This window comes from Scyliorhinus canicula, chromosome 15, assembly GCF_902713615.1.
Source record: "Scyliorhinus canicula chromosome 15, sScyCan1.1, whole genome shotgun sequence".
Lineage (NCBI taxonomy): Eukaryota > Metazoa > Chordata > Chondrichthyes > Carcharhiniformes > Scyliorhinidae > Scyliorhinus > Scyliorhinus canicula.
The window spans coordinates 86,533,646-86,677,824 of NC_052160.1; the positions used below are offsets into that span (position 1 = coordinate 86,533,646).

Consider the following 144,179-nt stretch of genomic DNA (forward strand, 5'->3'; position numbering starts at 1 on the left):
ATCTACTCGACCGGACGTCCACTCGGAAGACTACGACTTCCGCGGGCACCAATCACGAGGCCCGCAACTCAACGTGGTCACCCTAGATCAATCCCGCCCCAAGCACCTACGAAGTTCGATGGCGGAGGTCCAGATCAACGGGTACAGCACGCCATGCCTCTTTGACTCCGGGAGCACCGAGAGCTTCATACACCCAGAGCTGGTAAGACGCTGTTCGCTTCCTATTTTTCCTGTGAGCCAAACTATCGCCCTCGCTTCGGGCTCCCACTCAGTCCAAATCCAAGGACGCACCGTCGCTAAGCTCACAATTCGAGGCGCTAGTTATTCAAAATTTTAACTTTATGTCCTGCCTGACCTCTGCGCGCCACTCTTATTAGGCCTGGATTTCCAGTGCAACGTCAAGAGCCTCACCCTCAGCTTCGGCGGGCCCCTGCCCCCACTCATTATCTGCAGCCTAGCCACGCTGCGCATCTCCCCCCTCCTCTCTTCGCCAATCTCACTCCAGATTGCAAACCAGTAGCTACTCGCAGCAGGCGATACAGCCTACAAGATAGGGTCTTTATCCGATCGGAGGTCCGACGGCTGCTCAGTGAGGTGATCATGGAGGCCAGTAATAGTCCCTGGAGAGCTCAGGTGGTTGTCGTCAAGACCGGGGAAAGATTTTGCATGGTCGTCGACTATAGTCAGACCATAAATCGCTTTCGCTCCTAGACGCGTATCCCCTCCCCAGAATTGCAGACATGGTTAACCAGATCGCCCAATATCGGCTATTTTCCACGGTGGATCTGAAGTCTGCATACCACCAGCTCCCAATCCGCCCGGAGGACCGCCACTACACGGCGTTCGAGGCCGATGGCCGCCTCTTCCATTTCTTCCGGGTTCCCTTCGGCGTCACTAACGGGGTTTCGGTGTTCCAACGAGCAATGGACCGAATGGTGGACCAGTACGGGCTGCGGGCCACGTTTCCGTACTTGGACAATGTCACCATCTGCGGCTATGACCAGCAGGACCACGACGCCAACCTCCACCGTTTTCTCCAAACGGCACAGAAATTAAACCTCACTTATAACAAGGAGAAATGCGTTTTCCGCACAAACAGACTGGCCATCCTTGGCTACGTCATGGAGAACGGAGTCCTGGGCCCAGACCCGGACCGTATGCGCCCCCTCTTAGAACTACCCCTCCCTCATTGCCCCAAGGCCCTCAAACGGTGCTTGGGGTTCTTTTCATACTACGCCCAGTGGGTCCCTCAATATGCGGACAAAGCCCGCCCATTCTTTAAAGCCACACGATTTCCCCTATCAGCTGAGGCGCGGCAGGCCTTCAGCTGCATCAAGGAGGACATCGCCAAAGCAGCCATGCGGGCGGTGGATGAATCCACTCCCTTTCAGGTTGAGAGCGACGCCTCAGAGGTAGCTCTAGCAGCCACTTTAAATCAGGCAGGGAGGCCCGTTGCATTTTTCACCCGTACCCTATCCGCTTCAGAACTCCAACACTCCTCAGTCGAGAAGGAAGCACAAGCCATCGTGGAGGCTGTTCGTCACTGGAGGCACTACCTCGCAGGTAGGAGGTTCACCCTCATCACCGACCAACGATCGGTTGCCTTTATGTTTGACAACTTGCAAAGGGGCAAAATAAAAAACGATAAAATCCTTCGGTGGAGGATCGAACTCTTCACCTGTAGTTACGATATTAAATATCGACCGGGGAAGCTCAACAAGCCCTCGGATGCCCTATCCCACGGGACATGCACCAGCGCGCAGATCAGCTATCTGAAAGCTATCCACGATGACCTCTGCCATCCAGGGGTCACCCGGCTCGCCCACTACTTCAGAGCCCCAAACCTGCCTTTCTCAACGAGGTGGTTAAAGTGGTCACCAGGGACTGCCCGATCTGTGCAGAGTGCAAACCGCACTTCTATAGACCAGACAGGGCCCACCTGGTCAAGGCTTCTAGGCCCTTTGAACGCCTTGCGATCGATTTCAAAGGGCCACTCACCTCGACTAACAGGAACATTTATTTTCTCAACATCATAAACAAGTTCTCCCGATTCCCCTTCGCCATCCCATGCCCCGATATGACCTCCCACACAGTCATTATGGCCCGGCATAGTGTCTTCACCCTGTTTGGTTTCCCCAGCTACGTGCACAGCGACCGGGGTTTGTCCTTATGAGCGACGAGGGCTGCGTCAGTATCTGCTTGAGAAGGGCATCGCCTCGAGCAGGGACTACCAGCTACAACCCCAGGGGGAACGGGCAGGTGGAGAGGGAGAATGCGACGGTCTGGAAGACCGTCCTACTGACCCTTCGTTCTAGAAAACTCCAAGTCTCGCCCAATGGCAAGAAGTCCTCCCTAGGCGCGCTCCATTCAATTAGATCACTCCTCTGTACAGCGACAAATCAAACCCCTCACGAATGGCTCTTCATTTTTCTATGGGCACTACCACAGGGGGTCTCACTTCCGGCGTGGCTGAGGACACCAGCGCCCGGTTCTCCTGAGGAAGCACGTCAAGGCACACAAAACTGACCCCTTGTTGAAAAGGTGCGCCTCCTCCATTCCAACCCCCAGTACGCATTCATGGAGTTCCCGGCACGGTCCGCCATGACACAGTATCCTTCGGGACCTGGCACCCGCTGGACCCAACCACCCCCCTACCCCCACTGAGGAACCCCTTACCCCGTTCCCTATGCTGCGCCGCCCCCTCGCGCCCCCCGATCCCGCAAGCTCGCCCCACCTGTTCCACGCGCCAGCACCAGCCCGCCCCCAGCGCCCCCAGTCTCCCGGTTGAGCCAGAGTGTGATGATGTTTGGACGAGACCCCGCCCGGAGTCTGCCATCGTACCCAGCTCTCAACACCCACCCAGCCACAAGAGGCTGCAACCCGGTGCTCCGCAGATCGGAACGAACAATTCGTCCACCCGGACAGACTAACTCTGTGAGCCACCACCCCCCGCCGGACTTGATTTTTTCACAGGGGGTGAATTGTGGTGAATGAGATTCACACGGTATTATAAGTTACCAATGTCACTCTGTTCCCATTGCATATATGTACCGATATTGTAAGTGCAGTTGCACTACCTGACCACCAGGGGGAGTAAGCTCTGGGAGTACTCGAGGAGTTTGTGCTGGGGCTCCACCCTTGGCTCCGCCCACAACTCCTCCCCCTGGAGCTGCTGTATAAAGATCCGTGCCACAGAGTCAGCCAGCCAGTTCACCAAAAGTTCAACGGCTAACAGGCTGGCTCTGTTGTAAGTATATTAAAACCGCTATTCTAATCCTACAAGCACGTGTCCGTAGAATTGATGGTTCCATCACTACACACGGACAGTGACCCAGAGCTGGGATCAAACCTGGGACCATCGGCACCATGAGGCAGCAATGCTAACCACTTGCGCCACCATACTGCCCTGTTCCCCACATTTCTAGTACCATAATTTGTGTCCTCCGTTCTGAAGTCAGAACCAACGTATGTATTTTGTTTTTCAGCCATTCTTGTTCTCTTTGTACTTTTGTCTTCATCAATCTTTCGCTGCTTCACATACCTATAAAGCTTTGCAGTCAGTTTTTTATGTTCCCCAAAGCTTACCTCCTTCAGGACTCCATTTTCCCCTTCTACTGTAAGACCATAAGGGACATAGGAGCATAATTAGGCCACTCAGCCCATCGAGTCTGCTCCGCCATTCAATCGTGGCTGATATTTTTCTCATCCCCATCTCCTGCCTTCTCTCCCCAGAACCTCTGATCCCCTTATTGATCAAGAACCTTCTATCTCTGTTTAAAGAAACGCAGTGAATTGGGCCTCCACAGTCTTTTGCGACAAAGAGACCCACAGATTCACACCCACTGGCTTGAAGAAATTCCTCCTCGTCTCTGTTTTAAAGGATAGTTTCTTTAGTCTGAGATTGTGTCCTCTGCTTCCAGTTTTTCCCTACAAATGATACAGTTGTCTCTACGTCCACTCTATCCAGGCCACACAGTATCCAGTAAGTTTCAATCAGTCTTCTCCCCTCATCCTTCTCAACTCCAACGAGTACAGACTCAGAGTCCTCATCCGTTCCTCATATGACAAGCTCTTCATTCCAGGGATCATTCTTGTGAACCTCCTCTGGACCCTTTCCATGGCCAGCTCATCCTTCCTTAGATACGGGCCCAGAACTGCTCACATACTCCAAAATGGGGTCTGACCAAAGCCTTATAGGCCTCAGAAGTATATCCCTGGTCTCGTATTCTAGCCCTCTCGACATGAATGCTAACATTGCATTTGCCTTCATAACTGCCGACTGAACATGCACGTTAACCTTAAGAGAATCATGAACAAGGACTCCAAAGTCCCTTTATGCTTCTGATTCCTAATCATCTTCCCATTTAGAAAATAGCTATGCTCCATTTCTCCTTTCAAAGTGCATAACCTCACACTTGTTCCACATTGTCTTTCCATCTGCCACTTCTTTGCCCACTCTCCTAGCCTGTCCAAGTGCTTTTGAAGCCTGCCTGCTTCCTCAATACTACCTGCCCCTCGACACATCTTTGTATCATCTGCATAACTTAGCAACCGCGCCTTCAGTTCCTTCCTCCAGATCATTAATGTGTATCGTGAAAGGTTGTGGTCCATCACTGACCCCTGGAGTACCCACTAGTGTACACTGAGGCTGCCATCCTACAAAAGATCCCTTTATCCCCAGTCAGTCTGCTCTGCCAGTCAGCCAATTGTTATCCATGCCAGATCCTGACCCTTAACACCTTGGGCTCTTAACTTATTAACAGTCTCCTATGTGGCCACCTTATCATAAGCCTTCTGGAAATCTAAATAAATCAACATCCAACGGTTCTCGCCTTGTCTAACTTCCTTGTTACTTCCTCAAAGAACCTAACAGAATTTTCAGACATGACCTCCCCTTGCCGAAGCCGTGCTTGACTCAGTCCGTATTTGATCATCCACTTCCAAGTACTTCCGCGACCTCATCTTTAATACAGACTCTAAATCTTACCAATGACCAAAGTCAGGCTAACCGGCTCTATTTAATCGTTCCCTAAAATTTGACACATAATCCAATAATGTAATTTCCGATTTCTCACTCACCAATTTTTCCTTAACCAATTTAAGTGGTCCTCTTACCTCATGACCAAAAAATAGTTCAAAAGGACTGAATTTGGTTGACTCATTAGGTGCATCCCTAATTGCAAACAGTATGATATGGAATTCCTTTATGCCAATCCTCTGTATTTTCTTGACAATAAGCCCTCAACATTGTCTTTAATGTCTGATGCCACCTTTCTAATGCTCCCTGCAATTCTGGATGGTACGCTGTTGATGTAAATTGTTTTATTCCTAAACTAACCGTAACTTCTTTGAATAATCTCGAGGTAAAATTTGATCATTGATCCGATTGTATTTCTGTGGGTAGTCCATATCTAGTAAAGAATTTAAGTAACTCCTCCACAATCTTTTTAGCTGTGATATTACATATTGGAATGCCCTCTGGAAATCTGGTAGACACATCTATTATAGGCAAAAGATATTGATTCCCAGTTTTTGTTTTAGGAAGTGGTCCTACGCAATCAATTAGGAGCCTTGTAAAAGGTTCCTCAAATGCTGGAATGGGTATTGTAGCCACTGTAGCCACCTAAAATGGACGCTGAGCTGCAAAGTAAGCCAAGCGCTAAGACTGCAGGGAAAAAGGCAGTTTAGCCAAAACAGCAGTCTGCAAAGAGAGCATTTTGCATTCTGCAAGTAGCAGAAACCAGTTTGGGCTCAGGTGAGAAGACCTTAGTTAGGTGCAAATGCAAAACGCTTTGCATACTAATGAGGCATCAGACCTGAACACCCACACAATAGAAACATTTGACTCTGAATGGACACATTTGAACCAAGGCCCAGACATCGAGGCACCAGAAACCTCCAAACAAAAGGGCATAAGAAACGCCCCCCCCATCACGGAGACCCCCTCGCATTGGGGAATTCAAACAATATCGATGAGGAATTGACCCAATAGATAACCAAAGGTAAAGCCCGCCCAAGAAGAGGGAAGGACATTGGGGACCCCTATAAATATAGACCCCCACATGGTCCTGTCTGTTGTTTCGTGCTCCGGCCCTGACCAAGAACTTGAAGCTGTATCCTGACTCCAGCCGTTGAGCACCAGCCGCCGAACCGTAAGTGCCAGTACGACGCTCGCTACGCGAACTAAGCCCGCTAGACCCCCCAGTGACCAGCACGCTTTCTGAAGGTTGCAGCCCAAGACCGGACGAAGGCCTCGCTCCCTGACCTTGCCTGTTCCTGTGTAGTTAAGTATTCTGTTTGCTTAGTCTAGTCATAGCTTAGGTCCCTTAGTGTGTGCATGCGTATTTATTATAATTGTATAATAAATATTGATCGTTTGGAACTTACTAATCGGTGTATCGTTTATTACTTTGAACTTGACCTTGAGATATATGTGAGTTGTCTATATGGCAACTGGCGACTCCTGAGCTGAAAATACATAAGACAGAGCCTAGTGGTGTTAAGCACACGGCCTTTAACACAGGCAAGTTAATACACCCCAATAAACGCGTTTTACACTCATAGCAAAACGTGCAACATTTAGTGGCGACTTCCTGACGGGACACGGTTACAAGTGGTACGCCCACTCCGTCGAGGACCCTGAAATTTGAATTGGAAATCTGGTAAAGAAAACGGAAAGAAATCACAAATATTCAAGGTGTTCAAAGCAATAAGCGTAATTCGGAAGTGTGTTTAGTGCATGCGTACTAACAGGGTTGTAAGGAAAACCTGAAAGCATTTTTGTTGCGACAAACTTTCGGTAGTTTTGTGAACGGAACATAGCGTAAGCCTTACCCGTTTCGTGAGACATAACCTCAACACCCCCCTGTTCCTAAATTTAAAAGTGAGTCAGAGAAAATGGCCATGCAGGCAATGGAACGCCTCATGAACCCAGAACGGTTTGTGGTCGCAGCGACCAGCAGCAGTAGCAGGGTAGGTCAGTGTCCCATGTGGGAGCTGGAACTCCGCAAATATCTGCAAGGAAAGGGATGGCCCCTTTGGAAAGAGTTTTGTTTGAATGAGGAGACAGGTCCCGGAAGTATAGGACATACTTGGTGGAAGAACCTCTCTCAAATTCACAAAAAGAACATGAGTAAAGCACGTAAGCCGATGGCGATTGTGTCCTGTTTGGCACAATTGCGAGGCACAGAGGAGGTCGTTCAGACGCTCCGGGCAGAATTAGAAGAAAGAAATAGAATGAGTAAAGTGGATGTCAGGGACATCGAGAAGGAAAACATGGATCTAAGAGGGAAGTTGGCAGAGAAAGGTAGAGAGGTGGATGATGCCAAGAAGGCACATCAGTCTTGTCTAGCCCATCTCAGCAGTTCCCAGACCCAGTACGAAAAGGCCTATCAGGACGTGCAACGTGCCGTCCTGATAAGGGAAGAATCAGAGAAGCAGGTAGAGGCTTTGCAGAGGCAATGCTCTGACCTTAAAGCAGCTTTGAGAGCACTCCATGCTGCAACCACAGAACAAAGGCAAAGTACAGTAGATCACGCGAAATGCAGGAAACAGATTGCAGAGCTGCAATCGCTGCTTTCGGTGCAAAATGGGTTTCAAAGCACCTTTGGAACCCAGTTAGATGAGGAGAATGCCCCAGACTGGAAAGAGTTAAGTGAGACAGCGCAGCGTTATGTTCAGGGAACATGTGCGCCAGCAGCGCAGCAGAAGAGGCAAGCACCCCAACCCCCTACAGATCAGCTCCTTACCATTCCAATGAACCCAGTCACCACCCAGAGAAAAGCGACCACAGACGGCGCACCCGATATAACTTACACCACCCCCTTAACTGTAACCCAACTAAGGGATGCGTGTGAGAAGATCACTCCGTTTCTCCCCACCGCAGACCCCCACCAGTTTTTCGCAAAGGTAAAACAGCAGGCTACCATGTACGGCCTGGACGAGAGAGAGCAGGTCAAACTCACAGTTCTGAGTTTGGACCAATCGGTTGTAGCAGCCCTCCCCGACCCACAGAACGTTGGCGGAGGCACACTAGAGGAAATGCACACCTCCATTTTAGATGCCATAGGGTATAATCGAGGTGACCCCGTAGAAGGACTTAATAAGTGCCGGCAGAAGAAATCCGAGCACCCCACAGCATTCGCCGGAAGGCTGTGGATCCATTTTAATGCAGTATTTGGCGATTTAAATAGAGCCCATTTGAACCGTGAAAACATGGTTAAATGGACGCGCACCATAATTTCACATGCAACAGAAGCAGGACAGAGCGCTTGCAACAGCTATGACCCCTCAGAGGAAGCCCATAATGAGAAGTGGGTCCTGAAAAGATTGTCCCGCGCTTGGGAGCAATCAGTTCAGGGCAAGAGTAGAGTTCAATCCCAGAAGAAGCTCAGGCTGCAGCAGACATACAGGCAGTGAGAGAGCACCAAAAACCCGCATGGGTGAATGAGGGAAAGAGCAGCCCTCCACAGAAGTCGCAGGAATGCTACAACTGTGGACAGTTAGGGCATTGGGCAAAAGAATGTAATGGACCCCAGAGATCACAGAGAGGCCAGCAGACAGGCACTCTGAATCGGAATAAAACAAAACCGATCCATAGTATAGGGATACAGTCAGGACAGACCGATATGGAAGGAACGGACTGACGGTGTTCGGGCTCCCCCACTTGGGTCTGTGACACACTATGGGATCCATCAGGAAGACCGGTAGTCACGGCAAAGTTAAGAGGGAAGCCCATAGAGTTACTTTGGGACACAGGAGGCTCCCGCACCACAATTAACTCCACCACCACGGCACACACAGACACGTGGCCGACCACCTCCACCATCACACTTAGCGGGTTCACCGGACACTCGCAGCAGGGACACATTACAGCACCCGTAGCAATCCAGCTAGGGAACATTTCCACCAAACACCCCGTTGTTTTAGTAAATCTTCCCCGGACAGCAGAACACATCCTAGGGATAGACTTTATGAATGCCCATAGCCTGTCGTTCGACCCAGTGAACCAATGTGTTTTGGCGAATGGCAAGATCGGACAGAGCACCCGCTACTCTCACAGTAGGAGAGTACGCTAACAGGATTAGTGCAGTAGGAGAATACTCATTTGACCCGACTACACTAAACACGGACAGACAAGTTAAGGCAGTACTGAATAAACACAGGGCAGCATTTGCCAGTCACCGGCATGACTGTGGCAGAATGGCTGGACAAATTCACGTTACCGGACCTGACCCCAGACCACAAAAACAATATAGATTTCCCCTAGAAGCAGAGGTAGAAATAGAAAAGGTGATAGGTAGCTTATTGGAGCAAGGTGTGCTTAGAACAGTAGCCTCGACCAATAATGCTCCTATTTGGCCAGTGAGAAAGCCCGACGGATCATGGCGTCTGACCATTGATTATCGGGAACTCAATAAAGTAACCCCAGCAGTAGCCCCCACGGTAGCAACAAGTCCCGAGACCATGCTCAAGCAGGGACTCAACTCAAAATATTTCACGGTTTTGGACATTAGCAATGGCTTCTGGTCAATCCCATTGGCAAAGGCGTGCCAGTACAAATTTGCCTTCACTTTTAAAACACGACAGTATACGTGGACATGCCTTCCACAAGGATTCCACAATTCCCCCTCCATTTTCCACCGACAGTTGGCGAATGGCTTAGAAAAATTTTCCCGCCCCGAATGTCTGGTACAGTATGTAGACGACCTACTACTGCAGACAGACACAAAGGCAGAGCACATTACGCTTCTGGCCGAACTCCTGGAACTTTTAACCGAGATTGGATGTAAAGTTAACCCAAGAAAGGCCCAGATTTTGGAAAGTAAAGTGATGTATTTGGGAACAGTCATCACACACGGCAAACGCGAGATCGAATTCAAAAGAATTGATTCGATTGTCAAATTGCCCCTTCCCCAGAATGTTTCAGCCCTCCGGTCGTTTTTAGGACTGGTTGGTTATTGTCGGAACCACATCGACGGATTCGCGACAAAAGCCGCCCCACTCTCAGACCTCCTTAAGAAAGGAGCCCCCTGGGAATGGCTTCCGCAGCATACAGAGGCTGTGGAAGAGTTAAAGAAAGCCCTTAGCGCAGCACCCGCGCTACAAGTCCCAGACCAACTTTCCCCCTATGCAATAGAGGTAGCGAGCACAGATCTGACCCTCTCGGCCGTGTTACTTCAGGAACGGCACGAGCAGCTAAGACCAGTGGCTTATGCCTCCCGACTGTTAGACCCAGTTGAACAAGGATTTTCAGCCTGCGAGAGGCACCTCCTTGCTGTCTTCTGGGCAGTGCAATATTTTCGTACATTACCGGACTCAACCCCACCACCATTTTGACCGAGCACACTCCCACACAGTTACTCCTAGACGGTCGACTGAAGGACGGTTCAGTTAGCCAGATTAGGGCAGCTAGGTGGACACTACTTTTACAAGGACGGGACATTACAGTAAAACGGACCCGCACACACACATTTTAGGCCGACAACCTCCAATACCCAGGACAGCCCCATGAATGTGAAATTGTAGCCCCCTTACATAACACAGGACCCTTTATAGCAAAGACACCCCCCAGGAAGATAGGGAACCCGAAACAAAGCCCCCAACCCACAGACACGTGTGGACCACTGAGGATTTACGTAGACGGTTCATCCACAGTTTTAGAAGGTGAGCGTATCACAGGATGCGGCATCTATGTAGAGGACGCGCAGGGGCGCGCTCTCGAAGAGATAGCTTTAAAATTACCGGGACACTTAGGCGCGCAGGCAGCAGAGCTCACGGCCATAGCATATATAGTGGACCACCCCGATTCTTTCCCCAGCCCAGCGGACATATATTCGGACAGTTTATATGTCTGCAATAGTTTAACCGATTTTCTGCCCCTGTGGAGGACACGAGGTTTTGTCTTCGCAGATGGGAAACCCCTTCCATCAGCCCCTTTACTCAAGCACATTTTAGAGAAAGCGAAGGACAGGACCTTCGGCATCATAAAAGTAAGAAGCCACCATAGTTCATCCCCCCCTGGGAATGTAAAAGCCGATGCACTGGCTAAGGCAGGTTCCAGGCGAGGACACTTATGGACACCCCCAGCTAGCGCACCAGCTAGCGCCCCTGTGAGCGCAGTCCAAGTCTCACAGACCAGTATTAAAGATTTAGTAGACGCACAAAAGCAGGATGAGGATCTCAGGGAGATTTTCAAAGGCAACTTTGTGCCACAGTATGATAAATTCAGACACGCACTGACCACACATGAGGGTGTGATCATAAAGGATCAGCTTTATGTGGTCCCGCAGCAGGACAGGAATGAAATGATTGCTTTGTTCCATGATGGACACGGTCACCAAGGGACCGACGCAACCACGAGGCACCTCAGGCAGCTCTGTTGGTGGCCTAACCTAAGGACAGATGTAGGTCACTACATCGAGAATTGCCTTATTTGCGCCCAGAATAACCCGGAGAGGTATTCTAAAAAGGCACAACTTCGGCATACTCGACCAGTTAATGGCCCCTGGACAAACCTCCAGATCGACTTTATAGGACCATTGCCCCCTTGTAGGAATGGCTATAAATACGTTCTGGTGGTCATCGATACCTTTACCAAATGGGTAGAGGCATTCCCCTCTAGAACAAATACAGCTAAGACAGCTGCAAAGATCCTGACCCACCACATCTTCACGAGATGGGGTTTACCCCGTAGCATTGATTCGGACCAGGGATCTCACTTTACAGGACGGGTCATGAAGAACGTCCTGACAATATTTGGCATAAAACAAAATTTTCATATTGCGTATCACCCACAGTCCAGCGGGATTGTAGAGCGCATGAATCGGACCCTAAAATCTACGCTTCGCAAAATGGTTCAAGAGAACAACTCCACATGGGATTCAGTGCTCCCATTTGCATTAATGTTCATCAGAAATACCGTTTCCACTTCCACAGGATACACACCACACACACTCATGACCGGATGCCCTATGAAAGGTACAGAATTCCTTTTAGGACTGGACATGACTAGCCCCGAGGTGACGGCCCTCACACACAAAAAGACGGTTAAAGACTTGGTTGAGACTGTGAGGTCTGCACAGATTGCAGCCGCAGTTCAGCTAGGGAAACGCCGTAAACAACGCACAGCATTCTTTAATAAGACCGTACACCCCACAGAATTCCAGGTTGGGCAACAGGTAATGTTATCTGTTTACAACCCCAGCAGTTTTTTGGCACCAAAATATTCCGGACCATACTCAATTTCGGATAAAATTAGCCCCTCAGTGTATAGGATAAAATATCCTAATGGTAAGACCGCGTGGTTCCATATCAACCAGTTAAAGGCATATGGAACACAGGCCAACCATGCACACCATGTCCTGCTAGATGCAGCAGAACACCTCACCCCACCCACTAGAGACACGTTTCCACCATCCCCCTCACAGACCAGTTCTTCATCGGACTCGCCCACGACTCCGCCCACAGACCACGACAGACCACGCCCCGAAACGCCCACAAGCTGCCGCGGCAGAGACAGCGATACAGACACTGACTCTGAGGACAGCCACAGCACACCACACTACAGCCCACATAGCAGCGACTATGACCCCGACTACAGTGACCCAATGGAAGTCACTTACATTAAAAACCCAGACCCACCACCCGACCCCGACGACCCCGACAATACCCATTCACTTTTGGACCCAACACTCTGGCACAGGGACAATTCGTACCGACTTGTCCGCAACGATGAAAGTGACCCCCGGTCACACAATTCAAAAATATCATGCCTGATCCACACAAGGGTGTGGGATCCGGGAGAGCAGGACGACACGGTGTCTGAATCCCGACATGGCAACCCCTTTGTGACCCTGTTCACAGAGACAGAGGAAAAGTGAGGTGTCCAGATGATGTAAAATAGGAATCGTTTGAGGGAAGCGATGTCCTTTCTAATGGAACCTGCACGCATGTTTGTTTGTCAGTTTATGTTTGTTTGTTAATATGTTAAGAGTTTGGAGGCTGGACACCTTCTTTTCAGCTGAAAAGATTGTGACCACCTCACACACACGTTAGCTTGTCCGCCGATACCTTTGAGAACTTCAGTTCCCAAACCCGTTTGATTGGAGATCTTTTCAAGTTGTAAGGCTTGTGACCGCCTTACACACACAATAGTTTATCTGCAGATACCTGTGAGAACTTCAGGTTCCGTCCTCAGTTGGAGCATCTTGGCTCCCTTGTTTTTTAGGTGCCCCTCTATTCGGCGAATAGAGGCTGCAAATCCATGATAAACACATTCTTACCCGTTTACTCCAGGTTACTCAGGCAGTGGACAAACGGCACTGAGGACCCGCCCTGTCTGAGAACCCACTTTGGTCAGCCAAGCTCGGGTATGGCACAGCACGCCCTACCCGGGGATCCCATTCAAATCGTACCCGTAGCGGCCCATACGCAACCCATTCGACCTTTCATTTCCAATTTGTTTTCATTTTAGTTAGGTAGCCCTTCGGCCGCCATCCCACATGCTATTTACATCCAGGAACATTCGGATGGTAAATGAGCAAAGCCTGCGAGACGGCTCGCAGGAGGAGAGTTGTTAGGTGTATTGTGTTCATTAAATTCGCTTTTGAAAAAAAAAAAATGAGGGGAGTCACAGGGTGTGACTTGGCCAGTCATTTTAATGGGTCAATTGGAATTGAAAGACAGATACACTAACAAGTACGGATATTAAGCTGTATTGACAGATACTGTGCTTGATCCCATAGCTTTCGAAGGACGAAACAGGGACCACAGCAAGGATTGTCCATACAGGAGGAAGAAAGAAGGAAGAACAAGTTGAAGATGATGGAAGCTCACCTATTGCTTTTAAATGTTATATTTGTTTGTGTGGAAGCAAGACACGTTTCCCCCACAACCCCCACCGTAAATGTTTCACTTACAGCAACTCCCCCGTGCTCAGCTCTGATCAGTGAGGTTCAGACCTGGTGCACAAAATTTATGACATGGTACTCCATGTCATACGTGATTGAATCACTGCTAGTGATTGCGATCCTCGCCATACTCGTACAGACCCTCAGGTTGAGGAAGTGGAAGAGGAGAGCCTTCCGTTCCTGCCCCTCCGTCTATGGAGTTCGATCTCCTATTTTTCGATTTCATCAATCCCCTTTGCCCCATGATGAATAAAGCACTGTGTAATGAATAAAAAAATGTACCCATGTATTATATTGTCCTGAACTCGACTGCCGAGTCAGGAAATGTTATGTGATGTGGTATGAATGGATGAGGTTTAGTCTGTAAGGAAATGTTTAAGTTAAGTTAAGGATAATTGTGATAGGTAGAGGTTCCCGTTTGTGGTAATGCATGTCCCCTTTGACATAGCGCCAAGTAGAGATGTAAGGTAAAAAAATTTTCTTCCCATAATTAAGGACAGAGTAGACGCTCAGGAGCTTGCCGAGGTCAGGGAACACAAAGAAGGCAACCCAGATGCACTCAAGGCAACGTACATAGGTGATCCTTCACAATATTTTGATTGTGAGGATCACAAGGAGGGAATGTAGCCACTGTAGCCACCTAAAATGGACGCTGAGCTGCAAAGTAAGCCAAGCGCTAAGACTGCAGGGAAAAAGGCAGTTTAGCCAAAACAGCAGTCTGCAAAGAGAGCATTTTGCATTCTGCAAGTAGCAGAAACCAGTTTGGGCTCAGGTGAGAAGACCTTAGTTAGGTGCAAATGGCAAAACGCTTTGCATACTAATGAGGCAATCAGACCTGAACACCCACACAATAGAAACATTTGACTCTGAATGGACACATTTGAACCAAGGCCCAGACATCGAGGCACCAGAAACCTCCAAACAAAAGGGCATAAGAAACGCCCCCCCCATCACGGAGACCCCCTCGCATTGGGGAATTCAAACAGTATCGATGAGGAATTGACCCAATAGATAACCAAAGGTAAAGCCCGCCCAAGAAGAGGGAAGGACATTGGGGACCCCTATAAATATAGACCCCCACACATGGTCCTGTCTGTTGTTTCGTGCTCCGGCCCTGACCAAGAACTTGAAGCTGTATCCTGACTCCAGCCGTTGAGCACCAGCCGCCGAACCGTAAGTGCCAGTACGACGCTCGCTACGCGAACTAAGCCCGCTAGACCCCCAGTGACCAGCACGCTTTCTGAAGGTTGCAGCCCAAGACCGGGACGAAGGCCTCGCTCCCTGACCTTGCCTGTTCCTGTGTAGTTAAGTATTCTGTTTGCTTAGTCTAGTCATAGCTTAGTCCCTTAGTGTGTGCATGCGTATTTATTATAATTGTATAATAAATATTGATCGTTTGGAACTTACTAATCGGTGTATCGTTTTATTACTTTGAACTTGACCTTGAGATATATGTGAGTTGTCTATATGGCAACTGGTGACTCCTGAGCTGAAAATACATAAGACAGAGCCTAGTGGTGTTAAGCACACGGCCTTTAACACAGGCAAGTTAATACACCCCAATAAACGCGTTTTACACTCATAGCAAAACGTGCAACAGTATTAAGGTTGCTGATTTTATCACTGCTTGAGGTTTCCCTATCACTTGACATGTGTGACATGATTGACAAAATTTAACAACATCTTGATGTAGTTCAGGCCAATAAAAATGTTTCTGGATTTTAGCTTGAGTTTGCCTTATTCCCAAATTACTTCCCACTAGTACCTCATGTGCAACTCACAACACCTCCTTTCTATACCTTGCTGGCAATAGTACTTGATGAGCGTCTGCCCACTTTTCATCTGCCTGCATATGCAATGGTCTCCATTTTCTCATCATGACATCATTTTTATGGTAATAACACTCTGGCATACACTCAGATTCCTCTTCCCTATATGCTTTCTGATACATCCATTTTATTTCTACATCTTTCCGTTGTAACTCCGCCAATTTTCCTGTACGAAAAATATCCGCCTCTTCCTCCACCTGTTCTTTTTCTTTTTCAACTATGTGATCAAAAAACTTTTCTGATAATTGCCCTTCATCTTCACTCTTTGATTTCTCCTCTTGTTTTAACATGTGACTTTGCGACCTTGTTACTACACAATCCGGAAAAATCCCAGGATATTCATCCTTCAACACTTCTGTTGCCTGATTTTCTACTGGCTTATCAACCACAGTAGGCATCACTCCCATCTGTGATCCAGATATATCATTACCCAAGATGAACTGTATTCCTGGACAAGATAGTTTCTCTATTACTCCTACTACCACTTCACCACTCTTCACTGGACTTTCTAACCTTACCTTATATAATGGAACACTACTCCTCTCACCCTGAACTCCACATATTACTACCTTTTCTGGCAATATTCTTCCCAAACTACATAACTCCTCATTTCTTACCATCAAAGATTGACCAGCTCCCGTATCTCTTAAAATTGTGACTTCTTTACCTACTCCTCCTGATACACATGAGTAACCTTTACCCACATAAGTAAATTCTTTAAAGACATCTGGCACCTTCTGATCAATCACCTCTTGATCAGGCTGCACAATCTTTTGCATCTCCTTCGCTTCCCTTGGGCTTTCCTTTAGCACTTCAACAAACCCCACTGTCTTATCCTTTTTAGCACATCAGCCTTCTCAGTACTTTTATTCAACCACCAACACTGTGACTTTACATGGCCTAGTTTATGAGTGAAAACATTTGAAACTTTTCACGTCTCTTCCACCCTCCTGGATTTGTTTTTTAGTCTGAGATACACTCTCCTTATTATCTCCCACCAGAACACCTTTACCTTTACCACTTGAGTATTTTTCATGTCCCCAGTTTCTATCCCTCACAGGCTGAAACTGGTGTCGGAAACAAAGCTTTGATTTATGAACTAATTCATAATTATCTGCCATTTCTGATGCTAATTTCGCAGTTTTAACCCTCTGTTCTTCCACATAAGTTCTTACTATATCAGGAATTGAATTTTAAAACTTCTCCAAAAGTATAATTTCTCTGAGAGCTTCATACGTTTGGTCTATTTTCAAAGCCCTTATCCAGCTGTCAAAATTACTCTGTTTAAGCCTTTCAAACTCCATGTATGTTTGACCAAATTATTTCCTTAAATTTCTAAACCTTTGCCTGTCGGCTTCAGGCACTTTGAAAGCAGACCAAGGCAGGCCAGCAGCACAGTTCAATTCCCGTAACAGCCTCCCCGAACAGGTGCCGGAATGTGGCGACTAGGGGCTTTTCACAGTAACTTCATTGAAGCCTACTCGTGACAATGAGCGATTTTCATTTCATTTCATTCATTTCATATGCACCTAAAATGGATTTTTTCACCTCCTCATACGTCTCAGATACCTCCTCCGGTAGTGATGCAAACACTTCACTAGCCCTACCTACCAGCTTTGTTTGAATCAGTAATACCCACATGTCCTGTGGCCATTTTATTTTTTTAGCTACCTTCTCAAATGAACATAGAACATACAGTGCAGAAGGAGGCCACTCGGCCCATCGAGTCTGCACCGACCCACTTAAGCTCTCACTTCCACCCTATCCCCGTAACCCAATTACCCCTCCTACCCCTCCTAACATTTTGCACACTAAGGGAAATTTAGCATGGCCAATCCACCTAACCTGCACGTCTTTGGACTGTGGGAGGAAGCCGGAGCACCCGGAGGAAACCTATACAGACACGGGGAGAATGTGCAGACTCCGCACAGACAGTGACCCAGCGGGGAATTGAACCTGGGACCCTGCCGTTGTGAAGCCACAGTGCTATCCACTTTTGCTACCATGCTGAAATGAAAAAGCCTTCCACTTCCTTCTCGTCAAACCTTGGCAATGCTTGGACATATTTAAATAGATCCCTACCAAGCATTCGACTATGACGCTCTTTCTCACTATCCTCATCACTATCATCCAACTGTACGATTCCCTTTACGCCTGCCAATTTTAACTGACTGTAATGTTTCATGGCCATTTTCTGAAATTCAAACTCTCTCTCTTTATCTTTTTTCATGATCTGTATCACCCTTTCTCTTTCTTTTTCCTCTCTATCTCTTTCGTATTCAAGCTGCTTTAATTCTTTCTCACGTTCCATTTGTTTAAGTTGTAACTGAATTTTTGCCATTTCCAATTAGTCAAACGGTATCTCGGGCGACTTTAAATGCTTAGCCACCGCCATAATTATCTCAGCTTTTCACATTTTGTCAGGTAATGTTAACTGCAATTTTTTTGCCAAAACTAACAGTCTGCTTTTCATCTCTGTCCATAAGGTACTGCGCGTGACCGTCTCCACCCCAAAAGACGTCAGAGCCTCTGAAAGAGCCATTGTCCACAACATGCTCCCTACTTAAACTGAAATACAGCACCTGAAAAGCAACCACAATATGCTCACCCTTCACTGTCTTTAAGTTCACTAAGCCAATCCAATAGACTTTTATCCCCCTTGAGCCCCCAATTGTAATGAGCCAGGGTTTAGAGAGCCTCCAAGTGTATCATGGAGTTCACCTGACCCACAGCTTTTAATAGATTGTGGTATGGGGAGCACACAGCCCACTCTACAGGTGTGGTACAGCAGAAATGGAAAAGTAATTTTTTAAAGCAAAACAATGTTTATTCTATGAACTCAAGTTAACCTTTTTGAAACATACAGTGAACATCTTAGCAACCATGAAGTCAAATACAACCCCCAAAGAATACAACACTAAGTAATCCGTAAACTGTCCTTTTAACATCCAGAAGACACATTAGGTTTACATTCACTGCAGAGAACATTTATAGAACATAGAACATAGAACAGTACAGCACAGAACAGGCCCTTCAGCCCTCAATGTTGTGCCGAGCAATGATCACCCTACTCAAACTCATGTATCCACCCTATACCCGTAACCCAACAACTCCCCCCCTTAACCTTACTATTAGGACACTACGGGCAATTTAGCATGGCCAATCCACCTAACCCGCACATCTTTGGACTGTGGGAGGAAACCGGAGCACCCGGAGGAAACCCACGCACACACGGGGAGGACGTGCAGACTCCACACAGACAGTGACCCAGCCGGGAATCGAACCTGGGACCCTGGAGCTGTGAAGCATTTATGCTAACCACCATACTACCGTGCTGCCCCAAATTTATAATTCTGAATTCACCAAATGGTCAAGAGATAGTCTTTTGATGGCAGAGAGAACAGCAGTACACCTGCTTGGTCTGACTTCAGCTCCAACACTGAAAACAAAACTAAAACACACCCTGCAGCAAACAGCCTAAAACAAAAGTAAAAAGCTGACAGACAGCCCAGCTCCACCCACACTCTGATATAACTGCAGCAATAAACACCCATTTCCTAAAGGTACTCTCACTACAGATATTTATATACACGCCCATTTATAAACACCCATTTCTTCAAGGTACTCTCACATGACACTTACTATGGGGTCCCCTATAACTATCGCTCTCCTGCACTTTGCCCTTCCCTGCTGAACAACAGAGCCACTTGCGGTGCCACTGTTCTTTTTTTTTTAATTTTGAGTACCCAATTATTTTTTCCAATTAATGGGCAATTTAGCATGGCTAATCCACCTATCCTGCACATCTTTTGGGTTGTGGGGGTGAAACCCATGCAAACATGGGGAGAATGTGCAAACTCCACACAGACAGTGACCCAGGGCTGGGATTCTAACCCGGGTCCTCAGCACCGTAGGTAGCAATGCTAACCACTGTGCCACCGTGCTGCCCTGTGGTGCCACTGTTCTGGCTGCTGTTTACTTCCTAACCCCTTACATTCTACATTTTAGGACCTCAAAAATTTTTTAACCTGCGTTGTTTGTACCAATGTGTACCACAACCACTGGAGTCTTGTTTACAGCCACAAAACTACCTGTCTATTCCCCTGACAATTGAATCCCCTATAACTAATGCATTCCACACTTTTTACTCCTCTCCCATGCAGCAGGACCAGACACAATGCAACAAATTTGGCTATTGCTACTTTATTTTGGGAGCCCATTCCCCCCCCACAACAGTATTCAAAGCGGTATTTCTGTTTTTGAGGGGAATGGCCATGGGATATTCCTGCACTGGCTGTGCTCTTGCCCTGCCAGATGGTCACCCATTCTCTTCCTGCCTGTGCAGTCTTCGCCTGTGGTGTGACCACCTCTCTATACATACGATCAATGATACTCTCCACCTTGTACATGCTCTACAGTGCCCCCAGCTCCTAAACACTGGCTTCCAGGAGCTGAAGATGGAGTCACCTGGCTGCAGGGTGAGCAGCGATGGGAACTGAACATCCAGGGGTATGCAGGAAGGACAGACAAAAAGGAAAAGGTGGGGGAGTTGCATTGCTGGTTAAAGAGGAAATTAATGCAATAGTGAGGGATGATATTCGCTCCAATGATGTGGACTCTGTATGGCAAGTGGCGTAAGCAGCAAGAGATAACAAAACATTAATGGGGGTTGGCATATGGATCCCCAGACTGTAGCTGATTCAAAACAAACATCAACACATTTTCTCTCCACAAATGCTGCTAGACCTGCTGCATTTCCACATGCTGGCTCCGTACACTGGAAATGTTACCAGCTTCCCACATAGAGCAGGAGGAGTGCTCCACGGCTTTGAGCTCTCCTGCCATGACTTGCCCCTTTAAATCAAATTAAATCCTTTGGAAGATACTTTAAATCAAATAATATCAATTTCTAAGGCCTTTCTCCCTGGACCTATAGGATATAGGTTACTATAGAATATAGCCCTTACACACTATAAACCACAAAATAAAGATCTCACAAACTATAAGTGATGAAAGTAGTAAATACACACTGACCGTACTCACCCAATCAACTGCTTCCACTTATGCCACTTCACTTCTGAATCCCGTCGTCATGTCAGGAGCTCTAACCTCCAAGCTAGCACACTGCTCTCAGCCTCATTATTTCCCGGGCTCTTTTATCCACCTGGCTCCACTCCCAGTCTCGCTCTTTCTCGCACTTTTTTTTCCCCCGGCTCCACTCTCTATCTTTACCTTACTTTGTTTACTTTATTACCTTATTTCACTATGATTTGATTTAACTTTTAGATCCCTATTTCTGGAGTTCATACTAAAATTCAAGGAACTACTTCTCTATAAATTATACATTTTTTTAGTTTGAGCTATTTAAACACAATTCCTAGCAGCAGCTTCTCGCCAACCAATTAACTTCCCGTTTTCCTGCAATATGCTGTTCCTGGATTGTTTTTTCAAACTCAGCCCACTGCAGCAGTGTATGTGTCCCTCACAGTTACAGCTCTCTCTGTTCCCAGAAAGTGAGCTGGATGATCAGCCAGAATCTAGTTGAATGACAGACAGACTCAAAGGGCCAAATGGTTTACTCCTGTTCCTCTGCTCCTAAAACAAAACAACGTCAACACTTTTTCTCTCCACAAATGCTGCCAGACCTGCTGCATTTCCAGAATTTTCTGTTTTTATTACAGGGTGCAAGATGCAGACTTCAAGACTAAGGACACAGAGAGTAGGGAATACACAAGGTTGAGGGTATAGGGTACAGGAAGCTGCATGAAGGATACAAAAATACGGGATGCAGAACAGAGGTCAACGGTTACATGTTGTGTGGTACAGGGCACAAGATGCAGGGTGAGCAACACAGAAATCAGGGCACTGGACATGGGGTGGAGGATACAGTACATAGAGCACAAAATGCAAAGTGAAGACGCAAGGTGCAGAATGCAAGATGCGAGGAAAAGGGCACAAAGCGCACGACAGAGGGTACAACATGCTAGGTGCAGGATGTAGGGTGCACAGGGTTAAAGGCACACAATTCAGCATTCTGAGTGCAGACAGGGTTTTGTTCAGTTGAGTAGCCTCATTGTAGAATGGCATTGCAAACTTTTTGGAACTGGGAACTGGTCACAGTCAGGTATATTACAATTCCAGGAGAACTTTTCCCACTTGGATGAGGCACATTGTTGTACAAGTCAGATCAAGGATACAAAGGGCCTCATCACTCACTGTCTAATTATATACACTATGTTCGATCATTAAAATATAATTAGGAACATCTGGGGGGAGGATGCTGCTCCACTTCTTTCAGTGGGTGGGAACGGTGGTGGGGGCGGAGAATCGAGAGGGAGTCCCAGAACAGGCTACACACGGAATTTTCCCACTTGCGATTGTCCGCACCCTCACTAATGACATAATGGGGTTCCCACCATGAAAGGTTGCAAACTCCATGAGCATACATTAACATACATGTCACAGCGGCGGGATTTTGTAAAATGGTAACCTGGCGAACTCACCAGAGATGCACAGGTATGTACAGTCCCCATGAGGGAGAGAGTCATGCCCAGGCAGTATGCTGGCAGTGCCTAGCCCAGGCACCTCCCGCTAGCACTGCCGGGAGGCACTGGGGAAAGTGTGGGAGGGGGGAATGGGGACTTCCTTTGGGGAAGTTCGTTGTGGGGTTGGAGGATTACATAGAATTACATAGAATTTACAGTGCAGAAGGAGGCCATTCGGCCCATCGAGTCTGCACCGGCTCCTGGAAAGAGCACCCCACCCAAGGTTAACACCTCCACCCTATCCCCATAACCCAGTAACCCCACCCAACACTAAGGGCAATTTTGGACACTAAGGGCAATTTATTATGGCCAATCCACCTAACCTGCACATCTTTGGACTGTGGGAGGAAACCGGAGCACCCGGAGGAAACCCACGCAGACATGGGGAGGATGTGCAGACTCCGCACAGACAGTGACCCAAGCCGGAATCGAACCTGGGACCCTGGAGCTGTGAAACGATTGTGCTAACCACCATGCTACCGTGCTGCCCCAGGATAGGGGAAAGGGATCCCATGTCCATGAGGGGGAAGTGTTCACTGGGGGTGGGGGGGGGTTGGGGTGCGACTGTAGGGAGGGATCTATTTATATTTATTTGATGGACGCCCCAATCTTTCGAGAGCCGCAGTTGCTGACAGGGCTCAACCACTAGCGTGATGTCATGGGACCTGCCTCCTGGGTTCCTCTCGGAAAGTGTTTGAAAAGATGGTCAGAAAAGCTGGCAATACAGTTGCTGGGCTACATCCTGCTTTACCCGCCCAAATTCACACTTTGCCAAAAAAAACAGAGACTGGTAACAAGGTGGTAATTCCTGCATCTTCACCGTTTTCAATCTGACCTTGCGGCTATCTTCCTTTCTATCTATCTTGAATTATTTTAATGGGGAAGCCACACACAGAATTCCATCACAAACCTTTCTGAAAAAAGCTTGCCGGGCCTGATGCCAGTCTCACATCACAGCCACGGTTGCCATTGGTGAGGGTGAAGTGTTGATCTATGGCAGGACTAGTTGCCAGGCAGCCACTGTGAATAGTTACCTGCAGTAATGCATGGTGAATAATTGATGGTGGGGTATGGGGGGAGGAGGTGACGTTGGTGGGGGGTGGGGGGAGGTGAAGGCAGCAGGATGAGGACCTCATTCTGAACAGATTAAACTTTAAAACCCTGACTACTGAACATTCAAAACAAAGAATAGAATCTCAAACAGGAACACAAGTTGGGTCACAGCCTTTGTCAAGAAGCATTATCGGTATGGAACTGACAGAGTGGAAATGTTCCATTGAAAGTATTCCACAAACCAACAGCAACCCAGCTCGCTGTGAGTTTACTGACACTGGGGCCTGGTATTTACTGCCTTCAGTACAATGACAATTTGTAATGCGTTACCGTAGCTCCCAGAATTCTGCCAGAGTTAACCCACCAGAGTTAACCCAATAATGGCAGGAATTCATTGCATGTGAAGACTACGTCACTGACAGCTGCACTCCCAGGACTTGCTTCTCAGGCATTCACTCCAATTGGTATCAAAAAAGTAAAGGTTTGTTTACAAATTCTGAACAATCAAATTTTACCAGATACAATTACCTTGTTTATTAACAGATTTATGTTTATGCTCATACCAATCCGGAGATGAACAGATTTACAGCTGCGAAGGTCAGGAGCGCACACTCAAGGCCGGGGGGGGGAGACATTTTCTGCTGAAGGCTGAGACAGGGGAGGTAAGTTGAACAAGGCAGAAAAGACAGTCTGAGTCTGGAATTGAGCCTCGGGATTTTTATCTTGGAGGTGGGAATCAGGAGTCGGAGTTGATGAACAGTCATCTTCACCTCAAAGGATGAGCAAGAAAAAATACAACTTATGACATAGCATTTCATTATGATTTGATTTAGATTCATCATGTGTACAGAGGTACAGTAAAAAGTATTATTTTGGGTCCAGTCCAGACAGATCATTCCATACATGAAAAACATAAGAAATACGATAAATACACAATGTAAATACATAGACATAGACATTGTGTGAAGCATATGGAGTGCTACTCAGTAGAGAAGATGCATAGAGTGATCAGTTCAGTACATAAGGGACGTCAGGTGGCAACCATGGAGTGAGTGGTCGCATAGGTGGTAGCTCCCGCTTGTGGCGGTCTTTTCGTGACCTTTGCCCCAGTTTGAAGTTTGCAAAGGTGTAGAAGTGTGAGCAGAAGAGAACGACCCCCTAGTTTATGGAGCGGCTGACCAGAAGTGCCTGAAAAAGAGCAAATGAGTTGCTTGAAGCAGGTGTGGTGCTGGCAACGCATGTGGAGATGGCGGAGGGCGGGGCCGGCACTGCCGGCTCAGTGGTTGACGGATCAGCTGGTGAGCTTCTTGAACGAGAAGTTCACTCAACAATGGAAGGAAAGTCTGGAGAACCTGGCCCGGGTGGTTAACTCGAGCAAGGCGGTGGTTGACCGCGTGGGGACGAGACTGGCAGCCCAGGGACAGGCGATCCAGAGGTTGAAGGAGCTGGCGGGGGAGCATGAAGAACAGTCTACCTTGCTGGCAGCGGAGATGGGACTGATGTGAAACCAGAAGGTGGAGGATCTGGTGAACCGGTCTCACAGACAGAACATTCGGATCGTGGGTTTTCAGAAGGGAAGTAAAGGAACAGATGCTCATGCATACGTGGAGAAGATGCTTGAGAAGCTACTTGGGGAAGGTGCATTTGACCGGCTGTTCGAAGTGGATCGAGCACATAGGGCTCTGATAGGCAAGCCCCAGGGGGGAAAGCCGCCACGGGTGATGGTGGTGCGATTGCGTCGGTTCCTTGATGAGGGGCGTATCATGAGATAGGCCCGGCAGATGAGGCATTGTGCCTGGGAAGGTGGCGAGATCCTTGTGCACCAAGACCTGGGTGCAGAGTTGGCTCAGAGGAGGGCGAGTTTCAACGAGGTTAAGATGGCGCCGGGAGTGTGTGAACCACTCCGGAATCCTCCGCACCTTCAGGGGCTAAGCTGGCGCTGGTGGGGTTGGCGCCGAAGGGCCTCTGCCGGCTGGCGCAAGTTGGCGCATGTGTGGGAGTGCCAGCGTGTGCTGGCGTAATCCCAGCGCATGCGCATGGGGGGGTACCTTTTCCGCGCTGTCTAGGGCCAGGGCGGACCGTTACACCGACCGGCACAGAGGGTAAGAGTGCCCCCATGGCACAGGCCCGCCGGCGGATCGGTGGGCTCCGATCGTGGACCAGGCCACCCCGGAGCCAGATCCCCGTGCGCCCCCAGGGACTCCGCAGGCAGCCCGCAGAGCCAGGTCCGCCGGTACGGACCTGGTGTATTTAATGCCGGCGGTACCCGCCAGAAACGGACGGCCACTCGGCCCATCGCAGGCCGGGGAATCGTCGGGGGGGAAGGGGGGGGCGCTGCTAACGGCCCCCAACCAGCGCGGTGCGATTCTCACCCCCACCGGAAAATCCAGCAGCCAGTGTCCCCGGCGGCGGGGCGGGATTCACGCTGCCCCCGGCGATTCTCCGGCCCAGCGGGGAGTCGGAAAATCCTGCCCGAGGTGTTGGGCGTCTTGGAAAATATTAAGGTGGATAAGTCCCCAGGGCTTGATGGGATTTACTCCAGAATACTGAAGGAGACAAGAGTGGAAATTGCTGAGGCCTTGACAGAAATCTTTGGATTCTCACTGTCTTCAAGTGATGTCCTGGAGGACTGGAGAATAGCCAATGCTGTTCCTTTGGTTCAGAAGGGTAGCAAGGATAATCCAGGGAATTACAGACCCGTGAGCCTTACGTCAGTGGTAGGGAAATTACTGGAGAGAATTCTTCGAGACAGGATTTATTCCCATTTGGAAGCAAGTGAGGCAGCATGGTTTTGTGAAGGGGTGGTTGTGTCTCACAAACTTGGACCAGAGTTTTTTGAGGAGGTCACAAAGATGATTGATGCAGGTAGGACAGTGGATGTTGTCTATATGGACTTCAGTAAGGCCTTTGACAAGGTCCCTCATGGTAGACTGGTACAAAAGGTGAAGTCACACGGGATCAGAGGTGAGCTGGCAAGATGGATACAGAACTGGCTAGGTCATAGAAGGCAGAGAGTAGCAATGGAAGGGTGCTTTTCTGTTTGGAGGGCTGTGACTAGTGGTGTTCCGCAGGGATCAGTGCTGGAACCTTTGCTGTTCATAGTATATGTAAATGATTCGGAGGAAAATGTAACTGGTCTGATTAGTAAGTTTGCAGACGACACAAAGGTTAGTGGAATTGTGGATAGCGATGAGGACTGTCTATGCAGCAGGATTTAGATCGTTTGGAGACTTGGGCGGCGAGATGCCAGATGGAGTTTAATCTGGACAAATGTGAGGTAATGCATTTTGGAAGGTCTAATGCAGGTAGGGAATATACAGTGAATGGTAGAACCCTCAAGAGCATTTACAGTCAGAGTGATCTTGGAGTACAGGTCCACAGGTCACTGAAAGGGGCAACACAGGTGGAGAAGGTAATCAAGAAGGCATACGGTATGCTTGCCTTCGTTGGCTGGGGCATTGAGTATAAAAATTGGCAAGTCATGTTGTAGCTGCATAGAACCTTAGTTCTGCCACACTTGGAGTATAGTGTTCAATTCTGGTTGCCACACTACCAGAAGGATGTGAAGGTTTTTGAGAGGGTTCAGAAGACATTTACCTGGTATGGAGGACATTAGCTATGAGGAGAGGTTGAATAAACTTGGTTTGCTCTCACTGGAACGAAGGAGGTTGAGGGGCGACCTGATGGAGGTCTACAAAATTATGAGAGGCATAGACAGAGTGGATAGTCAGAGACTTTTTTCCAGGGTAGAGGGGTCAATTACTAGGGGGTGTAGAATTAAGGTGCGAGGGGCAAGAGATGTACGAGGTAAGATTTTTACACAGAGGGTGGTGGGTGCCTGGAACTCGCTGCCAGAGGAGGTGGTGGAAACAGGGACGATAGTGACGTTTTAAGGGGCATCTTGACAAATACATGAATAGGATGGGAATAGGGGGATACCGACCCCGGAAGTGTAGAAGATTTTAGTTTAGAGTCTAAACTAAATGTCTAAACCACTGATGTTCAGCTCACCCCCCACTGCGCTTCTGTGAACTAGCCCATCAAGCTAGCCTGGCAGCTCCTGCTCCTGGCGCCTAGCATCAAAGAACAAAGAAAAGTACAGCATAGGAACAGGCACTTCGGCCCCCCAAGCCTGTGCCAACCATGCTTTCGTCTAAACTTTAGACTTTTGACCCACTATGGTCGGGTCATCAGCAAACGTGTAGATGGAGTGGAGCCAAATTTTGCCACACAATTGTGTGTATACACGGAGCATAGTGGGGGCTTAGTACGCAGCCTTGCGAGGCCCGGATATTGAGGCCCAGCGTGGAAGAGGTGTTATTTATCCTCACTGATTGTGGTCTATGGGTCAGGAAATCAAGGATCCAGTTGCAGAGGTAAGAGCCAAATCCTAGGTTTTGGAGTTTGGGATATGAACTTGGGTGGGATTATGGTGCTAAAGGCAGAGCAGTAGTCAATGAATAGGAGTCTGATGTAGGCGTCCTTGTTGTCAAGGTGCCCCAGGGAAGAGTATAGGGCCAGGGTGATGATGACTGCTGTGGACCAATTGTGGCGGTATGCGAATTGCTGGGTGCGAGGATGGAGGCATTCTAATTTGGAGTTGATGAGTCTCATGACCAACCTATGAAGCACTTCATAATGATAGATGTCAAGGCCACCTGATGGTACCTGATGGTATTCGTTGAGGCAGCTTGCCTGGTTCATCTTTGGCACTGGTATGATGGTGGTCTTCTTGAAGCAGGTGGGAACCTCGGAATGGATTGGGGAGAAGTTTAAGATGTCCGCGAAACACCCGCCAGTTAGTCTGCGCAGGATCTGAGCGCACAACCAGTGACTCTGTCAAGCAAGACCCGCTGTTATCGAGGTTGCGCTTTCAAGTAGGCCAATTTGACGGTCGGTATGTCTGAGGCTGTTGGGGCAGTTGACAACGGTTTGTTGGTTTCGTACTCAAAACGAGCAGAGAATGCATTGAGTTCATCGGGGAGGGGTGCGCTATTGCCGTAGATTCTACTCGGTTCTGTTTTGTAGCCCGTTATGTTGTTTAAACGTTGCACAACCAACGAGAGTCTGTGACGTTAGTATGTGACTCTAGCTTAGTCTGGTATTGTCTCTTAGCGTCCCTGATGGCTTTGCAGAGCCATATGACACGTGAAACTGATATCACCTTTTGAACTTACTTGCCATATAGTTATGGTTCCTGATATGATTAATAACCACAAACTATGGTTCACTCGTAGTTCTCGGCACCTCTGAGCTGGTGCTGCCTTCTAAAACTAGGCTATTCATTGAAAGTTCCACTATGAAGCCTACAAGGTTGGGAGAGGTGGGTGTGGGCTTCTGATGAAAATTGTTACCATCAGGTACGGGGGTGAGAATCCCGGAATCAGATCCCACCTGCCATTTATAAAGCCCCACTTGACCGTACATTGGGTTGGGAAAACCTGGCCCTCGGTTCGCCAGAAACGCTCATGAATGGCGGCCAATAGAACATAGAACATTACAGCACAGTACAGGCCCTTCGGCCCTTGATGTTGCGCCGACCTGTGAAACCACTCGAAAGCCCATCGACACTATTCCCTTATCATCCATATATTTATCCAATGACCATTTAAATGCCCTTAATGTTGGCGAGTCCACTACTGTTGCAGGCAGGGCATTCCACGCTCTTACTACTCTCTGAGTAAAGAACCTACCTCTGACATCTGTCCTATATCTATCTCCCCTCAATTTAAAGCTATGTCCCCTCGTGCTAGCCATCACCATCCGAGGAAAAAGGCTCTCACTGTCCACCCTATTTAATCCTCTGATCATCTTGTATGCCTCTATTAAGTCACCTCTTAACCTTCTTCTCTCTAACAAAAACAGCCTTAAGTCCCTCAGCCTTTCCTCATAAGATCTTCCCTTCATACCAGGCAACATCCTGGTAAATCTCCTCTGCACCCTTTCCAATGCTTCCACATCCTTCCTATAATGCGGCGACCAGAACTGCACACAATACTCCAAATGCGGCCGCACCAGAGTTTTGTACAGCTGCAACATGACCTCATGGCTCCGAAACTCAATCCCTCTACCAATAAAAGCTAACACATCGTACGCCTTCTTTACAACCCTATCAATCTGGGTGGCAACTTTCAGGGATCTATGTACATGGACACCGAGATCTCTCTGTTCCTCCACACTACCAAGAATCTTACCATTAGCCCAGTGCTCTGTCTTCCTGTTATTCCTTCCAAAATGAATCACCTCACATTTTTCTGCATTAAACTCCATTTGCCACCTGTCAGCCCAACACTGCAGCGTATCTATGTCCCTCTGTAACCTGCAACATCCTTCCGCACTGTCCACAACTCCACCGACTTTAGTGTCATCTGCAAATTTACTCACCCATCCTTCTACGCCTTCCTCCAGGTCATTTATAAAAATGACAAACAGCAGTGGCCTCAAAACAGATCCTTGTGGTACACCACTAGTAACTGAACTCCAGGCTGAACATTTCCCATCAAACACCATCCTCTGTCTTCTTACAGATAGCCAATTTCTGATCCAAACTGCTAAATCACCCTGAATCCCATGCCTCCGTATTTTCTGCAATAGCCTGCCATGGGGAACCTTATTAAACGCTTTACTGAAATCCATATACACATCAACTGCTTTACCCTCCTCCATCTGTTTGGTCACCTTCTCAAAGAACTCAATAAGGTTTGTGAGGCATGACCTACCCTTCACAAAATCGTGTTGACTATCCCTAATCAAATTATTCCTTTCTAGATGATTATAAATCCTATCTCTTATAAACCTTTCCAAGACTTTGCCCACAACAGAAGTAAGGCTCACTGGTCTAGAGTTACCGGGGTTGTCTCTACTCCCCTTCTTGAACAAGGGGACAACATTTGCGATCCTCCAGTCTTCTTGCACTATTCCTGTAGACAATGACAACATAAAGATCAAAGCCAAAGGCTCAGCAATCTCCTCCCTAGCTTCCCAGAGGATCCTAGGATAAATCCCATCCGGCCCAGGGGACTTATCTATTTTCACACTTTCTAATTGCTAACACCTCCACCTTATGAACCTCAAGCCCTTCTAGTCTCATAGCCTGTATCTCAGTATTCTCCTCGACAACATTATCTTTTTCCTGCGTGAATACTGATGAAAAATATTCATTTAGCACCTCTCCTATCTCCTCGGACTCCACGCACAACTTCCCACTACTGTCCTTGACTGGCCCTACTCTGACTCTAGTCATTCTTTTATTCCTGACATACCTATAGATTATCATAGAATTTACAGTGCAGAAGGATGCCATTCGGCCCATCAAGTCTGCACCGGCTCTTGGAAAGAGCACCCTCCCCAAGGTCAACACCTCCACCCTATCCCCATAACCCAGTAACCCCACCCAACATTAAGGGCAATTTTGGACACTAAGGGCAATTTATCATGGCCAATCCACCTAACCTGCACATCTTTGGACTGTGGGAGGAAACCGGAGCACCTGGAGGAAACCCACGCACACACAGGAAGGATGTGCAGACTCCGCACAGATAGTGACCCAAGCCGGAATCGAACCTGGGACCCTGGAGCTGTGAAGCGATTGTGCTATCCACAATGCTACCGTGCTGCCCTTCCACAATGTTACCGTGCTGCCCTATAGAAAGCTTTAGGGTTATCGTTGATCCTACCTGCCAAAGACTTCTCATGTCCCCTCCTAGCTCTTCTTAGCTCTCTCTTTATGTCCTTCCTAGCTAACTTGTAACTCTCGAGCGACCTAACTGAACCTTCACGTCTCATCTTTACATAAGCCTCCTTCTTCCTCTTGATAAGTGATTCAACTACTTTAGTAAAGCACGGTTCCCTCGCTCGACCACTTCCTCCCTGCCTGACAGGTACATACTTATCAAGGACACGCAGTAGCTGTTCCTTGAACAAGCTCCGCATTTCCATTGTGCTCATCCCCTGCATTTTCCTCCCCATCCTATGCACCCTAAGTCTTGCCTCATCGCATCATAATTGCCTTTCCCCCAGCTATAACTCTTCCCCTGCAGTATATACTTATCCCTTTCCATTGCTAAAGTAAACGTAACTGAATTGTGGTCACCATCACCAAAGTGCTCACCTACCTCCAAATCTGATACCTGTCCTGGTTCATTACCCAGTACCAAATCCAATGTGGCCGTGCCTCTCGTTGGCCTATCTACATACTGTGTCAGGAAACCCTCCTGCACACATTGGACAAAAACTGACCCATCTAAAGTACTCGATCTATAGTGTTTCCAGTCAATATTTGGAAAGTTAAAGTCCCCCATAACAACTACCCTGTTACTTTCGCTCCTATCCAGATAGGATATAACTTATATACAGGTCCGACACACCTTATATATAACTTATATACAGGTCCGACACACCTTTCGCTCCTATCCTATCTTTGCAATCCTTTCCTCTACATCTCTGGAACTTTTTGGAGGCCTATAGAAAACTCCCAACAGGGTGTCCTCTCCTCTCCTGTTTCTAACCTCAGCCCATACTACGTCAGTAGACGAGTCCTCATCAAACGTCCTTTCTGCCACCGTAATACTGTCCTTGACTAACAATGCCACCCTTCCCCCTCCTTTACCACCTTCCCTGAGCTTCCTGAAATATCTAAACCCGGAACCTGCAACAACCATTCCTGCCCCTGCTCTAGCCATGTCTCCGAAATAGCCACAACATTGAAGTCCCAGGTACTAACCCATGCTGCAAGTTCACCCACCTTATTCCGGATGCTCCTGGCATTGAAGTAGACACACTTTAAACCACCTTCCTGCCTGCCAGTACACTCCTGCAACCTTGAAACCTTACGCATGACCTCACTACTTTCAACCTCCTGTATATTGGAGCTACAATTCAGGTTCCCAACCCCCTGCTGAATTAGTATAAACCCTCCCGAAGAGCATGAGCAAATTTCCCCCCCAGGATATTGGTACCCATCTGGTCCAGGTGTAGACCATCCCATTTGTAGAGGTCCCACCTACCCCAGAATGAGCCCCAATTATCCAAGTATCTGAAACCCTCCCCCCTCCACCATCCCTGTAGCCACGTGTTCAACTGCTCTCTCTCCCTATTCCTCGTCTCGCTAGCACGTGGCATGGGTAACAACCCAGAGATAATAACTCTGTTCTAGCTCCAAGTTTTCACCCTAGCTCCCTGAATTCTTGCCTTACATCCCTATCCCTTTTCCTACCTATGTCGTTGGTGCCTATGTGGACCATGACTTGGGGCTGCTCCCCCTCCCCCTTAAGGATCCCGAAAACACGATCCGAGACATCACGGACCCTGGCACCTGGGAGGCAACACACCAACAGTGAGTCTCTCTCGTTCCCACAGAATCTCCTATCTATCCCCCTAACTGTGGAGTCTTCAATGACTAATGCTCTATTCCTCTCCCCCTTCCCTCTGAGCAACAGGGACAGACTCTGTGCCAGAGACCTGTATCCGATGGCTAACCCCTGGTAAGTCACTCCCCACCAGTATCCAAAGCAGTATACTTGTTACTAAGGGGAACGACCACAGGGGATTCCTGTACTGACTGCCCGTAGTGTCCTAAAAAGTAAAGGTTGGTTGGGGGGGGGGGGGTTGTTGGGTTACGGGTATAGGGTGGATACGTGGGTTTGAGTAGGGTGATCATTGTTCGGCGCAACATTGAGGGCCGAAGGGCCTGTTCTGTGCTGTACTGTTCTATTCTATCTATCCCAGCCCCTCTCACTGTCACCCATCTAACTTCATTCTTCGGAGTAACTACATCCCTGAAGTTTCTATCTATGACCACCCCAGCCTCCTGAATGATCCGAAGTTCATCCAACACCAGCTCCAGTTCCTTAACGTGTTTTCTTAGGAGCTGGAGATGGGTGCACTTCCCACAGGTGAAATCAGCAGGGACACTGACGGCGTCCCTCAGCTCAAACATTCTGCAGGAGGAACATTGCACTGCCTTCCCTGCCATCCCCTCTAGATAAAATAAGGAAAAGAAAGGAAGAGCTTACCTGATATTCACTCAACCCCTTAGGTTAGAGGAGGTGGAAGGATGGGGGACACTACAAGTGTAGTGTCTCAGGTTAAGCAACCGCCCAACTTATATACAGGTCCGACACACCTTCCCAGAAATCCCCACGGCTGACTTCCGGTTTCCTGCTGCTCTGAAACAACAAAAAAAACAACTCCAAAAAAAAAATTTAGTTAAAAAACAAAGGCCGCTTCTCCTGAAAGGTAAGTTTTTAAAGCGGGAAACTTACCTTCCCGACATACCCCTGGTACTGCTCTCGCTTCTACCGCTGAAAAACTGAAGGACGCTTCTCCTGAATGTCAGAACAAGGAACTGGTTAAAACCAGGCATCTGAGTGGCCCATTGTACTTCGGATGGATCAATCAGATCAAATGTCTTGGGCTTTGATGGGATCCCCCGTTTTGGCAGCAGAGCCCTCACGCCCACGGATTTTCCCAAAGATGTGAGGTACCTGTAGTGATCTGTACATCTGTACACACATCTGCACATACACCAGGGATTGCAGCACAGATGTAACAGCCACAGCACCACTAGAAGGCAGCATCAGAGACGGGTATAAAGGGTCGAGGCCAAGGCAGAATCCGCCTCTTTGAGAAGCACAGAGCTAGGGAGCAGCAGCAGACAGAGACAGCTCAGCAGAGGCAGCTTACCTTAGCTTCACTGGTCATACCTCTTGACTGTTTTACATCTAGTTGAGCTCTGGAAGCAGAACGAACCCTTTGAATAAAATGTTTGTGTTATCTGTAAGTCTACAGTCTTTATTCAGACTTAGAGAATAACATATAGTGCCAGGAGGGATTTCTGCAAGCTAGCTAGACACCAGCAAGAGAAGAGGACTTAAACCAGACGTTTGACCAAGGAAGGCCTCGCAGCATTCGGACCCTTCAGATACCAATCGGCACGATGGACCCAATTCAACCTTCACGCCTGCTCAACACCACTGGTAATATGCATTCCAATTGGAAACTTATATCTCGAAGCTAAGGATCTAAGCTCAGCGTCTGATGCCAGGAAGATAGCCTTGCTCTTATCCCTGGCTGGGCCTCAGGCATTAGAAATATATAATTCCTTTACCTACCTGGGAAGGGAGGACAAGGGCAAGCTGGAAATAATCATCAAAAAATTTGAAACCCAACCCAGCTCACTGGGCTAAATCGCCGTCTTTTAAAGCAGACCAAGCAGGCCAGCAACATAGTTCGATTCCTGTACCAGCCTCCCCGGACAGGCACCGGAATGTGGCAACTAGGGGCTTTTCACAGTAAATTCATTGAAGCCTACTCGTGACAATAAGTGATTTTCATTTTCATGTCAATGAGATATTTGAAAGATTAAAGTTCACCAGGCGCTTGCAAAAACTGGCAGAATATGGTGAAGGAAAGATGCAAACACATGCCTTATATAATAATGTGTTCAAGTATAACAGTGTCTGCAAGGCCAGCAAGGACAACAAACCGTTGTCAACTGCCCAGCAGCCTCGGACACACCCATACCTACTGTCACAGCATCAGAAGTCAGATCGGCTTTCTTGAAAGTTAATCCATGGAAAACAACCGGTCCTAAAGGAGCCCTTGGTCATTCACTCAGATCCTGCATGGACCAACTGGCGGGTGTGTTCGTGGACAACTTCAACCTCCCCCTACTCCGTTCCAAGGTTCCCATCTGCTTCAAGAAGATCACCATCATGCTGGTGCCAAAGAACCAGGCAACGTGCCTCAACGACTACCGTCCTGTGGCCTTGACATCGATCATTATGAAATGCTTCGAGAGGTTGGTCATGAGACACATCAACTCCCGGAATGTCAAGATCCACTGCTATTCACATACTGCCACAACCGGTCCACAGCAGACACTATCTCTCTGGCCCTACACTCATCCCTGGAGCATCTTGACAACAAGGACTCCTACGTCAGACCTCTATTCATTGACTTCAGCTCCGCCTTCAACACCATAATCCTAGCCAAGCTCATATCAAATCTCAGAAACCTGGGACTTGGGTCCTCACTCTGCAATTGGATCCTCGACTTCCTGACCCATAGACCACAATCAGTAAGGATAAACAACATCTCCTCCATGATAGTCCTCAATACCAGGGCACTACAAAGCTGCATACATAGCCCTCTACTACACTCCCTATACACACACAACTGTGCAGCAAAATACAGTTCCAACTCCATCTGCAAGTTTGATGACACGACCGTAATGGATTAGATCTTGAACAACGATGAGTCAGAGTACAGGAGGGAGATAGAGAACCGAGTGGAGTGGTGTAATGGGGCTGGTTTAGCTCACTGGGCTAAATCGCTGGCTTTTAAAGCAGACCAAGCAGGCCAGCAGCACGGTTCGATTCCCGTACCAGCCTCCCTGGACAGGCGCCGGAATGTGGCGACTAGGGGCTTTTCACAGTAACTTCATTGAAGCCTACTTGTGACAATAAGGGATTTTCATTTCATTTCATTAATGACAACAATCTCTCCCTCAATGTCAGAAAAACTAAGGAGCTGCTCCTTGATTTCAGAAAGCAAAGTATCGTACTCACCCCTGTCGGCGTCAACGGTGCTGAGGTGGAGATGGTTGACAGCTTCAAATTCCTAGGTGTACACATCACCAACAATCTGGCCTGGTCAACCCATGTTGCGCTATAACCAAGAAAGCACAACAACGGCAATACTTTCTCAGGAAACTAAGGAAATTTGGCATGTCCACGTTGACTCTTACCAACTTTTACAGATGCACCATAGAACGCATCCTATCTGGCTGCATCACAGCCTGGTATGGCAACTGCTCACCCAGGGCTGCAAGAGGTCAGAGAGTCGTGAACACAACCTAGTTCATCACACAAACCCACCTCCCATCCATTGACTCTGATTTCACCTCCCGTTGCCTCGGGAAATCAGGTAGCATAATCAAAGACCCCTCCCATCCAGGGTATTCTCTTTTCCAACCTCTTCCATCAGGCAGAATATACAAAAGTCTGCGACCAGGCACTAACAGATTCACAAAGAGCTTCTTCCTCACTGCTGCCAGACTCCTGAATGGTCCATTTATGGACTGAATTGATCTCTCCACACGTCTTCTCTTCTGTGTGGCACTACACTCCGTATGCTTCACCTTATGTCTATGTATTTACATTATGTATCTATCGCATGCCCTATGTTTTTCATGTATGGAACGATCTGACTGGACAGTACGCAGAACAATACTTTTCACTGTACCTTGGTACACATGACAATGAATCTAAATCTAAAATCTACATCTATGATTTGCTCAAGCATTACTTATAGGTCATCGCTCAACTTGGAAGGTTAGTTGCAATTGTGGGCTAACGTGAGGAATTCAGCCTCTGAAAAATTACAGCTGGTCCATAAATCCAAACAGCTCATAATTGAAATTAGGATGTTCACCAAGTGACAGTGAGAGAAAACAGGATTCACATTCTGGGATTGAGAATATCCCATATCCAAGGACTGGGCTACACTACTCACTTGGTTAATTAGAACCAACCAGTTTGCCGTTGTGAGGCTGGCCACAGAATCATTGGAATTAACAATTCAGTCCTTTTTAGGGAAAAGAAGTTTATGTGATATAGAGTGCGTGGATCTTAGGTCTCGTTGCGCTCTCGCTCTCGCGGCAGAGGCTAAAAACAAGAACCATGCCAATTGCCAAACAGATTGCGATGCAACCAGTCTGCTCCCGTAGGCGAAACCGGGATCCCGCTGTAGCATGGCGAGAAACTAATTATCACCACTTAAGCCCCATTTCTATACAATTAACGGGAGCGACCTTCTGCAGGGGTGACCCGTCATGGGAGGATGAGAGGTGCTTTGGGGCAACCACGCACAGCACAACAATGCCAATCCCTGGATCATGTGTACCCATTCCAGGGGCAAGCCTTGTCCCTTCCCGTCTGTCATCTGACCATCGATAACCCCCATCGACTGCTGAAGCCTCTGACTGTGTGGCTGAAGGCTATTGCTAATATGGACTTGGCTATCATGGTTAAGTGACCACTTCACACAACCCAGGTGGATTTCCGTAGGTGGGCGGGCCATGTGGCATGTGGGAATCATTGCCTTTGCATCCCAATCAGTCTGTGATGCCTGGACAGTGTGCCTGAACATGCAGGGGGCAACACCGCATACGCAACAGCCAACAGCCGACCACCCAGGGGATGGGACACAGCTCTGGGGACATGTCCATGGCCGGAAGGTGGGTCAGTGCCATGGAGAGGGGGCCAGTACAAGGCCCAGGTGACATTCTAAGTGGCTGTCCAAGGTATAGGATGTGGGGTCCGATGAGAGGGGCCCACTGCAGCCGGGAGTGCATGGGCAGGGTGTTCGAGGTGAAAGGGAGTGGGGGGATTAATGGGGGAATGTAGGGCCCCTGGGTGGGAGCTACTGCTATTTGTCAGTGTAACACCCTCTCCCAATGCCTTATAGATATTGAATGGTTTGGATGGTATTTGGGACTCCGCTGAACTTGCCCTAGTGGTGTTGCTGCTAGGACAGGTGGCCAGACGGCGGAGTCGGCGGCAACAGTAGTGCCTGAAGATGCTCAAAACGGCGGCCTATGTGCCGGACCCCGCCCCACACCCTGAGGACCAAGCCGCCTATCAGGCCAGGGAGAGACCCAGAGGAGAAGACCCCTGACTGCCCATTGTGTACAGGCATCGCTAATCGTTTGAACAAATGATGGACAGCGCATGTCGCAGGTGGCTCCGCCTCAACAAAGTGATGGTGCGGCACCTGTTCCATGTCCTCATGGACCGAGCAGAACATGGAGGAGGACACCCGCTCCTGGTGGCCACCAAGGTCACTGCAGTCCTGAACCTTTATGCCACGGGATCATTCCAGGGCTCAAGCAGGGACCTGTGTCGCATTCCTCAAGCCACAGCCCACAGGTACATCCGGCAGGTCACAGATGCCCTGTTTCCCTGGGCTAAAACTATATAAGCTTTGACATGGACCAAGCCCAAGTAGATGCCCAGTCAGCAGGATTCTATACCATCGCCGGGATGCCCCAGGTCCAGGGGCTGATAGACTGCACGCATGTCGCCTTGTGCTCACCGGGCCATCATGTGCCCTACATGAACAGGAAGGGGTTCTACTCCCCAAATACGTTTGGCACCACATGTAGGTCACGCACATGTGTGCACGTTTCCCAGTGAGTGTTCTTGACAGCTACATCCTGGGGCGATTAGTCATCCCTCGCCTCTTTGAGGACCACCCCAGGATGGGTGGCTGGCTCTTGGGGATAAGTGGTAGCCGCTGAGGGCCGAGCTAATGACGCCTGTACAGAGGCCGGAGACCAATGCGAAGATCCGATACAATGAGGCCCAAGTGACCACCGGTCTGTCATTGAGCGGTGCATCGGTCTGCTCAAAATGCAGTTTCAATGCCTCAACCGCTCCGGTGGTACCCTGCAGTACACCCCCGGAGGGTCCCCCGCTTTGTGGTGGTCTGCTGTGTCCTCCACAACCTGGCACAGCAGCGGGTTAACAGCTGGAGGTTGAGGATGAGGAACATGTGGCCACCGAGGAGGAGGAGGACGAGGATGATAAGGTGTGCAGGACCAGCAGGGGCTGGAGGACCATCTCCGGAGGAACCGGAGGACCAGATGGAGGTTGCAGGACAGACGGCAGGGCAAGGAATGGGCAAGCTCAGAGGGCCAGGGAGGCCCTCATACTCGTCCACTTCACTTAGGATGTAGTCATTAATATCTTACCCAACCCCACACCCATATTCCGCCCTCCCAGGATATGTGTCACATCACTCCAGGTTGCTGGGACCGTGTCGGTACCATCAGCGGGTCATTGTCGAGAGCAGGGGGGTTGATGATAACCCGCAGAGAACTGAGTGCCAGTGCTCCACAATCTATGTCATAGCCTGACCCCTGCCTGTCTCCTGAGTGCTCGCGCACACCCATCACCTGCACACAGTGTGCCTGGGGATGGGGAGATTCATGGAGCGATCGGCCCTCATTGCAGAAGAAAATGACAGAGGTGTCATACTGGTTATGCTCAAGGGTTTTTAATGTGTCACAGGTGTCCCAGTTGTCTGATTATTTTCTGTTAAAATGTCAAGAACAGAAAAAAAAATTTGCTTTTGCTTTGGATCTCTGCACTGTTATACCTCAGGTAGCATTCATTGAGAAACTATGAAATTTCTCTCAGTCATCCACTCTGTCGCTCTTGTTCGTTGTCCTCTAGACAGGAGGAGAGAAAAAACAGAGACAAATTAAAACAGCCGAGACTAATAAACCGTGAACTGGTTTGTAACAACAAACCAGTTATTACAATGTATTGAAGGATTGGTTTGTTTTGAAAGCTTATTTGTATGAAGGATAGTTACTATAATTTCATACAGTTCTTTATATCATCTTTTTGACTCATTAGATTTCACTGCCCCCAAAAACTATGGGAGAACTAATGTCAATATACCTACACTGTTCCTCACTGTCGAGGAAAATATTTGCTTTTGCTGCTATTTTCTTCCCACCGAGCAATCTTTTTCCCAGTAAGTCAAGCAAACCGAAACCTGGCGGCTCGATTGTTAAAATTACTGAACCAATAGTATAAAATTTCAACTCAGGTGTATCGTTCTCGGCGGTTGTCATGGTGAAACACATCCAATTCCATGGCACTCCCTTCTGGTTACGTAGAACCAGTTCTCATTTGCTCTCCTCCCTCCCTCCCTTCCTCTCTCTCTCTCTCTCTCATGCAACCTCTGGGGAGTGAGAACAATGAAATGCCCCGGAAATGACAGCAAGGCAGAACTTGTTAGTACTCTCGTAGTGAGGCCAGGTAATGTGGTTTACAGTCGAGTCATAGGTTCACCTTTCTTCAGCAACTTTAACACTTCATAAAACCAACTAAATCCGGCAGCAGAGGATTGCATGCAACTCTACCAGCTTAGCAATTGAGGTGAGTTTGCTGTGGAACTTATTTTAACTTTTAAATCAACGGGAAATTATAGGTAATCTATAACTGCCTATCTATCTTTTATGGGTGTGACCATAAACAACAAGTAGACTGTTTAATAACTAGTGAGAGTTATATCAGAATAAAGGCTTTCAAATTAAAATTTCAGTGGCTTAAATAGTCCACAATGAAGTGTTCCCATTTTTTTGGCCTGTTCGATAGTGTTTGTAGATCTGGTAAAGATTGGGGGAGGGAAGTTCGAAATATTTATAAATAACATGTTAATCAGTCTTGTTAAAAGCTTCGAAGGTCAGTTTGTTCAGTGATTTTGCTGATAGTGTTTCCCTTGGACACAAATGGAATATTATCCGGCCTCTCACTCTCATTCTGAACTGTGTGTTGCACTGTTCTGTTCAATACAGACATATCATTACTGTAGAAATCAGTTAATAATTAACAAGAAAAATCATGAACACAGGTCTTTGAATTTAGTTGCAAATAAAAACTATTATTAACTCCCCGTGTCTGCGTCGGTCTCACCCCCACAACACAAAAGATGTTCAGGGTGGGTGGATTGGCCACGCTAAATTATCCCTTTATTGGAAAAAAAATAATTGAGTACTCTAAATTTATAAAACAAACTATTATTAAATGGAAGGCCAAAACATTGTGAGAAATTATTGTGAGTGTCCAATTTTAGACCAGGTTAGAAATACGGAAGTGCAACTTGTCTTTTACAATTTTAAGTGATTTTATTCTATTGGAACGGAGGCAGTATATTTGGTTGAGAAACATTATTTTAAACATTGAACTACAGATCAATATATTATTGCACCATCTGTACTTTGGTGTAGTTGTGTTTAGTTATTGAAATAAATTTTGTAGGAGAATTAAAGCTCAATACCGACAATCTTAATGACAAATTATTTCAAGTGTTCTCAGACATAAGGGCTGAGATTCTCCCTTACCCGGCGAGGTGGGGGGTCCTGGCGTGATAGAGTGACATGAACCACTCCAGCGTCGGGCCGCCCCAAAGGTGCAGAAGTCTCCGCACCTTTAGGGGCCAAGCCCGAACATTCAGGGGCTAGGCCCGCGCCGGAGTGGTTGGCGCTCCGCCGGCTGGTGTGGAAGGCCTCTAGTGCCACGCCAGCCGGGGCCGAAGGGACTTTGCCGGCCGGCGGAAGTCCGCGCATGCGCCGGAGCGTCAGCGGCTGCTGACGTCATCCCCGTGCATGCGCAGGGGAGGGGGTCACTTCTGCCTCCGCCATGGTGAAGACTATGGCGAAGGCGGAAGGAAAAGAGTGCCCCCACGGCACAGGCCCGCCCGCCGATCGGTGGGCCCCGATTGCGGGTCAGGCCACCGTGGGGGCACTCCCCGGGGCCAGATCGCCCCGTGCCCCCCCCCCCTAGGACCCCGGAGCCCGCCCGCGCCACCTGCTCCCGTCGGTAAGGTAGGTGATTTGATCCACACCAGCGGGAGAGGCTTGACAGCGGCGGGACTTTGGCCCATCGCGGGCCAGAGAATCGCTGGGGGGGGTGGGGGGGGGGGGGGGGGTGGCCTGCCGACCGGCGCGGCGCGATTCCCGCCCCCGCCGAATCTCTGGTGGCGGAGACTTCAGGATACGGCGGGGGTGGGATTGGCGCCGGCCCCCGGCGAATCTCCGACCCAGCGGGGGGGTCGGAGAATTCCGCCCCAGGAAACAAATAATGGACATGCAGGAGCCTTTGTGCTGAGTATCAGTGGAGGCATTTTGGTTTCTTGTACTTGTAATGCGTACGGTGTTATTGGGGAGAAAAAAATGGGGCTTGTCCTCAAACCACTCACACCCAGAACAAGTCATCGCATGACACAAGGCAGAAAATTGTGAGTTGCCACAGCTTGTGTACTGTGTGCAGTTCTGGAATGCACATTATAGAAAGGAAAGGGTGCAGAGGAGACTTACCAGGATGTTGCCTGGGCTGGAGAGTTTTAGCTTTGAAGAGAGATTGGATAGACTGGGGTTGTCTTCCTTGGAGCAGAGGAGACTGAGGGGGACATGATTGAAATGTATAAAATTATGAGGGGCATAGATAGAGTAGACAGGAAGAAACCTTTCCCCTTGGTGGAGGGGCCAATGGGAATATACATAAATTCAATGTAAGGGGCAGGAGGTTTGGAGGGGATGTGATGAAAAATCTTTTCACCCAGAGGGTGCTGGGAGTCTGGAACTTACTGCTAGGAAGGGTGGTGGAGACAGAGACCCTCATAACATTTAAGAAGTATTTAGATGTGGACTTGTGATTCCAAAGCATACAAGGCAATGGGCCAAATGCTGGAAAATTGAATTAGAATAGTTAGGTGGCTTTTTTTGACCGGCGCAGATGTGATGGGCCGAAGGGCCTTTTCTGTGCTGTAGACCTCTATGACTACTACAAACTGGGGCATTAGCAGTCACAAATCATTTTGCCAATTGATCTTACATTCAATATAAACAACACAGTGAACTATCCTTACACATTGGAGAAAAATCATTGTGTTTTTGCTGGAAGTTATATTTCAGAACTCTGCACAACAAAGATTAATTATTAGTTTTAGTTGAATACTGATTGTGACCTCTGACTTTCCTATTTCTTTCCAAACCAATTGTTACTCGCTATTCATGGGATGCTTGCAGTTGTAAAACTAAATTCTGGTCAGGGTTGCTACTTTACCCAAGAGAGTTCTAAATAGGCAGGTGGCTCCAGTACATTTTATTTAAAAGCCGAACAATAACAACAACTTGCATTTATATAACCTCTGAGAAAAATGACCCAAGAAACTTCACAGGTGCACTATCAGACAAACATCCTCACTAAGACAAAGAAAGAGATATGAGGACAGGTGATCAAAAGCTTGGTGAAAGATATAGGTTTTAAGGAGAATATTAAAGGAGAGGTTAGATGTAGATCGCAGCCCATCCAGGATTGGATGTTTGACAGGCAAAGTATTGCAGAGGCAGTGGAGGGGTTGGGAGTGGTGGCAGTGAGGTTGAACTGGATATTGCAAATATACATGTAGAACCTAATGCTGTGTTTTGGATGATGTCATCCATGAATGGCATTTTGTTTTACTTGTTCATACAGATGAGAATGAGGAGGGGCCAAAGATAAATACTTGTCGGGTCTCCAGTAATAACTCCAGTGCAAGTGTGTGAAGAGAAGCTATTGTAAATCCTCTAGGTCTGGCTATGGTAAGATAGATGAGAATGGAACCAGGCAAAGATGGTGCCACCACAGTTAGACAGTGTAGGAGAGGCATTGGAGAAGATTGATTTGGTCAACTGTGTCAAAGACTGCAGATACGTGAAGAAGGACAAGGAGGGATAGCGCACCACAGTCACCCGACTAATAAGATGCCATTTGTAATATTAATTCGGATCATTTCAGTGACGTGGCAGGGTTAGGACTACATAGGAATTAGGGCAATGGAGCAGGAGTTGGCCATTTGACCCTTCGAGCCTGCTCCATCAATCAATAAGATCATGGTTTCCTGCTTGCTCCCCATAACCCTTAACTACCTTGTGCATCAAAAATCTTGGGCACAATTCAATGGCCTCTCTCACGTCCAATTTTGGGATGTGGCAAGGCTATTTAATTTCTCGTGAGATTCACAATGCTCATCCTTTTCGTGAGACATCGTGATCTGGCCCTCACCGGGCGTAATCCAGATTAACATATATAAATAAGCCATTAGGCTGGTCCATTCGAATATGGACCAGATGTAACAGCACCTACGGGGTTTCCCAGGCCAATGGAGGCCCAGGGTTGTGGGGTCCTGGGCAGGGTGATACTCTGGCACTCCCAATGGCACCCAGGAACCTTGACACTGCCAGCCTGGCACCTTGGCACTGCCACCCTGGCACTTTAGGGTGCCCGGCACTGCAAGGTTACCTGTGCCAGGGATCTGGCCCAGAGGTAGGATGGGGGGGGGAGGCTGCGGTGCGGGGAGGAGAGGGAAGTCAATAGATCGGAGTGGCATTTAAAAATGGCGCTATGATCCATGAATGGTCCAGGTGAGGAAGTGAGGTACGTGTGGTGTCGAGGCCAAACGAAATGACAGAGTCCCCCTTGGGTACGGGGTCGTTCTCGGCGCCAAAACGGGATTCTTCTTTTCACATTAAATCCCACCCCTTATCTAACATAGCCTCCACTGCTCTTTGGAGAATAGGCCAATAACCCTCGGAGAAAAAAACATTCTCCTAATTTCCATCTTAAAATCCCACTTTACACTGAAACTCTGACCCCTGGTTTTAGTCTCCCCTTCAGGAGGAGACGTCCTTTTGGTCATCATCTTCTCAAGTCCATTCAGCATCTTACATTTTTCAATAAGATCACCTCTCACTCTTCTAAACTATAGGCCCAAACTATTCAACCTTTCTTCTTAAGATAAGCCATTCATCCCAGGAATGAATTAAACCTTCTCTGAACTGCTTCTAATGCAGTTATATATTTGTTCAAATAAACACAGTACTCTAGATAAAAGCAAATTACTGCAGATGCTGGAATCTGAAACAAAAACAGAAAATACTGGATAATCTCAGCAGGTCAGACAGCATCTGCGGAGTGAGCAGGGAGCTAAAGTTTAGAATCTGGATGATTCCTTGTGGCCTCAACTTCATATTCCACCTCCCCGAATCCTTAATTAGTCAAGCATTTACCTCCTTCTACCTATGATGTGGAGATGCAGCATTGGACTGGGGTGGGCACAGTAAGAAGTCTCACAACACCAGGTTAAAGTTCAACAGGTTTGTTTGAAATCACAAGATTTCGGAGCGCTGCTCCTTCATCAGGTGAAGTCCCTCTACCTAGTCCTAGACATTGGGGTGGTCAAGAAACACTCAAGGCAGGTGGTGCAAGATCTGCTTACCACACTGGCCCTGTTACTGAACCGAAGGTTTAATGCTTACCGATTTGAACAGCAAAAAAGAAAATTGCTGTGGAATTTTTCTCTGGTTCTCTGAGAAGTGTCCAGAGAGAGAACAGGAGATTCATTTGCAAGTTATTTTCAGGCATTTGTATAATATTTGTCTTTGCTGCAGAACAATGTAAATTCATACCTGTGGCACAAGGCAAAGGAGATGGGAAGGAGACAAAGGAACAAAAGATGGATTTCAGGGAGGTGAAATAGGTAAAGCAGAATCTGCTTCCTGTTTTCATTTCAGTGGGAGACAATAACTAACTGCAAACCATTCACCTGCACTAACAAATGCTGGCAATAATTACATCATTTGCATTTTACCAAAAGAACTTTCACATATATTATACTCGGAAATTGAGGTCAGACACACCTAACACTGGCTCATCGGATGGTCAGTTGCCTGGAAACAGCTGTTGCAGGCTGAGCTGGACGATACTTGCCACAGGCAAAACAAACCTGAAGTTAAACCAGCTCTTTCATTCTCAACCAGGATTTGGAGCTAATTATTACACAAACTAAGTAAGGCAATTTCCTCTGTAGAAAATACACAGCATGCTCATTACACCTTCTATCACACTGAAAGGTATAGCATAAACCTTTGTACTTTAATTATCTATTTTTAAAGCCAAGGATCATGTACACCTGCCACCTTCAAAGATTTGTGTTCACATGCCTCAGTGTTCCTGCACCCACTTTAAAATGCTATCATTTAGTTATATTTCTTCTCCCTATTCTTCCAACTAAACTGTATCACGTCACACTTCTCCACATTAACTTTAATCTATGTGTCTGCTATTTCACCAGTTGAAACCCTCTGAAAATCTGGAAAATTTGAAATTATTGCCTGCATAATAGATAATAAATAAACTATTAATAAATATCAAAAGAAACAGTGTATTTAAAACTGACTCAAGGGTGGAATTTAATGGAAAAATTTCCAAGTTTATTAGTGGCGGGTTTTTCAGGGAATTTTCTGCTGGCTCTGCCGGCGAGTTCCCCACCGCTATCAAACGACACTTCACTTTTTTGGCAGTGGGGGGATTCTCACCGGTTTAGCCCACAATTAGGGCGTGATTTTCCAGCCTTGTTGCACTCTCGCTCAAGCGAAATGAGGCCAGTGAACAGCGGTAGACCCAAAAACGAGAACCGCGCCAGGCACCAAACAGTTTGCGATGCATAGGGCCCGCTCCCAGAGGCAAAATCAGTACCTCGCTGTAGCATGGCGGGAAACCAAGTATCACCACTTACAACCTTATTTCCATACAATTGATGAGAGCCATCCCTTATCCAACAGCCTCCTGTGATTCAGCGGCCTACCCAGCAAGTGGCCACGCAGGCGCCGATTAGTACTCCTTTTAAAAAATGTGAACCTGGTAGAAGGGCTTCGGTGAGGAGCCGAGGAATTGAGTAGCTATCTCTGGTCACAGGCAAAGAGCCCGGGGCGCTATGCTTGCTGCCCCTGTGCTCAGCGGGCGGTGGGGGACCCTCGGCTGGGGGCAGGGGACCCTCTGCAGGGTGGGTCATCATGGGAGGATGGGAGAGGGAAGGCACTGGGGGTCTGTGCAACCACCCACGGCACCACCATGCCAATCCCTGGATCATGTGTACCCATTCTGGAGGCAACCCTTGTCCCTACCACCTGTCCCAATGACCACCCACAACCCGCACCAACTGCTTAGGCCTCTGGCCGTGCGGCTGAAGGCTACTACGTGGTCAAGTGAGTACTTCACGCAACCCAAGTGAGTTCCCATGAGTGGGAGCCCGGGTCAATGACAGTCCGGGTGGCCGCTGGGCCTCGTTGCACCGGGTCTCTGCTTCGATCTCTGGCCCCCGTGCTGGCATTATTAGCCAGGTCCTCAGAAGATATCCCTTATCCCCCTAGAGCCAGCCGCACACCCTGGGGTGGTCCCCGAAGAGGCCATGGACGATTGGCTGCCCCAGGATACAGCTTTCGTGCTTACACCCTGGGAAGCTTGCACGCACGTGCATGATCTTCATGGCAAGGGCAGCATGGTAGCACAGTGGTTAGCAGAGTTGCTTCACAGCTCCAGGGTCTCAGGATCGATTCCCGGCTTGGATCACTGTTTGTGTAGAGTCTGCACGTTTTCCCCGTATCTGCGCGGGTTTCCTGCAGGTGCTCCGGTTTCCTCCCACAGTCCAAAGCTGTGCAGGTTAGGTGGATAGGCCATGATAAATTGTCCTTAGTGTCCAGGTTAGGCGGGGTTACTGGGATGGGGTGGAGGCATCGGCATAAGTAGAGTGCTCTTTCCAAGCGCTGGTGCAGACCCGATGGGCCAAATGGCCTCCTTCTGCACGGTAAATTCTATGATTGGAGGGCCATGTAGAATGTGAGTTAGTACCTTGCATCCCAATCAGATAGTGATGTCTGGACACTGTGGGAGGCAACACCGGACCCTTGCCCCTACAGACTGTTCTGCAGCCTCTGGCTGGTCCTCCGCTTTCTCCCTGGGATCGTCCTCCATCCAACGCCTACTGGTCTGGCGCTGCCTCATCAACCTCGGCCTTCCCCCTCCTCCTCCTCCTCGGAGTTGGCCGCATGTCCCTCATCACCAACCTCCAGCTCGTTGCCCCGCTGCTGTGCAAGGTTGTGGAGGACACTGCAGACCACAATAAAGTGGGCGACCCTCCGGTGGGTACACTGGAGTGTACCACCGGAGTGGTTGACACAGTGAAACCGCATCTTGAGAAGTCCTCAGCAGCGGTCACTGACAACCCGGGTGGCCACTGGGCCTTGTTGCACCGGGTCTCTGCTTCGATCTCTGGCCCCCGTGCTGGCATCATTAGCCTGGTCCTCAGCAGATATCCCTTATCCCCCTAGAGCCAGCCGCCCATCCTGGGGTGGTCCTCGAAGAGGCTGGGGAAGATTGGCTGTCCCAGGATACACCTATCATGCTTACTCCCTGGGAAGCTTGCACCCATCAGGCCTGATCTTAGAACATAGAACATAGAACAGTACAGCACAGAACAGGCCCTTCGGCCCGCGATGTTGTGCCGAGCAATGATCACCCCACTTAAACCCACATACCCCTAACCCAACAATCCCCCCATTAACCTTTACACTATGGGCAATTTAGCATGGCCAATCCACCTAACCCGCACATCTTTGGACTGTGGGAGGAAACCGGAGCACCCGGAGGAAACCCACGCACACACGGGGAGGACGTGCAGACTCCACACAGACAGTGACCCAGCCGGGAATCGAACCTGGGACCCTGGAGCTGTGAAGCATTGATGCTAACCACCATGCTACCGTGAGGCCCATTGCTACCGTGAGGCCCATGGAGGTCGCACACGAGCTGTGTGATCAGGGAGAGAAATCCCATTTTGTTAACACAGGGCACTCTCAGATGGCCCAGTGAGTGCAGGGCAACATGTGTGGCATCCACTATCCACCTGACTTATGGCATCCCATCGATGGTGGAGAAACCGGCTGCCCAGGCAAACTATTGGGCTTGGTTCATGTCAAAGTTGATATAGTTTAATGCCCAGGCAAACAGGGCTTCAGTGACCTGTCGGATGTACCTGTGGGCTGTGGCCTGCAAAATGCCACCTAGGTCCCCGCTCGAGCCCTGGAAGGATTCCAAGGAGTAAAGTTCAGGGCTGCAGTGACCTTGGCAATCACCAGGAGTGGGTGTCCTCCTCCTCCGTGTGGCGCCAAGCCCGCGAGGTCATGGCACAGGTGCCGCACCGTCTCCTTGTTGAAGTGGAGCCTCCTGCTGTCTGTCATCTGTTTGAATAACCAGCAATGCCTGTACACCCTGGAGACTCCCCCACAGGACTCCACCTCTGGGTCCCCCCCTGGCTGATGGGCGGCTGGGTCCTCAGGGTGTGGGGTGGGGTCCGGTACATGAGCCTCCGCCTCGAGCATCTGAACAGGGATTCAGTGGTCATTTTGCGCCAGGTTTCCTGGTGTAAAACACCACCATTTTCACGCTGGCGTCGGGACTTAGTATCCCAAACGGAGAATCCAGCCCGAGAGGTGGGTGCCATGGAGCGCACCTGAAAGTGGCACAAAAATCTTATCGAAACTCTTCTTCTGGTGGCCCATACAATTGATGTGGCTAATTTTGAATTTTGCTCGTGGAATCTAAGGAGAATTCATCAACCTATCAAAAGGTACAAGATCCTCTGTTTTCTTAAGAAGGAAAAAGTGGACAAAGCCCTGTTACATGAGACTTATTTGGATGACGGGGAGAGTTTCAAGTTGAGGGGTGTGGGTTTGGGCAGCGCGTTTCTGCCTCTTTTTCAATGAGTAGTAGGGATCAACAAGAATGTCCCGTTGAAGGTATGGAACTGTGATAAGGCTAAGGATGGTAGTTACGGGGCTGGTAGACTGGAAAGCTGTCTCAATAACGAATTGTATGGCCCTCTGAATTACTCTTCAGAGGTTATCACAAAGGCTTTTCTGGATTTTGCAGAATTGGCTTCGGCCAATTCGTTTGTGGGTGGCGACTTCAATTGCCATCTGAACCCCTTGATTGACAAGCCGCTAGTCACTAGTAAACCCCCCCACCCTACAGACTACAGCTCTACTATTGGAGTGTGAAGAGGTGTGATACTTGGATGTGTGGAGCACTTTACATCCTAGGGATAGAGATTTTACTTTATTCTCAGCTCTCACCCCCCCCCCCCAATCAGTGTCACACGAGAATCAATGTATTTTTTGTGCCGAGCAGGATCTTACATTTGGTTTCCTCTTGCTCTGTAGGCAGTATTGTAATTTCTGACCAAGCTCCGTCTTCTGGAATTTCTGCTTGAGGACCTCCTATTTCTGAACTACTCTTCCATTGAACCTCTCAGCCACCTTGTATTTTCTCACTAATGTTTCAACCTGATGTTCTAATGCTGCTGAATTAATTTAACAGCCATCCCCACCCCCGCCCCCACAGCATTGGCTAACCTAACCGTGAAAACATTGGCCCCAGCTATGTGGAAGAGCAACCATCCATCATGTTATAGCTCTTTCCTGCCCCAGAAGTGGTTCCAAATCCCCAGGAATCTGAAGCTCTCCCTCCAGTACCATTTCTCCAGATGCACATTAACTTGTTTTCTAGAATTTGCAGTGCAGAAGGAGGCCATTCAGCCCATGGAGTCTGCACTGGCCCTTGGAAAGAGCACCAAACCCAACCCAACGCCTCCACCCCATCCCCACACCTCCACCATATCCCCGTAACCCCACCTAACCTTTTTTGGACACTAAGGGCAATTTAGCATAGCCAATCCATCTAACCTGCACATCTTTGGACTGTGGGAGGAAACCGGAGCACCCGGAGAAAACTCCACACAAACATGGGGAGAACGTGCAGACTCCGCACAGACAGTGACCCAAGCCGGGAATCGAACCTGCGACCTTGGAACTGTGAAGCAATTGTGCTAACCACTGTGCTACCATGCTGCCCATCTTTATCTTCCCTTTATTTTTCTGTCTTGCTCCTGAAACTTTATCGGATATTTTCTATCTATCTCACTCTTCCCAATGTTAAGCAGGAATTTTGGTGCATTGCTTTTGCCCACAAAATGTTCTGCATTCATTCAGTGACTTCCTTTGCCGATCAACAGGGGGGCAACATATCCTGCATGACTCATGTCTGGTGTTGCAGAATTATCCATCAATCCCTGATGAACAAATTCACTATGAGTCCTAACTTTCTACACCTTGCTTTGTCTCTCGAGACAGTCATTTCCTCCAAGGTGCCATGAACACACGCTCAACTTAATTGCCCTGAAGCTGACTCCCTTAGTTTGAGAATGGCACATTCCGAGAAGATTCCTACGCTACCTCTTCCGATATTACTGGCTGCCTACCCATTTACTGTCACTGTTGTTTCACAGCGTCAAGGTTCGGGGTTCGATTCCCGCTTGGGTTACAGTCTGTTCAGAGTTTGCACGTTCTCTCTGTGTCTGCGTGGGTTTCCTGCGGGCACTCCAGTATTCTCCCACAAGTCCCGGAAGACGTGCTGTTGGGTGAATTGGACATTCTGAATTCTTCCTCAGTGTACCCGAACAGGCGCTGGAATGTGGCGATTAGGGGCTTTTCACAGTAACTTCATTGCAGTGTTCATGTAAGCCTGCTTGTGACAATAAAGACTATTATTATTGTCCTGAACTCTTTGTACCTTCAGGATTACCATCTCAGAAGCCTTGAGCTACTGTTCAAGACATAAGAAATAATTTTTCTGCACGTGGGATCCTGAGTAGAGAACCTTGGAGTTCTCATGATAGGAATTGTAAGCAATGGGTACCAGGGGCAAAATTCTCCGACCCCCCCGCAGGGTCGGAGAATGCCCGGTGCCGGCGTAAATCCCGCCCCCGCCGTGGCCGGAATTCTCCGTCACCCGGGAATTGGCAGGGGCGGGAATCACGCCGCGCCGATCAGCGGCCCCCCCCTGTTGGGGTTGTGGATTTCTGTTGGAGTGGTATCTGTTGGAGGGTCTTGGTTGGGGGGACACTATTTGGGGGGAGTCTCTGTTTGGGGGGTCTCTGTTGGGGGGGAGTCTGTGTTGGGGGGTCTCTGTTAGGGGGTCTCTGTTAGAGAAGTCTCTGTTGGGGAGGTCTCTGTTAGGGGAGTCTCTGTTGGGGGGAAGATCTGTTGGAGGAGTCTCTTTTGAGGTGCAGCATTTGCATTGTAGGGGGAGCATGGTCCTTCGATGGACTTTTTGGGGTACTTACGTTACACAGTTACCCCCTTGACCCACTGCAGAAGGTCCATTGCACCAAGGACTCGTTTAGAAATACCTGCACCAATCTACACCCACCCGACTCTCGGCTGAGGGGACTGGAACATCATTGGGGCAGGGAAAATCAGGCTTCCAGCCCGTTAATTGGATGAAAATGGCCCATTTGCATCCTCCCGCCGGCATGGGTTCCGAAGCTAGTTGTCACCACCGGCCGAGTCCCGGAGAAATAAAACGGGATCGGTCTTTTCAGCCCAAAACCTGATTCTCCTTTGGAGTGGTGTGCGGCAGTGAACCCATCCCACCATGTCCAAAATTAGAAGAAGAGCAGGACACTTCTCCTAAATATCCTAAACCTACATCACAACATCTAATATCTGAACATTTATATAAGTGTGTGTGGGATCTTGTTGCGCATATATTGGTCGCCGCCCATTATAATGACGATATTTCATAAAATATTCCATTGGTTGTAAAACTATTTTGAAAGTCCTGTGCTCAAGTTATATAAGTGCAGGTTTCTTCTTTCAAAAAACCCACATCGGGCAATATTCTCCATTGGCTGACGCCGAAATCATGAAACGCGATTGGGTGGAGAATAGGTTCCGATGCTGATTTGACGGCAAATTGCAATTCTCCGTCACCTCGACAGCGGCGTCAATGTGTTCCGGAACACATCGTTTGCATATCATTAGCGGGCCCGAACCGGTATTTTCCAGGGCATGTGCGATTCTCTGCCTCCAATGGGCCAAGTTACTCACAGCGCGGTTCACTTGTGCTTTTAATAATGGTGAAACCAGCATTGTGGCTGATGAGGGAGAGAGAGAGAGGAGGTAGGACACAGAGAGGTATGACTGTGGGATGGCAGGCTGGACACTGGTCAAGCTGGCAAGGGTCGGGGTGGCCTGCTCAGGCCAGGGGAGAAGGGGTGATGGGGAGGAAGAGCCGTGTGGCCCGGGTGCCGGACCGGGCATGCCGTCGAAGACTCCGGCTGAGCAGGGAGACAGTGCACCATATCTGCCAGATCATGGTGCACCTCGCACCGCGGGGTTATGGGAGCGGACACCTGTTCCTGGTGGCTGTCAAGCCATGGCACCGAGTGGGAACCTGTCCGGGATCTCACAAGCCTGAGTGCATAGGTGCATCCGTGCCGTTTCAGAGGCCCTATGTGCCCAGGCGGCATATCCCCAGAGGCAGCACAATAACACTGTGGTTAGCACAGTTGCTTCATAGCTCCAGGGTCCCATGTTCGATTCCTGGTTTGGGTCACTGTCTGTGCAGAGTCTGCACGTTCTCCCTGTGTCTGCGTGGGTTTCCTGCAGGTGCTCCGGTTTCCTCCCACAGTCCAAAGATGTGCAGGTTAGGTGGATTGGCCGTGATAAATTGCCCTTAGTGTCCAAAATGGTTGGCTGGGGTTACTGGGTAACAGGGATAGGTTGGAATGTGGGCTTAAGTGGGGTTCTCTTTCCAATGGCCGGTGCAGACTCGATGGGTCGAATATCCTCCTTCTGCACTGTAAATTCTGTGACACCCATTTCAATGTGGACTGAATCCACCAGGATGTTCGAGCAGTGGGGTTCGCTGCAATCGGCGACATGCCCTGGGTCCAGGGAGTGATCGATGGGATGTACTTACGAGCACCTGCAGATGTCAGTCTGCCACTCTACATAAACCGAAAAAGGTTCCAGTCGATGAACGTGCAGCTGATGTGTGACCACCAGCTGCACATCATGCACATCTGTGCCTAATACGCGGGCAGTGTGCATGATGCCTTAATCTGGCACATCTGATGATTCCTGACATACTCGAGATGCCCCCTCACCCTCCTCTCCACCCCCCCCCCCCCCCCCCCCCCCCCCCCCGCCCCGGCTTGTGGGCCTGCCCCTGGGTGACAGGGGTTATCCACTGTGGTCCGGACAATGGATTGCAATGGGTTGGATATCGGGGTTATCCACTGTGGTCCGGACAATGGATTGCAATGGGTTGGATTGGATTTGTTTATTGTCACGTGTACCGAGGTACAGTGAAAAGTATTTTTCTGTGAGCAGCTCAACAGATCATTAAGTACATGAAAAGAAAAGGATTTCCTTAATTTCTTGAGAAAGTATAGGCGCTGTTGTGCTTTCTTGGTGGTCGCGTCGACGTGAGCGGACCAGGACAGATTTTTGGTGATGTGTACCCCAGGGAATTTGAAACTAACCATCTCCACCACAGCCCCGTTGATGCTGACAGGGATGTGTACAGTACTTTTCTTCCTGAAGTCAATGACCAGCTCTTTAGTTTTGCTGGCATTGAGGGAGAGATTGTTGTCGTTACATCACTCCACTAGGTTCTCTATCTCCCTCCTGTATTCTGACTCGTCATTTTTCGAGATCCGGCTCAACATAGTCGTATCGTCAGCAAACTTGTAGATGGAGTTGGAACCAAATTTTGCCACGCACTCATGTGTGTACAGGGAGTAGAGTCGGGGGCTAAGTACGCAGGCTTGCGGGGCCCCGGTATTGAGGACTATTGTGGAGGAGATGCCGTTGTTTATTCTTACTGATTGTGGTCTGTGGGTCAGAAAGTCAGGGATCCAGTTGTAGAGTGAGGAGCCAGGTCCTAGGTTTTGGAGCTTTGATATGAGCTTGGCTGGGATTATGGCGTTGCAGGTGGAGCTGTAGTCAATAAATAGGTGTCCTTGTCGTCGAGATGCTCTAGGGATGAGGGTAGGGCCGAGGAAATGGCATCTGCTCTGGACCGGTTGCTGCGGTATGCGAATTGCAGTGAATCATGGCGTTCAGCGAGTATGGAGGTGATGCGCTTCATGGCCAACCTCTCAATGTTGCCCACGATGCTGACAGCCTCTGCCACCTGCGCCCAGGCATGATGAATGGTGGTGGCTGGCCGCCTCTTTCCCAGGCTGGGGTACAGGGTCATCCACCTCTTCTCCACCACATCCAGGAGGATTTTCACAGAGAGGGTCTCCGTGAAGTGTCGAGCTGTTCTACTTGCTTCCCCCTTGTTGGTTGGGATGGTGTGTGTGGGGAGTGCAGTGTGTATATGCGGCTGTAGCTCGTCAGCCGCCTGAGTGTCAATCGCAAAACTGGTGAATCCAGCACCGTTTCTCATTGGAATCGTTTGTGTTCCACATGGCGCTGTTGCCAGCCGCTTAACAGTAGCACAATCAATCCAGGTGCATCGCTGGTTTTGCTGTTGTGGAACTCCACGAGTCCTGCACTGGCATCAACACTTAGAGTGGGTTTCTACTCTTTGCAATGTCAAAATTGTATTCGGCAATCGGGCAGGGATTTCCTTTTGACTCCAAAATCGGGCGACACCTGTTTTCAGATGCTCCGCCCCCTCCAAAATTGCATCATCGGTAAGTAAGCCGCACGCTGTAGGGACGGCCTCAGAACGTCACCTGAAGTCCCTCCCCCAATGCTCCGCCCTTGATGGGCTGACTTCCTGACAGCGTGGAACTCCATTGACTCCATATACAGCGTGTGCTCTGAATTCTGATCAATCACGCGTGGCGGCTGTGGGATGTGGAGGTTACAGGGGGGCACTATCTGACAGGCTGGGTCCGCGCGCTGCTGGCGCCATGTTGTACGGCGCGACCACGGCAGGTCGTTGGCTTGCGCATGCGCGGCCACAGACCCGGCAATTCTCTGGCCCTTTCTGTCGGCAACGGCAGAGGTTTTACGTGGCGCGGCTGCAAGCCCGCCTCCGGGCGGAGCATCGGTGTGGGGGCGGCGCTGACATTTCCATCGTAAAACTAGACACTTCATCTGGACATAGCCTCAAAATTGGAGAATCCAGCCCACAGTCTCAGAAGTGGAGAAACCAACCCATTATTTTTCTCACCTCTCTAAGAAAGATCCATTCAAAAAATCTACACATTGGCCGGATTATCCAATTCTGGGGGTATGTCCCCACGCCGGCGTGGGAACGGTGGCGTTTTGCGCCAGAAAAAATGGCGAGAAATGGTCACGGATTCCCTGTTTTGCTGGAGGCCAGCAGGACAACAGCATAGTGCACCTGGATCTAGTGCCGATATGTGCTGGAGAATTGCCGAATATGTGGCCGTGCACGCGCACGGCAGCGGCCTGCAGTGGACCGCTGTGCTCCATCGCAGAGGCAGCCTGCAGACCCGGCCCCCGATATAGTGCCCCCCCTTTGGCCAGCTGGCGCGCCCTGGACCACCCCCCCACAGTGCCTCCAGCCCCGAATAATGTCCCCCCCCCTGCCAGTGGGTCGGCCCTCCTCCAACTGTGGTGGCTCTGGACTGAGTCCACAGCTCCCACACTGAGTTCCCGACGGATGAGATCATGAGAGACCCACGCAGTCGGGAACTCGGCCGGTCAGGGGCGGAGCATCAAGGGGCGGGCCTCAGGCAAAGTCTTGAGGCCGTCGATATGTGGTGTGCCGCTTTAGAGGGGGCGGAGCATCGCAAAAGCTCCACCGCCCCCAATTTGGTCGGGAACTTTGATTCTCCGGCCAATCGCAGAACGCGATTTCGGTGTCGGCGACCAGAGAATCAGGCCCAGAATTCTCCTCATTGGATAACATCACCTCACAGAAACCTATATAAATGGGTTTCTGCTAATTCTCTGCCAATTGGAGGACTTCTCAAAGAGACACTCAGTGACATAAAATCTTGGATGATGCATAATCACTTTCTTTTTCATCATAAATCGCTAACTACCATCAATCATTTATCTAAGCACAGCGATGGCAATATTGATTGATGGATATTTGGTCTAATATTTATACATTGGATCCCTTTCCTTTGACCTGCAGACAAACACAAGCTGAATTTAGGAGTTAACAGGGAGAGTTATTATCCTTTCAATGGTGTTCACACTTTTTACAACCAGCCTGTATTTTTATGGCAGCCTTCAGTCTCGTAAGGTCATGTTTGTGCCGCGGTGGTCAACTCTGTGTTAAACATTGCCAGGTGTGGCTCAGGGGCCTCACTTGGACTGCCTTTGCTTCAGAGGAAGATAGTGAGCTGGGAAGTGCACAATTTGCTGGCCTCTCTTTTCTATGGGTTCTTCTTGTTCAGCTGAACTTTTTGTTTCTGCTCACCTACACCATACAGAATCAATGGGGGTGGCAAGCTGGTGTGATGCATTGGGTTAAATTCACCACACTCTGCAGTTTCTTGTGATCTTGGACCGAGCAGTTGCCAGACCAGGCTGTGATGCAGCCGGATAGGATGAGCTCTAAAGCACATCTGTAGATGTTTGTGAGAGTCGATGCAGACAAACCAAATATCTTCAGCTTCCTTTGGAAGTAGAGACATTGTTGGCTTTCTTGACTGTTGCATCAACGTGAATGGACCAGGCCAGACTGTTGGTGATGGTGTCCCCCCAGGAACATAAAGCTATCGACCATCTCCACTTCAGAGCCATTGATGCAGACGGGAGTGTGTGTCGTGCTACGCTTCCTGACATTGATGGTCAGTTCCTTGGTTTCCAACATTTGGAGAGAGGTTGTTTTGGGTACATCATGCAACCAAGTGATTTAGCTTCCTCCTGCAGTCTGATTTGTCATTATTTGAGATACGGCACACCACAGTCGTATCATCCACAAACTTATAGATTGAGTTGGATTTAAATCCTGCTGCACAGTCATATGTGTAAAGGGAGTGCAGTAGAAGACTGAGCGCACATCCTTGAGGGGCTCCGGTGTTGAGGACTATTGTGGAGGAGGTGCTGTTGCCTATCCTGACAGATTGCGGTCTGTGGACTGGTTGCAGTGATTGGCAAACTGCAGTGGATCGAGACCGTTGAGGTGGCTGGCAGTGGTCCGTTTCATGAATAGCCGCTCAAAGCATTTCATGATAACAGACGTCAGGGCCACCAGTTGGTAGTCATTGAAGCAGGCTTCCTTGTTCTTCTTTGATACTGGCATTATGGTGGTCTTATTGAAGGAGGTGGGGACCTCAGAGCGGAGGAGTGAGGTGGTGAAGATACCTACGAATACACTCGGCAGCTGGTCTGCGCAGGCCCTGAATGCTCGCCGAGAGACTCCGTCGGGGTCCGTCGCTTTCTGTGGATTCACTTTTGTCATGTGAGAGTACCTTTAAGAAAAAGGTGTTCATAAATGGGTGTGTATATAAGTATCTGAAGTGAGAGTATCTTTAAGAAATGGGTGTTTATTACTGCAGTGATGTCAGAGAGTGGGTGGAGCTGGGCTGTCTGCCGGTTTTTTACTTTCGTTTTAGGCTGTTTGCAGCAGGGTGTGTTTTAGTTTCATTTTCAGAGCTGGATAGCTGCAGTCACAGCCTGAAGGTGTATTAGAGTCTCTGTAATCTAAAGACTGTAAATCAATCCTGGTGATTTAAAACTAATAACAGAAGTGACTTTAACCTGATGTGCTTCTGGTAAAAGGTGGTTTAAGTCTTATGGATGTTAAAAGGAAAGCTTAAAGGATTACTTTGTGTTGTATTCATTGGGGGTTGTATTTGACTTGATGGTTGCTAAGATGTTCACTGTATGTTTTAAAAAGGCTAACTTGAGTTCATAGAATAAACATTGTTTTGCTTTAAAAAATACTTTTCCATTTTTGCTCTACCACACCTGTAGAGTGGGCCGTGTGCTCCCCATACCACAATCTAGTAAAGGTTGTGGGTCAGGTGAACTCCATGATGCACTTTGGGGTTCTCTAAACCATGGCCCGTAACAAATTGGGTGCTCGTCCGGGATAAAAGTCTATCTATTGGATTGGCTTAGTAAACTTAAAGACACTGAGGGGTGAGCATATTATGGTTGCTTTTCAGGTGTTGTATTTCAGTTTAAGGAGGGAATGTGTTGTGGACAATGGCTCTTTCAGATGCTCTGAAGTTTTTAGGGGTGGAGACGGTCACACGCAGTACCATACGGACAGAGACTAAAAGCAGACAGTTAGATTTGGCAAAAACATTGCAGTTAACATTAACTGACAAAATGCAAAAAGATTAGGTAATTATGGAGGTGGCTAAGCATTTAAAGTTGCCTGAGACAAAGTTTGACTCATTGGAAATAGCAAAAATTCAGTTGCAAATTAAACAAATAGAACATGAGAAAGAAATAAAACAGTTTGAATATGAAAGAGAGGGAGAGGAAAAAGAAAGAGAGAGAAAGAGAGAGAGAGGAAAAAGAGAGAGAAGAAAGGAAAACAGAAAGAATAGCCCTAGCAGAACAAAAAGAAAGAGAAAGGGAGATACAGATCAGGGAAAAAGATAAAGAGAGAGAGTTTGAACGTCAGAAAATGGCCATGAAACATGACAGTCAGTTAAAATTGGCAGAAGTAAAGGGAAACGTACAGTTGATGAGGATAGTGAGAAAGAGCATCAAAATCGAAGGCTTGGTGAGGATTTATTTAAATATGTCCAAGCATTGCCAAGATTTGATGAAAAGGAGGTAGAAGCCTTTTTCATTTCATTTGAGAAGGTGGCTAAACAAATTAAATGGCCACAGGACATGTGGGTATTACTGATTCAAACAAAGCTGGTAGGCAGGGCTAGTGAAGTGTTTGCGTCACTACCGGAGGAAGTATCTGGGTCATATGAGGAGGTGAAAAAATCCATCTTCGGTGCATATGAACTAGTGCCTGAAGCCTACAGACAAAGGTTTAGAAATTTAAGGAAAGAATTTGGTCAAACTTACATTGAGTTTGAAAGGCTCAAACAGAGTAATTTTGATAGGTGGATAAGGACTTTGAGAACAGATCAAACGTATGATGCTCTCAGAGAAATTATACTTTTGGAGGAATTGAAAAGTTCAATTCCTGATGTCGCGAGAACCCATGTGGAAGAGCAGAGGGTTAAAACTGTGAAATTAGCAGCAGAAATGGCAAATGATTATTAATTAGTTCATAAATAAAAGCTTGGTTTCCAACATCAGTTTCAGCCTGTGAGGAGTAGAAACTGGGGACATGAGAAATACTCAAATGGTAAAGGTAAAGGTGATCTGATGGAGATAATAAGGAGAGTGTACCTCACATTAAAAAAGAAATCCAGGAGGGTGGAAAAGAAATGAAAAATTTCAAATGTTTTCACTGTAATAAACTGGGCCATGTAATGGTTGAAGGAAAACACTGGGAAGGCTGATGTGGTGAAACAGGATAAGACAGTGGGGTCTGTTAAAGTGGTAAAGGAATGCCCAAGTGAAGCGAAGGTGAAGGAGATGCAAAAGATTGTACAACCTGATCAAGAGGTGATTGATAAGAAGGTGCCAGATCTCTTTAAATAATTTACTTGTGTGGGTAAAGTTTACTCATTTGTATCAGGAGGAGCAGGTAAAGAAGTCACAATTTTAAGAGATCCGGGAGATAGTCAATCTTGAATGGTAAGAGATGAGGAGTTATGTAGTTTGCGAAGAATGTTGCCAGAAAAGGTGGTAATATGTGGAATTCAGGGTGAGAGGAGTAGTGTTCAATTATATAAGGTAAGGTTGGAAAGTCCAGTGAAGAGTGGTGACGTGGTAGCAGGAGTAATAGAAAAATTATCTTGTCCAGGAATACAGTTTATCTTGGGTAATGATATAGCTTCGCAGGTGCGAGTGATGCCTACTGTGGTTGATAAGCCAATGGAAAATAAGACAATTGAAGTGTTGAAGGACGAATATCCTGGGATTTTTCCGGATTGTGTAATGAGAAGGTCACAAAGTCACAGTTTAAAACAAGAGGAGAAATCAAAGAGTGAAGATGACGTTGAAGTGCAATTGTCAGAAACAATTTTTGATCAGATGGTTGAAAAAGAACAAGAACAGGTGGAGGTTGAGGCGGATATTTTTAGTTCAGGAAAATTGGCGGAGTTACAACAAAGAAGATATAGAAGTAAAATATATGTATCAGAAAGCATATACGGAAGAGGAATCTGAGTGTATACCAGAGTATTATTACCGTAAAAGTGATGTCTTGATGAGAAAATGGAGACCTTTACATATGCAGGCGGATGAAAAGTGGGCAGAAGTTCATCAAGTAATACTGCCGGTAGGGTATAGAAAGGAGGTGTTGCGAGTTGCACATGAGGTACCAGTGGGAGGTCAATTGGGAATAAGGAAAACACAAGCTAAAATCCAGAAATATTTTTATTGGCCTGGACTACATAAAGATGTAGTTAAATTTTGTTAATCATGTCACACATGTCAAGTCATAGGGAAACCTCAAGCAGTGATAAAACCAGCACCCTTAATACCCATTCCAGCATTTGAGGAACCTTTTACAAGGGTCCTAATTGATTGCGGTGGACCGCTTCCTAAAACGAAACGTGGGAATCAATATCTTTTGATGATAATGGATGTGTCTACTAGGTTTCCAGAGGCCATTCCAGTACGTTAGATTACAGCTAAAAAGATTGTGGAGGAGTTACTTAAATTCTTTACTAGATATGGACTACCCACAGAAATTCAATTGGATCAAGGATTGAATTTTACCTCAAGGTTATTCAAAGAAGTTATGGATAGCTTAGGAATAAAACAATTTAAATCAACTGCGTACCATCCAGAATCGCAGGAACCATTAGGAAGGTGGCATCAGACATTAAAGACAATGCTGGGGCTTATTGTCAAGATTATCCAGAGGATTAGGGGCAGCACGGTAGCATTGTGGATAGCAAATCGCTTCACAGCTCCAGGGTCCCAGGCTCGATTCTGACTTGGGTCACTGTCTGTGCGGCGTCTGCACATCCTCCCTGTGTATGCGTGGGTTTCCTCCGGGGTGCTCCGGTTTCCTCCCACAGTCCAAAGATGTGCAGGTTAGGTGGATTGGCCATGCTAAATTGCCCTTAGTGTCCAAAATTGCCCTTAGTGTTGGGTGGGGTTACTGGGTTATGGGGATAGGGTGGAGGTGTTAACCTTGGGTAGGGTGCTCTTTCCAGGAGACGGTGCAGACTCGATGGGCCGAATGGCCTCCTTCTGCACTGTAAATTCTATGTAATTCATGATTGGGATAAAGGAATTCCATTCGTGCTGTTTGCAATTCGGGATGCAGCTAATGAATCAACTAAATTCAGTCCTTTTGAACTAATTTTTGGTCATAAGGTAAGAGGACCACTTAAATTGATTAAGGAAAAATTGGTGAGTGAGAAATCAGAAAATACATTATTGGATTACGTGTCAAATTTCAGGGAACGACTAAAGAGAGCAGGTGAATTTGCGAATTTGACATACCTCAAATTAAATTGGAAAACGAGGGTGATCTTAAAAATTGGGATAAATTGTTGAGTTACCTTCCAGAGGAAACACGATCTGGCCTGAAAGAGTTATTGATATCTCATGGGCATATTTGTGGAGATAAATTGGGAAGTAGTAAAATGGCTATATATGATGTAGATGTGGGAAATGCTGTTCCAATCAAACAACATCCATATAGACTTAAACCTTAAAATTTGGCACAGGTTAACAAAGAGATTGACAGAATGTTTAAAAATGGCATAATTGAAGTGGGTTTCAACCAATGGAGCTCACCCATAGTGATGGTACCTAAACCAGACGGTACCCAACGTTTGTGGATGGACTATAGAAAGGTTAATGCAGTTACAAGAATGGACTCTTATCCTATCCCATGTTTGGAGGATTGCATTGAGAAAGCGGGACAATCAGCTTTTATTTCCAAGCTGGATTTACTAAAAGTAACTGGCAGGTACCTTTATTTGAAAGGGCGAAGGAGATTTCAGCTTTTGTGACTCCAGATGGTATATACCAATTCAAGGTTATGCCATTTGGCATGAAAAATGCCCCAGCCACATTTCAACGGTTAACTAACAAAGTCGTTTCAGGATTACCCAATTGTGTGGTATACATCGACCATTTGGTAATTTTCAGCCAGACATGGAAAGAACATTTAAAACATCTGATGGAGTTATTCGATCGACTTCAGGAGGCGGGTTTGGTGATAAACCTAGCCAAAAGTGAATTTTGAAAAGCCCAAGTCACTTTCCTTGAGGAGTTTCTGATACCCTTGAGACGAAGGAAAATAATGCAATTTCTTGGCATGAGTGGATTTGATCGAACATTGGTGAAAAGATTTTGTAGCGTGATTGCTCCATTGATGGACTTGCTGAAAAAAAAGTCAAAAATTTCAATGGACATGAGAGTTTCAATAGGCATTTGACTCCCTGAAAGCTGTGATAACCAATTCTCATGTGTTGGAGAATTGCTAGGGATTCCGTGATCAAATTGAATGAAAGTATTTGACGTTAAAGAGAAATGGCGAGGCGTAGAGGAATGGACCTTCTTGTTCAAAGAGACCGTCAATCAAGAAGGATTTTGTTTGGAGGAAGAAGAACGAAAGAAAAAATGGACTACTCTGAGGCTGTAACAGTGGGTATGGGTGTGTCCAAGTTTGTTGGGAGTGTGTCCAAGGCTGTTGGGACGGGTGGCACTGATACATTGGCTGACTGTGCAAAGCACGCATAGTACTTGTTTATATCATCGGGTAGGAATGCTCCAGCCCAGTTATTTCACCTGGCCTTGCTTTATAGCTTGTGATCTTGTGTAGGCCCTGCCATAGTCGTTGTGGGCTAGTGTTGTTGGCCTGGGACTCTAGTTTGATGCGGTATTGTCTTTTTGCGTCCTTGATGGCTTTCCGTACATTGTACCTGGGTTTCTTATCTAGGTCCGGGCCATCAGACTTGAACGCCTCCATCCAGAACATGAGCAGGGAGTGAACCTTTCGGTTGAGCCAGAGTTTCCAATTGTGGAATACCCATTTTGTCTTCTGTGATACACAGTCCTCAACACACTTACTGATGAAATCTGTAATGGTGGTTGCGTACTCGTCCAGTTTAGCTGCCACGGCCTTGAAAATGGACCAGTCCACAGACTCCAAGCAGTCGCGGAGGATGTCTCAGATTCCTTGGACCAGCACTGCACGGTTTTCCTGACTGGCTCAGCATGCTTGTGTTGCTGTTTGTAAGCCGGAAGTAGGAATACCGACTTGTGGTCAGATTTGCCAAAGTGAGGTCAGGGAATGGAGTGGTAGGCTCCTTTGATGCTCGTGTAGCGGTGGTCCAGGATGTTTGCACCTCTGGTGGAGCAGGAGATATGTTGATAAAGTTTGGAGAGGACCTTCCTGAGGTTGTCCTGGTTGAAGTCTCCAGTCACGATTGTCAGGGATTCGTAGTGATTTGTTTCTTGGTTGTTGATAGTGGAATATAGTTTGTCAAGTACTTTCTTCACTTCCGCCTGGGGTGGGATGTAGACTGCTGTGATGAGTACAGAGGTGAATTCACGTGGGAGGTGGAAGGGGCGACACTTCACGGTTAGGTATTCTAGGTCTGGGGAGCAATGGCACGCTAGGGATACCACATCTAAGCACCAGGAGGTGTTGATCAGGAGGCAAACATCAGGAGGCTGTCATCCATTTGATGAAGATGACCAAGCCAACACGGATGTCACTGGCTTAGGAATGAGTGTATGCTGGTAGAATTAACATGTTCCAGGACCTCTGAGTTGGTGACTATGTCCTGGGTCTGAGACAGGGAAGGTGGAAACTGTTCAGCCTTATCTCCTGCCTAGCATTTGTCCCGATCTCACCATTGTAGAGTAGCGCACTGATGATGCCGGCTTGGTATCCCATGGTTTGGTATTCTAAGTCAAGTTTATGTTATTCCACACTGTCTCCCTTGGCTTGGACATAACTGCAGGTTTTGCGATGCATGCATTGATTTCAGCATCAAGTGATAGATTGCTGGTGACTGTGGAGTCTAGGTATGTCCGGTGTCACATTGTTAACGTTGATAGATGGTGGAGTGGCAATATCCTGGACCATGTCATTTAGCTCCCTGGTGCTGATTATCAAACCAAACTCTTTGTGGTAGGTTTACCTATGCCCCCGAATGTTACCGTGGCATCGTCAGTGTACAGCAACTGTCTGATGACTTAGTACACCTTTATCTTGGATGGGCAAGGCTAAACAGCTTTTTATCAGTTCTGGTATGTAAGTAGATACCCTCTGTAGATGACCTGAACCCTCTATAGATGTGAAGACATATAACAGCAAAGAGAATACGCCAAAGAGTGTCAGCGCTAGAACACAACCCTGTTTGACCCCACTGCAGACTGCAAAGGGTTTCATTGTTGCCCTGTCATAACTGATCTTGCCCATCATGTTGTCATGGAAAGAGATCATATTGAGGAGCTTTGGCAGACAGACAATTTTCTCCAGCAGCTTAAATATTAAATACAGCCTCTGCCCACATAGTTGAATGGCTTGGTTTTAATTACTAAATATAAGGATCCTGCCTTTGAACTGCCTTGGAATGATTTCCTCAGACTCTGCAGCTACTGTAACTATCAGTTTCCTGTGGAACAATTCTGCCCATGTTCCTATGATGGAGATTCTTATTGCTGTACTATATTTAATTTTTCTTCTCAAACTAGAATAATCATTAACAAACCAAGCTGATGAGTTCTAACAACATCTTGTCTTTACTCAGATGAATTCACATAAATTAATTCTATGAAGGATCACACAGACTAAAAACAACAGTGCATTTTTGGGCAGATTGGCAGAGTATTTGCATTAGCTAAATTGATCATAACTATTTACAATGCAACCAGTCTTTCACATTTGTCTGAAGACCAGCACTCCCACAGAACATAGGACATTTGATACAGGTATTCCAGAGACCAAGCTGGCTGATATCATATTTAATATGAATTTACCATATAAAGTTCCATAATATTAAAGCCAAAATAATCTTCATTTTTGTAAAAAGTAGCATAAATGGATATTAAGTTCTACCTAATTAGAATTAAATTCATTTCAGATGTGAAACTGATGTTATTTTTGCTATTATTTATTGTAATGAATGTTTTGCAGCAATTTCTATGCTATAGATTCAAGTGTTGGTGGCCCATGAAATGTAGTTTAATTTGCTTGAAAGGTTTTCTATAAGATAGCTAATTTCTTACTGGTGCAGCTTTGTCATTTAGCTCATTACTGGAAAATAATATGTAATCTGTTACTCGTTCTTTGTATTTTACAGGGTAAACTTAGAAAATTGAAGAAAGTTCCAAGTTAAAAGCTGCAGAAGGGAGCAATATGATACCCATGATTCAGCCTACTGCATTTTACATTATAATAACGTTATGCATTGGCTTAGCTGCAAATTCTGTTGATGCAATAGGGCAAAATGTTTCTGTCATTACCAATACCCTTAGCAATGAAGGCAATTCTTATGGAGATATTAAGAAAACTGGCTCTTCTAACAACCTCCCTGTAATTGGATCCAGTCAGACAGTGAGTGTGGCGCTTAGCACATTGAAACAGAACCAAACAAGTAACAACATAAGCACCTTAGCCCCTGGGACTACTGTTGCCATGTCAACTAATTCAATGAAACCTTCTGTGCCTGATCATTCTCAGCCTCCCATGACAAAAAAAACAGTTCAAACAACAGCACCCCATGCCTCAAGTCTCTCCACGCACGAGTCCTCTACAATTCCAGCACTTGGTTTAACAACTACAGAAAACCAAAATAATTTAACGCGCCAAGTTTCAACTTCAATATCAACACCTGTCCTGAAGCCTACACAGACAGAATCCACTGTAACAAGTAGACAACCAACCAGCACTGGCATCACCCAACCTTATACAGGTTCATTGTATTCAATCCTAACAACTGGAACTTCAGGTAAGACCTAACCTTTGCTAGAAACACAATGGAATGGGATTTTTATAAGGCAGATTGTCGTGTTTCAGGATTTTTGATTCTTTTTCTACTGAAAGGAAAATGTTTTAATGTTCTGTTTACCAAAGTAATGGGTATCCTCATGGGTTTTTTATGAAAAGGCAAAAGAAAGGTTGTTAATATGCGAAACACATTTAGCATGCTATGTAATTAAACAAACATATCCACTGTGTTGGAAAGCCTTTGATTACTCTATAGAAAATAAATTCAGGATCTGGTTCGGGCAAAGAGAGAGAGAGACTTTCGAGAAGGGAAAGTTTGTTAAAGGGAAGGTTGTGAGCCTTTGCTACGTTGGAAGAAAGCTGGATGAGAGACTTCTTGTTTAAGTAAAGCATGGCAGCTACTGGAGTAGGGAGATACAGAGTCTTCTAATTTGTATTGTTAAACAAAGGTAAGTTATACCGATTGAACTGAATGAGTCCTGATCATACATGTTGGTCTGTATGCCCACTTTACAGTGAAATAGAATAACTTAATAAGTTACATTAAGCCTCATCTGATTCCTATTAACATAGTTGAAAAGATTGAACGAGCACATGGAATGAAACGAAGAAAATTTACATGAGAAAAAGGCTGCATGTAGTCAATAAACTAAATGTACAATGACCAGAATTGCTAGTTTCGATCATTAAAGATCCCGGTGTTCTAATAGTTTTCTCCAAATTGTTCAAATGTCCTGGCTTTTACACAGCAGTAGCATCTCTTCACTTTCTCTCCCGATTCCCCTCACCTTCCCCCCGTCTTCGCATTCCATTTACCGTCGGCACTCGGCAGAAAACCCCTTTCATGTTGGCAGCCTGGGAACTGAACTGCTGCCCAATTGCTGAGCATGAAGTAGCTGCACCCAGACGTTCGCACACACACAGAAAACCTTCTCATAGGTCCCCAGAGCTGGAGGGGGGAACTCAGCTGGGTGACAAGACTGCCGCACTGCAAGCCGCACTGTTAGGGCGACACAGCACCCATCGGGAAACCACAAACCAGCACTGAGGAAGGTGGCAGGCAAGTTCAGCTAAGCCATTATACACAACCAAAACTTAGCATTCGGAAGATTGGTGTGTTTTTTTCTTGTGGCTCTAGCTCCGATTCTCCAACACACGGAGGCACATTCAATAGTCTCTATCCCCTGGCTGAAACGTCTGCTATATTGTGAGAACCCATCGTGTATAATGAAAATAAACTCAGCTTGTAAAAGCGCCGTCGGTTTTGTGTTTGCTGATAATGTTCTTTGTTGCACCCTCTCGACCAATCAAACAGCGTCCCCCACCTCAGAAACGGAACAAAGTTTAAAATGTTGATGGAGGGATCCAATTCACTGTCCTTTCCCTTTTTTTTGTCAGTTTCTAAATTAAGCAACAGACTTTTGAAACGTGCAATTGTCCATTTCTAGGCTCTTGAGTAAGAACAAATAATTCTCCATTACTGATTCAGTTGCTGCTAACATTACAAAATTGACTGAGATTATTAACAGCTGTTGAGCTCCAAGTTATTCTACTGTAAAGGACAGGGTGTTCCAGGAATTGTTTGCAACTTACCAGCAAAACGCCTTCCACAGCCTTTGACAGCTTAATAATTGTCGCTGGGCAGTATAATGAGAATTAGCTGTGAAAGTCTGAAAGGTGCAAGCAAAACACTGCAGGAGGCCATTCGGCCCATCGAGTCTGCACCACCCCACAGAAACAGCACACTACCTAGGCCCACTCCTGCCCTATCAATAGTCCACAATAGTCCTCAATACTGGGGCCCCATAAGGCTGCGTACTTAGCCCCCTATTCTACTTACTCCCTGTACGCATACGACTGCAAAATTTGGTTCCAACTCCATCTACAAGTTTGCTGACGATACGACCATAGTGGGCCGGATCTCAAATAACGACGAGTCAGAATAGAGGAGGGAGATTGAGAACCTAGTGGAGTGGTGCAGCGACAACAATCTCTCCCTCAATGCCAGCAAAACTAAAGAGCTGGTCATTCACTTCAGGAAGCAAAGTACAGTAAACACCCTTGTCAGCATCAACGGGGCCGAGGTGGAGATGGTTAGTGTGGTGAATGTGATTCACACCGGATTATAACCTGTATATACATGTGTCTATATTGTAAGTGCAGTTGCACTATCTGACCTCCAGGGGGAGTAGCTCTGGGAATGCTTGAGAGTTGTACGGGGCTTCTCCCTTGGCTCTGCCCAGGACTCCTCCCCCAGGAGCTGCTGTATAAAGATCAGTGCCACAGGGTCAGCCGGCCAGTTCACCGAAAGTTCAATGGCTAATAGGCTGGCTCTGTTGTAAGTATATAAAACCGCTATTCTAATCCTACAAGCACGTATCCGTAGAATTGTTGGTTCCAACAATTTAATATACTTAGGAAACAGTCGAAGAAATCATGGAAGCAGCCCTCAAACCCCGACGCCTAGAACTCGACCCAGAGGATGCAGAGGCTAAGGAAATTTCTTCCCACTGGCTGAGATGTTTTAAAGCCTACCTGGCAGAAGCCAGCACCACTGGAACAACGGAGGAACAAAAACTCAGCCTACTGCACGCTAGGGTAAGCCACAGAATCTCCACACAGCTGAATCCGGCCGGTTCTTACACCGCAGCGCTGGCAATACTGCACAAAATGCACGTTAGGCCCATTAACAAATTTATGCACGCAACGTGTTTACAACTCGCCGTCAGCGGCCTACAGAAACACTTGCCGAATTTGTAAGGGAATCGAACAACCTTTCCAATGACTGTAATTATCAAGCCGTTACCGCGGCAGAGCATAGGGAGCTTGCTGTGCGGGACGTTTTCGTAGCGGGCCTTATGTCTAACTATGTGCGCCAAAGACTGCCAGAAAAGGGGGCCCAGGACTTAGACACTACTGTGGAGGCTGCTACCACTATGGAAGTTTCCTTCCGCAGCCTCACGTCATTTCCCGCGGACCCCGCGACCCCATCGTGGCCCGCGATGAACAGTCCCCCCAGGCCTGTGCCGCACGGCCCCCCAGCTACCGCGCTGCCAAAGCCAGTTACTCTGCTGCCCCAGCCAGCTACTCAGCTGCTCCAGCCAGCTACTCAGCTGCCCCAGCCTGCCATTTCTGTGGCCAAAGCCAGCACCCGTGGCAGCACTGCCCAGCCCGATCCGCGACCTGCAGCAGCTGCGGGAAGAAAGGCCACTATGCCAGAGTGTGCCTCACGAAAAGGGCCCCAGTTTTTAACTCCCCTGCAGAGAGAACAAATCGCTCCCAACACCAGCGGGCCTGCGGGGCCCGAAACGCTGCGGCCTACGCCTGACTCCGCCCCGTCCCGCCACGTGCGATCCATGGGGGCCACCATCTTGGCAAACCCCCACCATGCGGCCGGCCACGTGCGACTCATGGGGGCCGCCATCTTCCTCGCCGCTCACCGCGTGCGATCCACGGGCCCCATCTGCATCGGCATGCTCAGAAAGCTCATCTGAAGAATACGACTTCCTCGGGCAACTCAACGCGGTCACCTTAAATCAATCCCGCCCCAAGCACCTACGTAGTTCGATGGCGGAGGTCCAGATCAACGGGTACAGCACGCCATGCCTCTTTGACTCCGGGAGCTCCGAGAGCTTTATACATCCAGAACTGGTAAGACGCTGTTCGCTTTCTATTTTCCCGGTGAGCCAAACTATCGCCCTCGCTTCGGGCTCCCACTCAGTCCAAATCCAAGGACACACCGTCGCTATGCTCACAATTCGAGGCGCTAGTTATTCTAAATTTAAACTTTATGTCCTGCCTGACCTCTGCGCGCCACTCATATTAGGCCTGGATTTCCAGTGCAACCTCAAGAGCCTCACCCTCAGCTTCGACGGGCCCCTGCCCCCACTCACTATCTGCAGCCTAGCCACGCTGCGCATCTCCCCCCCTCCTCTCTTCGCCAATCTCACTCCAGATTGCAAGCCAGTAGCTACTCGCAGCAGGCGATACAGCCTACAAGATAGGGTCTTTATCCGTTCGGAGGTCCGACGGCTGCTCAGTGAGGGGATCATAGAGGCCAGTAATAGTCCCTGGAGAGCTCAGGTGGTGGTCGTCAAGACCGGGGAAAAATTTTGCATGGTTGTCGACTATAGCCAGACCATAAATCGCTTTACGCTCCTGGACGCGTATCCCCTCCCCAGAATTGCAGACATGGTTAATCAGATCACCCAATATCGGCTATTTTCCACAGTGGATCTGAAGTCTGCATACCACCAGCTCCCAATCCGCCCGGAGGACCGCCACTACATTGCATTCGAGGCCGATGGCCGCCTCTTCCATTTCCTCCGGGTTCCCTTCGGCGTCACCAACGGGGTTTCGGTGTTCCAACGAGCAATGGACCGAATGGTAGACCAGTACGGGCTGCGGGCCACGTTTCTGTATCTGGACAATGTTACCATCTGCGGCTATGACCAGCAGGACCATGACGCCAATCTCCACTGTTTTCTCCAAACGGCACAGAAATGAAATCTGACTTATAACAAGGAGAAATGCGTTTTCCGCACAAACAGACTGGCCATCCTCGGCTACGTCGTGGAGAACGGAATCCTGGGCCCAGACCCCTTCCCTCATTGCCCCAAGGCCCTCAAACGGTGCTTGGGGTTCTTTTCATACTACGCCCAGTGGGTCCCTCAATATGCGGACAAAGCCCGTCCACTCTTTAAGGCCACACGATTTCCCCTGTCTGCTGAGGCACGCCAGGCCTTCAGCTGCATCAAGGAGGACATCGCCAAAGCAGCCATGCGGGCGGTGGATGAATCCACTCCCTTTCAGGTTGAAAGCGACGCATCAGAGGTAGCTCTAGCAGCCACTTTAAATCAGGCAGGGAGACCCGTTGCATTTTTCTCCCGTACCCTATCCGCTTCAGAACTCCGACACTCCTCAGTCGAGAAGGAAGCACAAGCCATCGTGGAGGCTGTTCGTCACTGGAGGCACTACCTCGCAGGTAGGAGGTTCACCCTCATCACCGACCAACGATCGGTTGCCTTATTGTTTGACAACTCGCAAAGGGGCAAAATAAAAAATGATAAAATCCTTCGGTGGAGGATCGAACTCTCCACCTATAGTTACGATATTAAATATCGACGGGGGAAGCTCAACGAGCCCTCGGATGCCCTATCCCGCGGGACATGCGCCAGCGCGCAGATCAGCCATCTGAAAGCCATCCACGTGGACCTCTGCCATCCAGGGGTCATCCGGCTCGCCCACTACATCAGAGCCCGAAACCTGCCTTTCTCCAACGAGGAGGTAAAAGCGGTCACCAGGGACTTCCCGATCTGTGCGGAGTGCAAATCGCACTTCTATAGACCAGACAGGGCCCACCTGGTCAAGGCTTCTAGGCCCTTTGAACGCCTTGCGATCGATTTCAAAGGGCCACTCCCCTCCACTAACAAGAACATCTATTTCCTCAACATCATCGACGAGTTCTCCCGATTCCCTTTTGCCATTCCATGCCCTGATATGACCTCCCACACAGTTATTAGGGCCCTGCATAGTGTCTTCACCCTGTTCGGTTTCCCCAGCTACGTGCACAGCGACCGGGGTACATCCTTTATGAGCGGCGAGCTGCGTCAGTACCTCCTCGACAAGGGCATCGCCTCGAGCAGGACTACCAGCTACAACCCCAGGGGGAACGGACAGGTGGAGAGGGAGAACGCGACGGTCTGAAAGACCGTCGTGCTGACCCTCCGGTCTGGAAAACTCCAAGTCTCCCAATGGCAAGAAGTCCTCCCAGACGCGCTCCACGCTATCAGATCACTCCTCTGTACAGCTACAAATCAAACCCCTCACGAGCGACTCTTCAATTTTCCTAGGGGCACTATCACGGGAGTCTCACTTCCGGCGTGGCTGAGGGCACCAGGACCGGTCCTCCTGAGGAAGCACGTCAGGGGGCACAAAATTGACTCCCTTGTTGAAAAGGTGCGCCTCCTCCATTCCAACCCCCAGTATACATTCGTGAAGTTCCCGGACGGTCGCCAGGACACAGTATCCCTTTGGGACCTGGCACCCGCTGGATCCGGCCCCCCCCTACCCCCACTGAGGAACCCCTTACCCCGTTCCCTATGCTGCTGCCCCCTAGCGCCCCCGATCCCGCAAACTCACCGAGCAACTGCTCGGCCCATGACCGCAAGAAACTTCAGAATCATGAACATTGCCCAGTCCATCACACAAACCTGCCTCCTATCCATTGACTCCATCTACACCTCCTGCTGCCTGGGGAAAGCGGGCAGCATAATCAAAGACCCCTCCCACCTGGCTTACTCACTCTTCCAACTTCTTCCATCGGGCAGGAGATACAGAAGTCTGAGAACACGCATGAACAGACTCAAAAACAGCTTATTTCCCGCTGTTCAGACTCCTAAATGACCTTCTTGTGGACTGACCTCATTAACACTACACCCTGTATGCTTCATCTGATGCCGGTGCTTTTATAGTTACATTGTATACCTTGTGTTCCCTTATTATGTATTTTCTTTTATTCCTATTTTTCACTTTACCTCGGTACATTTGACAATAAACAAATCCAATCCAATCCAATCCTGTACATCGTTGGACTGTGGGAAACCCACGCAGACATAGGGAGAACATGCAAACTCCACACAGACCACCCAAGGCTGGAATTGAACCTGGCTCCCTGGCACTGTGTGGCACCAGGGCAAATACCCCGCGCTACTATGCCGTCTGAAATAAAAACTGTGCTGAAAAAACTGAGCAGCGCTGTGACATCAAATATGATTCATGTTGGCTTTGAAACATATCTCCATTTCTCCCTCCACAGATGTTGCCAGAGCTGCTGAGATTTTCCAGCACTTTGTTTTTATTCAGCCTGTCAAGTATCCTGCATGTAGGTTGCAAATAACTGCTGGCACACTAAAACCTCTACTGTGGAGTAATTGAGAGGTCATCAGGATTTTGGCGCTGTCTCATACTCAGATTTCAGGCAAGCAAAAGCCTTCCTGTTAATGAATGTGGAAGAAAGATCAAAGATCAAGTTAGACTATGACACTCCTCCATAATTTTGAATGTCCAGTTGATCAGTGGTATTAGCAGAAACCTCAGAAGTTCAATTTATTATTTTCCTGGCCAGTAGACAACACTTAAGCTGAGGGGAAAGCAAAATGGATGAGAGGAAAATATAGGAACAATTCAATGAGTTTAAAAAAGGTTAGAGACCAAAAAAGTTATTTATTTATTTTATGGATGGCATTTCTAAATTTGTTGCAGAAGAAACATATTTATGAAGCTCCATGTAAAAATCAGTAAGTTATATTGGTCAAGATTTCTTCTGGACAGATCAATGACATCACACATCCATTCATTATGAATTTGATACCCTAACGCAGGCATTGTCAAACTCGGGGGCACGACCCGCGGGTGGATCATGGGCGGGTGTCGGGAGGGTCGCGGAGCTGTCTGTTGCGGCGCTCCCGATCGCGCAAAACTATGCGCATGCGCACCGAAGATCGGGCACGCATATGCAGTGCGGCCGCATTTTTTTGTATATGGTCGCAGCCTTTTTTTTTCAAGTTCGGGGGGCCAAAGGGACCTTTGTGGCCAAAGGGACCCAAAACCATTTTCTCCATTTTTGTCAGCAACAAACAAGGTAAGAGAAAATGGTGGGTCGCGGAGATTGGCTGGTGCGGGCCGCGAAGGTCAGCCGGCGTGGGTTGCGAAGGCCGGCCAGGTTGGGTCCCGAAGGTTGGCTGGTTGGTAAAAATGGGTCCCTGGAATAAAAGTTTGAAAAACACTGCCGTAATGCATATTGGGATCACTTATTAAGCCAATTTTATTCATCTTGCAATGACACCATGTCCACACAGGAGGGATGAATTGTTATGAGTGTCAAGCCATCTCTGGAAGCCATACAATCCTGTGGATTTATTGAGGGAGCCAATAATTTGGTGTGTTATGAGTTTGCCAACTTTGCCTGAACATATCTCGCGAGGTGTCATCACATGACCTCCTACCTTCAGCAGCCTCTCTCCCAGACTCCTGCTCGTAGTTACCCAACATGTGTATCATCACAGAGTCCTGCTTTTAAGGCTTTTCAATGAGTCCCTGTTTTGACTTTTGAAAACCTGGTCACCCTAAGTAAATAGGAGAAGCAGCCTAAGGTGAAATATGGTGGGTTTCCTCCGGGTGCTCTGGTTTCCTCCCACAGTCCAAAGATGTACAGGTTAGGTGGATTGGCCATGATAAATTGCCCTTAGTGTCCAAAATTGCCCTTAGTGTTGGGTAGGGTTACTGGGTTATGGGGATAGGGTGGAGGTGTTGACCTCGGGTAGGGTGCTCTTTCCAAGAGCCGGTGCAGACTCGATGGGCCGAGTGTCCTCCTTCTGCACTGTTAATCTATGATATGATCTGATAACCTACGTTCTTGTTAATTGCTTATGAATAGTTAACATATTTTAGGAACACGTTGAAAACCTGAATTATACAAGTGGGAAAGTGGACAAATAAGGTTTAGATCTCCATATATATTTATTTCAAATGATAAGTAAGAACTCCTGGAGCTCATGGGCACATTCATCACTATGGCTGTTCATTTGGCACCCTGGTGTTCCATACAGCAGAAATCCAGCTGCTTGTGGAGGTCAGGGATGAAAGGGTGGTTTTCCATCAACACACACCCACTACTCCTGCAATGCTCTAATCAAGGGGTCCAACCAGACTTTTTTTTTAGATTGTCTTATTTGGCTACTTTATATTTTCTCCAAAAAACAACTCTATATTTAATTCAACAAGCCCCCCAATATATCATAGAATCATAAAATTTACAGCGCAGGAAGCCATTCGGCTCATTGAGTCTGCACCCGCCCTTGGAAAAAAACACCCCATTTCAGCCCACATTTCCAACCTATTCCCGTAACCCAGTAACCCCCACCTAATGGGCGAGATTCTCCGGACTCACGACGGGTCGGAGAATAGCGGGCGTCGGAAATTTTTACGGCGACGCTGTTCCGACGCCCTCCCGCTATTCTCCGAACCCCGCAAATTGTCGGAGTCGCGTTTCCCGACAAACGCCTCCTTCCCGCCCCTGACACGACCAGAATCGCCACTGAGAGCCCCCCCGCTATTCACCGGCCCGGATGGGCCGAAGTCCCGACGTCATGGCGCCCTGTTTGGACGTCGTGAAACACACCTGCTTTTTAAATTCGTCAACCAGTCGGCCTGGCTGACGACTGCTTGGAGGAGGTCAGGGCACCACTCTGCGCACCGCTCAGCGCACCGTTCAGCGCACCGCTCGAGTCTGGCCACAACGGGGAAGGCATCCCTGGGAACGGGAGGGGGTCCAGAGCGGGGGCAGTGGGGGGGAGACGGGGGAGGCAGTGGGGGAGACGGAGGTGGCAGTGGGGGAGACGGAGGGGGCAGTGGGGGAGACGGAGGTGGCAGTGGGGGAGACGGAGGGGGCAGTGGGGGAGACGGAGGTGGCAGTGGGGGAGACGGAGGTGGCAGTGGGGGAGACGGAGGGGGCAGTGGGGGAGACGGAGGGGGCAGTGGGGGGCGACGGAGGGGGGGGGGGTTAGGTAGAGAGTGAGCCGTCCAACCCCGTAACAAAATGTCTGCCACCATGCCATGGTGTGCAGGTGACGAGGACACGGCCGCTGGTTCCCCTGTGGCTTCCGGCCACAGGCCACTGACGCACCCGTGAGGAGGCCATAGTTTACTGGCCGTTGGATGCAGAAAGTGACCAGGGGTTAGGCTGACCGCGTGTCAGCAGCGCGACCAGGCCACCGGGACACACTGGTATCCCATGGCTGGCAGCTGCCGAGGTGTCGACTAACGTCCGTCTAACATGTCCCGTTTCTCTGCCCCCCACCACCCTTCTGTAGGTTAGCACGATGCATGGGAACAGAACGGCTATGTTCTGCGCAGTGGTTGGGGCAGCTCTACTGGATTTGGAGATGCAGCAGCATCCACACCCACAACCCGCAGTGGCTGCAGGGCCAGCTGCAGCAGCAGAGGGAAGGGCCGAGGAGTTGCCAGTCGTCGAGCAGCATGGGGGGGGGGGGGAGGAGGAGGAGGAGGAGGAAGAGGAAGAGGAGAGAGTGAGGGTGCAGCCACGGCGTCAGAGGCGACGACCAAAGCCGAGGGTGTACCGTGTCCGGGTCTCTTTCCTAACAATGCCGGACATCACCTGCAGGAGAAGACTCCGGCTGAGTAGGCAGACGGTGATACATATCTGCGAACTCCTGTCGCACCTCGCCCCACGTGGAATGGGGGGAGGACACGCGATCCCGGTAGCCATCAAGGTGACGGTCGCTCTGAACTTCTATGCTACCGGCTCCTTCCAGTCTCCGAGCGGGGACGTCTCTGGGATCTCCCAGTCATCGGTGCACAGGTGCATCCGGGATGTGACCGACGCCCTCTATGCCATCGCCGAGCGCTACATCACCTTTCCCGAGGACCGTGCAAGTCAAGACTCACGAGCCCGTGGATTTGCCAGTGTGGCCGGGATACCGAGGGTTCAGGGGTCAATCGACTGTGTTCACATCCCCATGCGCCCGCCTGCTGTGGACAGGGACGTGTTCACAAACAGGAGGGGGACATACTCCATTAATGTCCAGGTGGTATGCGACCCCCACATGAGGTTCATGAACGTCTGTGCAAGGTTCCCAGGGAATGTGCATGACTCCTACATACTAGCGCAGTCGTTCATCCCTGCGATGTTTGAGGGACGTCCCCCCCGGCTGAGGGGCTGGTTGCTAGGTGACAGGGGTTATCCGCTGAGGTCTTGGCTGATGACGCCGATACGGAGGCCTCAGACCAATGCGATACAACGAGGCCCATGCAGCAACCAGGGGTGTGGTGGAGCGCTGCCTTGGCCTCCTGAAGATGAGATACAGGTGCCTGGACCGCTCCGGAGGGGCCCTGCAGTACCAGGCCGACAGGGTCGCTCGCATTGTAGTGGTCTGCTGTGCGCTGCACAACATCGCGATGCAGAGGGGAGATGACCTGTTGCAGGAGGCGGAGGGAGAAGCTAGTGGCAGTGGTGCCAGCACAGAGGAGGAGGAGGAGGAGGAGGAGGAGGAGGAGGAGGACGCTGGCGGAGTGGCGGGCGCAGCACGCAGACACGACCCAGGTGCTGGTGATGTCCAGGAGGCGGCACGACGGACCCGGCAAGGACGGCGGGCACGCGACGCCATGGTGGCAGCACGGTTCACGCATCGCATGTGACGTCCCCGATGAACACCAAACCACCACCTGCATCGCTAGTCATGCAGAGGGTCACCACACAACGGCCACCACCACAAACCCCCCCTCAGTGTACACTGCTCCACTTCGACATGACGCTTATCACTGGGTCCAGACGGAATGGCACAACATTGATGGCTGTGTCAGCGGGTGTGATCAGTGCCATGTGGAATGATGACAGCCCGCTCTGCGAAGAGCTGTGAGCTCAGAATCGTTAGAGAGAGTCTGACCCATGGCAATAGCTGAACCATCCACCTTGGTGGCCGCTGAGTTCGTCACTGACACTCCATCACGTGCCCGCGTGGGCTAGCTGTGGGAGGGGGGTAGGGGCAGGGACTGCACACCCGGCACCGAGGTTTCACCACCCGTCACCCCCAGCGACACTCGGTCACCATCACGATTCCTGTGGCTGTGGAACAATCACACGGTATTACAAGTAAGGTGGAACAGTGCGTTTAATATTAACAATTATTTACAGGTGCCCTAGCCCCTACAACTAAACTGTGCCCTTCACCCGTGCCAACTTACTCAGTGTCTATCTTAGTTGCCTTACGGGCCCTACCACTACGTCTAAGTGAATCCCCAGATGATACAGCAGGAGTGGAGGAGGATTGCTGCGAATCGCCCCCCTCGACTCGTTTCTCCTTGGCCAAGCGTTTCCTAGGGCGACCCGGCCTTGATGGGCCAGGCTGCTCTGCGGGCGTCTCGGGTGACATTGTGCCACCCTGCTCTGCCTGCTGCCCACCCGATGCACCAGGGATGGGACGGGGGGAGGCCGAGAATTCCGGGACGTCCCGTGATGGAGTTAATGGGACGGGCCCCGAAACCTCCTCCTCCCTCGGGGAGCCAAGTGGCCCCCGGGCCTCACTTTGGGACAGAGGTGCGAGCGGGGAGGTTCCCCGTCGCACCACCGACACCTGGCGCTGCCAGTCCTGGAGGCCTGCAACGGTATCCACCAGGATCCGAAGGTTTGCAGAGACGGAGTCCAGGGAGTTAGACATTCCCGCCAGGGACTGTGCGATCTCAACCTGATTGTGCACGACGCCATCCAGCACATGTGTCAGGCGGTTGATGCTCTCGGCGACTGACTGCTGCGACTGGCCAATGACCTGCTGAGACTCGGCCATGGCCCGCAGGGCGCCGGCAATGTCGGTTTGGCTCTGGCACATTGCTGCCTGTGAGAGGGCAACCCTGTCCAGGGCCGAGGATGACGCGTGCACATTAATCCCAACGTCTTGCATAACCTGACCCATTGCCTCCACCGCGGATGCCACCCGTGCGGTGTCGGACTGGGTCTCTGCCATGAGCGGCACCACTCCCTGCTCTTGGACGCGGATCGACTCCTCTAACAGCGTCTGCAGAGTCTGGAAGGAAGCCCTCATCCCGTCATTGTTTCCCTGGGTTTCCTGAGGCATCGGCTGTGCGGGTGGGTTGAGAAACTCCAGGAACTCCGAAAACGTCTGGGAGCCAGCTGCATTCTGGGCCTGGTCTGGCCTCCGCGAGTCCGGGCCCTCTGTTGCTCCGACCTCCACCTGCTGTACCTGCTCATCTGTGATGTGCCAACCAGACTGTGCCCCAGGAGACTCATCACTAAATAGGCCCGCCGGGGTGTGTATCTCTGGGATGATGGAAGTGGTGGGAGAAAGCAGTGCCGCAAGCCCGACGCTCTCAATGGTTAGGTCCTCGTCCAGGGTGTGGGGCCGCTCAGCGACAGGAGGGTTGTCCCTGGCCATTTCTGGTGGTGGTGGTGGACTTCGAACCCTCTGTGCGTCCTGGTCCGCAGATTGGGTTGGGGCAGATAGGGCTGCCCGCTGATCGGGCACCCTCTGTTGTGAGGCCCCGGGTGAGGTGGCGGCAGATTCCTGTCTCCGTCTGCAGCCAGACGGCCCTGGTCGTTCGGCATCACGTCTTAGGGAAGAGAATGAGACGGGTTATTTCGATTTGCTCGGCAGGCCGCTGGACGGTCCCAGTGGGCAGGGTGTGTGAAGGGACAGAGGATGGGGAGGTGTCCCAGTGGGCAGAGTGTGTGAAGGGACAGAGGATGGGGAGGTGTCCCAGTGGGCAGGGTGTGTGAAGGGACAGAGGATGGGGAGGTGTCCCAGTGGGCAGGGTGTGTGAAGGGACAGAGGATGGGGAGGTGTCCCAGTGGGCAGGGTGTGTAAAGGGACAGAGGATGGGGGGGGGGAGGGTGTTTGTCAGGGAGGGTTGTCTCACTTGCTGCAGTTCCGCCAACCTCGCATTGCGCGATATTGCGGGTGGCAGACCCCCCAACAAGGTCCAGTGCCCTCTGTTCAAAGGTGCTGAGGGGGTGCATGTTGGGCGAACCCCCTCCAGTCTTGTGCCGCTCACGGTGGTTATGACCGGCCTTGGCCTGTTGGGGGAGGAAACATAGGTAGATCATTACAAAACGGTAGGTATCAGAAGTCCGTTCTGATACTGGCACAGTTTGGGGGGGGGGGCAAGTTGTCATCAGATGATTGCATCTCTCCTCGGGGCCAGAGCGCTGGGTCTGTGACAACTTTGTGAACCACCCTCAAATAACTCTGCCCCAATCCCTCTCCCCCCCCCCCCCCCGGGCAGTTAAGGGGGAGGGATGGTTGTGACTAGGGGGCACCCTCATGGCACTTACCCTGGCAGACCTGGTGAGGTCGTGTAGCTTCTTTCGGCACTGCTCTGCTGAGCGAGGGGTCTGCCCCACAGCACTGACGGCAGCAGCCACGTCACGCCAGGCCTGGCGTACCGTGCTGGCAGGTTGGCGATGCCCCTCCTCTGCTCCACGGCATCGAGCAGCGCCTCGACGTCTGCATCAATAAAGCGAGGTGCAGCTCGCCTAGGCTCCGACATCCTGCCCGACAGATTCTGTGGTCGCCCGCGCCTTTTTACGGCGTCGGGCCGCGTCACATGGGCAGGTTCGTGTCGTCGTCGCGTTCCGTCGTCATCACGCACGTAATTGACGCGGCCGTGCTACTAGCCCATTTCCAGGAAGTGAATCGGTCGGGAAATGAAGCCTTCGCGACCGTCGTAAAACGGTCCCGATTTTTACGACCGTTTGCCGACTTTCCGCGGGTGCGGAGAATTTCGCCCAATATATTTGATATAATTGATTCTAAATATTCCTATATTTTCTCCAAAATATTCCACAATTTTGTTTTTTTAAATTATACCCCTATCTATTTAATTTAAAATCATTGATATTTATTTTTCAGTTTGTCTCTCTATTTTATTTCAAGCCTCCAATTCATTTAAATATGTCTTCATTTTATTCTAAATGCTCCTGTAATTTCTATTGAAGTATCCCTGTAATTTGAAGTATGTTGTTGTTTATTTAAAAATATTAAGCTATTCTTTTTCATTATCACAATATCAAAGACATGAAATGATTATTAGTGATGTCAGTGGATACAACTATTAATCCATTCAAGATCATTGCTAAAATTACAGATGGAGGAATCTAAAATGAATATTTGAAACATTCATACTCCGTTAATTCGTGATAATTAAATGTGTTTGCTTTCTATGTCACAACTGCTGGTTGTAAATGTTGTTGTTAACATTTTCTCAATCTGGGACACCTGTCAGTACTTATTAATTATGGAGATAAATAGCTTTGCCAAATGTATTCATGGCTTCAATCTCTTATTACAAAAGATGATGTGGAAATGGATTTTTAAATCAACATTAGGACTGTTTCAGATAAAATGATAGTGCACTTGTGTATATAACCATTACTTTCTCCCAGTGAGCCAGAGAAGACACAGCCAGAGTGAGACACAGCTAAGAGTGAGTTTGGGAATTTGAAGCTAGGTGGGAATTGAATTAAATTCAATCGGTAAGACTTTTCCTTTTTAAATTTAAAGAATTTAAATTAATCTAGAATTGTGCAGTGAAGGTTAACAAGGTGGTTACCTACTGTGGGGCCTCACGGTAGCATGGTGGTTAGCATCAATGCTTCACAGCTCCAGGGTCCCAGGTTCGATTCCCGGTTGGGTCACTGTCTGTGTGGAGTCTGCACGTCCTCCCCGTGTGTGCGTGGGTTTCCTCCGGGTGCTCCGGTTTCCTCCCACAGTCCAAAGATGTGCGGGTTAGGTGGATTGGCCATGCTAAATTGCCCGTAGTGTAAGGTTAATGGGGGGATTGTTGGGTTACGGGTATACGGGTTACGTGGGTTAAGTGGGGTGAGCATTGCTCGGCACAACATCGAGGGCCGAAGGGCCTGTTCTGTGCTGTACTGTTCTATGTTCTATGTAAGGGCTGCCCCACCCACTCACATAACTGGCTGGCAGTTAAGTGTCAGTCACCTTAATCGACTTTGATCCAAAAGCAGGTGGGGGAGGGGAGTCAACTCAGGTCAATTTAAAAGAGCAACTTGTAACTCACCCTCAGTGAGTTTTCCCAGTGAGCCAGAGAAGCCACAGCGAAGAGTGAGTTTGGGAATTTGAAGCTAGGTGGGAATTTGAGCTTGTGGGGGGAGGAGGCGCTTTTTATCCCTGGTAAGTGACTGGTAAGTAGTTTTTATTTTTAATTTTTATTTTCATTGGTATATTTATTTATTTTTTCTTCGTGTTTTTAAAAAAATTGTAGTTGTTGAAGTTAACCAAAGATGTAAGACATGGCAGGAGATCCCAGACACATGTCATGCCCCTCGAGTGTGATGTGGGAGCTCAGGGACACGCCCACTGTCCCTGGCTCCTTCACGTGCAAGAAGTGTGTCCAGTTGCAGCTCCTGTTAGACCGCTTGACGGCTCTGGAGCTGCGGATGGACTCACTTTGGAGCATCCGCGATGCTGAGGACGTTATGGATAGCACGTATAGCGAGTTGGTCACACCACAGGTGAAAGTTACTGAGGGAGATAGAAAATGGGTGACCAAAAGACAGAGCAAGAGTAGGAAGGCAGTGCAGGTGTCCCCTGCGGTCATCTCCCTGCAAAACAGATATACCACTTTGGATGTTGTTGAGGGAGATGGCTCACCAGGGGAAGGCAGCAGCAGCCATGTTCATGGCACTGTTGCTGGCTCTGCTGTGCAGCAGGGCAGGAAGAAGAATGGCAGGGCAACAATGATAGGGGTCTCAATCGTAAGGGGAATAGACAGGCGGTTCTGCGGACGCAATCGAGACTCCAGGATGGTATGCTGCCTCCCTGCTGCAAGGGTCAAGGATGTCTCGGAGCGGCTGCAGGACATTCTGGGTGTGGGGGGTGAACAGCCAGCTGTCATGGTGCACATAAGCACCAACGATATAGGTAAAAAATGGGACGAAGTCCTACAAGCTGAATTCGGGGAGTCTGAAGTTAAACTAAAAAGTAGGACCTCAAAGGTAGTAATCTCAGGATTGCTACCTGTGCCATGAGCTAGTCAAGAGTAGGAATGTCAGGATAGATAGGATAAATGTGTGGCTCGAGGGATGGTGCAAGAGGGAGGGATGCAAATTCCTGTGGCATTGGAACCGGTTCTGGGGGAAGTGGGACCAGTACAAACCAGACGGTCTGCACCTGGGCAGGGCTGGAACCGATGTCCTGGGGGGGTGTTTTCTAGAGCTGTTGGGGAGGGTTTAAACTAATGTGGCAGGGGGATGGGAACCAATGGAGGAAATCGGAAGGTAGTAAAACAGGAAAGTGGAAGGCAGAGGAGCCATAGTCAAAAATCAAAAAGGGCGACGGTACAAGGTACAGTGACTGAGGGAAGCTCAGTGAATAGGCCCAGTTATACTAAAAGGAATAAAACAGGAAGTAAAAACATAAATGGTAAGCGACGCGGCATGTTGTTAAATGAAGATATGAGTTCAATGACAAGGAAAAGGAAAATTAGGAGAAAAGTTAAGAGGAAATATAACTTAGGAGAGGTTACTGATCGAGGCCGAAAGGGAAAATTCTGGAAAATCTCAGCAAGTCTGGCAGCATCTGTAGGGAGAGAAAAGAGCTAACGTTTCGAGTCCGATGACTCTTTGTCAAAACTGATCAAGGTGTTGTAGCCACCGAAGTTGGCCACTGCCCGACACAAAATGGAGAATTGAAATGCATGCAGGGAAAATTGGACAATGTCAGAAAGACAAGCAGGCTGCAGAATATCTCTGTGTATTCTGCCTGCGAAGAAACCAGACAGCATTGAATCTAACAAGTTTGCATACTAATTGAGCGATTCCCAGTGATTCCTGGGCACAATGGACACAAACGAGAATAACAAAGGTCAAGCCAGACTCTTAGGCGCCAGCAGGAGTCCTGGACAATACGTTACAAACAGCCCCAAGAACTGCCCAGCGATCGAGAAACAGCCCCAGTATTGGGGAATTCAAACCAATCGATTGGTATGAGGTCCAATCGATTGCAAGCAGGTATAGGGTCTGCCCAGATGGGCGCAAAGCCCCTGTGACCTATAAAGGACAGATCCCAAATCCAGCTCTCTCTCTTAGCCGGCCCTCCCAGCAGAACACCTTTGCAGCAGCTCTCTAAGAACTTGAACATGAGAAGGAGAGGCCTGGCCAGCAGATACACTGACAAGTAAGTGTCAACCAATGCACGCTACGAGAATAGACACTCCTGACCCCTTAGCCCGTACCAACTGGGAAGCCTGCAGTCTCAGGACAGAACAAGAGGCCATTGTTCCCTGATCCAGTGTGTTCTCTTATCGAAGATAAGTATTGGCTTATAGTGGTAGGAATAGTTTAGTCCATTAGTATTAGTTGCATGAGTATCGATTAACTGTGTAATAATAAATGTGTTTGATTGAACCTTACTAACTGGTGTATTGAGTCATTGATCTGAACTTGAACTTGAACCTCGTGGTGGTATCATAAAGATACCTGGCGACTCTAGAGCTAAGGAATAAAACAGAGCCAACTGAGTGTTAAGCACACTCACCAGAACGAGCAACAGTGTTAAGATTCAAAACAGAGGTATAAAAGCCAACTTAAGTGTACTTTACCTGAATGTATTCGGAATAAGGTAAATGAGTTGATGGCGCAAATCATCATGAATGACTATGATTTAGTGGCCATTACTGAAACATGGTTGAAGGATGGTCACGACTGGGAGCTAAATATCCAAGGGTATCAAACTATTCGGAAGGACAGAGTGGATGGTAAGGGAGGTGGTGTAGCTCTGTTATTTAAGGATGACATCCGGGCAATAGTAAGGGATGACATCGGTGCTATGGAGGATAAGATTGAATCCATTTGGGTGGAAATCAGGAATAGTAAGGCGAAAAAGTCACTGATAGGAGTAGTCTATAGGCCACCAAATAGTAACATTATGGTGGGGCAGGCAATAAACAAATAAATAACTGATGCATGTAGAAATGGTACAGCAATTATCATGGAGGATTTTAATCTACATGTCGATTGGTTTAACCAAGTCAGTCAAGGCAGCCTTGAGGAGGAGTTTATCGAATGTATCCGCGATAGTTTCCACGAACAGTATGTAATGGAACCTACAAGGGAACAAGCGGTCCTAGATCTGGTCCTGTGTAATGAGACAGGATTGATTAATGATCTCACAGCTCGGGATCCTCTCAGAAGGAGTGATCACAATATGGTGGAATTTAAAATACAGATGGAGGGTGAAAAGGTAAAATCAAACACTAGTGATTTGTGCTTAAACAAAGGAGATTACAATGGGATGAGAGAAGAGCTAGCTAAGATAGACTGGGAGCAAAGACTTTATGGTGAAACAGTTGAGGAACAGTGGAGAACCTTCCAAGCGATTTTTCAGTGCTCAGCAAAGGTTTATACCAACAAAAAGAAAGGACAGTAGAAAGAGGGAAAATCGACCGTGGATATCTAAGGAAATAAGGGAGAGTATCAAATTGAAGGAAAAAGCATATAAAGTGGCAAAGATTAGTGGGAGACTGGAGGACAGGGAAGTCTTTAGGGGCAACAGAAAGCTACTAAAAAATCTATAAAGAAGAGTAAGATAGATTATGAGAGTAAACTTGCTCAGATAGTAAAAGTTTCTACAAATCTATAAAACAAAAAGAGTGGCTAAGGTAAATATTGGTCCTTTAGAGTATGAGAAGGGAGACTTCTTAATGGGAGATGAGGAAATGGCTGAGGAACTGAACAGGTTTTTTGGGTCGGTCTTCACAGTGGAAGACACAAATAACATGCCAGTGACTGATAGAAATTAGGCTATGACAGGTGAGGACCTTGAGATGATTGTTATCACTAAGGAGGTAGTGATGGGCAAGCTAATGGGGCTAAAGGTAGACAAGTCTCCTGGCCCTGATGGAATGCATCCCAGAGTGCTAAAAGAGATGGCTAGGGAAATTGAAAATGCACGAGTGATAATTTACCAAAATTCACTAGACTCTGAGGTGGTCCCGGCGGATTGGAAATTAGCAAACATGACACCACTGTTTAAAAAAGGAGGTAGGCAGAAAGCGGGTAATTATAGGTCAGTGAGCATGCATGGCCAGTGAGCCAGCAGCATGGGTTCATAAAGGGCAGGTTGTGCCTAACTAATTTAGTGGAATTTTTTGAGGACATTACCAGAGCGGTAGATAACGGGGAGCCAATAGATGTGGTATATCTGGATTTCCAGAAAGCCTTTGACAAGGTGCCACACAAAAGGTTGCTGCATAAGATAAAGATGTATGGCATTAAGGGTAAAGTAGTAGCATGGATAGAGGATTGGTTAATTAATAGAAAGCAAAGAGTGTGGATTAATGGGTGTTTCTCTGGTTGGCAATCAGTAGTTAGTGGTGTCCCTCAGGGATCAGTGTTGGGCCCATAATTGTTCACAATTTACATAGATGATTTGGAGTTGGGGACCAAGGGCAATGTGTCCAAGTTTACAGATGACACTAAGATGAGTGGTAAAGCGAAAAGTGCAGAGGATACTGGAAGTCTGCAGAGGGATTTGGATAGGTTAAGTGAATGGGCTAGGGTCTGGCAGATGGAATACAATGTTGACAAATGTGAGGATATCCATTTTGGTAGGAATAACAGCAAACGGGATTATTATTTAAACGATAAAATATTAAAGCATGCTGCTGTGCAGAGAGACCTGGTTGTGCTAGTGCATGAGTTGCAAAAAGTTGGTTTACAGGTGCAACAGGTGATTAAGAAGGCAAATGGAATTTTGTCCTTCATTGCTAGAGGGATGGAGTTTAAGACTAGGGAGGTTATGCTGCAATTGTATAAGGTGTTAGTGAGGCCACACCTGGAGTATTGTGTTCCGTTTTGGTCTCCTTACCTGAGAAAGTACTGGCGCTAGAGGGTGTGCAGAGGAGATTCACTAGGTTAATCCCAGAGCTGAAGGGGATTGATTATGAGGAGAGTTTGAATAGACTGGGACTGTACTCGTTGGAATTTAGAAGGATGAGGGAGGATCTTATAGAAACATATAAAATTATGAAGGGAATAGATAGGATAGATGCGGGCAGGCTGTTTCCACTGGCAGTTGAAAGCAGAACTAGGGGGCAAAGCCTCAAAATAAGGGGAAGTAGATTTAGGACTGAATTTAGGAGGAACTTCTTCACCCAAAGGGTTGTGAATCTATGGAATTCCTTGCCCAGTGAAGCAGTTAAGGCTCCTTCATTAAGTGTTTTTAAGATAAAGATAGATAGTTTTTGAAGAATAAAGGGATTAAGGGTTATGGTGTTCAGGCCGGAAAGTGGATCTGAGTCCACAAAAGATTTGCCATGATCTCATTGAATGGCGGAGCAGGGTCGAGGGGTCATATGGCCTACTCCTGCTCCTAGTTTTTATGTTCTTATGTTTTCCTTAATCTTAGCTGTTCTCCCTGCTCAGGACTTATCTCCATTTGCTCAAGTACAGGTGATGCAGACTTGAAAAGATATGACAGGCAACTGGTTTAGTCATCCATCCCATATCTGACAGGACGCGCAAAACACTGCTCTCATCTGCGAAAAGTGTGGACAATTCCCAGTTCATCCTAAAATGCATAAGTAGCTCCAGTTTATCTTCAGCAAACTGTCTTCTTCAACGCCTCTCCCTTCCACCCTCCTCCAGCAAGTGTGAGGACCTCATGGAATTCTTTGTCACTGCTATCAAGACCATTTGATCAGCTGCCTTCGCTGAATTCCACCCTTCCACTAGCCCATCTGGACAAACCTCCATGAATGCTGCCCCCTGCCCTGGCCCTGAACTTGCAGCTTTTCCTCATGCTCTTGCTAAGTTCATTTTATCCAGTCGACTCCTGTTCCCTCTCCCCTATTACCATTAAAATTCTAATCACCCAACTTCCCCTCCTGGTCCCCTAAATTAGCTGTTGGAAGAAAAAGATCCCTCTCTTCCTGTGTTGTCCCTGACTCCTTTAATTTTGTTGCCATTACCCTGTACTCAAAATAACCAACCCTTGACCCCACCGCCCTTGCAAACTACCATCTTATCTCCAACCTCCCTTTCCTCTCCAAAGTTTTGTCATCTCCCAAAACCATTCCCATTTTTCTGGCACTCATAACTGATCCTTCTAATCAGGTTTCTGCTCCTGCCGCAGTACTGTAACAAATAATTTCAAAGTCACAATAAGAATCTCTTGCAATGGTTTCTCTTCTGCTTCTCAGAGTGCTAAATCTGGGGTTCGCCAAGGATCTATCCGTGACCCACTCCTATTTTCAATTGCATAATGCCCCTCCGTGTCTTCCAAAGGCACAGCAATAGTTTTCACATGTGCATTGACAACAATTAGTTCTGCCTCACCACCACCTCTCTTGACCCCTTCACTGTTTCCAAATTATCAGGCTGGTTATCTGATAGCCACTTCTAGTTGAGTAGAAATTTCCTCCAATGATATATTGGGAAGACTGAAGCCATTGTTTTCGGTCCCCTCACCAAACTGTACACTGAAGACACTAACTCGGTCCTTTTCCCCAGCAGCTTTCTGAAATTAAGCCAGACTGTTTGCAACCTTGGTGTAAAATATGATCGCAAACCCGTATTCATGCTAAGACCACCTATTTCCACCTCGTAACATCACCTGACTTTGCCCCTATCTCATCTCATCTGCTGCTGGAACCCTCATTCGTGCCTTTATTAGTTAATAATAATAATAATAATTGCTTATTGTCACGAGTCGGCTTCAATGAAGTTACTGCAAAAAGCCCCTAGTCGCCACATTCCGGTGCCTGTTCGGGGAGGCCGGTACGGGAATTAAACCCGTGCTGCTGGCATTGTCCTGCATTACAAGACAGCTGTTTTGCCCACTGTGCTAAACCAGCCACAGACTTCCAGACCCGACCATTTCTTTTCCTTTGTTTAATTTTTCCAATTAAGGGGCAATTTGGCGTGACCAATCCATCTCCCCTGCACATCTTTTGGGCAGGCACGGGGAGAATGTGCAAGCTCCACACAGAAAGTGACCCGGGGCCGGATTCAAACCCAGATCCTCAGCGCCGTGACGCAGCAGTGCTCACCACTGCACCACCATGCCAACCGACCCAACTATTCCAGTGCACCCCTGGCTGGCCTCACACATTCTACCTTCTATAAACTTGAGGTAGTCCGAAACTCTGCTGTTTGTACCCTAGGCTGAAGAAAGTCTCGTTCACCTATCACTCCTCTGCTCACTTACCTACATTGGTTTCCAGTCAAATGTCTTGATTTTAAAATTCTCATCCTTGTTTTCCAACCTTACCATGGCCTCACTCTTCCCTATCTCTGTAATCTCCTCTAACCTCACAATCCTCTGAGGTAATTGTGTTCTCTAAATCTGGTCCCTTGCACGTCCTTGATTTTAGTTGCTCTATCATTGGTGGTTAAGCCTTCAGTTGCCTAGCCCCAAGCTCTGGAATATTCTCTATGAAAATCTTTACATCACTTTCCTCTAAGATCCTACTTAAAACCAACCTCTTCGCTCAAGCTTTTGGTCACCTAACTTAATACCTCCTTTCGTGGCTTAGCATTAAACTGTTTCATAATACCCTTTTGAAGTGCTTTAAGACAACTCATTCTGTGAAAGGTGTTATCTAAATATAAATTGTTGTTCTTGGGTCAGAGTTTCATATGTCTGGGTCAGACATGTGCCTGACCTGGAAGTGTGTAAAATCTCGTGAGAAGATGTCAGGAGCATTTTCAGGTTGGTGGTCAAGATCGCAAATCAGATGCCTGTCCGTCAACAATTAAAGGGCCAATTAAGGCTATTAAAAGTCCAATCGACAGAGATTTTATGCTGCCTGTGCTATTTTCAGCTCATTGCACTGGGAAAACAGGTGAGCACCCATTCCATTTTTTGCATTTCTTCATCCAATGGTTCCCGGAGCAGTAGCAGTTTCTCTGTGATAGAGTTGGTAGCTGTGCGAGTATTGGGTTTAGTTTGTGTTTCCTAGTTATCGTTAACCATTTGAAGCATGACTTTCAGCATTTCTGGACTTCCCTGGAACATGTTCCGGAGGATTTGAGGACAATGTTCCATCATTTGCAAGGCACTGGTCTTCTATATCTAATTTAATGGGGATAGTGTTCTCTGCTGGTGGGACCTCCTTCAAAGAGGAAGAGAAGGAAGGAGGGAATGGAGGCAAGGTGAGTGCAGGTAGCGGCCCAAGCACAGACTTGTAAGAAGAGAGGCATGAAACTCAGTTGGTGCAGGATCAGCAGGGAGGGCAAGGAGGGAAGCGATGCAGAAGGTGCCACTACCCAGCAGCTAGAATATGCAGGCAGCACACCAATTACCTCCAGGTGTCTGAGGTCCAGTGCTGCAAGAGGCTCTGCCTCTTTAGGGACACAGTGACATAAATTTGTGACTTGATGGGTCACAAAATCACCTCCAATTGCATCATCCCATGCTGGTGGCAATGAAGGTCTGGACGACTCTCAAACTCTACACCTCTGGTTCAGTGGGGGTCTGTGCAGCATCTTTCATTCAGCTGCACAGTTGTGTCAGCTACTGACTGATGCCACCTTTAGGCGCATGCACACATTCATCCACTACCGGACAGACAAGGGCAGCCAGGCAAAGAATGCATGAGGGTTCATGACAATGGCTGGGTTTACTATAGAGTACATGCATGTAGCCACCAGGACACCAGCAAGCGAGCTAGGATTCTCCATCAGCAGAAGGGATAGAATGTGCAGATTGTCTGTAACCATAGGGTGCAGATTGTCTGTAACCATAGGATACAGGTTCTGCAAGTCTGTTCATGTTATCCAGGGAGCTCCAGGATTCTATATCTTGCTGCACTTCCAGGCTCCGAGGCTTTGTGGTTCCTGAAAGATTAGATGAATGGCTCCTGGGTGACGAGGGCTATCCCTTTAAGAGATGGCTGATGATCTCACTCCAGCACCCAAGAACTGAGGCAGAGAGATATGTCATGCATCTACAAGAGTGATGTTGGGAAGGACTGTTAGGCTGCTTAAGATGGACTTCTGATCCTTTGACCAAATAGGGAGATTATTGCAGTTTCCTCCCGAGCATCTTTCCTTCATAGTTGTCATGTGTGCTGCACCAAGTGCTGCACTTGGTGGGGGCTGAGGAGAGTGAAGTAGGGCAACAAACCAGTGAGGATGACTCCAGTGATGGGTCTGACAATCCCGGGATCACACAGGGTGAGGACTTCGAAAAGGACAACATGAACATTCGGGGGCAGAGACATGAGGAATGCATTAATCCAACAAACCTTCAGCTGGGCACCAAAGGAATGGATGCCGACTCAATCCAGTGATGAGGTCTCACTCACAATAAAACTTTCCTTCAGAGCCCAATCCAGAAATGTTGCACCACAAAGATCCTTTTGCATACAAGTTTGTACAACATCTAGCCAATGTACAAAACATGTAGCCAACACAGCCATTGGACTAAGGAAAATGTTTATGTGACTTAAAATAAGAACCATGATGTGGAGATGCCAGCGTTGGACTGGGGTGAGTACAGTAAGAAGTCTTACAACACCAGGTTAAAGTCCAACATGTTTGTTTCAATGCCCCTTCCTCAGGTGAATTCTCCGAATAGCTCCGAAAGCTAGTGTTTGAAACAAACATGTTGGACTTTAACCTGGTGTTGTAAGACTTCTTACTGTAAAATAAGAACAGCATATAAATTTGCCAAACCTAAAGTCAAAGTAATTATTACAAATAATGTCACCTGTGACACACCCCTGTCATGCTTAAGGTGCTAGAAACGTATGCCTGCCAGTGCTGCATCTTGGTTTTCCCCCCCACTGGTAATTGCATTGGAGGCAGCTTGCTGACTTTGTTGCTGTGGTGGCCATGTTGCCCTTGGCGGGTGTCCCATGACCATTGGTAGCTGAGCTGCCTCCAGCTGGGAAGGAGGATCCAGCCCCATGGTTGAGCACTCCTCAGATGTCGCTTTGGGAGGATTAGCAGATATGGCATTCCCTCGCCGGTTCTGTGGCAGCGGTATTGACTTGTCTTCTCGGGACGGGGAAACAATAATAAGCCTCCATTAGGTGCTCTGTCTCCCTGAAGGTCCATTCCAGGTCCCCCCACCCAGACATTAAGAGGGCCACTTCACTGTGTCTCACCTCATCCTCTAGTGCACTGAGGTCACTTGTGTGAATATTCCAGCCTTGGCAGCGCAGACTTCAGAGTCAGTTGGCTTATGCATTCACACCTCTGAGCCATCTAACTACACTTCCACACAGGTCCATGCATTCTCAGCACTTCCCTTGTTGACTACAGAAGATCATTGATTTTTTTTGTGGTGCTGAAATCACATGGAGAGTACCATGTTGTGCCAAGCAACGACCTCTGGTTAGAGCTTTTTTGTCAGATGGGGTGGCCTTATCTTGCTGCCCCTGGGCATGAGAATGTTCCACCTGACAATGACCTCCTCCATCTGCTCCCCAGCACTCATTGGAAAAAGTGGGGGCAGGTGCAGAGTTCCCACCTATCTTGCCACCTACCTTCTATGAGCAACAAGGGCTGAGGCCATGACTGCAGAAAAGAGAGTTATTGGAACCCTTCCAGATAGCTCCCTCTCCCTTACCCACACCCCTGGCAGCCTTCAGAGAGCTGTCCCTTTCATTTTTAAACCCCCCCCCTCCCCGGCTCTCCATTGGACCCAATGCGTTTCCACTCTCCCCACAATGCAAACTTAATCGGTCACCCAGGATAATATTGCATTAAAAATGATTTTCCATTTCGGTTCTCCCACTGGAGATGAATTGCAGGCAGTCTACAATATCCTTAGGAGCGTAGACCTGCAAACAATCCAGTATTCCTTGCCATGCAAATTTATGCATGCCATGGAATACAAAGGGATTCCCGAGAGTTTCTGCTATCAGGCTGCCTTGAGCAGGTGGCTCGATAGCAAGGTCCGGCGGCCAGCCACCCTTCCCCTCCACAACACAAATAGAGCCCCCCCGAAAGCACCACACAGCAGCCCCCCACCCCAAATTCCTGGGTGCTCCCACTACTCCCAAGTACGGGGGGGTGACCCAACTCACACACGGGACCTCTGTAATAGAAGGATATCCCCAAGCGACCCCTGCAATAGACTCTGTACCCCATGGCTGACCCCTGGTAAGTCCCCCCCCCCCCAACAGTATCCAATGCGATATACCTGTTACTAAGGGGAACGACCACAGGGGATCCCTGTACTGTCACCCATCTATCTTTATTCTTTGGCGTAACTACCTCCCTGAAGCTTCTATCTCTGAGTCTCAGAGTTGAAAAGGCAGAATCGTATGAGACCAGAAAGGTATCTACAATAGTGCTAAGGTTTGTGAGAAATTACTACAGTTTAGGAGATATAGGTTAGGAACCTGCAGCCCTTCACTATGGCAGAGCAGAGGCCGATGGATCTGCTCAGTGGGATTGGAGAGCAGGCAATTGCTGAGGCAGAGGTCGGCATTGAAGATCCAAGTGATCCTCCGATGAATTGCAATGTCCCTATAGCATGTGTCACCCTTCGCCCCCCCACACCACTCCTACTCACAATCTAACAATGTGTTTTGTCTTTTGTCTTGCAGGATCACCTGGCGATGAGGCGTGACTATCTGGTTGCGACCCCAGCAACAACCCCGCAACTCGCCTGACAACGAGGCGAGACATGCTGGTGACGCACACCTCCAGTCGCCATCTCGCAATCTCGCATCACCCCAGTGCCAATCCAGGGACAATATTGACTTCTTATCACTGCTGGCAGATGGCCTCCACCCCAGAGACATTGGGTGGGATTCACCGGTTGCCGACGCCGAAATCACGTTCGCCGATCGGCCGGAGAATCCCCGTTTGCGCTGAAATTGGGGGGGGGGGGGGGGGGGGGGGGGGCAGTGCCACTTTTGCGATGCTCAGCCACCTCAAAAATGGCACGCCTTCAGGACGGCCTCAGGACGTCACCTGAGGCCCTCCCCGACGCTCCGTCCCAGATGGGGCGTGGAACACTTTTTTTTTCGTGAACAAGGCACCTGAACCGCATCTTCAGCACGCCATTTCACTGATCGTTCTCCACGTTGGTCTGAGGCCTCCGGGTGTGTATTGCCAGGCACAACCGCAGTGGATAACCCCTGTCGCCCAAGAGCCAACCCCTACCTGGGGTAGCGCCTCGAAAATGTCGGCAACCGTCAAATGCGCCAGGATAAAGCTGCTGTGAGTGCTGCTGGGTATGAGGCGCAGACGTGCTTGATGTGTAGCTGATGACCACACACCAACTGTAGATTGAGGGAGTGGAATCCTTCCGGTTTGTGAAGGGCACTTCCCTCATGCGGCGGTGCTCGGAGGGGGTCATGTGTTCCGTCGATCACCCCCTGGACTGGGAGCATCCCAGTGATGGTGGCGAATCCCGCTGCCAGGGCATCCTGGTGGACTCAGTTGATATTGTGGTTGATGTATTGTTCGTCCGGGCATCTAGGGCCTCTGTTAAAACACAGATGCACCTGTGCACAGCCTGTCTGCTCCCTCATAACCCCAGTTCTAGATGCACCATGATCCGGCAGATATGCCGTGGGGTCTCCCTGGATAATGGAGTCTTCGGTCTCACACTCGGTCCAGCAGGTCCTCTAATGGCAGGCACTGCCGTTTTACACTGGGCCTGATGCAGCAGCTCCTTCCCACCTCCTCCTTGGCCTGTTGGGCGACCGGCTCTCCGTCATCACTGGCTGGCTCCTTCTCCTCTGCAGGGCCCTCCCTGAGTGACTCTACAGCTGCACTGTGTCCGCAAGGGCTCCCACAGCCAGGCTGATGCCAACCATTCTTGGTTGGATTCCAAACTCCATTATCTGCAGACATGTCCCAGCCCATCGAAGGACAGACATGTTAGCATGATGAGTACTCTTTGTCCATCCAGGTCCAACAGGCTGCACAGTGGTCCTGGCTTGCACTGCAGTTCCTGCCCCTGAATGTACCCACCCACCGATCTCATTACCACCCCCACTCTCGGCCACTCCCCCTGACACTTTGCTGTCGGCACTGCACCACTGGCCCCTGGGGCCTGTAAATCCGCGCCACCTGTCCCTGCTGGCAGAGGCACTGGCGGCTGGAGGTACCCATGTTAGTGGTATACTCTGCAGCCGCTGTCCTACACCGCCTTCTGGGGTCCACTGTGGGTATCCACCATGGTGGGCCATGTGATCCCGGCCAGTAGTGTGGCACTAGGTTGTGGGGGAATGGGCGCAGTGCGCCACTGACAGGCACCATGCTTTGTGGCATGCATGTGGGCAGGGCCCACTAATCAGGCGCAGCCAAGGGGTTGGGCACCTGTTGGGACCATAGCTGTGGTGTGCTGTAGGTCCTTTGTTGCTACTTACCTGAGGGCAGGATGGGTAGGGGCATGGGTGTAGTGAGCAGGCAGAGATTGGTGGCAGCAGGAGGTCCTCGGTGTGGGCTAGCTGATGGTATCACTGACAGGATGTCTGTCCTGTGAGGAGCATGTGTCAAGGAGGGTGCCAAGGCCATGATGCATGCACCCGCCAGTCGTACGTGTTCTGTGGCTCCCCTGCTGCCCCTGCATTGGGGCAAAGCTTTGGATGTGTACACTAGGATGTGCCAATAACTGGTAGGCGATGGGCTGCGCTGGACCATGCCCCGCCAGTGGATGGGTCAGCAGGGGTGCTGGGGAGAAGGGATTGACTGGAGAGGTGGGGGCTCTGTGCATCTACTGGGGACAGTGGGCAGTCAGCGAGAAGGCTGCCTTGCAGTCTGTGGCAATGGCAGTCCATGTCCAGACACCCCCACCCAGTGGTACAACTGTCAGCCCCACGTTGCACTTTTGGGGACATTACTTACCTCCTCTCTCTCCCTCAGCAGCTACTGCGTTTTTCTCTCGATTTAAATACCACAAGTGAACCGCGCCATCATCACTTCTGTCTGGCAAGGCGGAGCACTGCGGGAAGCTGGAGACTATTGCGTCAATCCGTTAATGAGATGTTAATGTATGCTACTGTACATTTTGCATGCCCAAGCCGGTGTACGCCGGGAGTGCATTCAGGCCATGATTGAGGCGCCGGAGCATGGCATTCCACTGGACGCCCGGCACTGACTTCGATTTTCGGCTGACGCTATATTCTCCACTTCATCGCGATTTGCAATTCCGGTGCTGGCCGATGGAGAATACTGCCCATTATTTGAAGTAATTCTGGAAATCGACCTTGAAGTTTGTGTGAAAGCCTTTTCGACAAAGGAAATCTGAAAGGAAAGATGAAAGTGATACATTGATGGAAGGAGTGGAGGGAAAGTATAATTTAAAAGAAACTTGAAAGTATGACTTTCGAAAACAGCATTTGAAATCACTTGTGCGTGGAAGCCAGATTTCAGTGTGTGAACCACTCCGGCCTCGGGCTGCCCCGAACGTGCGGAAGCCTCCGCCGGCCGGCACACGTGTATCTGTTGGTGTCATCCCATCGCAAATGCAGGGGGGTTCTTCTCCGCACCGGCCATGGCAGAGGTTGACAGCGGCCGGTGCGGAGTGAAAGAGTGCCCCACAGCACAGGCCCGCGGATTGGTGGGCCCCGATCGCAGGCCAGGCCACCGTGGGGGCACCCCCAGGGGCCAGATCCCCCCGAGGACTCTGCAGGCCACCTGTGGAGCCAGGTCCCGCCGGTAAGGACCGGTTGTGATTTATGCCGGCGGGACCGGCCGAAAACGGGTGGCCACCCAGCCCATCACAGGCCGGAGAATCACCGGGGAGGCCGCTGCCAGCAGCCGCCGACCGGCGCACTGCGATTCCCGCTCCCGCCAAAACCCCGGTGCCGGAGAATTTGGCAGCTGGCGGGGTCGGGATTCACGCCACCCACCCGCCAATTCTCCAACCTGGCGGGGGGTCAGAGAATCCCGCCCAAGATTGCTCATGGAATAAGAACATCTGGGGGATTTTCAGGCGAAATCTGCAGACATTCACTTGGTTTCAGAGAGCAGTGCGTCTTATCACAGCCATATGATGTGCTTAAAAAGGACTTTGTTTGTTAATGAGACTATTGTAGTTTAAGATGTACTTTGGATGGATGAATGGATTTGTTTATTGTCACGTGACCCGAGGTACAGTGAAAAGTATTTTTCTGCGAGCAGCTCAAACGGATCATTTACTACATGAAAATAAAAGAAAATACATAATAGGGCAACACAAGGTACACAATGTAAATACATAAACACTGGCATCGGGTGAAGCATACAGGAGTGTAGTATTAATCAGGTCAGTCCATAAGAGGGCTTTGTAATCTGTGTTAATATGAACATTTGTGTAATTGTTAAGATACGGGGGAGGGAGTAAATGAGTATTATATTGTTATAACCTGCCTGCTTACCATTGGCTGGGGAGAAATGACAATCCCACAATTCTATGGGAGTATGAGTATCCCCAATGAGGGGGGGGGAGGGGGGGGGGGGGGCGGAGAAATCATTAGCAGACTGTCTACACCGCTGAAGCCACCTCCCTGGATTTTTGTTGGATACAGGTTGGAAGTTGTTTTCTATTACACCATGCGTCTGTATGGACGTTTGGATGCTTTTGATGCTGCGCTGGAAAGCTGGAACCAGTACGCACAAAGGATGCATTACTATTTCTGGGCAAACAACATCACCGAAAATGAGCGGCAGGTGGTCATATTGCTCACCGCCTGCGGCCCGCATACGTTTGGGGTGATTAGGAGCCTTACGTACCCAGTTGCGCGGACACCAAAACGTTTGATGAACTTGTGAACTTAGTGGGGCAACATTTTAACCCAACCCCATCCACGATAATCCAACGTTACCAGTTTAATACCACTGAGAGGACCCCAGGAGAATCCCTTGCCAGGCTACGCAAGATTGCGGAGTACTGTGACTATGGTGAGACCTTATCAGAAATGTTACAGGACCGTTTGGTTTGCGGTATTAACAATGCGGCCACCCAGAGAAAGTTGTTAGCCGAGCCAACATTGACTTTTCAACAGGCCATTCAAATAGTATTGACCCGCGAGAGCGCAGAATGAGGAGTGCAGGAGTTACAGGGAATGGAGGTGCATGCCTTGGGGCGCAACCCCTTCCGTCCGAAAGCGTCCCCCTGCACCCCTGCGGTACCTTGGGCGAGGCGACGTCAGGATCGACGCCAGTGGCCGTCGGACATTCCTCCCCGAAGGGAGCCTTCTCCAGAACCAATGGATGAGGAGCCATGTCCGTGTCAGACTTGCAGGCGCCGACCCCGCCGTGGACGCCGGTCCTGGGGGCGCCAGAGGCCCCATCGTTCGGAAAGAGACTGGGGCCAGGCCAGGGGGCAGCCCAGGGGCCATATCTTTCATTTGGATGAATCTGCGGCGACTACTCCAGAGGACATGGAGACGGAGGACGACTGCCTGCAGCCGCATTGTGTAGCAGCTCCCCGTGTGGCCCCTATTAAAGTGACAGCACGGGTCAAGGGTCACCCGCTTGTGATGGAGTTGGACACTGGCGCAGAGGTCTCCGTCATCGCCCAGAGGACATTCGACCACATCAAGCAGGGTATACAGACCCTTACATTAACCGACACACAGGCCAGGTTGGCCACCTACATGGGGGAACCATTGGACATTGCAGGAACTACGATGACCCCTGTTGTTTATGGACGCCAGGAGGGTGGTTTCCCACTTATTGTGGTGCGCGACCATGGGCCCAGCCTGTTGGGTCGGGACTGGTTGCGCCATTTGCGGTTGCAGTGGCAGCACATTCTCCACACAGTTTCTGGAGGGTTGACTGAGGTGCTAGGACGATACCCAAATGTATTCCAGCCCAGTTTGGGGAAAATAAAAGGGGCTGCAGCCCGAAAACAAGTCGAACCAGGAGCCACGCCGCACTATTTCCGGGCGCGCCCGGTGCCTTACGCCTTGCTCGAGAAGGTAGAAGGGGAGCTCACTCGTTTGGGTATCATCAGGCCCGTCCGTTTCGCTGACTGGGCAGCACCAATTGTACCTGTAATGAAGCCAGATGCCACAGTTCACTTGTGCGGCGACTATAAAGTTAGTGAAAACATCTTGCCGACTCGACTGATACCCAATGCCTCGCATAGAGGATCTCTGCGCAAAGCTTGCAGGCGGACTCTCGCTCACAAAATTAGATATGAGTCACGCCTACCTACAGTTGGAGTTGGACCCTGCCTCCTGGCCATATGTAATGGTTAATACACACCGGGGCCTGTGTGAATATACACGTTTGCCCTTTGGAGTATCCTCTGGCTGCGCTATTTTTCAATGCATTATGGAGGGCATTTTGAGAGGTTTCGTTGCTGTCTACTTAGATGATGTTTTGATCACAGGGACGTCAGAGCAGGAACATTTGGAAAATTTGGAGGTTGTCCTTAGACGCTTTTCGGAAGCTGGAGTCCGTTTACGTCGCAAAAAGTGCGTCTTTCAGGCAAAGGAAGTAGTCCACCTGGGTTATCGGGTGGACCGCAAAGGTTTGCACCCCGTCGCAGAGAAGGTGCGCGCGATTCAACAGGCCCCCGCCCCGACTGATACTTCGCATCTTTGTTCGTTTCTCGGCCTCGTAAACTATTACGGAAAGTTCCTCTCCAATCTGGCAAATATGCTGCATCTTCTGCGAAAGAAGAATCACACCTGGGTTTGGGGTCAGCCGCAAAAAAAACACTTTCTGGCAGGTAAAACAACAATTGTCGTCGTCTGGGTTACTAGCCCACTATGATCCTGGAAAGCCTTTGCTCGTCATGTGATGCATCCCCGTATGGTATTGGGGCCGTCCTGTCCCACAAGATGGAGAACGGGGCTGAGCGGCCGATAGCTTTCGCCTCCCGCACATTGACTGCAGCGGAAACAAAATGTGCGCAGATTGAGAAGGAGGGCCTGGCAGTGGTCTTTGCGGTGAAACGTTTCCACCAGTACGTACATGGCCGCCACTTCACTATCGTGACTGATCATAAGCCTCTGCTGAGACTTTTCAGAGAGGATAAGCCAATACCACCCATTGCTTCCGCACGGATCCAGCGCTGGGCTTTGTTGCTCGCTGCATACGAGTATTCTCTGAAGCACAAACCAGGAACCCAGATAGGGAATGCCGACGCACTGAGTTGATTGCCTTTATTGACTGGCCCCATGTCGACCCCCACAACCAGTGAAGTGGTTGCAACCCTAAATTTTATGGACACCTTGCCTGTCACGGCATCACAGATCCGTGAGTGCACCCAGACGGAGCCAGTCCTGTCAAAGGTTTGGCACATAGCCCTGTATGGTGGGCAGCATAGACAGCTCCCAGGTGAGTTGCGGGCATTTTCCTCCAAGCTGTCCGAATTCAGCGTGGAAGATAGCATCCTTTTGTGGGGGACGCGTGTGATTGTCCCAGAAAAAGGACAGGAGCTGATACTGAGAGACTTGCACAATGGGCATCCAGGTGTGACCAAAATGAAAATGATGGCCCGGTGTTATGTCAGGTGGCCAGGCCTCGACACCGGCATTGAAGAAGGTGGCCCAAAACTGCTCCATTTGCCAGGAGCATCAGAAGCTTCCGCCGTACGCGCCCCTACATCACTGGGAATGGCCAGGGTGGCCTTCGGCGCGCTTGCATGTGGATCTCGCTGGCCCTTTTCAAGGATCCATGTTCCTTCTATTAATCGACACCCAGTCTAAATGGCTGGAGGTGCATAAGATGGGAGGCACAACGTCCTGTGCAACAATCGAGAAGATGCTTTTGTCTTTCAGTACACATGGCCTCCTCGAGGTGCTGGTCATGGACAACAGCAATCCGTTCACAAGTGAGGAGTTTGCGAGGTTCATGAAGATGAACGGCATATGCCACATCCGCACTGCCCGTTACCACCCGGCTTCAAATGGGTTGGCGGAGTGCGCAGTGCAGACATTCAAACGAGGCCTAAAGAAGCAGTCTTCTGGGTCGGTGGACACGAGACTGGCTCGTTTTTTGTTTTCATACAGGACCACCCCCCATGCAGTGACTGGGGTAGCTCCCGCAGATCTCCTAATGGGCTGGAGACTTCGCACCGGCCTTAGCATGGTTTTCCCGGACATTGGTGCAAAAGTACGCCACGCACAAGAACGATAGGGACATGGTTTTTCTCGGCATCGGCCGATTCAGCAGTTTACGCCCGGTGACCCAGTGTTCGTTCGGAATTTTGCTGGTGGTGCCCAGTGGGTCCCTGGTGTAATCTTTCGCCAAACAGGCCCTATCTCTTACCAGGTGCAAGCCCAGGTTTGTCTCCAGTGCAAACATGTGGACCATGTTCGGTCCAGAAGACTATCCCTTCCAAAGATTCCCCGCCCCAGGAGCTCATTTCTACAGCCGCAGAGACCAGACGCAATGGAAAGTATTCCTCACAATCTTTCTCTGGTGCCTCACTCAAAGCCTGCGCAGTGCGTGACAGAACCGGGTGGATATAGAGACGCCGAGATGACGGAGGCAGCAGACTCTGACTCCGAGATGGAGACACAAGACACCTCAGAGGGGGAATCTTCGGGCCCACGGTCCGTGGATGTACAACCGTTACGCTGTTCATCATGGAAGCGCCGGTATCCATCTCGTTACACGCCGCCTGATCCAGCGCCTCGTGCAAATGGTGTCCGGCCTGCGGCAAAACGAGTCCGATGCCCTCCTTCGCCAGGGTCTTCGGTGGATTCCTTGGACTTTGGGGGGGAGGGATGTTGTAACCTGCCGGCTTACCATTGGCTGGGGACTAATGACAATCCCACAATCCTAAGGGAGTATGAGCTTCCCCAATAAGGGGGGGTGGGGGGGGCGGAGTAATCATTAGCAGACTCCCTGCATAAATAGAGCTAGCCAGTTTGAAACCAGCAGAGAGAGAAGAGTGAGCAGCAAGGGAAGTTGCTGCTGCTGTTGTGTGTATATATATATATGTTATTGTAAATAAATGTTATTTCTTTGTGTCGTGAAAACTCGTGCTGGATTCTTCGTGGCCCTCACAAAATATATCAAACCAATATTTTCATGTTTAATAAATGTTTTTATCTTGTTTTTCTAGTTTTAACAAATTGTGGTACTGTGACTCTGTTCCTCCATGTTTTATAAAAAAAATAGTAAACGTTATGTTTTGTGAGCCAGAGTCCCATTCTGAGATCTTCACATCCAGTTAGAACATTAACTGGGATCATAACATTTGCCTGTTAAGTAATGTTTGATTTCTGTTGATTTTAGTTTGCTCGTAAAAACATATTATGTCCTTTTGGTAATTTCCATCGTTCATTGGGACATTCATCTCTTTTTTTAAAAAGCAAGCTGGCAGCCCTCAATGAACTACCACAGCTGGCATGGGATTGAACCCATGCCATTAACGTCATTCTGCACCACCATCTAGCCATCTTCCACTGAGGTAACCCTTCCTCAGTACCCCTGCCATCGGTAGTTTTGTGATTGAATTTTACAGCTTTATTCCTTATTCTGTGAAAACAGTAATCAAGTTGTGTTTATTTTATGGATATTTCTATACCTATGTATTTAATTCTTTTTTACAATACTTGAAGCTGAGACTTTAAGACGCACCAAGTGAAATGGATGGGGGTCATGATGGAAGATCTGACCCGTAGAGTAAACACATTTAGGAAGCAATACTCAATTATTTTGACGCTTTTATGTTGAGCATCGAGGTAGATTAAAGAAATTAATAATTTATATCAAAAAAGAAATAAGGAAGGGGCTAATAGTTATTTTTGTTTCTCTCCTCAGGTACAAGGTTGCATCTTAGAAAACAAGAAATAATTTTGACCATCTGCTTGAGCACCATTCTTGGAGTGGTCATTCTAACCATTATTATGTATAATGTCACCAAATGCAAACGAAGGAGAGCACAGTATTCACATCGCCCTCTCTATGCCAGTTCGTATGAGGAGCCAGGTATGTTTAGTAACACAAACACCCTGCCCCCAAAAATGCTGGAAATACTCAGTAGGTCACAATTGAAAGGGATATCATGCATATGTTCATACTAATATTGCTGTTGACAGATTCTCACGTTCAGCGCTGTTAATGATTCCTAACATTTCTTTTGAGATCTACTATTATTTTCCAGCATTTTATATTTTTATTTCAGACTTCCAGCATCTGCGGTATTTTGCTTATGTATTTGCAATATGTCTCTTCTATGCAGGTAGGAAGTAGACCTTTTGAGCTTTGTTTAATAGAACTAAACCAAGTAAACTGATATTAATTGCTTTTGACTTGGCATTTTTCCCATTTCTTGTTGGCATGTTCACAGACAGGCAGCAGTTTCCAAAAGCATGTTGAAACATGCATCTTTATTCCCCATCAAAAATAGGGTAGTATTAAGGTTTCCACATCTACTGGATTGTCCTGGAGTTTTCAGATATTAAACATTAATCTCCAGTACACTGGTGCAAACCACTTGGGAGAATTACATTCGGGCATTGGAACATTTCCTTGAAATTATCCTCGAACAGCTTTTTATTTGTTGTAAAAATATTGGCAGTGGAATAAAAGTTGTTTAATTGGAAGTCAAAAATCATCCAATCAGATAGGAGTCTTCTGCTTGCTATGAGGTTGGGTGTGTTTGGGTGTGGTGAAACCTCCAGGAATAGATCACACCAGGGTTGGCAGCTATTATTAGTATGTCTAACTAATGCCTAATTATTGTCAGCCAAGTACTGTTGAATACATCAGATACCAACCATGTTCTGCAATCACCGATAAAAATATTACTTTACCAGATTTCAGAAGAAGTTACAGGTGTAACTAACAGTACTCTCTACAGCAGCATTAGCATGAATATATAATATACATTTGCTGTTACTTTAAACAAATTAACTTTTATGTGAAGATAGCTGTTAAAATGGTTTGTCATTAAAAGCACATCTCCATTATTGTTGGCATCAAACTTTCCAGGATACTATTTCAAGGTGTTGCCTGTTATTTTTTGTTAGCCTTTTCTTGTTAAACTGAAACTTTAGGTCAAATTTTAAGTAATGAATTAATTAATGTTTATAATAACTTCACTACAGAAGCAAGTATGGAGTAATGCTACTCCAGTCATTATCTCTTTGAAATAAATCCTATTGTGAAGAATTCCTTTCTTCATTATTTGTAAGAAAATTATTCATGCATTTTCTTGAGACTATATTTACAAGTTTGCTAAAAAATGCTTTCTGGAGGAACACATTTGTTCTGTTCCGACATTTAGAAATCTTCACTTTCAGTGGGACTGAGTTAAGTTTCAGGATGGTCCACTTCTGATCCACCAGCAGCCCACACAGTCTGGTGTGAAGACGTTAAAGCTATTTTAAGGTCATGGCCTCATTCACATGGAACCATTGGACTGCAAGTACCTTGATGCAGCTTGTTCCATTCAGATTACTTCAATATTGGGCAACCCAAAAGCTGCTACACCAATAGCAAGGTGAGCATATTGGGGAGAACACAATCATGGAGGGAGCAGAGTCTAGCTATTCAGATTTAGTCTCTTCTTGGTCCCACAAAATAATTTCAGAGTAGAGTACCTAGAGTTATTCAGCTGTATGACCAGTGGAACTTGTCAAAGTTCACAGTGCAAATTCTGACTAGCTCTGTTGTGAAATGGAAAACATGGTCCCTTGCACATCAGATGACCCTTATTTACATAGTAAAAGGGGCCTAGGATCTGAAGCAAGTCGACACTTCAACCACCTGGCTGTCTAACTTCCAGGATTATTCTGAAGTCTCCAAGAATGAGACTAAATTCCAGGAGAATGTCATGATCAACCATGGAGAAAAAATATAGAGACACGAAAAACATTTTGTATTTTCTTTTAACAATTCAGTTTTAGTTATATAAATATTGGAGATTAGGGGAAATGTGTCTGATAGGTGGTGTGATGAATCCTCCAGAAATGCCACTAGAGGTGGCAACTATACTGATGGCAGTTAGTCCACTATTGGAATGGATGGGGCGATATATCTCTTGCTCCTATTTGATCTAACCCAGTTAGTTATTGTCCTATTAAATGTTGATTTCGTCGCCAATGATTTTGTGACGTGTGAATGTCTGTTTTTCTTTTACGTAGGAGGAAGTTACAATATTCCAGATGACACATTGGTAATTTCAGGAGGTCTTTATGATGAATCACGTGTTTATAATCCCAACATGACTATTCTTGAAGAAGATGATGAGCTTCACAGTGAATATCCTGCTTTTAGTTCCAAATACAACCAATTCAGACTGGAATTGGTACCAGAGGAAAGGGAGGTCACAAGTCAAGGATCTTCTTTTGGCACATTTCAACCACAAACATAGGTTTATTATAACCCACTACGCACATTCTGAGTTACCTGTGTTTCATATATAGACTTTCCTCAACAATAAAACAAATGAACAGGTAGATTTTCATACTTTGGCCCTAAGCCTCCATAACTGAACTTAAGCTGAGCATCTATTCTGCAGTGTGTGTGACTCTCTATCTGTAAGCCAGACTCCAAAATATGCCGTGGAACACTTAAGATAAATGTCCAAATCCTACTTGTACGGAATCTATATTCTAATTTTCAAACAGAAAATTCAGTTATCAAATTAGAAAAAAGTAATTTTTTTAAAAAGGCTAAAAAATGCAGAACAGTGTTTCCTTCTCAAACAGTGCACGTAATTTCCTTTGAGCAATGTTTGCAGGAAAATTATTTTCCAGTTCATAAAAATCAGATATGGGCATTCCTAATTTATATCAAGGAACCGATATATTTATTTCCTATATGACAGCAGGGAAATCAAAAATCAAAAACATCCCAAGCACTTTAAAGGAGTAATATAAAACAAAGAATGACACCAAGCTACATGATGTTGGATCGGATGACCAAAAGTTTGGTCAAATGGGTAAGTTTTTAAGGACAGCCTTGAAGGAGGGAAACGTGGTAGAGAGGCTGAGAGGCATAGGGAGGGTATTTCAGACCTTGGGACCGAGGTAACAAAAGTTAGACCATTGGTGGAGTGATTAAAATTGGGGATGCGTAGGAGGCCAGAAAGTAGGAGGGCGGAAAACATCTCAGATGATTGTGGGACTGGATGAACAGTAAACTGTCTGTTTTAAAATAAGGATGAATTGATTCTCAAGCTGAAAGAAAATTGACCTCCATTTGGAGTTCCCATTAAATGCATTTCTTATTAATCCTCATAAAATATACTTGACAGGTACAATGCCTGCACTATCAATGATATAGGAATATGGCAGGTTCTACCGGTAACTATGATGCAATATTTATGACACAAAGAGGGATGTAAATTGGTGGTTGTATCTTTCAGCACAATGTTTAAATATATCTATGGTTCAGAAACCTGTTTATAACCTATTTTAGAGTTGTATAGATTTATTTTTTATAAATAATTTTATATCCTGGCATGTTTATCAGTGGACTTCTCCTGAATACTTATTGAAGTGAACCCTTTCCCCTAATCTAACACACACCAGAAGGAATTCTCCAGTCATTGCGATTCACTTTTCCTGCCGGCAGGGCTACTCCGCCCAAGTGTTTCCCATAAGCGTGGGGTGGTTACAATGGGAAATCACATTGGCAATCGGGAGAAAGATGGAATCCTGCCGACAGTAAACGGCGAACTGTCGAGAAACCGGAGAATCCCGTTCACGCTTATTTCATAGCCTTCTACTCTTTCAGCTGCATCTCAATCTTCCTAAATAACATCAGATACTCCAATAAGACTGTGAATAAACTGTTCTACGAATCTTAGTGTTGATTGTATAATGCATTGAGAGATGTTTTTGAGGTTGTACTGAATAAAAGTTTTAAGTCACACGTGTATTGTTGGTAAAGGACGCTAATAGTCAAAACTAATAGTCAAAAATACATTTAGTGCAAAATTTCATTGCATGCAACGTTACGAAGACCCTCCTTCAGGTGCGCATGAGGCGTCGCTGACTACATCCCATACTTATTCACAGACTCACTTATTCATTATTGAACTTATGTCACATACTACGGGACTTTGTTTTCTAATAAAGGATAAAACATGCATCTTTTGGTTGCGGGAGGGGGTCCATTTTAACTGTCAGGGCATTGCTGGCTGAAAAATGTTGCAATCGGCCAGTTTCCCATCCACCCATGGTATGACTAGGTCACAACAATTTTATCCAATGCTTCACCTTCTGGAAAGCCATCGGCAGATTCCTCATTCAGACCAAAGTTTCTGGATTCTCCATTTCTGAGACACGGGGTGGGATTCTCCGTTGCCCGACGCCGATATCGTAATTGGTGATCGGGTGGAGAATCCCTGTTTGCGACCGAATCGGGGCCGGCGCCTGTTTTCGGATGCTCTGCCACCTCCAAAATGACATCATCGAGGAGTACGCCGTACGCCGTTGGTACGGCCTCAGGATGTTACCTGAAGGCCCTCCCCTGATGCTCCGTCCCCGATGGGCCAACGTCCCAACGGCGCCGGGCACGTGCTCTCAGTTTTTGTGAACCCGGTGTGATGGCTGCGGACTGTGTCCAGTGCCGCAACAGTCAGGTGGGGGTGGGGGGGAGCTTTGCTGCTGGCTGGGGGGGGGGGGGCTTAGGCGAGGGCTGGGGGGGACTGATGGAGGGTGGCCTGGGGCTGCCGAGGGAGTGTCCAGGGGGGCTCTATCTGGCAGGTCGGGGCCATATTGTACAGCGTGACCGCTGCAGGTTGTCACTGTGAACATATTCGGTCACAGACCCGGAAATTCTCTGGACGTTTACATTGTGAAGGCTGTGCGTTTTACGTGGTATGGCTGCTCACCCCTCACCGGTCGGAGGATTGGTGCTGGGGCCTTGCCGATTTCTTTATCGTAAAACCAGACACTTCCTCCAGACATTGTTTCAAAATCGGAGAATCCAGTCCGAAGTGTTGACACCAGGGCAGGATTAGTGGAATTCTATGACACCGCACCTGGACCAATTCAACGACCGTTAAAGGGATAACACCGGTGCCACATGGAACACAATCGATTCCAATGAGAAACGGTGTCGGATTTGCCGGGTCCAGGATTGACTCAGGAGGCAGACAAACTGCAGTCACATGTATACACTTCACTCTCCACACTCATCCCAGCCAACAAGATGACAGCAAGACACGCGGCATGAGATTTGGCAACGCAGAACTGAAGATGCTGCTGGACGCCATGGAAGAGAGGTGGGTGGCCCTATACTCTGGGGTGGGAAGGAGGCTGCGAGCCACCACCATTCTCCAGGCCTGGGAGCAGGCGGCAGTGGCCGGAGAACCCAACGAAAGTGCAGTTGCCGTGGTGGAGGTCAGCATAGGGTGAGGAAGTGAGATCCCGCTGAGTTGCGGTTCCCCATAGCACGTCTGACACTCCCTCCACCGGACCATCACCCCCATCCCCGTCCATCCATCCAACCCACACCCAGCCCCCACAACCCCTCCCCACCATCACCAATCCTACACGCCCTCCCCACGCTATCCCCACCACCCCTACTCTGCTCCTCCCTTCCCAGTCCGTGATGCAATCTTGTGTCTTGCAGGAGCTGCTGGTGATGGCGTGGGCCCTTCTGGTGTTTCTTGCCCCAGGTTCCAGCCACAACCAGAACCCCATGTGTTGCCCAGCCACATGGACGAGACTGACACAGGTGGGAGCCCTTTTCCCGCATCCCGAGACACCCTGGAACTTAAGTCCGGGGAAGACACTGACTTCCCGTCACAACTGTCTCCAACACTCTCCACCATCCCAGAGACACCCATCTCGGCTGGGCACTTTAGAGAGGAGGCTCCTGGGACACTCTGTGGTGTGTACCACGCACATTCTCTGGTACAGCAGGTGTAAGTAGGAACTCCCGAGGGGGTGGATGGTTGGAGGGTGTACCATCTCCAGGGACTAGTGTAGTGGATTTAGGTTATTCTGGACCTGATAATACTCTATTACCAACCTATGCTCTAGGTCAACCTATCAAAAGAGGGAAACCTGTTTTCCTGCCAAGACTCAGAATAGATCTCATGAAGGGAGAATGCTTTTTCAGGTATCAAGCAGTTAAACAAGGTCTCAGTTACTTTTTATGGGGAGAGTTCAGATTTGTCACTCTTAACTAAATCAACACCTCTAAAGGAGTGGGTCATAGCCTATTCAGGGCTTCCTAAATGAGTGTCTAGGATTTTCTACTTCGAGATTAATTTTCACACAGTATAATTTTAATTAAAGTATCTTTATTCCTGTACCAGCCTCCCCGAACAGGTGCCGGAATGTGGTGACAGGGGCTTTTCACAGTAACTTCATTTGAAGCTTACTTGTGACAATAAGCGATTTTCATTTCATTTCAGTTTCATTATTGTGAAAATACTCCCAATAGATACTGATGCGCTAACAATTGCACACAGAAACAAGAAACGGTACAAAAGAGCCTTTATTACCGTGAGATGGTATTCCCTCAACTGCAGCTGTAGAATGGCAGCTCAGGAGGTCTCATGGATATTTATACTGCTCCCTGTGGGCGGAGCTCGCTGGCAGGGGCTTACCGACAAACCTGTAATAGCAGGTACTATTGTACATCCCCTAATAGAGGCACACACATATATATACAGTGGTGGATTACCACAGATACATACTGAATTGCAGAGTTAAAGTATAAGTGGTCTAAACAGTCCTTCTAGTTATCTGTTATTAGTACAACGGCCGGGATTCTCCCCTACCCAGCGGGGGTCCCGGCGGGACGGAGTGGCGTGAACCACTCCGGCGTCGGGCCTCCCCAAAGGTGAGGAATTCTCAACACCTTTAGGGGCCAAGCCCTCACATTGAGGGGCTAGGCCCACGCCAGAGTGGCTCCCGCTCCGCCGGCCGGCGCGAACGGCCTTTGGTGCCCGGCCAGCGGGGGCCGAAAGACCTTCGCCGGTCGATGGAAATCTGCGCATGCGCCAGTGCGTCAGCGGCTGCTGACATCATACGCGCGGCGCATGCACAGGGGAGGGGGTCTCTTCTGCCCCCGCCATGGTGAAGGCCATGGTGGGGCGAAAGAAAAAGAGTGCCCCCACGGCACAGGCCCTCCCGCCGATCGGTGGGCCCCAATCGCGGGCCAGGCCACCGTGGGGACACCCCCCGGGGTCATATCACCCCGCACCACCACCCACCCCCCAGGACCCCCCGGAGCCCGCCCGCGCCGCCAATCCCGCCGGTGAGGTAGGTGTTTTGATTCCAGCCGGCGGGAGAGGCCTGTCAGCGGCGGAACTTTGGCCCATCGCGGGCCCATCGGGGGTCGGAGAATTCCGCCCATGATTGTTAACGGTACTATGTTATCTGCTACCAAAATAAATTCTCTCAATAGAATGAGATTATCTAAACATGGAAAAATCCTAAAGCATTTCTATCAGTTTCTTAATACATTTCTAAGAAGTTATACAAAACCACTTACAACCTGAGGTTTTGTTCGACAAGACAAGCTTATAAGAAAAGAACTGACTCACGCACTAGAGGGGGGTCAGAATTAGAAAGTGCTTCTGCTAAAATGCCTTCTCCTTAAATACATAAAAGTTGTTTATCGGTTCAGGAAGGCATTTGTTACTTCGGCATTTATTGTTGGTTAATTACCTATAGCCAAGTGGCTAACTGGATGTACTATCACTGATAGATCTTTTAATAGTTGCAGGATCTGTGTAATTGTCAGGAGTCCTGAGATGTATTGACAAGGGGGCCTCGTTTGGTGCCTGTCTTTTTTCAGTGTTGTCACTTTCTCCAGATATCAGAAACAGACCATTTTGTGAAGGTGTTATCGTAAGTGCCCAAAGGTATAGTTTGAGAAGGATTTGTGTATCTGTTTATCTGTTCTCATATTTTGGCCATGGGTCAACATGTTCAAGGTCTATGGCAATCTGTGCAGGCTGTGGCCAAGGCCCAGGACAGGGCTGCCCTATCACAGACAGCCATGTACTAAAGCCACCTGGAAATTGCTACGCTCCAGAGCTTACCCCAGGAGGCCAAGGCTGAGAGTGTCGGCAACATTTCCCAGGCACTGGCCAACATGGCACACACACAAGGAGATGGCACAGTCACTGGCTGCTGTAGCACAGAAGCAAAAGGTGGTGGCACAGCCGCAGTGTGATGTGGCACAGTCCCAGATAGACGTGGTCCACTCCACGGCTGTGAGCATGCAGATCCTGGCCGAGACGAGAGTGGGCCTCCAGGACTGGCAGCACCAAGTGCTGGGGAAGCCTCAGAGGAAAGCTCAGCTCGCACCCCCATCCCGTGGAGTAGCCCAAGAGTCATTGGGCACCCCTGAGGGAGGAGGAGAGAATGGGGCCCATGCTGTTAACTCCCGCAGAGGAGGTACCGGAACATTGCACCGCCCCAGACTCCACCTGCTCCTGTCCCTGGCGGATCTGGTGGGCAGCAGGCAGAATGGCAGCACCATGCCACCTGGAATACTTGAGCAGCAGCCAGTCTTATACAAGCCCGGTCACCCCAGAAGATGGCCACCAAAGGGAACCCAAGTTTCAGGCCGGGAATTGAAGTGGTCCGCCTCCACACCTGATGGACCGCCTGAGGATCCACCTGGATGTAGTGTTAGTCCTGTAAGGCCAGAAAAGTAGACACCAGTGAAGTTGGGACGGGTGTAGGGCACAGGGGCATTAGGGAATAAGGCACAAACCTGTATATGTGTTTAAACATCTGTGCACGTCACAACCTGTCTCGGTGCTCTGTCAGAAAGGTATGAGGGATGGGCTGGTCTGGGCTGGCCGCAGAGAGGGCACACGGGGGAGGGAGAGGAATGGAGTCACATTCGGGTGGGCCTGGTCCAGGGACCGCGGTTCAGCCAGCGTTCACCCCTCTTATGTCCCACCCCCATACCCCACTGTCCTCACCGCCACCACCACAGGGATTCAATTGGACTGTGTAATGGAATGGGCAGCTCGCAGGTAGGAATCACCCAGGTGGACGGTGAAAAGTGCTTCCATGGGCAGGAGTCAGATGTTGTCAAACGATGCAGAGCACCACAGCTCATCACAGAGTGGGTCGTCATCATCCTCCACCCCATGGGCCAATGCAGGGCCCGCAGCCCGCAGTGAGGCAGGTAGAAATCATGGAGGGGTTATGTGCAGTGGAGGGGTGCAAATGCAGTGTCCGTGTCCCTGGACCATGCCCCCCTAGCCAGTGAAACCGGAGGTGATTAGAGCACCCCGTGCACTTTGGTCCAGGCGCACACATTGTACGGCCTCCCATGTCTGCCCGGGCCCCATGTCCGGTTTATCCCCACCCTACCCTGTGTCCTCCTCATCAAACAAGGACTGGCATTCATTCTCCTCCTCCAGCGCGCCGCCCCTTTGTTGCGCGATATTGTGGAGGAAACAGCAAGCCACACCGATGTGGGAGACCCTTCCTGCGCTGAAGGGCCCCTCCAGAACGATCCAGGCACCTAAACCACATCTTCCGGAAGCTGAAGCACCCCTTGATCATGTTCCTGGTTGCTGCATGGGCGTCAGTGAAGCGGGTCTCTGTGTCGATATGTTGTCTCCGGATAGGCATTATCAGCCTTGACCGCAGCAGATAACCCCTGTCATCCAGGAGCCAGCCCCCTAGCCTTGGGTGCACCTCGAAGAGTCCAGGAATTGTCGAGTGTCCCAGGATAAAGGTGTTGTGCACAAGCCCGAGTATCGGGTGCAAAGGTGCATGATGCACATCTGATGGTCACACACTAGCTGCACATTCCTCGAGTGGAACTCATTTTGGTTTGAGAAGAGTGGCCTGTCATCTGCAGCTGCTCATAGGGCGACATGCATCCCATCGATCACCCCCTGGACCCGGGGCATCTCAGTACCCAACAGCCTGGGCATCTTGGTGGGCACAGTTCACATTGAAATGGATGCATTATGCCGACTGCGCATATGGGACCTCCATGATGGTATGGATGCACCTGTGCACCGAGGTCTGTGGGATCCCGGACACTCCCCACTCACCGCCTGGAAGGACCCTGTGGCATAGAAGTTCAAGACGACCATCACCTTGACAGCCACCGGGAGAGGGTGTCCTCCCCCATTCCCTCACGTGGCAGTTGTGCCATGATCTGGCAGATATGTCAGCCGGCAGGCCCCCGAATGACAGGTTCTGCTGGCCTCATGCAGAGCCTCCTTTGCACCTCCTCCTCCTCCTTGGCCTGTTGAGTAGCCGGCTATCCATCCTCACCGGCTGCCTCCTGTTTCTCTGGGGCAGGCCCCGCTGCTGCAGCATCCTCCGCTTTGAGCAGCTCCAGCTCGTACAGCCTCAGCGTAGCCGCGAATAGGAGTAAGGCCGCAAGTGCTGGTTGAATTCCAACATCCATTGTCTGCAGGGGATGAAGGGCAGACATGTTGGTATGGTACATACTCCCGTGCTCAACCAACAGGCTACATGGTAACCCCGGTTGGCAACAGGACCCTGGCCCTGTCGATGCCCAGCACCGTGGGGGCCTCTGGCCCTGGCGTCCGTCCCTGCTGACAGGGTCCCATCGGCTGGTGCTGCTCTTGCCAGCGGTACGCTCTGCGGTCACCATGAACCTCTATGCCACAGGGTCCTTCCAGGTGCCGAGTGGGGACCTGTCTGGGATCTCAGAGAGCACGTTGGCAGGTGCAACCGCAACATCATGGAGGCCCTACATGCCCAGTCAGCATAATACATCTATTTTAATGTGGACCAAGCCCATCCAGCACCTGCTGTTGGGGCTACTGTGGGTGTTGCCCTTGGTGTGTCATGTGATGCCTCCCAGCAGGTGGTGGCCAGCTGGGTTGTGGTATGGCAGAGTGTGTGGTACATGTGTGGTTGGTGGGGGCTGGTGCATGGGGATGCTGGGATGGAGCATGGTGGCTGGGGTGTGGGGTTGGTGGAGTGGGGGCACCCATATGGTCGGTATCACTGTGCAAAACCACGGGCCAAGGTCGCAGGTCAGTAAGGTACGCAGTAATATGGCTGCCTTAACACTTCTCCGATCCCGTTGGGGATCACCCTGGCCCACCCATAACCCCCCTGCTGCCACCCCCACCCGGCCCTTGCAGCCCCCTCTGCCTCCCCCTAGCCAGCCCGGCAAATGTCAGACCGGCAGCCCACGGTCACGCCTCTGCATGACAAACTCCTCTCTCAAAGAACAAAGAAAATTACAGCACAGGAACAGGCCCTTCGGTCCTCCCAGCCTGCGCCGATCCAGATCCTTTATCTAAACCTGTCTCCTATTTTCCAAGGTCTACTTCCCTCTGTTCCCGCCCGTTCATATACCTGTCTAGATGCCTCTTAAATGATGCTATCGTGCCCGCCTCTACCACCTCCGCTGGTAAAGCGTTCCAGGCACCCACCACCCTCTGCGTAAAAAACGTTCCATGCACACCTCCCTTAAACTTTCCCCCTCTCACCTTGAAATCGTGACCTCTTGTAACTGACACCCCCACTCTTCGGAAAAGCTTGTTGCTATCCATCCTGTCCATACCTCTCATAATTTTGTAGACCTCAATCAGGTCCCCCCTCAACCTCCGTCTTTCCAACGAAAACAATCCTAATCTACTCAACCTTTCTTCATAGCTAGTACCCTCCATACCAGGCAACAACCTGGTGAACCTCCTCTGCACCCTCTCCAAAGCATCCACATCCTTTTGGTAATGTGGCGACCAGAACTGCGCGTAGTATTCCAAATGTGGCCGAACCAAAGTCCTATACAACTGTAACATGACCTGCCAACTCTTGTACTCAATACCCCTTCCGATGAAGGCAAGCATGCTGTGTGCCTTCTTGACCACTCTATCAACCTGCGTTGCCACCTTCAGGGTACAATGGACCTGAACTCCCAGATCTCTCTGCACATCAATTTTCCCCAAGACCCTTCCATTGACCAAATAGAAGTTGGGCAGCACGGTAGCATGGTGGTTAGCATAAATGCTTCACAGCTCCAGGGTCCCAGGTTCGATTCCCAGCTGGGTCACTGTCTGTGTGTCTGCACATCCTCCCCGTGTGTGCGTGGTTTTCCTCCGGGTGCTCCGGTTTCCTCCCACAGTCCAAAGATGTGCGGGTGAGGTGGATTGGCCATGATAAATTGCCCTTAGTGTCCTAAAGAATAAGGTTAATGGGGGGATTGTTGGGTTAAGGGTATGGGGTGAATATGTGGGTTTGAGTGGGGTGATCATTGCTCGGCACAACATCGAGGGCCGAAGGGCCTGTTCTGTGCTGTTCTGTTCTAAATATCTAAATAGTCCGCTCTTGAATTTGATCTTCCAAAATGCATCACCTCGCATTTGCCTGGATTGAACTCCATCTGCCATTTCTCTGCCCAACTCTCCAATCTATCTATATTTTGTTGTATTCTCTGACAGTCCTCCTCGCTATCTGCAACTCCACCAATCTTTGTATCATCTGCAAACTTGCTAATCAGACCACCTATACCTTCCTCCAGGTCATTTATGTAGATCACAAACAGCAGTGGTCCGAGCACGGATCCCTGTGGAACACCACTATTCACTCTTCTCCATTTTGAGACACTCCCTTCCACCACTACTCTCTGTCTCCTGTTGCCCAGCCAGTTCTTTATCCATCTAGCTAGTACACCCTGAACCCCATACGACTTCACTTTTTCCATCAACCTGCCATGGGAAACCTTATCAAACGCCTTACTAAAGTCCATGTACTACTAAAGTCTCCGGCTAAGAAGGCCATGACCTCTACAAGAAATCCAGTTACAGCCTCCACAAAGCCAAAAGGGGTGCCAAGAGACAATACTAGACTAAGCCAGAGTCACCAACTTGTCATGATATGCAGGCGCGCGCACACACACACACACATAATGATATACAGACAAGCAGCTAATGGACACAGAGAACAGGATATGACCAATAAGCAGGCAGGACACTCAGGGGTTGGATCTGACTGTAAAAGACACGAGGCACTCACAATCCATCTCTTTCCACTGATGAACATCTAGAGAGTCAGTCAAGGGTGTTGTTACAATCACACACACCTCACCACGTGGCTAAGAGCTAGTCTGGTTCAGTCAGACAGAGTAACCACACTTAAGTTAGCAGAGAGTCGAACTCACAGAAAACTGTGCTAACGGTGCTATTAGTTCAATAAACCTTATTGAACTAACTTCAAGGTCTGGAGTATCTTTCTGATCTAAACTGCATCCAGTTACAGCCAGTGTTAGACCAGTGTACCTAATACGACATGATACCAGGAGACTTCTAATTTAAGGAGGCTTACCTCAGTCCGTTTCGTGACGACAAGCAAATGTATCCCGGCACCATGGAGAAGATTCAGGCTCCTCACCAGCTCAGGACCTCCGGAAATTTCAGTGCCAACTGGCGGATATTCAAGCAAAAGTTTCTGCTGTACATTGAAGCCTCACACCTCGAGGGTGCGTCTGATGCAAGAAAGATTGCGCTTCTTCTTTTAATAGTGGGTGATCAAGCCATCGAACTCTTCAACTTGTTTAACTTCACCGAAGGACTGGACAAGACAAAGTTTCAGACCATCCTGGACAAGTTCGATTGTCACTGTGAAGTGGACACCAATGAATTATTTGAGCGCTACATATTCAAACAGCGTCTTCACGGTAAGATGAATCTTTCAATGTTTTCTTAACTAGCCTTCGCCTGTTAGCGCTGTCCTGCAACTTTGGTGATATTGCTGACTCCATGATCAGAGACCAAATCGTGTTTGGAGTTCACTCTGATCCTCTGAGAGAGCAGACCTTAAAAATCAAGCATATGACCCTGCCTGTCACGATTGAAACATGTACAGTGCATGAGCATTAAAAAAAACGGTATGACCAATACAAATTGGCTGAAAATGAGAAACCTGCCTCCCATGAGGCAGAGAGTGTGCAGGCCATCTCCCGGATGCAGCACCTCAGCATTGAAGACAACGGCCATTTTGCGTGCTTTGCCCGGGGCCTCACGCATGCGCGATGTGAACGGGATAACGAAGCGGCCAACACCCACACTGCGCAGGTGCAGACGTCTGCCGATCGCAGTGCGCATGTGCGACAACGTACACCGCGTCATGACGTCGACGTCATGACGTGCCCAAACTGTGGCAACGGTCACTTAAAGGGATACTGCCCTGCAAGAGGCAGGCAATATTTAAACTGCAGGAAGCCTGGACACTATGCAGCCTTGTGCAGGTCTGCACCACCAGTCAGAGGCCAGAGGTCCTAATTCCGATGACGGCGCGTCCACAATGTGCAACAACGTTTACAGGATTCTGATCCTGGCAGTACAATGGATCCAGAGGATGAGTGCCTGGAGCCCGCCTACCAAGTGGGCATTATTACCACACGTGAACATGCCACACCTAACTCATCTAGCATTCAGTCCTCCTCGCTGTGGATTCGGATGACAAATGGCGTGCGGTGATTCAGGTCAACTGCTGCTCCATCCAGTTCAAGCTGGACACAGGTGCTTCTGTCAACCTCCTCTCACAGGCAGACTTCAAATGCATCAAGAAGACCCCCGAGGTCCTTCCAGCAGCCTGCCAGCTCCTGGACTATAATGGTAATGCCATCACGGCACTGGGGTCCTGCCATCTACTCGTCTCCAACCGGAACACTCATGCAAGGCTAAGGTTTGAAATTGTGCAGCTGGACAGGGCATCCCTACTGGGCGCGCATGCCTGCAAAAAGCTAAACCTGGTGCAGCGGATTTATTCAACGACATCCTCCAACGTGGATCTTCAAGCTGGCATTGACGACATCCTCGCCCAGAATCCAGATGTGTTTGACGGGATGGGCAGTTTGCCATATCGTTACAAGATCTTACTGCGACCTGATGCCAAGCCAGTGGTCCATGTACCACGCCGGGTCCCGGCTCTGCTGAAGAAGCACCTGAAAGAACAGCTCAAGGAGCTGCAGGAGCTGGGAATCCTTTCCAGGGTAACCGAACCAACTGACTGGGTCAGCTTGATGGTGGTGGTCAAAAAACCCTCTGGAGACCTGCACATCTGCATTGATCCCAAGGATCTCAACCAGAATATAATGCGTGAACACTACCCCATCCCGAAGCGGGAGTAACTCACCAGTGAGATGGCACATGCAAGGTTTTTCACAAAGTTAGATGCGTCACATGGATTCTGGCAAATCCAGCTGGATGAGTCCAGCAGAAGGCTCTGCACCTTCAACACACCGTTTGGCAGGTACTGATATAACCATATGCTGTTCGGCATCGTCTCGGCATCGGAGATATTTCATTGCATCATGGAGCAGATGATGGAGGGCATCAAAGGGGTTTGTGTGTACGTGGACGACGTCATCATATGGTCCACGCCACTGAGGAGCATGTTTCCCGTCTCCAGCAGGTATTCTACTGTGTCCACGCCAATGGCCTGAAGCTGAACAGGGCCAAATGTTGCTTTGGCATGTCGACACTCAAGTTCCTTGGAGACAAGATCTCTCAGTAGGGCATGTGCCCCGACACAGACAAGGTCAAGGCCATCGCAGCCATGAAGGTCCTGGAAGGCAAGAAGGTGGTATTGCACTTCCTGAGCATGGTCAATTTTCTGGGCAAGTTCATCCCAAACATGGCCTCACACACCACGGCCCTACGAAACCTAGTGAAGAAGTGGAAGAAGTTCAAGTGGAAGGCGGCCCATCAGGCAGAGTGGTTGGAGCTGAAAGCCAAGCTCACCACTGCACCTGTTTTTGGCATTTTCTGACCCTGATAGGGAAACAAAAATCTTGACAGATGCGAGCCAGGATGGCATCGCTGCGGTCCTGCTGTAACGCGATGGATGACACCTCATCCTGGGCACCGGTTGCCTACGCATCAAGCGCAATGACGCCCACCAAACAAAGGTATGTACAAATCGAGAAGGAATGCCTGGGCCTTCTCACTGGCATTCTCAAGTTTCACGACTATGTCTACGGTCTGCCAACATTCACAGTCGAGATGGATCACAGGCCCCTGGTCCACATTATCCATAAGGACCTTAATGACGTGATGCCTCAGTTGCAGCGCATCCTCCTCAAACTCAGAAGGTACAACTTTGACCTGGTCTACACGCCTGGCAAGGAGCTCATCATTGCCTATACACTGTCCCGCACCATCACCCCCGCTCCATCACCGTGCCTAGTGAACCACCGAATGTCATCCGGCAAATTGAGTCACAGATTAAGTCACAGGTGCAGCTGTGTGCTGGCACCCGCCCGGCATCTGATGACAAGGTGATTCATATCCGTGAGGAGACAGCCAAAGACCCCCTCTTGCAGCGTGTTATGCAACACCTAGCCAATGGCTGGCAAAAAGGGCAGTGCCCTCAATTTTTCAATGTAAAGGACGACCTAAAGATGGTTGATGGTATCCTCCTGAATCTGGACCGGATTGTAATTCCACACAGTCTCCAGAGCTTGGTGCTCCGTCAAATCCATGAGTGCCACCTGGGTGTGGAAAAGTACATCAGCCACGATTTTTCCAATTACCCTGAAGTTGTGAAGCTCCAGGGGTCCGTATCCCTCTACACCCATCCATTTCACGTATTCGGCAAGATACGTCTTAAACTGCGCTATTGTATCTGCTTCCACCACGTCGCCTGGCAGCAAGTTCCAGACACTCACCACCCTTTGTGTAAAAATGTTGCCTCGCACATCTCCTCTAAATTTTGCCCTCGCAACTTGAACCTCTGTCCCCGAGTAATTGACTTTTCCACCATGGGAAAAAAGATCTGCCTATCTACTGGGTCCATGCCACTCATCATTTTGTAAAATTCTACCAGGTCACCCGTCAACCTCCATCGTTCCAGTGAAAACAATCCTAGTTTATCCAACCTCTCCAGACCAGGCAATATCCCAGTAAACCTCTTCTGTACCCTCTCCAAAGCATCCACAACCTTCCGGTTGTACGCAATATTCCAAATGTGGCCTAACCAAGATCCTGTACAGCTGCAGCATGACTTGTCAATTTTTATACTCAATGCCTGACTGATGAAAGCAGCATGTCATATGCCTTCTTGACTACCTTATCCACCTATGGTGCCACTTTTGGTGATCTATGGGCCTGTACCCTAGATCTCTCTGCCTGTCAATACTCCTAAGTGTTCTGCTATTTACTCTGTAATTCTCACCTGTGTTAGACCTTCCAAAATGTATTATTTCACTTTGTTTGGATTAAACTATGTCTACCATTTATCTGCCCCAACTGATCTATAGCCTGCTGCATCCTCTGACAATCCTCTTCACTATCTACAACTCCACCAATCTTTGTGTCGTCCCCAAGCTTACGGATCAAACCACTGCGTTTTCCTCCAAATCATTTATATATACTACAAACAACAAAGATCCCAGCACTGATCCCTGCAGAATACTACTAGTCACAGCCCTCCATTCAGAAAAGCACTCTTCCACCGCTACCCTCTGTCTTCTATTATACCAGTATGCCATGAGGGACATTGTCAAAGACGTTACTGATGTTAATGCAGACAACATTCGCGGCTCTTCCTTCATCAATCATCTTCATCACTTCCTCAAAAAACTCAATCGGGTTAGTGAAACACGACCTCTCCTTTACAAAGCCATGCTGCCTATCGCTAATAAATCCATTTGTTTTAAAATGTGAGTAAATCCTCTCCCTCAGAACCTTTTCCAATAATTTCCCTACCACTGACGTAAGGCTCACCGGCCTATACTTTCCTGGATTATCTCTGCTATCCTTCTTAAACAAAGGAACGACATTGGCTATTCTTCAAACTTCTGGGACTTCACCTGTAGCCAATGAGGATACAAAGTTTCAGTTAAGGCCCCAGCAACTTCCTCCCTACCTCCCTCTGTATTCTGGGGTAGATCCCATCAGGCCCTGGGAACCTTTCTACCTTCATGCTTTTTAAGACACCTAATACCTCCACCTTTTTGATATTGACATGATACAGAATATCTACACACCCTTTCCTAGACTCATCATCCACAAAGTCCTTCTCTTTGGTGAATACTGATGTGAAGTACTCAGTTAGTACCTCACCCATTTCCTCTGGCTTCACGCATAGATTCCCTCGTCTGTCCTTGAATGGGCCAACCTTTTCCCTGACTACCCTCTTGCTCTTATATATATATATATGTAAAATGCCTTGGGTTTCTCCTTCATCCTGTTTGCCAAGGACAATTCATGACCCCTTTTAGACCTCCTAACTTCTTGCTTAAGTTCCTTCCTACTTTCTTTATATTCTTCAAAGGCTTTGTCTGTTCTCAGTCTTCTAGACCTTATGAATGCTTCCTTTTTTTTTTGACTAGGCTCACAATAGCCCTTGCTATCCAAGGTTCTCAAAACCTGCCATACTTACCTTTCATCTTCACAGGAACCTGCCAGTCCTGAATTCTAATCAACTGACTTTTGAAAAACTCCCACATTTACCCTGATTTACTTTGATCTCAGGCCCATCCTTGTCCTCTTCCATAACGATCTTGAATCTAACTGAGTTATGATTACTGTCTGCAAACTTCTCCCCCACAGATACTTCAACCATGCCCAGCTTCGTTACCTAAAATTCAGTCCAGTACTGACTGCCCTCTCTCTTGTAGTATCATCTGCGTACTGGCTGAAAAGGTTCTCCTGAATCCATTTTTAAAATTCCATTCCGTCTAAACCTTTTACACCATGGCTAGCCCAGTTAATGTTGGGGAAGTTGAAATGGGGGATTTCAACTTCCCTAACATTAACTGGATTAGTCTATTACTATGCTATATAGGGCAACACGGTCGCACAAGTGACTAGCACTGTGGCTTCACAGCGCCAGCGTCCCAGGTTCGATTCCCTGCTGGGTCACTGTCTCTGCGGAGTCTGCACGTTCTCCCCGCGTCTGCGTGGGTTTCCTCCGGGTGCTCCGGTTTCCTCCCACAGTCCAAAGACATGCAGGTCAGGTGGATTGGCCATGATAAATTGCCCGTAGTGACCAAAAAAGGTTAGGAGGGGTTATTGGTTATGGGGATAGGGTGGAAGTGAGGGCTTAAGTGGGTCGTTGCAGACTCGGTGGACTAATTGGCCTCCTTCTGCACTGTATGTTCTATTACTTTTATATTTCTCTGAAATTTGCCGACATATCTACTCTTCTATTTCTCTCGGACTGTTCCGGGACCTGTAGGACAATCCCATCAATGTGATTACTCCTTTTTGGTTACCCATACGGCTTCATTTGAAGAGCCTTCTAAGATGTCATCCCTCATTCCTGTTGTAATTGATCCCCCGATCAAAATTGCAACACCCCTCCTTTTTTAGCTGCTTGCCTATGATTACAATCCCAGAGAAGACCCCAACAGTGGCTAGGATACTAGACCGAAACCCCAATATTTTATTTTATTTTGTAAGACTGTGTGGAAAGAATACTTTGCTCTAGGAGTGATTGCATGAAAAAATAAGGATTTGGTATTTTAAAACAAACTTTTATTAATAATACACTTTTAAATTTTTTAACAACACATCTGAAAATAGCTTACAATTACCTCTTAGACAATACTACTCAATACAGTAAATACAATACCCTTAATTACTATCTCTATTCCCAATCAACAACAAGGAAAGGAAAAATTATACAGCTCTCAATCTATCTCAATGGCTCAGTAATACTTGCTTTCCAGAACTGATTTGAATCCTGTTAGAACCCCTGAAGACCCTAGCTGGACATCTTCAAAAAGCTGTTTCAACTGTTTGTTTCAGCCTCCCCCTTGTCCTCAGACAAGACTGCTCTGCTTTAAATACTTTTCTTTTAAACTATCCTACTGTGAGAAAGATACTTTACTTGCAGTGGATAAGGGTTAGTCAGATCAGAATTCAACTCAAAAAGAACAAAGAACAGACAGCACAGGAACAGACCCTTTGGTCCTCCAAACCTGTACCGGTCATGATGCCACCCTCAGCCAAACCCTCATTACTTTTTAGTGACGTACATCCTATCCATGTACTTGTCAAGATGCCTTTTGAACGTTGTTAATGTATCTGATTCCACAATCTCCACTGGCAGTGCGTTCCAGGCACTCACCACCCTCTGTATAAAAAAAGCTGTCTTGCACATCTCCTCTAAACTTTGCACCATGGACCTTAAACATATGCCCTCTAGTGACTGACCCCCCCCCCCCCCCCCCCCCCTGGGAAAGAGTGCCTGCCCATCCACTCTATCCATGCCTCTCATAATCTCGTAGACCTCTATCAGGTCGCCCCTCAACCTCCGCCATTCTAATGAAGACAGTCCAAGTCGATTCAGCCTCTCCACACAGCTAATACACTCCAAACAAGGCAACATCCTGGTAAACCTCCTCTGTGCCCTCTCCAAAGCTTCCACATCCTTCTGGTAGTGTGGTGACCAGAATTGTGTGCAAAATTCCAAGTGCAGCCTTACCATGGTTCTATACAACTCCAGCATGACTTGCCAGTTTTTATACTCGATGCCCCATCCAATGAAGGCAAGCATTCCATATTCTTTCTTGACTACCTTGTCCAATTGTGTTGCCACTTTTAAAGATCTGTGGACCTGTACGCCCAGGTCTCTCTGACTTTCTATATTCCTAAGAGTTTTGTCCTTTACTGTATATTTCCCCATCTATGTTATACCTACCAAAATGCATTCAGGAAAACACCCTTCCACTGATACCCTCTGCCTTCTGTGACCAAGCCAGTTATGTATCTATTGGTATCTCACCCTCTGATCCAGTGTGACTTCACCTTTTGTACCAGTCTGGGATGAGTTCATGTAAACAACATCCACTGCCCTCCCCTCATCTTTGTCACCTGACATTTCCTGACAAATTAGTGAGGTATGACATCCCCTTCATAAAACCATGCTGTCTATCACTAATGAGTCTCTTTGTTTCCAAATGGGTATAAACCCTGTCGCTGAGAATTGTCGACAATAATTTATCTACTACCGACGTGAGGCTGACCGGCCTGTAGTTTCCTGGATTATCCCTGCTACCTTTCTTAAACAGCGGTACCCCATTAACTATTAGAACAGTACAGCACAGAACAGGCCATTCGGCCCTCGATGTTGTGCCAAGCAATGATCACCCAACTCAAACCCACGTATCCACCCTAAACCCGTAACCCAACAACCCCCCCTTAACCTTACTTTTTAGGACACTACGGGCAATTTTAGCATGGCCAATCCACCTAACCCACACATCTTTGGACTGTGGAAGGAAACCGGAGCACCCGGAGGAAACCCACGCACACACGGGGAGGACGTGCAGACTCCGCACAGACAGTGACCCAGCCAGGAATCGAACCTGGGACCCTGGAGCTGTGAAGCATTTATGCTAACCACCATGCTACCGTGCTGCCCATGAGGCTAGGACCTCATCTGTAGCCAATGAGGATACAAAAATGTCAGTCAAGGCCCCAGAAATTTCTTCCCCTGCTTCCATCAGTATTTTGGGGTAAATCCCATCAGACCCAAAAGATCTATCAACCTTATTGTCTTTTAAAGCACCCAATCTCCTCCTTTTTGATGTCAACATAACCCAGACTATCCACACACTCTACCCAAGAACCATCTTCCACAAAGACCTATTGTTTGGTGAGGGCTGGTTTAGCTCAGTGGGCTAGACAGCTGGTTTGTGATGCAGAACAAGGCCAGCAGCGTGGGTTCAATTCCCATACCAGCTTAGCCGAACAGGCGACAAAATGTGGCGACGAGGGGCTTTTCACAGTAACTTCATACATGTGACAATAAAAGCTTATTATTATTAACACTGATGCAAAGTACTCATTTAGTACCTCGCCTATTTCCTCTGGCTCAACACATAGATTCCCCCCAGGTTTCTCAAAATCTCTGAATACCTTAGCTCCGCCAAGCAATGATATCACAGCCCCAAGCTGAAAACAAAGTAACTCTCCAGGGACTTTTCCTAGTCAAACAACACGGCATGGTGGCACAGTGGTTAGCATTGCTGCATCACAGCTCCAGGGTCCCGGGTTCAATTCCTGGCTTTAGGTGACTGTGTGGAGTTTGCACTTTCTCCCCGTGTCTGCGTGGGTTTCCTCCGGGTGCTCCGGTTTCCTCCCACAGTCCAAAGATGTGCAGGTTAGGTGGATTGGCCATGGTAAATTACTCCTTAGTATCCAAAAGGTTAGGTGGGGTTATGGGGATAGGCTGGAGGCGTAGGCTCTTTCCAAGGGCCGGTGCAGACTCGATGGGCCGAATGGCCTCCTTTTGCACTGCAAATTCTGTGATACTATGAACGTTACATTAGCCCAGGCTAAAAACATATGGAGCGGGATATGTAGTGACGTATCCCTCGATACACATCCTATCCATGTACTTGTCAAGATGCCTTTTGAACGTTGTTAATGTATCTGATTCCACAATCTCCACTGGCAGTGCGTTCCAGGCACTCACCACCCTCTGTGTAAAAAAAGCTGTCTTGCACATCTCCTCTAAACTTTGCACCATGGACCTTAAACATATGCCCTCCAGTGACTGACACCCCCCCCTCCCGGGAAAGAGTGCCCACCGGGTCGGAGAATCACCAGTTGGGTTGGAGTGATTCCCGCCCTTCCACTCCGACGCTGACTGCCGAATTCTCTGGTGCTGGTTTTCTGGTGGGGGCGGAGGCCACGCCGCGTGGGTCGTCTGCCGTTGGCAGCGGCCCCCCTTAGCAATTCTCTGGGCCCCAATGGGCCGAGTGGCCGCCCGTTTTCGGCCAGTCCCGCAGGCGTGAATGGGCATGGTCTATCCTGGCGGGACCTGGCTTGGAGGGCAGCTAGCAGAGTCCTCGGTGGGGGGGATCCAGCCCCGGGGTGGGGGGGGTGGGGCAATGTGGCCTGGCCCGCGATCGGGGCCCACCGATCACAGACGGGCCTGTGCCGTGGGGGCACTCTTACCCTCCGTTCCGGCCTCTGTAAGACTCCGCCATGGCCGGCACGGAGAAGAAACCCCGCAGGTAACTCTGGCTCCTAAAAGCTTTCTGGTCTCCCAAAACAAGATTTTAAAAAAAAATATGACTACTGCAGTCAAACACACTCTAACTCCAGGCTCTTAACCCTTAAATTGTCAAACATTTAGAACCCACGATATCTAAAGCCCTGCATTTGCTATCAGACCCCTTGCATTAAAATACCATCCAATTTTGTCAAACTGCCTTGTGACTTATCTGGTCTAGATAGTCTATACTTTCCTGACTAACTTGATGTCAGAGTAACACAGGCATCTGGAGGTGGGTGGGGGATTGTAGTAATCCACGGGAGGCAGGAGTTCCGTCACCACACCAATATTTATTTACAAAAACGATATTACAGGAGCAGCTACAAACAGTGCTGCTAGCAGCCCATAGAACATAGAACGATACAGCGCAGTACAGGCCCTTCGGCCCTCGATGTTGCACCGACATGGAAAAAAAAACTAAAGAAAAACTAAAGGCCATCTAACCTACACTATGCCCTTATCATCCATATGCCTATCCAATAAACTTTTAAATGCCCTCAATGTTGGCGAGTTCACTGCTGTTGCAGGTAGGGCATTCCACGGCCTCACCACTCTTTGCGTAAAAAACCCACCTCTGACCTCTGTCCTATATCTATTACCCCTCAATTTAAGGCTATGTCCCCTCGTGCTAGCCACTCCCATCCGCGGGAGAAGGCTCGCGCTGTCCACCCTATCTAACCCTCTGATCATTTTGTATGCCTCTATTAAGTCACCTCTTAACCTTCTTCTCTCTAACGAAAACAACCTCAAGTCCATCAGCCTTTCCTCATAAGATTTTCCCTCCATACCAGGCAACATCCTGGTAAATCTCCTCTGCACCCGTTCCAAAACTTCCACGTCCTTCCTATAATGAGGCGACCAGAACTGTACGCAATACTCCAAATGCGGCCGTACTAGAGTTTTGTACAACTGCAACATGACCTCATGGCTCCGGAACTCAATCCCTCTACCAATAAAGGCCAACACACCATAGGCCTTCTTCACAACCCTATCAACCTGGGTGGCAACTTTCAGGGATCTATGTACATGGACACCGAGATCCCTCTGCTCATCCACACTACCAAGAATTTTACCATTAGCCAAATATTCCGCATTCCTGTTATTCTTTCCAAAGTGAATCACCTCACACTTCTCCACATTAAACTCCATTTGCCACCTCTCAGCCCAGCTCTGCAGTTTATCTATGTCCCTCTGTAACCTGCAACATCCTTCCGCACTGTCTACAACTCCACCGACTTTAGTGTCGTCTGCAAATTTACTCACCCATCCTTCTGCGCCCTCCTCTAGGTCATTTATAAAAATGACAAACAGCAACGGACCCAGAACAGATCCTTGTGGTACGCCACTCGTAACTGAACTCCATTCTGAACATTTCCCATCAACTACCACTCTCTGTCTTCTTTCAACTAGCCAATTTCTGATCCACATCTCTAAATCACCCTCAATCCCCAGCCTCCGTATTTTCTGCAATAGCCGACCGTGGGGAACCTTATCAAACGCTTTACTGAAATCCATATACACCACATCAACTGCTCTACCCTCGTCTACCTGTTCAGTCACCTTCTCAAAGAACTCGATAAGGTTTGTGAGGCATGATCTACCCTTCACAAAACCATGCTGACTATCCCTAATCATATTATTCCTATCTAGATGATTAAAAACCGTATCTTTTATAATCCTCTCCAAGACCTTACCCACCACAGACGTTAGGCTCACCGGCCTATAGTTACCGGGGTTATCTCTACTCCCCTTCTTGAACAAAGGGACCACATTTGCTATCCTCCAGTCCTCTGGCACTATTCCTGTATCCAATGATGACCTAAAAATCAAAGCCAAAGGCTCAGCAATCTCTTCCCTGGCTTCCCAGAGAATCCTAGGATAAATCCCATCCGGCCCCGGGGACTTATCTATTTTCACCTTGTCCAGTCAACTTAAGACTGCTCACAAAGCCTACACAGGTGATTATATGGGCCCCCTCAATGAGCTATCATTGAGGGAGCTCATACTCCAATTGGCCAACCAATAAAGCCAATTGGAGTTCATTACACCCCTCCCCCCCAAGGTCCGAGGAATTCCTGCCAGCTGGCATTCCTGAGCTTCTTCCTGCTCCTCATGTCTGGGTCTGTCATCTCTGTGTCGTCTGCCGGGTCGTTCTCCGAAGTGGGCGGGGTGTACCTTATAGGTGCCCGTCTTTTCCTTGACGACCTCCTTGGAAGTTGTTCTTCCTCCTCCTTGGGGAGAGCTTTCGCGGCGGCCTCATCGAGCGTGTCCATCTCCGACTCTGACGCCTGGATGACGGGGTCTGGAGAAATTGCTCGGGGCTGGGGTGTGGGTATCCTTTCTGTCTGGGCTATCCCAGCTTGAGGCGGTCCTGCTTCGCCTGCCTCCAGGTGTGGTTCCGCTGCCCTTATTTGGTCTAGGTGTTTCTTCAGCATCTTACCTCCTATTGAAACCTCATAGGACATGGGCCCTGTTTGGGACTCTACCGTGCCTTTGACCCACGTTGGTCCATTCCCATAATTCTTGACCCAAACCGATGCCCCCACCTGGAAATGTCTCTGCTGCCGACTATTATCATGCCCCCTGCATTGGGCCTCCTGTTGTTTCTCCACTTTCCCCGTTAAATTTGGGAAAAGGAGACTCAGCCTCGTTCGCAGCCGCCTTCCCATTAAGAGTTCAGCTGGCGGTATGCCCGTTGTGGAATGCGGTGTGGTCCTGTAATCAAACAGCCAGCGGGAGAGCTTTGTGTCCATTGACGCTGCCGGCTGCTTCTTGAGTCCCGCTTTAAGTGTCTGGACCGCTCTCTCTGCCATTCCGTTGGTCGCTGGATGGTAGGCGGCCATTTTGATGTGACGGACTCCGTTTTCCTTCAGGAATTTTCCAAATTCCCCACTTGTGAATGCCGTTCCGTTATCCGACACCAATACCTCCGGAAGTCCATGTGTTGCAAACGAGGCCCTGAGGTTTTCAATTGTCGATGCTGTGCTTGCCATGTTTACCCGGTGGACATCCAACCATTTGGAGTGGGCGTCCACTATCACCAAAAACATTGAGCCCATGAAAGGGACGGTGTGGTCAATATGCAGGCGGGTCCATGGTCTGCCTGGCCATTCCCACGGGTGCAATGGCGCCGCTGGTGGCACTCTTTGCCCCTGTTGGCACTCCTGGCACCGATGTACCAAGGCTGCTATGTCTGTGTCCAAACCTGGCCACCAAACGTAGCTTCGAGCTAGCATCTTCATTTTAGACACCCCTGGGTGTCCGTGATGTAACTCGGTTAAGATTGTCTGACGGCCCTGAGCTGGGACAATTACCCGGGCTCCCCATAATAGGATACCATCTTCTACGGTTATTTGGTCCCTTCTGCTCCAGTATGGGTGCATCTGGGGCTCCACTGGTCTTTCCAGTTCCCCTGTTAGCAGTAAATGCTTCATCTTGGCTAAAACTGGGTCTTTTTGCATCCACAACCGAATATGTTGTGCGTCTACTGGTAGGGTGTCCAAAAAATTTAGAGTCATTACTGTCTCCTCTACTTTTTGTATTTGCGGCGGAGTGTCTGGGAGGGGAAGTCTGCTCAAAGCATCTGCATTTGCTACTCGCATTCCCGGTCTGTGCTCCAGAACGTATCTATACGCCGCCAGTAGCAACGGCCAGCGTTGGATTCTAGCTGATGCAATCGGGGGTATTGACTTGTCTTCTTTTAATAACCCTAATAACGGCTTATGGTCCGTCACTATGGTGAATTTCCGCCCGTACAGATACTGGTGAAATTTTTTTACTGCGAATATCACCGCCAGTCCTTCCTTCTCGATTTGGGCGTACTTCTTCTCAGCCATCGCCAAGGTCCTCGAAGCATAGGCTATTGGCCGTTCTTCCCCATTCCTTCCTCTATGGGCTAAGACGGCTCCTACCCCATAGGGGGATGCATCACAAGTGACCGCAAACTCCTTCCTTGGGTCATAATGCTCTAGGACATTTTCGGATGACAGCTGTTCCTTAATGTCCCTAAATGCTCGGTATTGGCGGGTGGCCATTTCCATTCTTGCCCCTTTTTTAGTAGCTGGTGGAGGGGTTCTAGGATTGACGCCCTATTTTCTATAAATTTTCCATAATAGGTTACCAACCCTAGAAATGATCGTAACTCCTGGACCGTGGTGGGAGCTGGGGCTTCTTTTATTGCCCTTACTCGGTCTACTAATGGGTGTAAGCCTGACTCGTCTACTTTATATCCTGAATGCAAAAGGTACTGGCCTGGCCTTACAAAATTTCGGAAGGGCTTCTGGGTCCATGCGCAAAGCTGCTTTGGCGCCTATGATTTCCCCCAAACCTTCCTGGAAGACCTCCGGGTATTTTTGGAGTACTCCACTCAACTGCCCGCTTCCACTCTGGAAAATTTTCATCCAATCTAATTTTAGGTCTTTCAGCCAGTTCCGTCCAATTAAGCTCAGTCCGGAGCCCTCTACTATAGTCAACGGTAATTGTTTCTCATATTCCACGGGTACATGAGTCGTGCCTAGTACTTCCAGGGGTTCCCCCATGTAGGTGTTAAGTTTCGTCAATGTTTTTGTTAGGGTTAGTGGCTGGAGTCCATCTTTGATTTTTCTAAATGCTGCCACTCCCATTACTGATACGGCCGCACCCGTGTCTATTTCCATTATTGTCGGCCGCCCGTTCACCCGTGGGGTAATCCTAATGGGTTCTGCTTTCTTCGTTGCAATATTATATAATTGTTCCTCTTCGGAGGAGGATGGGGCGTCTAGGTTGTGTACTTCCCTGCGTCCCCACCTGCTATTCCTCTTTTGCCACCTCCTTCTAGGGTTTCTGTCATTGTTACCCCACTCTGTCTGGTGCCAGAAACGGTCCTTCTCTGTTGGGGGAGCCTCAGCCGGTACTTCCCTCTGTCTCCAGTTAGTCCTGGCAGACTTGGGGGCAGTTCTGGGGTTTTCCTTTTTCCCTCTATTCCTCGGGTTTTTCCTGAGGGCGGCTAGTTGTGGTAGTCCCTCTCACAGGTACCTACCTCCAAAGGCGTGCCCTGTAGTTCCTGTGCCCCACTTCCTGCCTTTTCTAGGGACAGTGCGAGCTGTAACGCCTGCCTGCAGTCTAGCTCTGTTTCCGCCAACAGGCTTTTCTGTATTGTGAGGTCGTTTATACCACACACTAACCGGTCCCGAAGCATTTCATTTAGCGTCGGGCCGAACTCACATTTTTCCGCCAACCTTCTCAGGCGGGTCAAGAAATTCGTGACTGACTCCCTGTCTTCCCGCTTCGCTGTGTAGAATCTGTACCTACGCAAAATGAGGGGTGGTTTTGGGTCGTAGTGCTCTTTCACCAATTCCGTTACTTCTTGGAAAGTTTTCATGTCCGGCGCATCGGGATAAGTCAGACTACGTATAATGGCAAAAGCTGAGGGTCTGCACGCCGACAGCAGGATAAGCCGTCTCCTTTCGTCCGTCAGTGCATCATTTTCCCGGAAGAAGTAATACATTCTCTCCACATACTGGGACCAGTCCTCATAGCCGGGTCGAATGCCTCTAACCTTCCAAAAAATGGCATTTTTAAAAAAAATGCACCCTCCGAGTGCGGCAGCTGGTCTCTGCAAAATTCTTAGTTTACCTCGTCGCCACTGTAGTAATCCACGGGAGGCAGGAGTTCCGTCACCACACCAATATTTATTTACAAAAACGATATTACAGGAGCAGCTACAAACAGTGCTGCTAGCAGTCCAGTCAACTTAAGACTGCTCACAATGCCTACACACGTGATTATATGGGCCCCCTCAATGAGCTATCATTGAGGGAGCTCATACTCCAATTGGCCAACCAATAAAGCCAATTGGAGTCCATTACAGGGATGTTGAAGGTGGAGGAGGGAATGGGGAGGAGTGTTTGGAGGTGTACGACTGCAGTAAGTTACAGAGATGGAGACAGTTGAAGCAATGAAGGGACTTTAATATGAGGATGAGATGTTTAAATTTGTAGTGCTGGAGGATTACGAGCCAATGTAAATTAATAAGGGTAGAAGCAATGGGTAAGAGGGACTTTATGTGGGATAGAATGTGGGCAGGAGAGTTTAGAGTCATAGAGGTCTAAAGCACAGAAAGGCCCCTTGGCCCATTGCATCTGTGGCAGTTAAAAACAACCACATAACTTCTAATTCCATTTTCCAACACTTGGCCTATAGCCTTGTGTGCCTTAGCATCACAAATGCTCATCTCAATATTTATCATAGAACCATAGAATTTACAGTAAGAAGTCATACAACACCAGGTTAAAGTCCAACAGGTTTGTTTCAAGTCACTAGCTTTCAGAGCACTGCTCCTTCCTCAGGTGAATGAAGAGGTAGGTTCCAGTAACATATATGTAGACAAAGTCAAAGATGCAAGACAATACTTTGAAAGTGAGCATTTGCAGGTAATTAAGGGGGCGATTCTCCGAGCCCCACGCCAGGCCGGAGAATTGCCGCAACTGTGCCACGACGCCCCGACGCTGGCACGCGATACTCCGAGGTGCGGAGAATCGGCTCTATTTGTGCCGGTGCGTTTGGTGCAGTGCCGGCCGGGGGCTGCTGGAATCGGCGGGGCCACCGATTCTCTGGCCCGGATGGGCTGAGCGGCTGCGCCGATGCGACGGAGTCCCGCCAGAGCCGTTCACCCCTGGTCGCTGCCAGCGGGAACTCTGCGTGAACGGTCGGGGGGGGGGGGGGGGGGGGGGGGGGGGGGCTCCTTCACCGGGGGAGTTGCTCCGATGGGGTCTGGCCCTCGATCGGGGCCCACCTACCGGCGGCCAGGCCTCTTCCCCCCGGGCCTCCGTTCTGGCGCGGCTGGCCCCTGAACACCGAGGCCATGTTGAGTTGGGGCCGACGCGCTAAAGAAGTCCCCCGCGCATGCGCAGGTTGACGCGGCCCAACTGCGCATGCGCGGGTTGGCTCGGTGCCCATTTGGCACCACGAAAGGAGGCTTGAGCGGCATGAACCGCTCCAGTGCCATGCCGGCCCCCTATGAGGGCCAGAATCGGTCGTACCCGGGCGCAGATTGCGCCATTGTGAAATGCGATGGCGTTCAAGACGGCGCGAACACTTGGGCTCCATATTGGAGAATCACCCCCTAAGTCTTTAGAGATCCAGAGAGAGGGGTAATCCCAGGTTAAAGAGGTATGAATTGTCTCAAGCCAGGACAGTTGGTCGGATTTCGCAAGCCCAGGCCATATGGTGAGGGGTCTCTCTCTTGATTTGTGAAGACTTAATTACCTGCAAATGCTTGCTTTCAAAGCATTGTTTTGCATCTCTGACTTTGTCTATATATATGTTTCTGGAACCTACCTCTTCATTCACCTCAGGAAAGAGCAGTGCTCCGAAGGCTAGTGATTTGAAACAAGCCTGTTGGACTTTAACCTGATGTTGTATGACTTCTTACTGTGCTCACCCCAGTCCAATGCCGGCATGTCCACAGCACAGAATTTACAGTGCAGGAGGAGGAGTCTGCCCACCAGGTCTGCACTGATGGAAAGAGTACCCTACCCGAGCCCACACCTCCACCCTTTCCCGCAACCCAGGAACCCCACCCAACATTTTTTTTGGACACTAAGGGCAATTTAGCATGGCCAATCCATCTAACCTGCACATATTTGGACAGTGGGAGGAACCCGGAGCACCCGGAGGAAACCCAAGCAGACACGGGGAAAATGTGCAGACAGTGACCCAAGCCAGAAATCGAACCTGGGACCTTCGAGCTGTGAAGCAACTGTGGTGACCACTGTGTTACCGTGCCGCTCAGCATTATTAAATATTATGTGGGTCTCTGTCTCCATCACCCTTTCAGCAGTGATTTCTAGACTCCCACCACCCTCTGAGTGAAAAAGCTTTACCTTACATCCCCGCTAAACCTCCTGCCCCTTACCTTAAATCTATGCCCCTGGGCCATTGATCATGCATCTCAATCATGTCATCCCTCAGTCTCCTCTGCTCCAAGAAAAACAGTCTGAGTCTGTACAATCTCTCTTCACAGCTGAACTCTCCAGCCCAGGCAACATCCTGGTAAATCTCCTCTGCACCATGTCCAGTGCTATCACATCCCTCCTATGTGGACTCCAGAACTGCACTCAATACTCTAGCTGTGGTGTAACCAATGTTTTACCAGTTCCAACATAAACTGCCTGCTCTTAAACTCTGCCTCTGCTAAAAAGGGCAAGTATACCATATTTCTTCTCAACCACTGTATGAACCTGCTCTGTGATGTTAAGAGATCTTGATGTGAATTGACACACTGATCCTTGGTGCTTCCCAGGGTCCTGCCATTTATCATGTATTCCCGTGCCTTGTTTGTCCTGTCCAAGTGCATCCCCTCATACTTATCCGGATTGAATTTCATTTGCCGATGATCAACCCATCTGACAAGCCCCTCTATGTCCTCCCTTAATTGAAAGCTATCCTCCTCACTATTTACCACATTACAATTTTAGAATAATCCGCAAAGTTACTGATCAACCTTCCTACATTCATGTCGAACTAATTTCTATAAACCACAAACAGCAAGGGCCCCAACATTAATTCCCGCAGGTCCTCACTCGGCACAGACTTCCTGACAGAAAAACACCCCTCAACCTCTGCTTCTTGCCACTCAGCCAATTCTGGACGTGTCATGGGAGTGTCCCTTCAAAAAAGGTTTTTGTCTTATCATATGGCTTCAGTGATGTCATTTTGTGGGTGGTGCTGAGCCGTGGCTGTGAGGTTTGTTTTACTTTCACTTTTGTTTTGACTGCTGTGGACCACAGACAGAGAAAATAAGTGTTTTGGCCTGTCTCTCTCTATTTTCATTTTAAAGAGTTGTTCCAGAAAAAAAAACATTGATTATAGTTACCTGCTTTGGTAACTTAAAAGATATAGTTTGCTTTCCGGAAAGCTTTAAACCTGCTGGTGAGGCGAGGTCAGAATCTCAGGGAAAGCCAGTCTTATTCAAGTGAGAATGCAGAGTGCTGGGCCACCCTCTTGAAAAGAGGTTTATGGTTTAGGGTATTTTGTTTTGGAACAGCTAAGGGGGAATTCATTAAGTGTTATACATAGATGACTGTAGTTGTGTGGGGTCTTTCTCTTTGTAATTGATAACAATTCTTACTGTTTATTTATAAATATATGTTAACTCAGTTCTTAGAATAAAGCTTGTTTTTACTAGTGTCTAGAAAGCTTGAGGAATCACACCTGAAGGGAAGGCTTTTGTCCTCATCTGAGGCAAATTCAACATAAAGGTTGAAGGTCATGTAGACTTCATAATATACTTTGGAGTTTCTAAGCCCTGGCCCATAACAAAATTGGGGTCTCGTCGGGATAAAAGTCTATCTTTCGTGACTGTGGTTGCCTTAGTGAACTTAAAAACAGTGAGGGGTGAGAATATTTGTGTTTGCTTTTCAGGTGTTGTATTTGAGTTTAAATAGGGAGTGTGTTGTGGCCAATGGCTCTTTCAGAGGCTCAGGAATTTTTGGGGGTGGAGCAGGTCGCGCGCAGTACTTACAAACAGAGACTAAAAAAAGGCTTTTAGATTTGGCAACAACATTACGTTAACATTTCCTGACAAAGGGATAATTGCAGTGATAGCTAAGCATTTAGAATTGCTTGAAACACTGTCAGCATCACTGGAAACGGCAATAAGTAAATTCCATTGAAAGCAGCTTGACTTTGAAATGCGGGAAAAAGAATGGCCCTAGCAGAAGAAAAAGAAAAGGAGAGAGAGGAAAGGGAAAATGAACAAATAGCCCAAGCAGAACAAAGAGCGAGAGAAAGAAAGGTACAGATCAGGGAAAAAGATAAAGAAAGAGAGAGAAAAAAAAGAGAGAGACTTTAAACTTCAGAAACTGGCCATGAAACGTGGACGTCAGTTCAAATTGGCGGAGGTAAAGAGAAACATACAATCTGAGGATAGTGAGAAAGAGCAAGACGTCATAGTCGAAGGTTTGGTGGGGATCTATTTAAATATGTCCATGCATTGCCAAGGTTTTATGAGAAGGATGTAGAAGCCTTTTTCATTTCATTTGAGCAAGTGGCTGAACAAATGAAATGGCCACAGGACATGTGGGTATTACTGATTCAAACAAAGTTGGTAAGTGGAGCTAGTGAAGTGTTTTCATCACTATCAAAGGAGGTATCTTGGATGTATGCGGAGGTGAAAAAAATCCACCTTAGGTGTATATGAACTAGTGCCTGAAGCCTACAGACAAAGGTTTAGAAATTTAAGGAAATAACCTGGTCAAGCATACATAGAGTTTGAAAAGATCAAACAAATGGATTAGTTCATAAATCAGGTTGGTTTCTGACATCAGCTTCAGCCTGTCAGGGATAGAAACTGGGGAAAAGAGAAATACTCAAGTGGTAAAGGTAAAGGAAATCTGATGGGAGATAGTGTACCTCAGATTAAAAAAGAAATCCAGGAGGAAGAGAAATTAAAAGTTTCAGACGTTTTTACTGTAATAAACTAGGCCATATAAAGTCACAGTGTTGGGGGTTGAAGAAAAGCACTGGGAAGGCAGATGTGGTAAACCGGGATAAGTCAGTGGGGTTGGTTAAAGTGGTAAAGGAAAGCCCAATTGAAGCGAGGAGGTGCAAATGAATGTACAGCCTGATCAAGAGAGGATTGATAAGAAGGTGCTAGATCTATTTAAATAATTTACTTGTGTGGGTAAAGTTTACTCATATGTACCAGGAGGAATAGGTAAAGAAGTCAGAATTTTTATAGATACGGGAGCTAGTCAATCTTTGATGGTAAGAGAAGAGGAATTATGTAGTTTGGGAAGAATATTGCCAGAAAAGGTGTGGAATTCAGGGTGAGAAGAATAGTGTTCCATTATATAAGGTGAGGTTGGAGAGTCCAGTGAAGACTGGTGAAATGGTAGTCGGAGTAATAGAGAAACTATCTTGCGCAGGAATACAATTTATCTTAGGTAATTTTTGTGAGGGTCACGAAGAATCCAGCACGAGTTAAAGGAGAGAAAGAAATAACATTTATTTACAATAATATATATATACACAACAGAAGCAGCAACTCCCTTGCTGCTCACTCTCCTCTAGCCGGTTCCAAACTGGCCAGCTTTATTTATGCAGGGTATCTGCTCATGATTTCTCCGCCCCCGTCATTGGGGAAGCTCATACTCCCAAAGGATTGTGGGATTGCAATTAGTCCCCAACCTGTGGTAAGCAGGCAGGTTATAACATCCCTCCCCCAATGTCCAAGGATTCCACCGAAGACCTTGGCAAAGGAGGGCGTTGGACTCGTTTTGCCATAGGCAGGAGACCATTTGCACGAGGCGTTGGATCGGGCGGCGTGTAATGAGACGGAGAACGGTTGTACATCCACAGCCCGTGGGTCCAAGGATTCCCCCTCTGAGGCGTCCTGTGTCTCAATCTCGGAGTTGGAGTCCGCTGCCTCCATCATCTCAGCGCCTCTATCTCCACGCAGTTCTGCAACAACCACGCGGTTCTGCAGGCTTTGAGTGCGGCACCAGAGGAATATTGTGAGGAATACTTTCCACTGTGTCTGGTCTCTGTGGCTGTACAAATGAGCTCCGGGGGCGGGGAATCTTTGGAAGAGATGGTCTTCTGGACCAAACGTGGTCTATATGTTTGCGCTGGAGACGATCCTGGGCTTGTACCTGGTAAGAGATAGGTTCCGTTTGGCAAAAGATTACGCCAGGGACCCACCAGCGAAATTCCGAACCAACACTGGGTCACCGGGCGCAAACTGCCGAATCGGCCAATTCCGAGAAAAACCATGTCCCTGCCATTCTTGTGTGCGGCGTACTTTTGTGCCAATGTCTGGGAAAACCCTGCTCAGGCGGGTGTGAAGTCTCCGGCACATTAGGAGTTCCGCGGGAGCTACCCCAGTCACCACATGTGGGGTGGTCCTATATGAAAATAAAAAATGAGCCAGTCTTGTGTCCATCGACCGGGAAGTCTGCTTCCTTAGGCCTCGTTTGAACGTCTGCACTGCGCGCTCCGCCAACCCATTTGAAGCCGGGTGGTATGGAGCGGTGCGGATATGGCGTATGCCATTCATCTTCATGAACCTCGCAAGCTCCTCACTTGTGAACGGAGTGCCGTTGTCTGTGACCAGCACCTCGGGGAGGCCATGCATACTGAAAGCCAAACGTATCTTTTCGATTGTTGCGGAGGACGTTGTGCCTACCATCTTATGCACCTCAAACCATTTAGACTGGGCATCAATTAATAGAAGGAACATGGATCCTTGAAAAGGGCCGGCGAAATCCGCATGCAAGCACGCCCAAGGCCGCACTGGCCATTCCCAGTAATGTAGGGGCACGGTCGGCGGAAGCTTCTGATGCTCCTGGCAAATGGAGCAGTTTTGGGCCACCTTCTCAATGTCGGTGTCGAGGCCTGGTCACCAGACATAACTCCGGGCCAACATTTTCATTTTGGTCACACCCGGATGCCCATTGTGCAAGTCCCTTAGTATCAGCTCCTGTCCTTTTTCCGGGACAATCACACGCAAGTGGATACCGTCTTCCACACTAAATTCTGACAGCTTGAGGGAAAAATGCCCGCAACTCGCCTGGGAGCTGTCTATGCTGCCCACCATACAGGACTATGTGCCAAACATTTGACAGGACTGGCTCCGTCTGGGTCCAATCACGGATCTGTGATGCTGTGACAGGCAAGGTGTCCATAAAATTTAGGGTTGCAACCACCTCACCGTTCGTGGGGGTCGACATGGGGCCGGTCAATAAAGGCAATCGGCTCAGTGCGTCAGCATTCGCCATCTGGGTTCCTGGTTTGTGCTCCAGAGAATACTCGTATGCATGAGCAAGAAAGCCAAGCGCTGGATCCTTGTAGAAGCAATGGCCGGTATTGGCTTATACTCTCGGAAAAGTCCCAGCCGAGGCTTATGATCAGTCACGATAGTGAAGTGGTGGCCATACACCCACTGGGGGAAGCGTTTCACTGCAAAGACCAGTGCCACGCCCTCCTTCTCGATCTGCCCGTACTTCTTTTCCGCTGCAATTAATGTGCGGGAGGCGAAAGCTATCGGCCGCTCATCCCCGTTCTCCATCTTGTGGGACAGGACGGCCCCAATACCATACGGGGATGCATCATATGTGATGAGTAAAGGCTTTCCAGGATCATAGTGGGTTAGTAACCCAGACGACGGCAATTGCTGTTTTACCTGCCGGAAAGCGGTTTTTTGCAACTGACCCCAAACCCAGGTATGATTCTTCTTTAGCAAAAGGTGCAACAGGACCAGCGTAGTTGCCAGATTGGGAAGGAACTTCCCATAATAGTTTATGAAGCCGAGAAAAGAACGAAGATGCAAAGTGTCAGTCGGGGCTGGGGCCTGTTGAATTGCGCGCACCTTCTCTGCGACGGGGTGTAAACATTCGCGGTCCACCCGATAACCCAGGTGCATTACTTCCTTCGCCTGAAAGACGCACTTTGTGACGTAAACGGACTCCAGCCTCCGAAAAGCATCTAAGAACATCCTCCAAATTTTCCAAATGAAAAATGAAATGAAAATTGCTTATTATCACAAGTAGACTTCAAATGAAGTTACTGTGAAAAGCCCCTAGTCGCCACATTCCGGCGCCTATTCGGGGAGGCTGTTACGGGAATCGAACCGTGCTGCTGGCCTGCCTTGGTCTGCTTTCAAAGCCAGCAATTTAGCCCTGTGCTAAACAGCCCCGTGTTCATGCTCCGACATCCCTGTGATCAAAACGTCGTCTAAGTAGACAGCGACACGTGGTAAACCTCTCAAAATTCTCTCCATGATGTGTTGAAAAATAGCGCAGGCAGAAGATATCCCAAAGGGCAACCGCGTATATTCATACAGGCCCTGGTGTGTATTAATCGTTCCATATGGCCGGGAGGCAGGTACAGCTCCAACTGTAGATAGGCGTGACTCATATATAATTTCGTGAACGAAAGTCCGCCTGCAAGCTTCACGTAGAGATCCTCTATGCGAGGCATTGGATATTGGTCGAGCCAGGAAGCCGTATTCACTGTAAGTTTATAGTCGCCACACAAGCGAACTGTGGCATCTGGCTTCATGACAGGTACAATTTGTGCTGCCCAGTCAGCGAAACGGACGGGCCTGATAATACCCAAAGTCTCCAAACGAATGAGCTCCCCTTCCATCTTCTTGAGCAAAGCGTAAGGCGCCGGGCGCGCCCGGAACTAGCGCTGTGCGGCTCCTATTTCAACTTGGATATGGACTACGGTCCCTTTTAGTTTCCCCAAACCAGGCTGGAATACTTCTGCGTATCGTCCTAGCACCTCAGTCAACCCTCCAGAAACTGTTTGAAGGATGTGCTGCCACTGCAGCCGCAAATGGCGCAACCAGTCCAGACCCAACAGGCTGGGCCCGTGGCCGTGCACCACGATAAGTGGGAAACGCTTCTCCCGGCATCCATAAACAACAGGGGTCATCGTAGATCCTGCAATGTCCAATAGTTCCCCCGTATAGGTGGCCAACCTGGCCTGAGTGTTGGTTAATGTAAGGGTCTGTATACCGTGCCTGATGCGGTCGAATGTCGTCTGGGTGATCACGGACACCTCTGCGCCAGTGTCCAGCTCCATCTCAAGCGGGTGACCATTGACCCGTACTGTCACCTTAATGGGGACCACAAGGGGAGCTGCTACACAATGCAGCTGCAGGCAGACATCCTCCGTCTCCACGTCCTCAGGAGTACTCGCTGCAGGTTCATCCAAATGAAAGGTACGGCTCCTGGGCTGGCCCCAGTTTCTGTCGGAACGACGGTTCCTTTGGCGGGCCCAGGACCGGCGTCCACGACGGGGTCAACGCCCACAAGTCTGACACAGACATGGCTCCCCATCCATTGGTTCTGGAGAAGGCTCCCTTCGGGGAGGAATGTCCAACGGCCACTGGTGTTGATCCGGACGTCGCCTCATCCAAGGTACCGCATGGGTGCGGGGGGATGCTTTTGGACAGAAGGGGTTGCGCCCCAAGGCATGCACCTCCATTCCCTGTAGCTGCTGCACACCCGTTCTGCGCTCTCTCGGGACAATACTATTTGAATGGCCTGTTGAAAAGTCAATGTTGGCTCAGCTAACAACTTTCTCTGGGTGGCCGCATTGTTAATATCGCAAACCAAACGGTCGCGTAACATTTCTGACAAGGTCTCTATAGTCACAGTACTCCGTAATCCTGCGTAGCCTGGATAGAAACTCGGCAAGGGATTCTCCTGGGGTCCTCTCAGTGGTATTAAACTGGTAACGTTGGATTATCGTGGACCGGGTTGGGTTAAAATGTTGCCCCACTAAGTTCACAAGTTCATCAAACGTTTTGGTGTCCGGTGCAGCTGGATACGTAAGGCTCCTAATCACCCCAAACGTATGCGGGCCGCAGGCAGTGAGCAATATGACCACCTGGCGCTCGTTTTCGATGATGTTGTTTGCCTGGAAATAGTAATACCTCCGTTGTGCGTAGTGGTTCCAGCTTTCCAGCACAGCGTCAAAAACATCCAAACGTCCATACAGAGGCATGGTGTAATAGAAGACAACTTCCAACCTGTATCCAATAAAAATCCAGGGAGGTGGCTTCAGCAGTATAGACAGCTATTCACTTTAACCCTCATCGCCAGTTTTGTGAGTTCACGATGAATTCAGCACGAGTTGAAGGATAGAAAGAAATAACATTTATTTACAATAGCATATCTATATACAACAGCAGCAGCAACTCCCCTGCTGCTCACTCTCCTCGAGCCGGTTCCAAACTGGTCAGCTATATTTATGCAGGGAACCTGCTAATGATTTCTCCGCTCCCCCCCCCCTCCATTGGCAAAGAGCATAGTCCCAAAGGATTGTGGGATTGTCATTAGTCTCCAGCCAGTGGTAAGCAGGCAGGTTATAACAGTAATGATATAGCGGGATCGCAAGTGGGAGTGATGCCTACTGTGGTTGATAAGCCAGTGGAACATCAAACAACTGAATTGTTGAAGGACGGATATCCTAGGGGTTTTCCTGATTGTGTAGTAACATGGTCACTAAGTCGCAGGTTAAGACAAGAGGAGAAATCAAAGAGTGAAGATAAAGTTGAAGTCCAATCACCAGAAATAATTTTTGGTCAGATGGTTGGAAAAGAACAAGAACAGGTGGCGGATGAGATGATATTTTTAGTTCAGGAAACGTGGTGGAGTTACAGCAGAAAGATATAGAAATAAAACGGATGTATCAGAAAGCAAAGACGGAAGAGGAATCCAAGTGAATACCATAATGTTATTACCTTAAAAATTATGTCTTAATAGAACATGGAGATCTTTACATATACAAGCGGATGAAAACGGAGCAGAGGTTTATCAAATGGTATTGCCGGTAGGGTATACTATCAAGTGAAATGAAAATCGCTGATTGTCACAAGTAGGCTTCAAATGAAGTTACTGTGAAAAGCCCCGAGTCACCACATTCCGGCGCCTGTTCAGGGAGGCTGGTACAGGAATTGAACTGTGCTGCTGGCCTGCCTTGGTCTGCTTTCAAAGCCAGTGATTTAGCCCTGTGCTAAACCAGCCCCTAAGTGATAGGCAAATCTGAAGCAGTGATAAAACCAACACCCTTCACACCCATTCCAGCATTTGAGGAACCTTTTACAAGGGTCTTGATTGATTGCGTCGGACAGCTTCGTACAATGAAAAGTGGGAATCAGTATCTAAGAACTATAATGAATGTGTCTACTAGGTTTCCAGAGGCCATTCCTGAACGCAATATTACAGCTAAAAAGTTTGTGAAGGAGTTATTTAAATTTTTACTAGACGTGGTCTACCCACAGAAATACAATCGGATCAAGGATCAAATCTTACCTCGAGGTTATTCAAGGAGGTTATGGATAGCTTTGGAGTAAAACAATTTAAATCAGCTGCGTACCATCCAGAATCACAGGGAGCATTAGAACGTGGCATCTTACGTTAAAGACAATGGGCGGGATTCTCCGACCTCCTGCCGGGTTGGAGAATCCCCGGGAGGCGGGGTGAATCCCACCCCGCCGCTGGCTGCCGTATCCCCGCCGCTGGCTGCCGTATTCTCCGGCGCCAGTTTTCAGGCGGGGGTGGGGATCATGCCTGGTCGTTCGGGGGCCGTTGGCAGTGCCCCCCCCCCCAGCATTTCTCTGGGCCCTGTTGGCCTTGTGGCTGTCGGTTCGTGGCCAGTCCCACCGGCGTTAAATGGACATAGCTTGTAGGGCGGCTACTGAAGTCATCGGGGAGGGCATGGGGAGTTCCGGTCCCCGGCGGGGGGGGGGGGGGGGGGGGGGCGATCGGGCACACCGATCCATGGGTGGGCTTGTACCGTGGGGGCGCTCCTTCCTTCTGCGCCGGCCTCTGTAGGGCTCTGCCATGGCCGCGCAGAGAAGAACCCCCCCCGCGCATGCGCGGAACCCACACCGGCATCTCTGCGCATGCACCAACTCGCGCAGGCCCGGTTGGCGCGGCGCCATCCCCTCCAGCGCCGGCCTAGCTCCCGGAAGTGTGGAGGATTTCGCAACTTCTGGTTGGCCCGACGCCGGAGTGGTTCGCGCCATTCTTGGCGCCGGCCTCGGGCCATCCCGCCAATTGTGGGAGAATCCCGCCCAAGTTGAGGACTGATTGTCAAAATTATCCAGAAGATTGGGATAAAGGAATTCCATTCGTACTGTTTGTAATTAGGGTGCACCTAATGAGTCAACCATTTTCAGTCCTTTTGAACTAATTTTTGGCCATGAAGTACCACTTAAATTGATTAAGGAGAAATTGGCGAGTGAGCAGTCTGAAACGACATTATTGGATTACGTGTCAAATTTTAGGGAAAGATTAAATAGAGCAGGTGAATTGGCTAGACATTTAAAAGTTGCACACCATGTTTGTCTTGTTATGTTTTTGAATAAGTGTCAAAAATATGGTGGGAAAAGGCAGCAGTGCAGCCTGTGGGCAACACCCCACTTTTCCCACCTGAGTTAATACTTAGCGCAGAATTTCCACCCCTAACTTTCTTTTAAACCCTTTTTGTTTTCAGGTCGTAAACTCTTGTTATCATACAGGCACCTGAACCAAACTGAAGTCATTAACGCTCTCAAACAAAGAGCCAGAAAATTAAACTTACTGAAAGCTATACCCAATACCCAAATATGAAAATAAATAACTGAAAACTACCTGTTTGCTGATAATGGATCCATTTATAATAGTTGAAAACCAGTTGTACACGATGTAAATGGAAGTCCGTTGTGTTGGTGAAGACCTCTGGTTGGTCTGTGGGAACCTTTATAGTCATAGGTGTGCAGTTGATGATACCCTGCATCTGGGAGAATCCAGTGAAGAC

The 144,179-nt window shown here is 48.7% G+C and overlaps 1 protein-coding gene across 2 annotated transcripts; it reads left to right on the forward strand.

The window, feature by feature from the left end:
* Positions 1-23,799: 23,799 nt before the first annotated feature.
* On the forward strand, positions 23,800-106,822 carry si:ch211-105j21.9 (sialomucin core protein 24-like). 2 transcript variants are annotated; one of them, XM_038820265.1, is made up of 4 exons: positions 23,800-23,818; positions 65,878-66,525; positions 102,757-102,924; positions 105,084-106,822. In XM_038820265.1, exons 2-4 carry the CDS (start codon positions 65,934-65,936, stop codon positions 105,311-105,313), a joined length of 990 nt encoding a protein of 329 aa, XP_038676193.1. In that variant the 5' UTR covers positions 23,800-23,818; positions 65,878-65,933; the 3' UTR covers positions 105,314-106,822. The 2 variants fall into 2 exon arrangements, with proteins under 2 accessions (XP_038676193.1, XP_038676192.1); XM_038820264.1 differs by lacking the exon at positions 23,800-23,818 and adding an exon at positions 40,090-40,289.
* The last annotated feature ends 37,357 nt before the right edge of the window (positions 106,823-144,179 follow it).

Excerpts from the sequence above, each read along its gene's own strand:
- si:ch211-105j21.9 (XM_038820265.1), top strand. The coding sequence starts at position 65,934 with ATGATACCCATGATTCAGCCTACTGCATTTTACATTATAATAACGTTA. Across the intron at positions 66,526-102,756 it reads CCTAACAACTGGAACTTCAG|GTACAAGGTTGCATCTTAGA; the intron begins GTAAGACCTAAC and ends TTCTCTCCTCAG. Across the intron at positions 102,925-105,083 it reads CAGTTCGTATGAGGAGCCAG|GAGGAAGTTACAATATTCCA; the intron begins GTATGTTTAGTA and ends TCTTTTACGTAG.